At 47.9% G+C, this 129,390-nt stretch overlaps 1 protein-coding gene across 4 annotated transcripts; it reads left to right on the top strand.

Moving 5' to 3' along the window:
- The first annotated feature begins 26,255 nt into the window (after positions 1-26,255).
- SGMS1 (sphingomyelin synthase 1) lies at positions 26,256-128,159 on the top strand. 4 transcript variants are annotated; one of them, XM_063164087.1, is made up of 8 exons: positions 26,256-26,273; positions 58,521-58,637; positions 90,823-91,045; positions 112,556-113,381; positions 117,104-117,221; positions 120,442-120,595; positions 121,328-121,494; positions 125,386-128,159. In XM_063164087.1, the coding sequence occupies exons 4-8, from the start codon at positions 112,762-112,764 to the stop codon at positions 125,566-125,568; spliced, it is 1,242 nt and encodes a 413-aa protein (XP_063020157.1). In that variant the 5' UTR covers positions 26,256-26,273; positions 58,521-58,637; positions 90,823-91,045; positions 112,556-112,761; the 3' UTR covers positions 125,569-128,159. The 4 variants fall into 4 exon arrangements, with proteins under 4 accessions (XP_063020157.1, XP_063020158.1, XP_063020156.1 ...); XM_063164086.1 differs by lacking the exons at positions 26,256-26,273; positions 58,521-58,637 and adding an exon at positions 79,850-80,187; XM_063164088.1 differs by lacking the exons at positions 26,256-26,273; positions 90,823-91,045.
- The last annotated feature ends 1,231 nt before the right edge of the window (positions 128,160-129,390 follow it).

Below are 129,390 nucleotides of genomic sequence, written 5' to 3'. Positions count from 1 at the left end.
ACGGCTTCGTCCGCCCCAGCCCGGAGCCCCGAGGGGAGCCATGGGCCGTCCGACCTACTTTGGTATCTGCTTGGCCTCTGTGGAGCCTCGCTGGCTTCACGGAGCTCCGTAAAAACAAAAAAAGTCGATACGCAGTCAGACACGAGGGGAATGGTTTAATTCCTCTGTGCAGGTAGAACAACTGGATGGACTGCAGTAAGGAAACAGAGACAAGGTATGTTGTCTTTCTCTGTATGTAAAAATCAGAGCAAACTCCGTGAAGCAGATGGGCTCAGGACAACCCAACCTCCTTCTTGGTGATCAGTGTCCAAGATGCGCTAGTTCTGAAAAATTTAAAATTGCTCCTCTTTCTTCTCTACAGTTGTGCAATGTATTACCAACTCTAAGGTTTATTATTACCAAAAATGCACTTTGTTTAACTGGTAACAAAATGTGCTGCTGTCCCTTGGAGTCCTGTTTTAGAGAATCTACCTCTTGACATAAAGCAACAGCAGAAACTTGCTAACAAGTCCCTACCATGTTTTATTCATAAAATTAGTCTAATTAGCATTTAAATTAGCAAAATATTAAGGCCACTTCAGTCAAAACCCTGGGCCTAGGCAGTGCTGGGAATGGGGCAAGTGAGAATGTGGAAGTAAACTGTAAAGCTATCTCTGTTTCTCAGAGCTCTGTGAAAACTTCAGCTTTGTGAATGATGTGAGCATCTCCATCATTAGAGAAGCTGTGGCATAGATAGATTTTTAAAAAGTTAGTACAATCTTCTCTTTATTGCTGCTTCATGGGAGAAATTCATCCCAAACCAGGAACACTGCCAGGGACTGCAGCTCCCCTCAGAATTCACTTTATTCTCCAACATGAGTGACCAAAGCTAAGAAGGATCTTTCACAGGTGGTTTTGGCTCTTTTTTTTGCTAAAAACCAGCTGGATGGCACTCAAGGTAAGGTAGTGATGGTGTGAGGGGATGGGAGGTGGCTGCTGCAGGGGTTGGCAGCGTGAGGCATGTGGAATTTCCATAGAATCTCTTGAGTTGGAAGGGACACACATAGATCACCAAAGCACAGAATCCAAGGGTCACTGAGGTGAGAAAAGTGGAGTCCCAGCTGTGCCCAGTGCCCACCTTGTGCCCAGCCCAGAGCACTGAGTGCCACCTCCAGCCCTGCCTGGGACACCTGCAGGGCTGGGCACTGCAAAGCTCCCTGGGCAGCCCCTGCCAAGGCCTGAGCACCCTTTGCATGCAGAAATTGCTGCTGCTGTCCCAGCTGAGCCTCCCTTGACACGACTTAAGGCCATTTCCCCTTGTCTTGGGACCAGACTCTGATGCTCCCCAGGCTGCACCATCCTGTCAGGGAATTCTGGCGTGATAAAGACACCCCTGAGTCTCCTCAGAGGAGTCCAACTCCTTTTAACTCTTTTAGCTCCCAGCAAGAGCAGGTAGGAATAAGCAGCTGTGTTAAAACAAGTGGGAGCACCAAGCCTGCAGCCAGGGATGCTTCCAGCTGGGAGCTGTGTCCAGAAGGCCACCAGTATTGGTTATAAACACAGGACCCCAGGGTGTGTGAGGCTGCAGGAGCTCAGTGGGCACCTGGTGTCCCCTCCCTGCCCCAGCAGGGCCATCCCAGAGCCCAGGGCACAGCATTGTGTGCAGCCAGCTGTGCCCCAGCCCCAGGGAGGAGAGCCCCCAGGCCGTGTGGGCAATGTGCTCAGGGCTGGGCACTGCCCAGGGCACAAGTTGTGCCTCCTGTGCAGGGCAATTGCTGGGCTCAGGCCCTGCCCGTGGCTCTGGTGCCATGGCTGGGCCCCGGAGCAGAGCCTGGGCCCTGCTCTGCCCCTCCCTGCAGACACTCACTCACAGCCCCCTGGCACTGCTGGCAGCATGGAATGATGGCATTGTAATGACCCATCCAGAAAAGCTTAGAGAGGCTTAGAAAAGCAAAGAATAAAAAGAGGCATCCTGTGGAAAAGCCTGAGCAGCACAGTGGTGACACATCAGGTTATAAAACGGTTTGGGCAAAAGCATAAGCAAAACATCCCCATGCTGATTCTAGCCATTTTCAGCTAAAGCCTCACTGCTGAATAGATACCAGCTTGTAGCTAAGGAAACAGAGTCATCTGAGCTTTTGGCCCACAGCACATCCTGGGCAAACCTGGATTTTATTCAGAGTCAGACTTCACTCCCTGCCTGCATATTCAGGCTATTGAGAATTTTCAGTGAATAAATACATTTTCATGATCTATTTAATCCACTAGTGAAACTCTGTTGGAAAGTGTGTACCTCACCTGTCTCCAACCTCCTCAACATCCAAAAGAGAGTGTTACTGCAAGAGTGTACTCAGGCTCAAACAGGGTAGGGAAAGCTTGTAATGGTGAAAGAGAAGAGAAAATATGGGAATAAATAAGTGGTTTAAAGCTTGTGGGCAAAGTCATGGGCTCTCTGTTAGAGCAGGGCAGTGTGACTCAGCTGTCTTCCTGTGACTCTGTGCAGGGCTATTTGGCCCCTTTCCTGTGGCTCAGTTAGTTTATATTAGACATTTCTCCCACAAATCACTTCTAGCATATCATCTTTTATAACAAAATGTCGGGAGTTTAGTTCAGGCATGGCTTAAAGAAAAAGGGCATGAAGGCAGACAGTTGAGAGAACAGTAAAAGGTAGTTGCAAAGCAGTTCCAAATGCAGTTCCCAGCCTGATTTCTATAAACAATTAGATTCTCTCAGGCATCACTTTATAAACAATAAGGTTCTCAGGCAGTCTTCCCATAACAAGCAAAACACCCTCTCTGGGAAAAGATGGCACCCTGGGAACAGATGTGGAAGTTTTGGGAACCTTTCATATCACAGTAGGAACACTGCTTTTGTTTTGTGTAAACAATTATCGGTATTGTAAATCACAAGGAGTGGTTAGAGTTTTCTCTGTTAGCCTATCATGAACGTGGATTTTGGAAAATGCATGAAGTTAATTAACACTGTTATTTAAAGTGGCTGATCGATCAATAAACCTGAGTTCGATGCATCAAAGGATGGTGTTCTCCCTTCATCTCAACAACAAAACCAGCATGAGACTACAGGCAGTGTTGATTTGAGACCTATTGAGGGTATTTTATAAATACTGAGAAAAATTCCATTCCATTTTCTGTATAATTATTCACTGCAAGGAATCTGTAGTTGGTTTTAGTAGGAAAAGGATTTTGCATATTAACTATAATATTTTTTCATATTATAGTGTGCCTGTGAGCTGCTGTGAGGGAGAAGAAGAGAACTCAAGGAGTTTTCTGTCAGAGACAGAAACTGTAATGATTATAAACTTCACTGTAAATGTGAAGTTAAAAGGTAATGAAATAAAAAGTGGTTTGTGATGCCAGTTTCTGTTCCACAAAGGGATTTCTGTGTTCTGAGTTGTCAAGGGCAGACAGTTACCCCACATGGGATCCCTTCCTTGCTCCTCTCACATCCCATTAAATCATCACAGCCTATTGTATCCCATGAATGTATTTTGAATGGTTTCACAGGATATTTTCTATTAGGACAGGGAAAATCTCATCAAGAAGATATCATTCCATGAGGAGTCACAACACCTGTAGCTCATATCCCAAAACTCTGGACAAAGCATTTACACAGCAGCCACATTGCCATTTGCACCCTCCACAAGTGTTGTGATGTCCTTTTTTTGGTTCTTTGTGTCTTTTTTACATCTAAGTTAGAGGCCAAAACCATTTACAAATGTTCCAAATGCAACATTATCAGATTGTTTTCCTTTACTGTTTTTTTTTTTTTCTTTCCATCTTCAGTTGTGGTGCTGCTGAGGGTGGTGAGTTCCTGACTCACATTTCCACAGCAGCATTGTTGTTTTTTTGTTGTTGTTGTTCTCTTGTAGTGCAATCAAATAGCCCTGTCCTGAATAATTTCCTTGTTTCTGCTCATCTATGGATTTTCTGTAGAGGTACAGCCATTTCCAAACCCAGCTCGATCCAAAATGCAACTGAGAAAGGTAATGTACCAACCTCTTCTGAAAACACTTTTTTTTCTTATAAACCCTTCTGCTCCTCCCTGCTTTGCTGGCCTGTAATTGCCATTAATGGAAGTGTATTTGTTTAGCAGTGGAAGAGAGAGACCCCAAATTTTCCTGTGTCCCCAGCTGAGTGTATGGCAGGTCCCTGCTGCTCCTTTTGGGGTGTGGGCTCTCCACAAACACTTTCTGCTCTTCTGGGCAGTCCTTTGCCCTGTGTGTGTGTGTGTGAGTAGGGACAGTTTATTCTCACAATTAAAACAATGGGATTTGCCATAGCTGATGCCACATTTTGGTTAGCAGTGAGAGAACTGGGAAAGGAATGATACAAATAATTACTGCTTTCTGCAGAAGGGGCTGAATTCAGATCTCATCCATGAGTGCTCCACATGCTCTCCCCTCAGGCACAACCCCATTTAAATGTGTGTGACACAGCCTGTTCTCCCAGAAAACACAGAAACCTCTGGGGATCCTGAGTGGTTTGACCTCTTTGCAAGCAGAGTTTCTGGTCTTGCAGTGTGGCTTCACCCTGTGTGGGCAACATTGGCAGCCTGGCCACCCCATAATTATTATGTGGTTGCCTTTCTGGAACAGGGCAGGCCCTTCCAGTTCTGGAGCAGCATGACCCCATGTCAGGCTGGGGAACAGCTTGGAGATTCAAAAACCCAGAGATAAATTCAGAAAGCCACAAACCCCAGCCAAGCTGGGTTTTCCAAAGGTAAAAGTAAATTTAAATAAGAGTTTCCTTTTCCACATAAGTAAGAGGAAGACAGAAACTACAGAAACTGTGTGGATCTGTGCTCTGTATATGGAAAGGTAAATTTCTTGGTTGTATTTTCACCAAAATACAGGCACAAAGAAAGCTCAAAGATTCAGGCATGCTAAAGGCAGGGGACTGTTCAGGATAGTCAGGACTGGGACAGGACAAGGGGAAAGGGCCTCAGGCTGGGCCAGGGGAGGCTCAGCTGGGACAGCAGCAGCAATTTCTGCATGCAAAGGGTGCTCAGGCCTTGGCAGGGGCTGCCCAGGGAGCTTTGCAGTGCCCAGCCCTGCAGGTGTCCCAGGAAAGGTGTGACAGGTTTACAGGGGTCTTAGGATGAGGGAAGAGATGAGGATCTGAGTCCATGTTTCAGAAGGCTTGATTTATTATTTTATATGTTACATTAAAACTACACTAAAAGAATAGAAGAAAAGGTTTCATCAGAAGGCTGGCTAAGGATAGAATAAGAAAGAATGATAACAAAAGCTTGTGGCTTGGACAGAGAGTCAGAGTCAGCTGACTGTGATTGGCCATTAATTAGAAACAACCACATGAGACCAATCACAGACCCACCTGTTGCATTCCACAGCAGCAGATAATCAATGTTTACATTTTGTTCCTGAGGCTTCTCAGGAGGAAAAATCCTAAGGAAAGGATTTTTCATAAAAGGTATTGGTAGCAGAAGGGCTGGAGGTGGCACTCAGTGCTCTGGGCTGGGCACAAGGTGGGCACTGGGCACAGCTGGGACTCCATGGGCTGGCAGAGACTTTCCAGCCTCAATGATTCTGGAATTCTATGAACCAGCAAGAGCAATTAATTAATCAATTAATTAATCAACTTCTTTTTAGTATGCTTCTGTCAGGGTTTGGGCTTGGATGGCCCAAAGAAGACCATGGTGAGGAAGTTTGCTGACAGCACAAAGCTTGACAGTGCCCCAGTACAGAGAACAAGTCACAGATAGGATGGAGTTTAACAGAGAGAAATTCTTGCAGCAAGCAGGATTTCTGCTGCAAACTCCAAACTCAGAAGGACAAAGGAATAGAAAGGTTTGAACAGACCAGCAGGTAATTTTAACAGAGAGAAATTCTTGCAGCAAGCAGGATCTCTGCTGCAAACTCCAAACCCAGAAGGACAAAGGAAGAGAAAGGCTTGAACAGACCAGCAGATAATTTTAACAGAGAGTAATTCTTGCAGCAAGCAGGATCTCTGCTGCAAACTCCAAACTCAGAAGGACAAAGGAAGAGAAAGGCTTGAACAGACCAGCAGATAATTTTAACAAAGAGAAATTCTTGCAGCAAGCAGGGATTTCTGCTGCAAACTCCAAACTCAGAAGGACAAAGGAATAGAAAGGTTTGAGCAGACCAGCAGGTAATTTTAACAGAGAGAAATTCTTGCAGCAAGCAGGATCTCTGCTGCAAACTCCAAACTCAGAAGGACAAAAGGAAGAGAAAGGCTTGAACAGACCAGCAGATCTCCAGGCAGCTGGGAGCCCTGGGTGTGGCACGGCCACCTAACGGCAAACAGGAGTTTGGGGCAGGTCAGAAGTGACATTATCAGCACCCAGGGAGAGATTGTCACTCCCCACTGTGGGTGGCCACAGCCACTCATGGGCAGGGCTGCAGGGAAGCACTGTGATGGTGCACAGCTTCTGAGAGGGCACTCAGGTGGCTGCAAACCAACATGAGTGAGCAGGGATCATGGATGGGACATCAGGAGGAGTCTCAGCTGGAAAGGGACATTTTGGGAGCAGCCTTCCTTGCAGTAAATTGTAGCCCCACATTTCTCTGCACAGAGAAAAGCAAGGCACAATTCTTCCCAAGAACATTTCTGGGATTCACATTCTTTGAACCTCAGAGAAAGAAAACACAATTCTTCCCTCATTTGCTGTGCCTGTGTTGTGCAGAAGCAGAATGCAATATGGAGATTGTTTACCCAAAGTGATGGGGTTTTGTTTCCTTGGCCTGTCAGGGCCAGGTGTGTGTGTGTGTGTGTGTTGGGATTGTCAGCTGACAGTCATGAGATTCAGTGCAGGGTGGGCAGGGTGGAGTGTCGCAGACATTTTTCCACAGAAATCCTTTCTTTCAGATTTCTGTGTCTTCTAGAAGGCAGAGGCCTCAGAAGGGAAGGTAAACAATTGTTATCAGCTGCTGTGGAATGCAATAGGATTCACCTTGATTGGCTCATTTCCTATGTTTATAATTAAGGGCCAATCACCAGTGCAAGCTAGGGGACTGAGTCCTTGAACACAACTTTGTTATAGATTCTTTCTATCTATTCTTAGCTTAGCTAGCAGCTCTGCAAACCTCTCTCTATATTCTTTTAGTATAGTCATAATGTATTATATATCATATCTTAATAAATCAAGCCTTCTGATGAAGATACAAGATTCACCATCTCTCTCTCACCAGCTGCGACCCACTCAGGTGCAGTAATAGTGGAGTGCTTGGCAGATTCAATTCTAGATGTACAGAATAATATAGTATAATTATTACCGTGCCTGAGTGGGCACTGCTGGTGATAGAGAGACAGTGAATTTTGTTTCTTGAATCAGAAGGCTGTATTTATTTAATATAAGATATAATACATTATGACTATACTAAATAGAATATAGAGAGAGGTTTTCAGAGCTGCTAAGCTAGGCTAAGAATAGATAGAAAGAATCTATAACAAAGTTGTGTTCAAGGACTCAGTCCCCCTAGCTTGCACTGGTGATTGGCCCTTAATTATAAACATAGGAAATGAGCCAATCAAGGTGCCCCTGGTGCATTCCACAGCAGCTGATAATAATTGTTTACCTTGTCTTCTGAGGCCTCTGGCCTCCAGAAGACGCAGAAATCCGAAAGAAAGGATTTCTGTGGAGAAATGTCTGCCACAGTATAATAAAGTAATTAATTAGCTTTTTGATATCAGTGGAGTCCTCCTCATCATTCCTCCTTTGTCAGGACCCTCACAGCATTGCCAGAGTGAATGAGCCAGCTGACCTCAGGTGAATTCAGCAATCTCAGTGAGGTTCTCAATCTCAGTGAGGTGTTTGATTATTGAGGATCTCAATCAAGGAGCTGCTTGGTGACATGGGATGTTTCCATCCTGTTCCCTGTTCTTCTCCTGTGCTTCCAGCCAGATGTTCCAGCCTGCAGAGCTCTTTCACAAGCCAGCTCTTCCCCAAGACAAAAGGGATGCTGTAGCAACAACAATAGTGTCATTTCCCCTGACCAGTGCCATCCATCCCTGCAGGAAAACAGGGGTGGAAAAGCTCTGAAAGAGCTTCAGAAAAAATCAGTGTCAGGAGTTGGCATGAAACAAATCCAACTGTATCACGCTGCATTCAAAGCCACAGCTTATTAAATCATTCAGGACCAAGGACTGGAAACAGGGGCAGCTTGCCAACTTATTCAGCAGATGTACACTCACAGCTGGTCAGCAGCTTTCTAAAATTACCACAGTCATCTAAGACAGATTTTCTTCAGACCAAGGCAGGTTTTTAATAGATTCAGGAAACAAAATGTTGTCTGGTAACATTTCTCCTAATTCTAAGGCAGTAAATTATCTTTGTGATACTGCTTTTAAATTCCTTCTGTGTTTTCTACTGCAGTTCACAATTTTTATTTTCTTTTAAAAATGCTGATCACCTCCATTTACCCTTAGAAGAGTGAAGGCCATGCTAACTTCTGTCTAGTTGTAAAAGGCTGGTTTCATGGGAATTATTTCAAGAAGTTTGGAGGCAATTAAGGTACAGTTCAAATTTTTTTTTTTTCCAATCTAGACAAGTTAACTTTTGTGACTTTATTTTTTCTGCAGGATGTAACAACTCAGTGCTGCTCACATTGCTTCTCTGCCTGCTCTTCACTGCCCTGTTTTATGAAGTTTAGCTTTCACCTCCTCTAGGCTTGAGAGAAAGTGAGGCATTAGGAAGCCAAGGAAATTACTGTACTTGCCAATACACTCTTACAAGAAGAGAGGCAAATATTGAGAGTGAACTCCCAGAACCTTCACCATTAGAATGAAGGCAGGTGCTTGTTGTTGGCTGCAGCCATGCCAAAGGTACCTGATGATTATGGAAGGTGAGGGCAGTCCATACCAGCTGTCATACAATCATAGAATCACAGAATCCCAGAATGATTGAGGCTGGAAAATCCCTGCCAGCCCCTGGAGTCCCAGCTGTGCCCAGTGCCCACCTTGTGCCCAGCCCAGAGCACTGAGTGCCACCTCCAGCCCTTCCTGGGACACCTGCAGGGCTGGGCACTGCAAAGCTCCCTGGGCAGCCCCTGCCAAGGCCTGGAATTGAATTCCAGAATGGAATGATGGAACTGGGATTGTGGGTGTGGAGTTTGAATAGAAGTGTGTGATACCACATGGTGGAAGACTTAAGAGTTTAAAGTTTTAGAATACAGTAATATATATAAACAAGATGGAGGTTTCAGAGCAGAGACTGATACTTCTTTACCTTTTTCTCCGTGGGTTTGGGTGGTTTTGTGTAGCTGAAAAAAAAAGGCTGCATTGCAGGCCATGGTTGGTTGGTTATTGGGTTAAAAGTAAAAATAATTCAGGTATCATTTCTTAATTGGACAGTTTATCCTTAAAAGGCCTTGTAGAGAGAGATGCAGCTCCATTTTTAGTTTGTTACAGTGAAGTGCTGTAGAACTCTGGGTTTGTGAGGCTGTGACATGGATAAGAACTAATTGACCCTTTGCATGCAGAAATTGCTGCTGCTGTCCCAGCTGAGCCTCCCCTGGCCCAGCCTGAGGCCCTTTCCCCTTGTCCTGTCCCTGTTCCCTGGCAGCACAGCCCGACCCCCCCTGGCTGTCCCCTCCTGGCAGGGAGTTGTGCAGAGCCACAAGGGCCCCCTGAGCCTCCTTTGCTCCAGGCTCAGCCCCTTGCCAGCTCCCCCAGCCCCTCCTGGGGCTCCATTCCCTGCCCTGGACACGCTCCAGCCCCTCCAGGGCTCTCTGGCCAGGAGGGCCAGACCTGGACACAGCCCTGGGGTCCCTCAGCAGGGCCAGCCCATGGGACAGGCCCTGCCCTGGCCTGTGGCCACCTCATGGCTGGCACACCCAGGGCCCATTGGCCTCGTGCCCCCTGGGCACCCCTGGGCTCCTGCCCAGCCCTGGCACAGCCCCCAGGGCCTTTCCCCAGGGCCCTTTCCAGCCCCTGTGCCCAGCCTGGAGCTGCAGGGCCTGGGCTGAGCCAGGGCAGGACCCAGCACTTGGCCTTGCTGAACCTCAGCCCATGGATCCAGTTCTGCAGAGCTCCCTGCCCTCAGCACAGCCACACTGCAGCCAGCCTGGTGCTGTCTGGGAAGTTACTGAGGGCACCTGTGGGATCTCAGCACCTCAGGACTGAGGTGCAGAGTGACCGAGACCACCCTTGGGGGGCTCGGGAGTCCTGGAATGTTGCCAGAAGTGTCTGGTGGCTGGACTTTGATCCTACACAGGAGACGACACCTGTATGAGGATGGGAGGATTTCACTGGGTGAATGGTGAAGGGATAAGTTAATTAGAGTGTGAAACACAGGGTTTAGGATTTCTGTACGGGGGGTCTAAAGAAGTAAGATGGAGGAATTGGGGCGTGTCCTGTCCTTCTTCTTCTTCTTCTTCTTGGCCTCCATCTTCTGTGGTGATGTTGGCACTTTGGGATTGGTTATTACTAAAAGTGCACTGGTTAATAAGGGTAAAAGGTATTGGGGGGAAAAACGATAAATATTGTATAAATATTGTAATTTTGAGTATAAAGATAGGTGACTGCCCCGGGGGCTCGCAGTGTGCTCATGGCTGGCTGCTGTGCAGACCTCTGTCAGGCCAAGAGAAAATCTTTTAGATAAACAATTAATAAACACCGAGACGGAGAAAAGATCCGAAGCCTCTTCTCGTCCTTTGGAGCGCGGGCTGTCCAAGACCACCCCGGGCCTTTCCAGGTCACCTAAACAGCCGAGAAACCGACAGGCACCCTTGGGAATTCTCACACTCAGATCTGTTCCCTGCACTCACACTCTGGTTTTGGCTCTTACATATTGTGCAGTTTTTATGCTCCCCAGGCAGTGTGGCTTGCAAACAAAACATATCATCCATTTATACTTTTGGCAAGGTTTTGTCCCACCCAAAGCCAGGCTGAGGCTGGTGGCAAAGAGAGCTTTGCAGAGGAAATGTGTTGTGTGCTCCCAGCTCTGCCCAGGGCTCTGCTGATGCTGTGTTTAGAGCACACATTCCAATAACAGGAATGAAGCAGCACATCAGTCACCAGGCCCTTTCTTTTAGCCCTGTTAGCAGTTACACCACAAAAGGCAAATGAACATAAAGAGGCATTCAGCTGGGGCTAGCTGAGTCTTGGTCTTTTATCTGGAAAATCCTTAACATCCCCATTGAGGGCTGGAGTAACAAATTAAAAACTTTTGTGTGCTTGCCCCTCGCAATCGGCACGTGTGAGTAACACTGGGAGTGGATAAAGGAAAAGGGAGTTGTGGGCTGGCTTCACCATTCATTAAGGTAAAGTCATTTACTCTTCTTTACACAGGCTTGAAAGGGCTGCCCGGTGCAGCAGTGCTTGGGGCATGGATCTGGGCACAGCAGGGCTGGAGGAATGGTGCTGCCATGTCCTGCTTTGGGAATGGCTTTGAGTCCTGTGCTGAAAGCAGAAAGCTATGAAAAATATCTTGTTTTCTTTAGGTGTGCATGGAGAATCCACTCAAATTAAACAATGAATGGGATGTTTTATCCCTCTTCAGGATCCTTGGTGTTTGCAGGTCTTTGGTTACAGAGTGGTCAAAGCCAAACCTTTCCTGGCAGGGACAGGGAGGGACCAATGGCCCCTGACCCCAGACTGCAGTGGGGGGTTCAGGGTGGGAGTGGGCTGGCACTCCTTCCATGGAATCACACAATCACACAGTCATTGTGGTTGGAAAAGGCCTCCAAGGTCTCCAACCTCTGATGGAACACCACCATGCCCACTAAGCCAGCATCCCCAGGAGAGACACCAGGAGGGTTTGGGAACCTCCCTGAAACAGCCCATGGATGAGGGACCAGTGCAAGACTGAATGGAAGAGATGGGAAAGCTTCCTGTGAAGCAAAACTCCAATACTTTCCTTTGAAGGTAACTCAAATTCACGTTTGACAGCAAAAATAGTGTTTTTCTGTTTTCAAGTTTTCTGTGTTGTTGTGGCTGAGGAAACAAAGCCCTGTGTATTACCGTGCCTGAGTGGGTCGCAGCTGGTGATAGAGAGACGGTGAATCTTGTATCTTGATCAGAAGGCTTGATTTATTAAGATATTATATATAATACATTATGACTATACTAATAGAATATAGAGAGAGGTTTGCAGAGCTGCTAGCTAAGCTAAGAATAGATATAAAGAATCTATAACAAAGTTGTGTTCAAGGACTGAGTCCCCCTAGCTTGCACTGGTGATTGGCCCTTAATTATAAACATAGGAAATGAGCCAATCAAGGTGTCCCTGTTGCATTCCCCAGCAGCTGATAATCATTGTTTACCTTCTCTTCGGAGGCCTCTGGCCTCCCGAAGACGCAGAAATCTGAAAGAAAGGATTTCTGTGGAGAAATGTCTGCGACACCCTGTGCACAGAAACAAGCTCCATGTGGGAGGTGCTGCCTGATAACATGGTCAAACCCCAGCAGTTTTCCTCTTGCTTTCTGTGGGAGGTTGCAGGGGCTGTGGTGGTTCTGTGGAAGAAACTGCTCCATTCAGGAGCCATGAACTCAAGCTTTAGAGTTTCACAAGCAGCAGAGTGTGAAACTCTCTTTTTTAATCACTGCTTTTATGTCTTGGGAAGCAGTGTAGAATGGAGTTCTTATTTCTCTTGGCTTTCCTGACACCTACCCTGATTGAATGTCTGGTTTTGTTTCACTCCTGTCAGGATAACATCTCTTGGTTTTGGCAGATCCCCCATGCTGGAATTCACTTTTGCAGCTGATACGTTAATGGCGCACGGCTGCAAATCGATTTTGTAAAACATTTTACTTAAAATGCCAGGATAATCATTTACCCTGCTTGTCATTAGATCTCTTTTTGCTCAGGCACTCCCTGCACTTCTTGAGCTGTGGAGGTGAAATAAGGCTCAGTGAAATCTGGCAGGATGTGAGCTGCAGCATTAGTTGTATGAGGTGGTTGTACCCAAACCCATCATTTGGGAAGTTTCAGTGCCTCTCCTCCATAAGGTGCTGTTACACATGTTCACTACATGAACACAGGCACCTTTGTGGAAAATGTTCTTCAGCAGAGCCACAATGTATGACTGTTAAATAAATTCACTTGTGAACTGATTCTGTGTAAAAAGGGAGCCTTATACTCATTTATCACAATGAAAGGAATTCCTTAAGCACTACGGAAAACAGCCACCTACAATTATCACTCAGTAATTTAAAATGCCAGTTGCTTTCCTTTCTGACACAGAAAATATATGTCTATGCATGCAGTAAAGGTAGTTAATGATCACATGCTGCATTAACAGGATGGGAAAATTAATCCCATCCAATATAAAAGTATAAATATCATTAGCTGAACCAAGATGAATGTGACGTTCTTGGTGAGTGAGTCTATTTTTGGGAAATCACGGGGTTGGAATAAGATTAAAATAAAAAAAGGTGACACTTGGCTCTTCTAACTAACTGTAAAATACTCCCTTTTCCACTAAGAGGTTACAGCTTGTTCCTTTCATAAAGCCTCTGGTTTAGCCTCTCTATAATTTCAGCCTGAGAAGAACTTTAGGGTTGAAGGACTGCAAACCATGGAGTGACAGGACAAGGGGGAGTAGGTGTAGATCAGCTTTTAGGAACAAATCCTTCCCTGGGAGGGTGGGCAGGCCCTGGCACAGGGTGCCCAGAGCAGCTGTGGCTGCTCCTGGATCCCTGGCAGTGCCCAAGGCCAGGCTGGGCAGGGTTTGGAGCAGCCTGGGACAGTGGAAGGTGTCCCTGCCATGGCAGGGGTGGAATGGGATGAGCTTTATGCTCCCTTCCAACCCAAACCCTTCTGTGATTCCATGTAACCAGTGTTGCTTATTTTTGCAGAACAAGTTTACAAAGCAGCTCAACTTGTGCCACCCATAATATTTCTCCTGACCTCTGAGACTACTTAAACTTCTTATAAAGTAAAATTCATTTGGTTGGACATAGCCAAAGCTGTTGTTTATCTCATGGAATATTTTAAAAGCCAATCTGTTCCCTCTGTTGGTGTATTTTTACTCTGATTTAAATAGACACAGAACAAAACACTTGTGGTCTGTGTGTTTAATGAGCTGTGTGTTTAAAGATCCTGCCCTGCCTTTTCTGGTCCTACCAAAGCTGCTGATGGCAGCCTGAATATCCTTTTGTCATTATAAATCTTCCTGCTAATGAACAAGGCCGGTTCCTCAGAGTTTATTTAAGCCGGAGAAACGCTGGTTGCATTTGAAACCATCTCACCATTATGATTTTAAGCCCCCAGGTATTTTGCACAAGGAAAAGACACTTTGCAAAGCTTGGGTCAGAGATCTCCTCCTGGAGGCTCTGACTCCTGATGCACGTTGGCATTTGGCTGCTGAGGCAGCAGCAGCAGAGTCAGGGAACCCATTCCAGCACATGTGCTCAGAACAAGGGCTAATTCATCCCCAGGAATAACTTTGAACTGACACAGAAAGTCAGCACTTCTCCCTGCTCAGGGAAGCCAGCTCATTCTTCCCAGGCCTTATTTTTAGCTGGAGATAACCATGGGCTGTTAAACACCCAGAGAAGCTGCTAGAAGCCTTGTGGCACCAGGAGAGCCCTGCTGACTACACCTGCACAACAGCCCCCATGGCATGGAGATAAGAAAGTGGGGTTTGAAAAAAGAACCTTTCTAAGGTAACAGTATCATATATATATATATATGATATATATGTATATGTTGTATATGTATATGTATATGTATATGTATATGTATATGTATATGTATATGTATGTGTATGTGTATATGTGTATGTATATGTATATGTGATTTGCTTTGCTGCTGCCAAGCAGACAAGGGCAGGAGGCAAACCCACAGGCAGGATTTGCCCACTGATGTGTTTAGATACAGTAAGTGGCAGATCTTAGGTGGAGAAAAATGTTCTTTAATCAGTATCTTTTACTTTATCACCATTAACTCTGTCATGCTAATACAGTGTTACTGATTAAAGCTCCTGAGCTTCCCTGTAATAGTCCTGAATTACTGTCAGGATAATGAGATTTCCATTTTTTCCATTTCTAAATGTCCTGTTCGTGCCATCCAAATCACATCTGCATTCAACAGGAATTATTCTCCCTTCCTGCATCAAAAATACCACACCACACTCAGCTGGAAGCAGCTTTCCCCTGGTTTAGTGCTTGGTTCAGGATTATTATTACCAGCCCTGGGTTATTCTGCTGTGTATTTAAGCAGGCATTGAAGGACATTGGTGCACAAGGCTGAGCTCTGAGGGACAGGGGATAATGGGTGACACCAGATAAATTATTTGTGCTTATTAATCATAAATCCTCCTGGTACCAAGGGTGCTCCTGCAGTGGTGATCATCACACCCAGTGATGGTTGGGCGTGGAAATCAAATTGCTGCTGCAGGACAGAGGCAGTGCTACCAGAAAAGAGAGAACAACAAAGGGAATGATGGCCAGGAGGTCTGACAGTGAAGCCACCACACTGGCAGTGGCATTTGCTGCAGTCCTGTGACAATCTCCAGCTCCAAATCTGGACTCCAGCACAGCCTATCTAACAAGAGGTGTTTCAGCCACCTACAGCTTGTTTTAGGGTGAGGCTATGTGGTGTTGTGAGGTCCCCAGGATGAGGTGAGAGATGAGAATTTGACTCCAAGTTCTCAGAAGGCTGATTTATTATTTTATGATATCATGTTATATTAAGAAAGTGATATACTAAAAGTGTACTAAAGAAAGAGAAAGGTTAGAAAGGAATGAATAAGAAAAGCTTGTGACCAACTCCTCAGAGTCCAACACAGCTGATGATGATTGGCCATTAATTAGAAATAGTTCACATGTTTGGATAAACAATCTCCAGACCACACTCCAGAGGAGCAAAACATGGAGAAGCTGAGGCTTCTCCTCTTACCAGGATTTTTCAGAAAATATCACAGAGGCAAGGCTGCTGTGTTAACCTGAGCTTTGGATGATCTCTCATGATGCCATGTCCACAATCTGCATTTTTATCCAAAAACTCAGGGCAGCCTCTCCCTTTGCTGGCTGCCAGGTCACCTGGGTGTCACAGCACCCTCCATGACAAAGCCCAAGCCTTGGCTGACTTGAGGGGGCTTCAAATTTGGTTTTGTTCCAGCTGTCTCATTCCAAGCCAAGAGCAAAATAATGTTTAGAATTGTATTATTATCAATCAAAAGATTGACAAATTTATGTTGTGAACATATTGACATCTGCTTTGTGCAAGCAACAGGGTTTGGTGACATGAATCACCTTGTTCAAGCCCCTAGGTTTTTCTGGAGCTTCATTATTCAGGCCCCTGTTCCACTGTTCCTCTTGTATAACTTCAGGTACCCAATTGAAATCAACTTGAATTTGTATGGCTCTCTCACTAGAATATGGGGAGACAAAGCATAAAAGATTAAACCAATCTCTAAAAAACCCAGCAAAATACCAGTTAACAATCATTCCTTGGCATGAAAGCAAAATCACATTATGATCTGGAAGAAGAAGAAAGTGCAAATAGGACTTCAGTGGATAAATACAATAATGGTTACCACTCTCATGCAAGAGCAAAATTCCAGGAACAGCTGAGTACAAATTAGTATCCTTTTCTTCCATCTAGAAGTGCTTACATCCAAAGAAGTGGATCCTGCAAATAGAACACATTAGATCCTTCTGGGCTCCCACTGATGGTTTCCAAAGCAGAAAATATTAAATTAATAGCACAAACATGGGGAAGCACTAAAGGCACAATAAACACATAATATAGTATTTTTTGCAGTTATTTTTAGATCAAATTTATTTTTTAATACAGCTCCTGAACTTGGTTCAAAGGTATGTGATGAGTTCCAGAGAAAGAGCAGAACAACAGAAGATTTCAGCCCAGGTAAGCTAAAGTTAAGGTAAAATCTATTTGCAATACCCACTGCTAAGCAATTAAATGTTCAGCATGACTCTCATTTATTGAACAATTATATAGATTGAGAACTGAGGAGAAAAGAAGAAATCACAGCAAAATTTGTTTGCTCTGATTTCGGATGTATTAAACACTAAAAAGATGGTGGTTGTTATTAATGACATGGAAGCCTTCCCTAGCTGTTATTTACCCTAAGATTGGGTCGGAGCTAACACAATTCCAAGGAAACATTCTCTGCTGTGATCTCCAAACACAGTTACACATCCTCCTTTATGCTCCGCACAATCTTAGCCCCATTTGCAGAACAAACACATTCAACCCTGAGCCCTGGGGCCGTGACCCGTGAATAGCAGCGCTAATGGGATTGTGCTCCACACAAAACTGCCGCTGGATTTGTGGGAGCCGCTCCACCTCCCGCCTCCTTCCCACACACCCTCTGCCATCCTCTCCTCCGGGCCCCAGCCATGCCTCAGCCACCAGGATGCTTTGAGCTGCCTTTTCTTTCTTTAGCACAGGTGGAAATGACATTTTTTTGCAGTTATCAATTGTGTGGCCACGCTGAAGGGGCCCAGGCTCAGCAGGAGTGAGGAGGTTGTGAAATAAACAAAAGGGCCAGGAGACTTCTTCTCCTTTTTAATGCCTTTATTAAAAGTGATCAGCTCAGCATTGGGCAGCTCAGCAGGTCTGCAGCATCCGTCGTCTCTCCCAGGGTGACTAAGAGGAGGAGGATATGCACAGCTCTGTCCACCAGGAGCAGAGCTGGGGATCAGATCCTTTTGGGAGCCTTCAGGGCCTCCTGATCCCATCAAATGGTAGCTCGGTCCGGGTCTCCCAGACCTCCCAGACCTGGCCCGGGGGATGTCGAGGACAGGGTGAGGAACGATGAAGGTTTCCCGCATCTCTGCAGGCCCAGCACTCCGCTCCTCACATCCAGACATCACTCCAGTCTCTCAACTCTTATTTGGCTCGTTGTTTTTGGGGTCTTCTCAGTACAGTGGGGGGACCATGCTGCATTGGTCTTGGAGTCACTTTGCATAACCCCCCCCCACCTTCTCAGGTGTCTTCACTATGAGAAAGGTACAACTTAGCCTCGGGCAAGGCTCTGCTGATACAAAAGGAGCGATTAGCCTCATCGACCCGTGATTACAATAACAAAACACACAGAACTTGGGCAGGGCCAGTGGTCTGGCTGCCTTTTTGAAACTTTTTCTCATAAAAAAAATATTAACCGAATTTCTGTTCATAACAGGTTGTATCACTCTGAGCTTTCTATGGCTTATACTGCATTACAATCCCACCAAGTACTGTACTCTAGCTCCACCAGGACTTGGGTGTTAAATCTTCAAATTATCATCATTTGCCATCAAAATGAGAACCTTATCATCAGCTTCTCCTCTTGTTTCATTTCTTCCCTGAGTGGCTGGCCCTCTGCTGAAATTCCACATTGCACAGGATGCCTCCAGACCCAAGCTGCCACCACTGCCAATTCGGGCTGCTTTGACAGTGCCAAGTGCCTCCTGCACAGTGAGACCAGGAACCTGGCCTGGTGAGTTTTGTTTCCCAGGGAAAAGGGGTGGTCTTGGTGTTTGGGGGCCTGTGGCCCTGTGTGGGTGACTGCTTGCAAGGATTCTGAAATCCACAAAGCCCAGAGCTCCAGGCATGCTGTAGCTGCAAAAGGCATCCCAAGGGGAACACAAAACTGCCACAACACGGCTTCCACCAGAGCTTTCTCCTTGAAGCAGCCTTAGCTCTAGGCTGTGTTTACTGCCTAGAGTTAGGGTTCCAGCTAGGGTTAGGGTTTTGAAACCACACAGCCCAGAGCTCCAGGCACCCTGCATCCCAAGGGGAACACAAAAGGATGTCTCCCAGACCCAAACTGCCACCACAGCCAACTTGGGCTGGTTTGAGAGTCCCAAGCACCTCCTGCAAAGTGTTATCAGGAACCTGGGCTGGTGAGTTTTGTTTCCTAGCAGCAACAGGTTATTGAATCCAGAGGCTGTTGCAGGGAAATCTGTAGAAGCCCCTGTAGAAGTGGGAAAACATTTGATGCTCCTTCTCACATGGAGAACCTGATGCCCTTCAAGGTTTATTTAAGTCTATATATTTATCAAGCTCATAAGAGGATATCCACATGTTTTATCTGATGTTTCCTTGAAAGGATGAGAGGATCCATACAGAGATTTCATCTGTTTTAAGGAGAGAATCATAGAACACCCAGAGTTGGAAGGGAACAAAGGGATCATCAAGCCCAGCTTCTGACCCTGCACAGACATCCCAAAATAGTCTCGCTGCTGCCTGGGAGGGCTGTCCAAACACTCCTGGAGTTTGGGCAGCCTCGGGGCTGTGCCCATTCCCTGGGGAGCCTGGTCAGTGCCCAGCACCCTCTGGGTAAAGAACCTTTCCCCAATAACATATCCTGAATTTCCCTCACCTGAGGCATGACCACAGCAGTGTTGGGAAGGGAGCTCTGGAGATCTCCACTCCAGGGCAAGACTATTGCCTGCAATCAATCAGGACACTGAAGAGATATTTTATTATTAGTATTGTTGTTGTTGTTATCATCATCATCAAAAGCAGCTTGATTTATAGACCTTATGCTAATTTGAGGAATGGAGCTGGCTTGGGGACACAGGGTACAAATCACTCAGCTATAGGCACTGAGTTCAACATGATGACTGCTAAACCCACTTAGCAGAGGCTCATTCTGACCTTAGTGCTGTTATCAGAGCTGCAGTCACTAGGAACGGGAGTTTGTTTTTTAAAATACAGATCTTTTTCTTCCTTTGGGCTGGCTGCAAAGGCAACTGCTGCCCCTACAGGGAAAACTGAGAAAATCCAGCTTGGCAATGAAACTCGTGCTCTCCCCGGGTGCCAGCAAACAGGAGCACAGAATCCCCAAACCTTTGTTTGGCAATGGCAGCTCCCAAAATCACATGAGGTGAAGGACAAATAGAGGGGATGATAGGAATCAGCCTCCAGGATGGGATCCTGGCATTGAGCAGGAAGGAGACCTGGAGCCACTGGTGACTGCAGCATCTCTGGGCTCAGCAGAAAACCCCACAGAGCTTCAGTGGGAGCCTCCAGGTGTCCTTTTGCTCTTGCCCCTTGAGCACCATGGAGGTGACACGGTCTGGAGCTCAGTGGCCAGGCACAGGGGGACAGCCAGGCTTTCCTGGGTCTCCAAAAGAGGTGACTTCAAGATGATCTGGAGGCATCATCCTGTTTGTCAACCTGACATCAGGTTAAGGGCGGACATTTCCTCCTGTTCTGCACTGGGGAGGCCGTGGCTGGGCACTGGGACCAGTTTGGGGCTCCAAGGCATCTCCAAAGCAAAGTGAGCCTGGGAACACCCTGGCAGGGGTGGGAAAGCAAGGAGAGGCTGTGGGAGCCAGAGAGGAGGCAAAGGGGGATGCAATGGCCTCTCCTCCTGCTCACAGACATCTTGGGCACATTGGGGATGGGCTCTGCTCCGGGGGGCACAGCTGCATCACGGGAAGCCCCAGCCAGTCCCAAGAAAACAATTCTTATTCTTACAAATTCACTGTCAGCCCCTTGCCTCAAGAAACCTGCCTCTTCCCAGCCTCTGCTGGGCTGTAAGCTCAGCCCTGAGCGCTGGCAGAGCCTTTCCCTTCTGTTTTTCCCAGGATTTCAGCGTGTTGCTTGCAGAATGAACCGGCTGGCAAAGTGAATTCAGGGAGCATCCTCAAGGTAATCTCTCCTGAAAGCCTGGAGCTAATCAGGCTTCCCTGAGTCACTGCAGAGCCACAGCACTGCTAAAACCCCACCTTGGTGCTGCTGGTTTCCCAGAGCAAGGCTTTCTTCTCCCAGCTCCTGCCTGGAGAGCTAACTGAGTTTTAATGACTCCCTAATTAATGGCTTTGGGCGGCCGGACCTGCCCGAGCACGCAGGCTCCGTCTGCAGGGAGGAGGATGAGGAGGATGCAGCAGCGCGGGCTCCGCTCCAGGCTCAGCTCAGCCCTGCTGGTGCGTCTGGAAATCCCTTTTGGGGACGAGCACCGGTTTTCCAAGGAAACAGGCACGCCGGGACATGCAGCACAGCAACCATCCACATGCACTCCAAGGTTTATTTAGTCACAGTTCATGTAAAGGAGTGGGGGAAAAAAAGCTTTTGGGATGAGCAGTAGGAAAAACCAAAGGGCTGCAGCACGTGAGGCATTGTTTCTGTAGGAATTTCACAGCAAATCAGATCCAAACTCCACAGAGATGATGGCCCCGTGGAGCTGCTGCTGTCCCTGTCACCCCGTACCACCTGGACAGAGAGAGGGTGGCACCGTGCCCTCCTTGCTGACTCAGCAAAGCGCTGCAGAGCACATGCAGGTGTACAAGGGGGTTGTTAGGAACACCCTGCTCCAGGAACCCAGGAACCTTTGCTGAGGAGCTTTGCCAGCCCGGGAACGCCTGGCGGGTTTTGACAAGCCTGGTCAACAGGGAGCAGCGCTCGCTGTTTGGGAGAGGAGGCAGTGCCAGAGCCAGGCACAGGGAAGGAAAGGGGTGAGGGATTTGATGAGCCTGGGAGCCACCATTCTCAGGAAATACAGCACTTCTGGAAACTGCTTTTACCCCTAAGAGGAGAAGCAAACCCCATTAGCAGCAAGGAAAGAGGGAGCAGAATCACTTCCTGGGATGCTGGAGAAGCTCGCTCGCTGAAGGGGCCGGGAGTGGGGATATCTGCAGTGGGACACCTGGAATCCTCAGCTCCATCCTGCTCCCACCTACTCATCATCCTCAGCCCAGTGGGAGCTGCAGCTTTTATCCCAGAGCTTTTTTTGTTATCCTCTGTCACCCTTTCATTGTCTGGTGGGAAATGCCTGGCATAGGGCTAAAGGAAATGCTGGATGGATCCACCCAAGGCACAGAATGGTGCCCCTGTCCTGAAGGCCAGGGACACATCCAGGACCCTGGGGAGAGCAGTGCCCAGCCCAGCCAGGAGATCTGGGCTCTCCTGGAGCTGTTTTTGGGATCCTCTGTCACCTGTTCATTAGCCCACAGGAAATGCTGGATGGATCCACCCAAGGCACGGAATGGTGCTCCTGTTTCTAGTCCTGAAGCCCAAGGACACGTGCAGTCCCCAGGACCCTGGGGAGAGCAGTGCCCAGCCCAGCCAGGATTGCTGGGCTCTCCTGGAGCTGTTTTTCAGATCCTCTGTCACCTGTTCATTATCCCACGGGAAATGCTGTAAGGATCCACCCAAGGCATGGATGGTGCTCCTGTTTCTAGTCCTGAAGCCCAGGGACGCATCCAGGACCCTGGAGGGAGCAGTGCCCAGCCCAGCCAGGAGATCTGGGCTCTCCCAGAGCTGTTTTTGGGATCCTCTGTCACCCTTTCATTATCCCCACAGGAAATGCTGTAAGGATCCACCCAAGGCATGGATGGTGCTCCTGTGCTGAAGCCCAGGGACACATCCAGGACACTGGGGACAGCAGTGCCCAGCCCAGCCAAGACATTCTGCTTCCAAGGGATGTTCCAAGGCAAGGCAATGGCAGCCTGTGCCTCTGGAAAACCCACCAGTCCCATCTGGAAACCTGCTGATTGATTTCCCCTTGGAATTGTCTTGTCTTCCTTCTTTTACCATCTTCCACACTTCATTTTTCTTTCTTCTGTTTAAATGGGGAAATATTTTTGCCCTCCCTCCGCTAAGAGTTTCTCCTTTTACATCCAATTTTGACGCATTTCCCCCAGACGTGCTATTTTAATCAGAAGCAATCAGCCATTAAAGCCAGATTAATTAAAGAAATGAGTTTACGTATTTTCCTAATGATCTGAAACAATCTTGCATTTCTAATGCTGTTTGTCTGCAACCCATCACTGCTTAATATCCCTGATCAGAGAGGATGACGCCACCTCACCATTAATCACAGCTTGAATAACAAAGTAGCAGAATCGGGATCTCCTGCATCCTTTGGAACACGGGGATTTTGGTCTCTTTTGCCATTTACACTGCAGCTAACAGCCCTGCCCTGCAGTTCCTTAAAGCCACAGCATGTGGATTCACTGTGCTTTTTGCTCAGCTCCATTCACTATGTATTTAATTCTGATTTTTTGCTCTGCTCCCTTTTTCTGAACAGCCCTTGCTACCATCAGGGGACAGGGACAAAGCCCTGTGGGACTCTTCCCATTTGGAACAACGACCTCTGTGTCTGTTTCTATTTCTAAAGCTTTTAAAACCATCACAGTCAGTACAACCCCATCAAACATCAGGGTTTGGTGTGAAGATGCTGAATTAATGGGTCAAAATGATCCCAAAATGACATTTCAAAGACACTGAGCTGATGGTGCTGTTTGGTGTAAATGGTGTCATGGATAAAGGCACTAAATGAATGATGCAACCCACAGAAATGATGTCATAAATACCATTAATGGGGGAATGATGTCACCAAGTGGTGGCATAAATGAGGGGTATGGGGTCGTGGCTGCCCTCAAAGAAGGACCCATGGTGAGTGAGGTGAGATGAAGGTAATTGGAATTTTACTTAAGTTAGTTGAATATTATTTCATTAATAAAGTGTCAGCATGCTAATAATCAACATACCTTTCTAAATAAAAATATCTCTTCCGTTGGAACATCATTGATTTATGGATTATTGATCAGTGCCTTATGATTATGACCTATTAGCATCTCACTGTTGATCCATTCCCATTGATTCTGATTAATCAACTTATTCCAAGCTCCAGCAGAAGAAACCAAACATGGGCAGGGACACCTTCCAGGGCTCCAAGCCCCATGCAACCTGGCCTTGCTGGAATGTCCCCCACATTTAGGGGCTGGTGATGCTGTTTGCAGTGGCTCAGCAGGATTAAGCCCCGGCAGCAGCTCAGGACAGCCATTCCTAAGCCTCTTGGATGGCCCTTTGTCATTCCCAACAGGGAGGTCAGGCTCCCGGGGAAGCAATTTGCACAGGCTTCAGGTTCCTATTATCTGCAGGAAAATGCCCATCCTGGGGGAACAACCCCGGCAAGGGGGGATTTATTGTACAGGGAAGTGTCAACAACATTAATCCTATTAGAGCATTGTGAGATGGGATGGCAAGAAACCATAGTCAGGAAGGAAACAGCGCCTGCTGAAAAGCAGGAACCCCCTTAACCCCCCCTGCCTTGATGGCATCGCACAAGGGGAGCAAATGGAAAGATAAATTGGAATTGGGATTGCCAAGCCCTCCACTGCCCCAAGGGAGATGCAGCAGCACCCCAAAAAGCCTTCCCTAATCCTAAATTCTTCCTGGTTTCCTCTTCCTCATGCAAGCCAGCCTGATCAACCTGGGAAAAACCAGAACAGAGCTACCAGCATGAGATCTACTCACAAATAAATCCCTCCTCAGGGATGACAGAATCAAAGCTGTTGGCATCTGGTGTCCCCAGCACCGCTCTCCTGGACTTCTCCAGAACCCTTCTCCAAAGCCGTTCTCTTCCATCTGCATTTCCCCTCCTAACTACCAGTTGGCACAGGGTGAAAGCTGTTGCCTGGATCCTGAGGTCAAACAAAGCTTGTCCACTCTTCACTGGCACTGATGAAAATCTGTGAGGAGCTGCAGGTCACAGCAGACTTTAAAAAACTTCCTAACTGGCTCTAAATTTTCATTTTATTACACAGAGAATTTTCTCTCAGAATGGCTCAACTCCATTTTTAGAAAGTGCAGGATCTGACAGCTCTTTACAGAGGCCCAGGACACCACTGTGTTTCACCCATCCCACTGCATAAATTACTATTTATTCAAAATTAATTCTTAATTTTGCTTGGGTAATGTCTGCAATCACTTGTTGATTGGGGTATGTCACGAGGGTTTTTTTTTTTTATATTTTGTTTTGTTTACGTGCCAAGATCAGCAAAACATGTCTCTTGCTCGGTGTTACTGAAACACACCAGTACATCCAGTCCCTCCCATGTGTGTTGTCATCCTCCCATGCTTGGGACAGGGGGAGCTGGATGTGTGGCTGTGCTATCTGCACAATCTCCTGGCTGGAAAAATGCCTGAAATACGGGAAAAGTTTTAATCAGACCTTGCAGATCTTCCCAGGCTGGGGAACAGCCCTGAAGGGAACCAGGCTCAGCACATGCAGGGACCCCTCTGTGGCCACCAGGAAATGATTTTTACTTTTTGGCATGGAAAAAAAAAAAAACAGTTTTGTGTTAGAAGTCGCAATTTATGAAGCACAAAGTTTGAAATGGATGTTAGTGCTCACAGGACAAAATTTGAGCCTCTTTCTGCCTGGAGATGGTGACACTCAGGGGTTGTCCCTAAGCTAAATTGTCCCATGAGTTTATTTTAACTGAGATTTTATTAATAACAGCTGACTTGTCACATCTCCAGAGCTGACAGAGAGCTGAAGCCCAATGGCCAGCAGAGCTCCTGCAGAGTGAAATAAAGGCAGGTAGCAGAGTTTGCTCCAACACCCTGCACTCCGCTTTTGGGGATTTTGGTTGTGGATTTCCTATAGGTACTGGAAAGCTGCCAGATGGATTTAGGAGGAGAACTCACACACTGCTACTCCTCAAGTGCTGTGAGCAAGCTACACTGATGGCAGAACTTAATCTTTTGGGGGCACCCTCCTAAGGGTTCAGGGTGACTTCTTTGAGGGCTGTGTCCAGTTCTGGGTCCCCAGTGCAGGAAGGACATGGATGGGCTGGGGCTGGGGAAGGGTCTGGAGCCCCAGGAGGGGCTGAGGGAGCTGGCAAGGGGCTGAGCCTGGAGCAAAGGAGGCTCAGGGGGCCCTTGTGGCTCTGCACAACTCCCTGCCAGGAGGGGACAGCCAGGGGGGGTCGGGCTGTGCTGCCAGGGAACAGGGACAGGACAAGGGGAAAGGGCCTCAGGCTGGGCCAGGGGAGGCTCAGCTGGGACAGCAGCAGCAATTTCTGCATGCAAAGGGTGCTCAGGCCTTGGCAGGGGCTGCCCAGGGAGCTTTGCAGTGCCCAGCCCTGCAGGTGTCCCAGGCAGGGCTGGAGGTGGCACTCAGTGCTCTGGGCTGGGGACAAGGTGGGCACTGGGCACAGCTGGGACTCCATGGGCTGGCAGGGATTTTCCAGCCTCAGGGATCCTGGGGTTCTGTAAAACACAGCGAGCAGGGGCTGCTCCTGTGCTGGGCAAGGGAAGCTGTGGATCCCTCTGGGAACGGGAATGGGAAAGGGAATGGGGATGCGAATGGGAATGGGGATAGGAACAGGAATGGGGGTGGGAAAAGGAACGGGAATGGGGATGAGGATGTTGAGGCGCAGCGCTCCCCGGCACGGAGGGACGGGCACAAGATGGCGGCCGGGATGACACGGCGGTCACGTGGCGCGCGGTGCCCCCGCCCCGCCCGCGGCCGCCGCACGGGACACGGGACACGGCAGCGGGGTACTGGAAACGGGACACGGGCAGCGGGCTGGAGCCGCCGCACCGCCCGGGGACCCGCCCGGCGGCCGCACCCGCCCGGCCCGCAGCGAGCCGCGGCTCCGCACGGTGAGTGAGCGGCCAAGCAGCGGCCTCCGGCTCGGCGCAGGCCCGCGGCTGGCGGCGGGACGGGACACCGGCGGTGACAGCGGGGACGCGGCCGCCGCCGCCCCAGCAGGGACGTGCCGCGGCGGGTTCCGGCTCCTCGTCCCGGCGGCGGCCCCCGCAGCCCCGCGGGGTGCGAGCAGAGCTCCGGCCCCCGCAGGCTCCGGGGGGGCTTCGGGTGGCTCGGCTCGGGGGTGTGACAGAGCTCCGGCCCCGCAGCACGGGCGGATCTGGGCCCCGGGCGCACCGCGAAGGTGCGGTCTGCTCAGCCCTGGCCGGGCTGGGAGCGCCGCTCGGAACTGCGGCCATGGGAGCCCACAGGAGCCCAGCTCGGGGCTGCGGCCATGGGAGCCCACGGCAGCTCTGGGAGCCCTGGGAGCCCAGCCCGGGGCTGCGGCCGCGGGTGCTCCGGGAGCCCAGTCCGGGCTGCGGCCCCGGCAGCTCGGTGCTGTGCCCGGCGGAGCTCCGCATCCCCGGTTCGGGGGCCGCAGCCCTTTGCGGGGAGCTGCCGGTCCCCGAGCTCGTGGGGCCGCAGCGGGTCCCGGGGGAGCTCCGGGAGCCCGAGCCCGGGCGGTTGCAGGTGGTTCTGGGGAGCTCTGCAGCCCCCTCAGCCTCACGAACCGGCTCTGTTCCCTTCAGCCCGGCCAGCTCTGTCCCTCCTCCGTTGGGTCTGGTGCTCCCTGCCCCAGAGGCTCTGCGGGACATCTGGTGCCCTCAGCTCCGGTGGCCGTGTGGGGGTGAGCCCGCTCCCCTCAGCCTCGGGCTCCTCTGCTTGCTGGGATGCAAAGGCAGGGTGCTGCCTGCTCCAGAGGGAGCTGGAGGTGCCTGCTGTGAGTGCGAGCAGCTCCATCCCATCCCATCCCATCCCATCCCATCCCATCCCATCCCATCCCATCCCCACTGGGGCTGTGCAACCTCGCTGGGGCTCAGGTTTAGCAATGGGATGATGGCTTTGTCCCCTCTTGGTTGGGCGTGAAAAGGAGAGATCTCCCCATCACGGGCACCCTGGCAGGAGGGTGTGCTCCCTGTTTGCTCGTGGAATGGTTTGCTGACTGCCTGGCTGCAGTGTTTGGATTTTTCACGGTGTATAAGGCATGGGGCTGTCTTTGTACTGTGTTCCTGCTGGAGGCCCTGTTTTGATCAAGGTTTCTAATTTATTCTGTCTTGTGTGAAAACCTCATTAAAGAGTGCCTTGGTGCCTTCAAGGCACCGTAAATACACAGAGAGAGGATGGGAGGAGAGAGAAAAAGATGATTATTTGTAAAAAACGGGAGCTCTGCCATATTGACATGGTGCTGCTGAAGCTTGCTGATGCAGGCAGGCTCTCCTAGCAGAGCAGCACCGGGATGTCGATGAATGTCCTCGTGTCACTGGCTGATGGTGCAGCCTGGTGTCACAGCAGCATTTGTACTCATGCCTTCAGACTCCCTTCTTCCCCAGGTCCACATGGCTGAAAATGCTTTTTTTTTGGCTTCTGTGAAGCAGTGCAAAACACAGAACCAGTGCAAACCACCTGGCTGAAGACAGTGGAGGTGGTGCTGTGAATCTGGGTGGGTTTGGGCTTGTCTTATGTTTTTTTGGGGAGTGGATGCTGTACTGGGGTTGCATTCTGGTTTGTTTTGTGTAGTGTTTTGTGGGTGTTAAAATTGCTCCAGCTTTGTGAAGTTGTGTGGAGTTTGGAGAGAGAGGGCATTTGCCCTGGTTGGTGGCAGACAAAATGTAAAGGCTGCTTTTACAATATGGGAAATAAACCCCCTCTAAATCCAGAGAGATTTTTGCTGTGATTTATCTGAGTTTTTGGGCATGTGGAGCAGAACTAAATTCAGCTCAGATGCCTTTAGACTGTGTTTGTGATCTGTGCAACAAATGCCGATTCCCAAATTATTACACTTCTTTCTCCTTCCACATTATCAACCTGGGAACAGCGTCTCTCATATTAATTAGCTTTTGATGTGACAGAAATTTAATAAATCCAAATAGGTGGATGATTTTCTGGACTTGGAAGTGTTATGGATGTTATTTGACTGCTCAGAGTTAAAGGCAGTGATTTGTTGTTTTCCATGGATCTCATTGTTTCTGTCAACACTCATTGAATAGGGGCTACTTTTAATTAGATAATTCTTGAGTTCCCTTGAAGTGGACCCGTGCACTGTGGGTGATGGTGACTTAAAAGTTCTTCCTTCTTCTGGCTGCTGCCTCTGTGCATCACTCAACGTTGGTTAATTGGTGCACTAAATATGGGTGGCCTGGGACTTACTCAGATTTAAAAGCAATTTCAGCCTGGCCTTAAGGAATGGTTGTGGAATTAAAGGCTTTTTAATTGGGGCAGCAGGACATCCTGTGAGGGGAAAAAAAAAATCAAAATAAATTGCTCAGAAATAATCCAGACCCTTGTTGGAGAAAGGGCCTGTTTGAGTGATAGAATAAATCCATGTAGCATCGCCAGAAAGTGAAGGGGTCCTGAACAGATGCTCGAATGGTGCTGTTGTTGGCCATGGCATGAGGTCCCTGTCCCCTGGGCAGGTTTGCAGGCACTGCTGGAGGGCAGGAGGGATTTCTGAGGCTGCCCAGCCAGGTAGGTCCAGGCTGTTCTGTGCTGAAGTGGAGCAGAGCACCTGATGCTGTTTCAGTCGTGATTCAAGTGCAGCACATCAAACCCAACCGTGCGGCTCTGAAGTGGAGCTGAGCTTAAAAGGAGCTCAAAAACCTGATTTTTTTAGAGGTTTCTTGGATCTGGTGGTCACAAACTGAGCTCCCGGGTACTGGCAGTGCTTTCCAAAGGATTTCTGGTGTCATTGGAGGCTTTTTGGGGCAGGAGCCCTCTGGAAGGGCTGATGTTCTGCATGGAATCTCCAGCTTTTAATACAGCTTGAATTCCCAAAGTGTGTGGTGTGACAGCATTAAGTTAATTATTAAATCCTGTCCCCCTCCTTCCCCAAAATGCTGGGACAAGTGCAAAATACTGAGGAAGATGTGAAACCTACCAGCTTTTTGGGATAATTTCATCATCATCATATTTTATTATTTGATGATTATGATGATTTAATCATCATATTTTATTATTTTAAAAATCTTAGCAGAGGCAGTGTTTGGTGCAGGTTACTTTGCCTTTCCATGAAAGAGCATCCATCCTGATAAGCTGCCAGGTGTAACTGAGTAGTAGGGCTTGGTGGAAGGTGTCCCTGCCCATGGCAGTGGGGTGGAAAGAAAGGGTGTTTGAGGTTATTTCCAACCCAAATCATTCTGGGATTTAAACATCTCTAAAATATTTGTGTGTATTGTTTCTGGTCTTTTCAAATGTGGTGTTGTAGTTGAGGGGAGGAAAAAAAACCCAATTCCTAGAAAGTAACCCATGAGCTTTGTTCTGATAGTCCTTGATCAAGAGCTGGAAAGAGAAAACTTGATTTTGGAGACTGTAACATGTTTCTTAAAGAAATGCAGTTATGCTGTTGCTGGGCTTTGCAGTTGTCTCATCCAAATCAGGGAGCAAATCTTGAGTGGGGCAGATGTCCTGTTGGAGTTCCCTTTGTACTGCTGCAGTCCTGCTCTGCTGCCCCATTACACATCCATAATCAAAGGAAACCACTAATAAATCCTTATTGGGAAAGCATCTTCCCTGGCTTTTGCCTGATTTGCTGATTTGCTTGGAGTTAAATGCACAACAAAATAAATCTCCCTCTGTTTGGAGCCATGGCTCCAAGGCTGTTTTTCTCTCTGACTTCCCAGCCTGGTCTGCCTTGTGTCTCCCTGACTTTGAAACTGCTTGAAGGTAGCTTTTTGTGTTTAAATGGAACTAAAGCAAAGCATATTACCAGTTGGGAAACAAAAAAGGAATCTCTGAAGTGCAGTAGTTTTGGGTTTTTCTAGTGCAGGAAGACTGGCAGCTTCCTTAGCAAGCTGGGTAAGGAATTAATTAATTTAATTAACTCCTTACCCAGGTGTGGTAGCAGAATTGCTCAGGTGGCTTTGCTGGCCTGGCTCTTTGGGTGCTGAGGGCACTGTCACATCCCTATCAGCTGTGTGGGACAAGGCTTGGGAATTTTATCCCTGCTCTCTGTGCCTGGGGAACAACTCACAGTGGGGGTGTGCTGTCTAAGCTTCATCAAAAATGTAGGAAGAAGCAGAAATAAAACCAGGTAAATCCTGTCTGAAGGACTGAAAGAGCCTTAAAAATGCCCCTTTCTGAGCAGGTGGATCTGGAGAGCTTTTGCAGGATTTTTCATAGCTGCCATCTCCTCCTGTCCACTGCAGTCTAGTCCTTGAATTTCCTTTCCTAAAAAAGAGCATTGCAATTGGGAGTGTTTTACAATTTCCCTTGCCGGTCCATTAGTGTATTAGCTTAGCTCCGTGTGTGTTGAATGCCACTAAATGTCACTTGCAAATTTAATGTTGGGAGCACTGAGATTTGTGCTAATTGAATTTAAAGTCTTATACTTGAATTTGTTAAAATGGCAGAGGCAGACAATTGAAATGCTTTAATGGCAGAGTGGAGGAGCACTTGCAAATCTGCTCTTAAGAGAGAGTGAATCCAACATTTGTGTAGATGGGAGACCCTGAGCAGACAGATCAGGGTTTGATGGGGTTTTAGTGTCCCTTTGAACATTGGTGACAGCTGCCAAAGTCCACAGTGTTGAAAGTCTTAATGCTTGACTTCTGCTCAGGGTCATTGTTGACACCAACTTAACCTGAAATACTTAAAAATGGTAAAGATTATTGAGCCTTTCAGTGCAATTTTAATTTCTGCTTCTCCAGCCATAGTTTTGGGCACTGCTGGAGAAAGGTGAATTGTTTGGGCTGTTGGTCTTTAAACTCAGTTGTCTGTATCTGTCTTCTGGGGTTTTTATTCAGGATATTAGCAACTCCTGCCCCTGAGGGTTTGTTGTTCTGGGAGGGGCTGGGGTGGTTTTTGTTTGATTGATGTTTTCTGTGGTTTTTTTTTTTTAATTATTTTTTTTTTTTCTGTTAAACAGAAACTGTGGCCTTAAACACTTCTTTATGCTTAACTTCAGCCAAATACCCAAGGATTGGCTAGGCACAGAAAAGGAGACCCTACTGCTGTGCTTTTTGTGAGGTAAAGTGTTACAGAAATAACCCTGGCTTGAAAAAGAGTCATAAAGCTTGGTCCTTGGCTTTCCAAGCGTGTCAATCTGTGCCTCCCTAGACAGCACAGAGCTTTTAAGAAGTTTGTCTGGAAACACTTGCATTAAATCTCCTGAAACCAGGCTTTGACCTTGTGCCACTGAGCTGGCATTTCATACAGGCTCCTGGCATGGGCCCTCCTGCCACTTTCAAGTAAAATCTTATCAGGCATTGAAAAGTTTGACTCTGCAGTCGAGCACTGTGCCAGAGCTGTAAAAGCCCTATTTGTACACAAAATGGATTTTTGCTTGCTAGGAGGGCTGGGGTAGTGCTCCAGTAACTGCAGGAATGGCTTTGAATCTACATAGTAATGAAACAGCTCCATCAAAATCCAGTGTCTCCTCCTCCTCCTCCTCTCTCAGCTCTGCTCTTTGTCTTCTGTGTGTCCCTGCCTGGAGTTTTACACAGCCAGCTTATATTGCTCTGGCAAAGTTTCTCAGGGAAAGTTAATTTAAAGCTATTTGAAAGGCTTAAAAATGGCTCTGCTGTTAGGATGATGAGAAAGACCTTGAAAGTGCCTTGAGGGTGATTGCTGCTGGAATACCTGCTTGGCCATGTGAGTGGTGAGCTGTTCCCAAAGGGAGCACTCCAGGGTGTCCTCCTTCAGTCCTGGCAGCCACAAAAATTGTGAAATGTCCCAGGCCTTGTTGGACAGGGCTTGGAAATGTCCAAGGCCAGGTTGGACAGGGCTTGGAAGTGTCCAAGGCCAGGTTGGACAGGGCTTGGAAATGTCCAAGGCCAGGTTGGACAGGGCTTGGAAATGTCCCAGGCCAGGTTGGACATGGCTTGGAGATGTCCAAGGCCAGGTTGGACAGAGCTTGGAAGTGTCCAAGGCCAGGTTGGACAGAGCTTGGAAATGTCCAAGGCCAGGTTGGATGGAGTTTGGAAGTGTCCCAGGCCAGGTTGGATGGAGTTTGGAAGTGTCCCAGGCCAGGTTGGATGGAGTTTGGAAGTGTCCAAGGCCAGGTTGGACAGAGCTTGGAAATGTCCAAGGCCAGGTTGGACAGAGCTTGGAAATGTCCAAGGCCAGGTTGGACAGGGCTTGGAAGTGTCCAAGGCCAGGTTGGATGGAGTTTGGAAGTGTCCCAGGCCAGGTTGGACAGGGCTTGGAAGTGTCCAAGGCCAGGTTGGGCAGAGCTTGGAAATGTCCAAGGCCAGGTTGGGCAGAGCTTGGAAGTGTCCAAGGCCAGGTTGGGCAGAGCTTGGAAGTGTCCCAGGCCAGGTTGGATGGAGTCTGGAGCAGCCTGGGACGATGGAAGGTGTCCCTGCCATGGCACTGGTTGGATTTTAAGGTCCCTCCCAACCCAAACCCTTCTGGGATTCTGTGATGCACCAGAACTCAAAACCCACTTGCTTTAACTGGGAAGGAGAATCCAGCACTTGAGGGTGAGCTCGGAGTGCCAGTGGTCTGAGAGATGTTAAATACATTTTTAGTGGAATGAGAAGGTAACCCAGACCTAGAGGAAGGGAGAGGACACCCATGTTCCCAAGGGCTGGAGTTTGGGGTGCTCAGCAGAGGCAGTGAGGGGGAGGTGATGCCCAAAGCAGAGCTGTGAACAAGGCAAGAGGGGACAGAGAAGGGAGAGTGCAAGCACATGAAGATCCCTGCTAAATGACTCAACAGAACACGTTGTTCCCTTTCCCTGGGTGCTTTAGGGATGGCAGGATCCCTGTTTAATGGAATCCACCCTTTGCCAAAAGCAATACTCAGTAATGGGCTGGGGGTTCTTATCTGCTCTCCATGAAACACTGCAAAAACCTTTTTTTGCAGTAATGAGCAATTACCCACAAATTAACAAAACTCTTTGTCAGACATTGCCTTTGTTTTTGTGCCTGTGCAATTTCCTAATTCATTTTTTCTCCCTTTCAAAACATAAATAGGTGGGTTATCAAAAGCCATTTTAAAAACGAAACCAGAGCCCTCAGCACATTTATCAGAAGGGGATTATTTGAGTTCCGATGGTTTGTTCAGAGTGTCTGTGCTGAGAAGACTCAGACCCATCCAGCCACATGTCTTGTGCCCAAGAATTAAAATGTTTTTGAGAGGGAGTGCCAGAGTTCAGGGTTGAGGAAGTGCAAGCGGCTGGGAGGACACTTGTGGAGGTGACAATCACAAACCACAGGCAAATCTCTATGACTTCCTCCTCTGAGCAGGCCTAACCCCAAAGAAATGTCAGGTTTCTCAGGGTCCCACTGGGGTTTGAGAATGCCCAGAGAAGGAGATGGGGAGAGGGATTGCCAGCTGGTGTGGGGAGATCCCTGCAGGCTTGGTTCAGTGCCAGGGGAGCAGAGGGAACCTGAGACCCAGCTGATATTGGATCCAGGTGCTCCAGATTGATGCACTAAAGGCCTTTTGCTGTTTTCTCCTCTGAGCCTGGCCAGCTGAGCTCATGTTCTTAATGAACTACTCCTTAGCTGTCTTAATTTCTGACTGCTGCTCCTTAACTCACGGAGGGAATTGAGCAGCATCATTCATAACTGTCTGCAGGGAACTTTCCCTGGCCACTTTATTGAGTGGCTGCCACTCTGAAATCCTTTTATGATTCTGCCTGTTAATGCAAACAATCTCCTTTAACCTCATCACTTTGTAATCCACCCTCACACTGTAATTGTGCTTTAATGCTGCCCATTTGTAGCTGGATATAAGCAAATATTTAAAATAATTGTCCACTCTAGAAAATGTTGATTGATCTCATAGATTGTTTTGATTTCTGTTTATTAACTCCCTGAGGATGTTGTTTCCATGTTCAGGACATCATTTAGGTCTTCCCAAGGTAAAAGATTGGAAAGCAGATCAGAACTCCTAGGGAATGCTGCATTTCTTCACGTGCTTGCACTGTCATGGCTGTGTGTTGAAATCCAGCCTGCAGGATGTGATGTCATGCTAATAAATTAATGACTGGTGTTAATTTGAAGATTGGATAATAACCCAGGGAGAGCTTGGCCCTTCTGCTCTGAGCTTCCCACAAATTGTGACGTGGCTCAAGCTTTGCCTGCCTCTGCCTTGCTGCACTTTCCACCATGAGTATGATGGGGTGGGAGCCTTGTATTCGTAGAGACACCTTGTAAAAGGGGTTTGGATGTGTGCTCTGACACAGGCAGCTGTGGGGACACAGAGACCCCAGCCTGTGCAAGGTGCAGGTTCCAAACTCTGGGTTCTGAACTCATCAGAGATTACCTCGAGGGTCCCTTCCAAGGCAGGATGGGATGGTTCTGTGCTCACTGTTGAATGTCCCAGCCTGGAACTCCGCTGTGTTCCCTGTGAGGGAGTGGTTGTGGTGGCAGGGTGGCTTGTGGCAGGCAGAGAGAGGTTCCTACCCTGGCACTGTCACCTCTGATCCCTATCACTCACCCTCTGCTTTCAAACCCAGGATTGGGGTTCATCTGTTCCAAGGGGGCTTTCTGGGCTGATTTAATTCGTGGCTGTTAAAGAGCAGTCTTTTCTTCCCTCACCTTCTAATCATATTCCACATTTAAAGGGTGCTCCATGAGGTTTTGGAGACAGGCTCTGTGGTTTGCCTGGCAGGTGGGGCCTTATCAAGAGGGAAATAACAGCACTGAGGGAAACAGCAGCACAAGATATATCAGTAATCTTCTTTTAGGTCTGGCTCATGCAAAGCTTTCATGACATTTTCTGCACCCCTAAACTGGAGTAACTTCTGCAGTGACTCTGTCAGCTGTGTCAGCAAACTTTGTGCTTGGGACTGAGGTATTGTTGAGTTTTATTTTTATTTAAAAGCTAAAAAAGGCAGCTTTATTTTTATTTAAAAATAAAAGAGGCAGCTGAGGGTCTGCAGTGGGCTGAGCTGAAGTGGGTCTTGCTTTTGGGAGGACACTTGCTGGTGGTGAGCAGCCAGTGCAGTGACAGGATGGAAATGCTCAGATTTGCTTGCTTCCAGTACTGCCCTAAATTAGGATAGCTGGGACAGAGCCCAGGGCAGCTTGTGGGGTATTTTCCAGTGTAACATTTGCACACCAGGCTGTTCCCTGTTCAGTTACTCCCCGTTGGGAAGAGACACTCAGGTGTTGTGGAGTCTCTTTGCCTGGGATTGCTGGATTTGGGGGTGCTGGAGCAATGCTTGAGGGAGAAATTGTGGTTGTTGCACCCTTTTGTCTGTGTGGTGTTGGTGGTCGTGGAAGAAGCCCCACAAACTTCAGCTGGAAGGGAGGAAAAGTCCATTTGTTTCCACAGACACTGCAGAGTGACAGGAGAAGGATTTGGAGAGCTGAGCATGCTGGTGCTGCTGTTTTTATAGCCTTAAAAAGTGGGTGAAGAGTTAAAATAAATAAAAAGAGGAATGGTTTCTGTAGTGGCTTCTCTGGAGGTAATATTATCTTCTGGTTCTGAGGATTTGTTTCCTTTCCTGGTCTGGTTTAAAAACATTTCCTTTTTCATAAAAGCACTGAATTACTCCATGGACATTTATGTGAAGGAGCTGCTGAGTGCTTAATAACCTACTTATTTTATTTGGGCTGGACTTTTGAAAAAATGAAGTGTTCAAGTGAGGCCCTTAGGAGACAGATTGTCCTGCCTGATTGTCTTGAGCAAAGTCCCTTTTTGGCTTTAATTGGGGTTTTTATTGCTATGATTTACAGTGGCAGGGTGAGGGCAGCACCGTTCCTGCAGTGCCTCACACAAGTGGGAAGGGAAGGAGAAGGAGCAGAGCTATTCCTTATCTGGACACTTTCTTAGGTGCTTCCAGAGCTGTGGACTTAAATAATTCCTCCATGGCAGTGTTGATGTGCAGCACAACCTTTAATACAAGTATTCTCAGCATGACTTTGCAAATATTCCCAGGTTTGGTTTAACACCTCTGGTGCTGCCTCTTGGCGTCGGAGTGAGGGGGGTTTGTGCAAGGCTCAGAAATGCAGATAAAATCACCCACTTGGAAATCACCTCTGGGAGCAGTCCTTGTGCCTTTCCTGGACTGGTCTGCCTGCTGTTCCTCTGTGCCCACTTCTGGTGTCCACTGCCATGTCCTGGTGCCCACTGCCACCTCCTTGTGTCCATTCCCACCTCCTGGTGTCCACTGCCATGTCCTGGTGCCCACTGCCACCTCCTTGTGTCCATTCCCACATCCCCCTGTCTATTCCCACCTCCTGGTGCCCACTGCCACCTCCTCGTGTCCATTCCCATGTCCTGGTGCCCACTGCCACCTCCTTGTGTCCATTCCCACCTCCTGGTGTCCACTGCCATGTCCTGGTGCCCACTGCCACCTCCTTGTGTCCATTCCCACATCCCCCTGTCTATTCCCACCTCCTGGTGCCCACTGCCACCTCCTCGTGTCCATTCCCATGTCCTGGTGCCCACTGCCACCTCCTTGTGTCCATTCCCATGTCTTGGTATCCATCTCCACCTCCTTGTGTCCATTCCCACCTCCTGGTGCCCACTGCCACTTCTTGTGTCCATTCCCATGTCTTGGTATCCATCTCCACCTCCTTGTGTCCATTCCCACCTCCTGGTGTCCACTGCCATGTCCTGGTGCCCACTGCCACCTCCTCGTGTCCATTCCCATGTCCTGGTGTCCATTCCCACCTCCTGGTGCCCACTGCCACTTCTTGTGTCCATTCCCATGTCTTGGTATCCATCTCCACCTCCTTGTGTCCATTCCCACCTCCTGGTGTCCACTGCCATGTCCTGGTGCCCACTGCCACCTCCTTGTGTCCATTCCCACATCCCCCTGTCTATTCCCACCTCCTGGTGCCCACTGCCACCTCCTCGTGTCCATTCCCATGTCCTGGTGCCCACTGCCACCTCCTTGTGTCCACTGCCACCTCCTCGTGTCCATTCCCATGACCTGGTGTCCACTGCCACCTCCTTGTGTCCACTCCCACCTCCCCCTGTCCGTTCCCACCTTCTGGTGTCCACTGCCATGTCCTGGTGTCCACTGCCATGTCCTGGTGCCCACTGCCACCTCCTGCTCTCCATTCCCACTTCCTGGTGCCCACTGCCACCTCCTCATGTCCACTCCCATGTCCTGGTGTCCATTCCCATCTCCCCCTGTCCATTCCCACCTCTTGGTGTCCACTGCCACCTCCTTGTGTCCATTCCCACCTCCCCCTGACTATTCCCACCTCCTGGTGCCCACTGCCACCTCCTGGTGTCCATTCCCATGTCCTGGTGCCCACTGCCACCTCCTTGTGTCCACTGCCACCTCCTCGTGTCCATTCCCATGTCCTGGTGTCCATTCCCACCTCCTGGTGCCCACTGCCACTTCCTTGTGTCCATTCCCATGTCCTGGTATCCATCTCCACCTCCTTGTGTCCATTCCCACCTCCTGGTGCCCACTGCCACCTCCTGGTGTCCATTCCCATATCCCGGTGTCCACTGCCACCTCCTGGTGTCCATTCCCATATCCCGGTGTCCACTGCCACCTCCTCATGTCCATTCCCATGTCCTAGTGCCCACTGCCATATCCTGGTGTCCATTCCCACCTCCCCCTGTCCATTCCCACCTTCTGGTGTCCATTCCCATGATCTGGTGCCCACTGCCACCTCCTCGGGTCCATTCCCACCTCCTGGTGTCCATTCCCATGTCCTGGTGTCCACTGCCACCTCCTGCTGTCCATTCTCATGTCCTGGTGCCCACTGCCACCTCCTCATGCCCACTCCCGTGTCCTGGTGTCCAATGCCATGTCCTGGTGCCCACTGCCACCTCCTGCTGTCCATTCCCACCTTCTGGTGCCCACTGCCACCTCCTCATGTCCACTTCCATGTCCTGGTGTCCATTGCCATGTCCTGGTGTCCATCTCCACCTCCTTGTGTGCATTCCCACCTCCTGATGCCCACTGCCATATCCTGCTGTCCATTCCCACCTCCTGGTGCCCACTGCCACCTCCTCATGTCCACTCCCATGTCCTGGTGCCCACTGCCACCTCCTTGTGTCTATTCCCACCTCCTGGTGCCCACTGCCATATCCTGGTGTCCATTCCCACCTCCCCCTGTCCATTCCCACCTTCTGGTGTCCATTCCCATGTCCTGGTGCCCACTGCCACCTCCTCATGTCCACTCCCATGTCCTGGTGTCCACTCCCATGTCCTAGTGCCCACTGCCATATCCCGGTGTCCATTCCCACCTCCCTCTGTCCATTCCCACCTCCCTGGTGTCCATCCCCACCTCCTGGTGTCCCCTCCCACCTCCACAGACCCTGTCCTGTCCTGTGAGCCCCAAGTCCTGCCCTGCTTTGGGGCCCCTGTGCTGCATTTGGGGTTTTTGGGGGCAGGGGAATTGGGCATTTCACAGCAGCTGCCTTTGGCAGGTCAGCCCCCTGTCAGTGTGTGCTGCTCCCTGTGCTCAGCATGCAGGAATGTTGGTCAGACTTGGACTCTCCTGTCATGTGCAGATGCAGTGAATTTCCTAGAAACTTCAGGGAGGGGATGAAAGTGATGTAGATGGTTTGTAACAAGTGGTGATTCAGTCATTGGAGCATAAATTGGATTTTTAATGTGCTGAAGAAGGAAAGAAAGCCTGGCTTGGTAAGGTCAGCGTCAGAAATTTAGGGGCTGTGTTGATTTTTCTTTTGTACCACAGCTTATGGAGGATATTTTATTTTTCCCTTAATTAAACTGCTTTTGCAAGGTGTGTCAGTCCATCTTAAATCCTGTGTCTGTATTTGACGAGGGCAGAATCTTCTGCTGCTTTTGGGACTTCAGCTCCCCTTTCTGCAGCTGGGTTGTGTCACCAAGTTGTTTTTCATCCCTTCCCCTGTCAGTTTGTTGAGCAAATTTCCAAGTGCAGGACCGTGGGCATTGGGACACCCCTCAAAATGCAGGATTGGCACATCCTTCCAAGTGCAGGAATATGGGGATTGGGACACTCTTCCAGGGAAACTGGGACACCCCTCAAAGTTTAGGATTCTGGGGGACAGGGACACCCTCAGAGTTTAGGATTGTGGGGATTGGGATACCCCTCAAAATTCAGGATTGTGGGGACTGGGGCACCCCTTCCAAGTGAGTTGTGGGAATTGGGATACCCCTCAAAATTCAGGATTGTGGGAATTGGGACCTCCCTCCAAGTTTAGGATTGTGAGGATTAGGACACCTCTCCAAGTGTGGGTTGTGGGGTACAGGGACATCCCTCCAAATGTATTGGGGGAATTGGGATACCCCTCCAAGTTTAGGATTGTGAGGATTAGGACACCTCTCCAAGTGTGGGTTGTGGGGTACAGGGACATCCCTCCAAATGTATTGGGGGAATTGGGATACCCCTCCAAGTTTGGGATTGAGGGGATTGGAACACCCCTCCAAGTTTAGGATTGTGGGGACAGGGACACCCCTCCAGGTGTGGGGTTGTGGGGATTGGGACACTCTCAAAATTTAGGATTGTGGGGACTGGGACACCCTTTCCAAGTGGGTTGTGGGAATTGGGACACTCCTCAAAGTTCAGGATTGTGGGGACAGGGACACCCCTCAAAGTTTAGGACTGTGGTGACTGGAATACCCCTCCAAGTGTGGAATTGTGGGGACTGGGACACCTCTTCAAAGTGGTTTGTGGGCATTGGGACACCCCTCAAAGTTTAGGATTGTGGGGATTGGGACACCTCTCCAAGTGTGGGGTTGGGGGAGATTGGAACACTCCTCAGAGTTTAGGATTGTGGGAATTGGAACACTCCTCAGGGTTCAGGATTGTGGGGATTGGGACACCTCTCCAAGTGTGGGGTTGGAGGGGATTGGAACACTCCTCAGAGTTCAGGATTGTGGGTATTGGGACACCTCTCCAAGTGTGGGTTGTGGGGGCAGGGAGGATGCTCTGCCACACTTCCTTCCCTTTGTTTAAGACCCAGAGCACCGAGCAGAGCTGCAGGGCAGAGGAGGGAGGATCCTCCCCCTGCAGGCTGTCAGGGAATGTGTCTGCCCTCTCCCCAAGCTCCTGTGGGGAGCCAGGATGGAGCTGGAGACATCCCAGTGCTGCTGCTGCCAGGTCCCAGTGTCCCTGTGCCAGTCCTGCCTGTCCTGCAGGACATCTGCATGTTCCCCTCCAGAATCCCATTTCCAAGGGGTCCCAGTGTCCCTGTGCCAGTCCTGCCTGTCCTACAGGACATCTCCTGCATGTTCCCCTCCAGAATCCCATTTCCAAGGGCTGCTTGGTGCCAGGTCCTGCCTGTCCTGCAGGACATCTCCTGCATGTTCCCCTCCAGAATCCCATTTCCAAGAGGTTCCAGGTGTCACTGTGTCAGTTCCTGCTTGTCCTGCAGGACATCCCCCTGCATGTTCACCCCCAGAAGTGCAGCTAGGATCCCATTTCCAAGTGCTGCTCCCTCCCAGGTCCCAGGTGTCACTGTGCCAGGTCCTGCTTGTCCTGCAGGACATCCCCTGTATGTTCACCCCCAGGATCCCATTTCCAAGGGATCCCTGTGCCAGGTCCTGCTTGTCCTGCAGGACGTCCCCTGCATGTTCCCCTCCAGGATCCCATCTCCAAGCTGCTTTTCCCAGCACAGTGCCTGAAGCTGGAGTCAGGGCTCAGCATCCCCCCAAGGGCAGGGCAGGGCAGGGAGGGAGAGCTGGCTGCAATTCCAGTTAAGGGTGGTCCCATTCCAGCAATTAGGAGGAATTAATTGTTTGGCCAGAGCCCCAAGATATTGCAGATGGCTCTTAGAGGGATGGAACAGATTCCTGATGCTGAGGTGTGTCCAGTTTTGCAGAGGTGGATCCAGAAACTGCATTTTGCCAGATATGAGGCCAGCTGGCTCGTCACATCTGCAACAGAAAAGTTTCTTTAGCTGAGAAATGGGATATCTTGTTCTGCTGGTATTTCTGAGGATGAGGGAGCTTGAATTTCTTGCTTGCATTGGGAACTGAAAGCAGACAGTCAATCCCCACAGAAATGGGGACAAGCAGCCATTTTTAAATGGGTTTGGTTATTGTGGTGACTTTGGTGGTTTTTTGCAGTGCTCCTCTTGCTGTTGTGTTCCTGTTATCCCTTTTGAGCAAGGCATCTCTGCATTCCAGGGAAGCTCTTTTCTGCTAATAGTGACTCCTTGCTCCTGAGCACAGGATTTGTCTGCAGCACTTTCCCATTTTATGGAAGATTTAGCTCAATTTTCCACCTTATTTTCTCATAATTTTTAGCAAAAATCTGTTGCTTTGTTCAGGTCAAATTTGCAAATTTGTGGAGCTCATTTTTTCCTGCTTTTGCACCTTTCATAAATCATCTGATGAATGTTGAAGCTGGAAGAGGCTGTTTGGCATTTACAAAGCTGATGGAAAACTTGAGTAAAGGATGCTTTGCAGGAAATGGCCTCTCAAAAAGGGAAGTAGTGCAAAAACCAGTTCTATTTTCCTTGTTCACAAACTTGTTTGGAAGATATTATTAATTAATCCCTCACATCTGTGCAGGTGCAGCCTTCAGCCTCCCAGCGGGGTGTTTTAACAGGAGCAAACCACAGCAGGGAATTCCCTCCCCTCCATTCCAATCCAGTATTTTGGTTTCTTTGGGGAACTTGTGATTCTTTCAAAAGCCACAGTTTGGTAACTGAGTGTCAAAATTTACCACAGAAACTTTCAGGAGAAAAAAGGGGAAGGCAGCTCCTGCTGAAATACCAAAACCAAGTGTGAAAACTTTGGGGTGGGATGGATGGGACCGAAGGGGTCAGAGTTAAATCACAATCTGATTCTGCTCAAAATGAAAGTGTGTGTTCACTGATTGCAGCTGTTGATGCTGGGGGTATGGGGGGAATTCCAGGGAAAGCTGTGGAATTCCAGGAAAAGCTGAGGAATTCCAGGAAAAGCTGAGGAATTCCAGGAAAAGCTGAGGAATTCCAGGAAAAGCTGTGGAATTCCAGGAAAAGCTGAGGAATTCCAGCCAAGTGCCCCTGCCAGGTGCCAGATCTCATGCTGAGAGTGCATGGCCAGGTTTGCCTGTCCCAAAGGGATTTTTCCATGAGGAAGGCAGAGCCTTAGCTAACAGAGTGCTCTCCTGGATATATTTCTGAAAGGATATATTTCTTTTTATATGGAATTTCTACCTGTACACCCATTAAATCCTGGGAAATTCCATCCCTTACCATTTGTTTACCTGCACAGGAGGATTATTGCAGCAATGCCTGAAAGAAGCAAGATTAAAAAGGAATTACTGCAGCCTGGCAGGGGTGTGTTGTGCAGAAAATACCTTTTCCAAGTTAAATTCCTTCTCCAAGTTGATGCCTTTGAGGTCAGGACAGAGGGTAAAAAACCTCTGAAAAGGTTTTTTTCACATGAAACAAATTTCTGCTGCAATCTATGGGAACCTCTGAAAGTTGACATAACTTGTGTAGCTGGAAGTTTCAATTTGTTTAATTTATTTTGCTTCCTTAGGGCTCAGCTGTACTTGTTTTGTCGAGTTAGTTTATTTATGGACACATTGTGCTGTTCTTCCCCAGGAATGACCTCTCAACTCCAGCAACTTGTTAATGTTGGTGTCAAGCCTGTTTAAAATCTCTTCCTGAGGTTTGGAGGTTTTTTCCATCAGTCTGGGGAGGTGTGGATGGTTAGCACAGAGCGATTGCTGCTCTTACAGCTGCTTTTTACTAATTAAACACACAGCTGATTGGCACAGGCGTCATCTTGTAATGAATCAAGTGCAAACCCAGCTTGGATTCCTTGTGTGCAGGTGGCTCATTTGTGCTTTCTTTGCAGTGGCCAGAAGAATCTCTTTACCCAGGAGACTCAAACAGTGTCAGGAGAGAGATGTTCCTGCTGAATTTGATGTGTGGGGCAAAGCCTTGCTGGGAGTTTGAGGCCTGTGGTCCCTCCCTGGGTGTGATGTCCTGGCAGGAGCTTTGCTGCTCACCTGCCATGAGGGAATAAAGCACTGCCAGCACCTGGAGAGCACATCCCCAGCCTCTGGACACCCAGGGAACAGGCTGTGTTTGTAGGGTTTGGGAAAATAACGCTCCTGGAGAGCACATTCCCTGCTCTGGACACTCAGGGAACAGGCTCTGTTTATGAGATTTGGGAGAATAAAACACTCCCAGCACAGGAAGACACATCCCATGCCTCTGGGCAGCCAGGGAACAGGTCAGTTTGTGGGATTTGGGAGAATAAAGCACCCCAACACATGGAGAGCACATCCCCTGCCTCTGGACAGCCAGGGAACAGGCTGTTTGTGGGATTTGGGAGAATGAAGCACTCCTAGTACATGGAGAGCACATCCTCAGCCTCTGGACACTCAGGGAACAGGCTCAGTTTGTGGGATTTGGGAGAATGAAGCACTCCCAGCACATGGAGAGCACATCTCCTGCCTCTGGACACTCAGGGAACAGGCTTTCTTTGTGGGATTTGGGAGAATAAAGCACTCCCAGCACATGGAGAGCACATCCTCAGCCTCTGGACAGCCTGGGAACAGGCTCTGTTTGTAGGGAACAGGCTCAGTTTGTGGGATTTGTGGAGAATAAAACAATCCTAGTACATGGAGGGGACATCCCCTGCCCCTGGACACTCAGGGAACAGGCTCTGTTTGTGGGATTTGAGAGAATAAAGCCCTTCAAGCACCTGGAGAGCACATCCCCTGCCTCTGGATACTCAGGGAACAGGCTGTTTGTGGGATTTGGGAGAATAAAGCACTTCCAGCCCATGAAAAGCACACCCTCTGTCTGTGGACAGCCAGGGAACAGGCTCTGGTTGTGGGATTTGGGAGAATAAAGCACCTGCAGAGCACATCCCCTGCCTCTGGACACTCAGGTAACAGGCTCTGTCTGTGGGATTTGGAGAATAAAGCACTCCTAGTACATGGAGAGCACATTCCCTGCCTCTGGACACTCAGGGATCAGGCTCAGTTTGTGGGATTTGGAGAATAAAGCACTCCTAGTACATGGAGAGCACATTCCCTGCCTCTGGACAGCCTGGGAACAGGCTCTGTTTGCAGGGAACAGGCTCTGTTTGTAGGATTTGGGAGAATAGAGCCATCCCAGTAACTGGAAAGCACATCCCCTGCCTCTGGACACTGAGGGACCAGGCTCAGTTTGTGGGATTTGGGAGAATAAAGCACTCCCAGCCCATGCAGAGCACATCCCCTGCTTCTGGACACTCAGGGAACAGGCTCTGTTTGTGGGATTTGGGAGAATAAAGCCCTTCAAGCACCTGGAGAGCACATCCCCTGCCTCTGGACTCTCAAGGACCAGGCTCTTTCTGTGGGACTGGGGAGAGTAAAACACTCCCAGTACATGGAGAGCACATCTCCTGCTTCTGGACAGCCAGGGAACAGGCTCAGTTTGTGGGATTTGGGAGAATAAAGCACCCCAGCCCATGCACAGCACATCCCCTGCCTCTGGACACCCCTGGAACAGGCTCTGTTTGTAGGATTTGGGAGAATAAAGCTCTCCCAACCTGTGCAGAGCCACTCTGGAATTGTTTTCTGTGCCTGTACCTGCACTTGCTGCCTTCCAGCTCCTCCTGCTTGCCTCTGCTGCCTGTGCCACCAACAGGAAAAGCAACACGTGAGACAATTGGAGTGTAAGAGCAGAAATGCTGCCTCACTTGAGCTGCACTTAACCCCTGGCTTTAAGTGGCTGTGAGAGGCTTGTGAGATGTGCTTGATACATTTAAGAAATGAAAAGCTGTGAGAGAGGGGAGGAAGGAGCTGCAGCAGAGCTTCAGGCTGCTGAAGCATTTCTGGGTGTGCATCCCTTGCTTGCTGGCTGCCTGAGGCTCTCCAGCAGGAGAGATGCTCCAGGAGGAGCTGTGCTTGCTGATGGGCAGGGCAAAAATCAGTTTGCTGATTTTTCTTCAGCTCTGTTTTCCTGCCTTGTGCAGGATTTGCTGCCCAAGTCTCCCTGTCAGCTCTTGCTCTGATGTGGTGTGTTGGGTTTGGCGGCTTGGAAAGGAGTTTCACTCACTTCTGGCTCCTCACAGCAGACATTTCCCTGCTCAGGAGTCACCTGCTCAATATTCCTCCCCCACACCTGACCCAGCTTGTTCAATCCTGTTCTTTCCCTGTGAAGCAAGAGACAAAAAAAAAAAAAAAAAGAAAAAGCAGAATTTGCTGTAGCTCACAAAGCTCCCAGATGCATTTAGGTTGGAAAACACCTCCCAGACCATGGAGTCCAAGCCGTACCCCATCCCCACCTTGTCACCAGCACTGAGTGACCTCCCTGCTCACCCTTTCCAGGAAGAAACTCCTCCTGGTGTGTTGTCTTCTATATTAAGAGTTCTGTTATCATTATAGTGCAAGGATTCCATATCACCAGAGCTTCATACCTCCTCGATGTTTCTCACAGGCAGCTCCTCTAAGCACTGACTCTTCCTGGTCCTTGCAGTAACCATCTGACTCCAGTTCCCACCAATCCACTCTTTTATACCACTGTTCTTATTGGCTACAGCTGTGGCCTGTTATCAGCCTTGCTCCTAATCTTCAGTAATTGGTGCAGCTGCAACTCTTTAGGGGATAAGATTACATTCTATACCACTTTCATTTACCCATACTGTATCCCCCTAAAATTCCCCCTTTTTCTTCTAATTAAAGTTACAGCATTTCTAGAAGGACCTATTCAAATAAATTACCATTATTACACATTTATGCATTTCATTTAGAACTAAGAGTTACCCAAATGTTCAAACAACGTATTATTGTACAGATACGTATATATTTAAAATGTTAGTGCAGTTTTATAGCTTTTCTCAGTTTACAAAGTACTTTAACAAACATTAATAGCTGTAATTGATAGATTTTGCCAATAGTTTAGTATTCAAATGCGTTTTCTCCGAATCCACATGGCAATATAGTTTAGACCTGAATCATGTCGGGGGCCACCACTTGTTGTCTTATAGATCAACAGTTCTATTATCATTGTAGTGCAAGGATTCCATATTGCCAGAGTTTTGTGCCTCCTTGATGTTTCCCATAAGCACTGACTGCAGTTCCCACCAATCCACTCTTTTATATCACTGTTCTTATTGGCTGCAGCTGTGGCCTGTTAACATCAGGCCTGCTCCTAATCTTTAATTGGCTCAGCTGCAGCTCTTTAGGGGATAAGATTACATTTTATACCACCTTCATTTACCCATACTGCAGCTCCCTGCACTGATGTCCTGCCTGACCCTCCCCTGGCACAGCTGTTGGGATGGTGACCGGCTCTGTGCCTGCTGGGAAGCCACATGAGAAGGTGACATCCATGTGCCAGGACAAATCCTGGCTCCAGAAATACTCAGTGTGAGGTGAAGGTGTAGCTGTTTTAGCAAAACATCAAGTGGAAACGGCTTATTTTTGGTTTGCTTGCAGCTGTTGTGCCCTTCTTTCCATCCTGCATCAGGAGTTATGACCTAAAAATAAATAGTGTTGTGCAGAGGAGTGGGAAATGAGACAGCATCAGTGATTTCAGGTTTTATTGCTGTGTACACACACACTCTCTGTGCTGAGAGGTTTTCTGCTGGGGCTGAGCAGTGCAGGCTGTCACCACCCAGCTGGGACCGAGCTCTGCTCTCTGGCCTGCTCTTAATCCACACCCCAAATTGAAAAAAAACCCCAGGATTTAGACAAGGCAAAAATGTTGTTAGAGTTTCCCTGAGGTGAGGATAACCCTTGTAGATCTCTGAAAGGGAAGGGACAGATTTATTTGCCGTGCAGTGGTTTGGAGAGGTCTCAGGTGAGGTGAGGTGGCCATGGGCTGCTCTGTCCCCACAGAAGGGCACTGTGCTGGGTTTGCTCTGCCTGTGCCACGCTGGTGGCTTCATTGGGACAGCTGTGTCACTCCACTGCTGTTTGGAGAAGAAATGGAGTGCACAGTGAGGCCTGAAGGTCACTTCTGTATTCCAGCTTGTCTGCTTTAGTGTTGACATTAAATTCTGGGTCCAGGGCAGCTCTGCCTGTTGCTCTTTGTGCTTTGCAAGCAAGGACAGAAATCTCTGTTTGAGCTGGCAGCTGTCCCAGCTGTGACCGTGTTCACAGGGGTTCTTGGATCAGGGAAGAGATGAGCATCTAACACCATGTTTCTGAAGGCTTGATTTATTGTTTTATTATATATATTACATTAAAACTATACTAAAAGAATAGAAGAAAGGATTTCATCAGAAGGCTGGCTAAGAATAGAAAAAGAAAGAATGATAACAAAAGTTTCTATCTTGGACAGAGAGCCCAAGCCAGCTGACTGTGATTGGCCATTAATTAGAAACAACTCTATGAGAAAAATCACAGATGCACCTGTTGCATTCCACAGCAGCAGATAATCAATGTTTACATTTTGTTCCTGAGGCCTCTCAGCTTCTCAGGAGGAAAAATCCTAAGGAAAGGATTTTCCATAAAAGTTGTCTGTGACATGGTGCCTCTTGCCTCATGGCTTCTGTGTGGCTCAGAATTACTTTCCACAGCTTTGGAAAGTGTCTTTGGACAAAGAGGGAGAGGGATCCCCTTTTTACAGGTGATGGTGGTGCTGAATGAGCCTTTTGGTGAATTACAAGCCTGCCTTTCTGCCCCTCCAGTGCTCTCAGAGGTGTAAAACAGTTCTTTCCCCTCCTTTTTTCTCTTAAACTAAGCACTGAGGATCTCGTGTGACTTGCTGATTGTGTAGTCTGTACCTCAGGAAGTGCTGCAGCTGGGTTGGTGTGTTGCATTTAGGCAAACCAGCTAATTTTGGCACTTTGCATGCCTGGTGTGTCTACTTTTCTCTCAGGTGTAAGGAAAAAAAAAAAGGGAAATAAAGTCTGGTTTAAAATCACACCAGGCAAATTCCAGCTTGGAAGACAGCCGGAGTAAGTGAAGGTCTGTGTGGGGTTTTTTTGTGTTTACACTTGGTTAATTCTACTGTTGCAGCAGAAAGAAGTAAGTCCATTAATTAATTAGGCAGTTAATGGATGTAAGGAGCTGGTGCAGAACCAGCTGCTGGTTGGGAATTCCCTGGCAGGAGGAAAACAACCAAACCATATCCCAAGAAAAACATGGATCTGGAGCTCTGGGTGGTGAGCCTGTAGAGAGAGATAAGGATTCAGCCCAGGAAAATGCACTAATTGATAACTGCTCCAGAACCAGTGGGGTGGGAGATAAATGTCCCCTTCCTCTCCCAAAGAATTCCCCAGGCTCAGCAGGATGAGCAACAGGGTCCAGCACATTTAATTTCCTCTGCTGAAACAGGGATTGTGTCTGCTGCAAATGAGAAGAGCTTTGAGCTGGAAAACGAGCTGCTTTTAGGCAATGACATTCTAAATATTCCTGTCCTGCAGTCCTGGGATAACTGGGATCAGCTGAATTGTGATTGTTGTTTGATGTCTCTGGTGACCACTGTGCTTGGTTCCTCTTGTTTTAAACAGCAGCCTTGCTGAGTGCTTGGGGCAAAGCTGTGTTTTAAGGTGGCTATGAGTGTTTTAGGGCTTTAGGCTGGCTGGATTTCACTCCTGTAAGGGAAATTGTGGGCCAGGCTGCAGGGAAATTCCCTTTATTTTCATAGTGGTTCTCTAGAGCGTCTTACTGGGGAAGACCCCATAAGTTTTGGGTTTCGCTGCTGCACCCTCAGGTTTTTCCTGCTGTTTGATCAATTATCTGCTCCGAACAAGTGAGCAAGACAGAAATTACAGCCTTGCTGTGACAACCCTTTGCAGCCCATTACTAAAAGATGACACTTTTTGTTTGTGGCTTTGCTTTAACAAAATAATCCTTCATAGCTGGAAAGCCTTAAGGAAAAAAAAAAAAAAGTTTCTGGCTCTATCTGTAGGAGTTGCAGTTCTTTGCTGTGCAAATGCTGCAATCTACATCTTGCTTTAATGTTTCTCAGAGCTAAAATATTTTTGGATAAACAAAGCTTTTCATATACTGTTCAAAGTGCTTACAGGCAACCTTTACCCTTGGAGTGGAATGCAGCCATGGGGAAAAGTGCAGTGGGAACAAGGACCTCAAACAGAGCTGATGGCCAGGAGTGGGATGGAGTGGGGCAGCATGTCAGATTTAAATGTTCATTTGGATTGGCATATCACATTCCAAGCCATTTATTGTATGAAAAATTACTGGCGTCCATAACCAGATTATTTTTTTGTTTTATAAAACAGTTTGCAGTCAGCTTTTCTCCACCAAATTTCCACTGGATATTGCTGGGTAAGTAATTAGGAGCAGCTAGAAATGTGCTGGAAAACCATAATGTGGCATCTTAGAAATCATGGAGGAACCTAGTGAGCTAAAATCTGCTTTGCTTCCAGAGGAGAAGCACATTTCTGGTATTTGCTGATTTACAGTAAAGAACTTCCTAAGTCTCTCCTACTTGCACGGTGGAAGAGTTTTTCCCCAACCTGCTGTCTGTGAGAGAGCAAACCCTCCCAGCTTGTTAGGCAGTAATTTAAACATAGCTACATGGCCAGAAAAAATGATTTTTTTGCATTCTTGTGATTGGGAAAGGTGGGATGAGGCAGGGACTGGAATCCCAAGGAGTGGCAGTGGCACTGACACTCCTCTCTTAGGGACATGTCAGACTCCTTGCTAGAGAGTGTTGTGAATACACAGTTTCAGTGGGATCAAGTTGCAGGGAGTGGAGGGAAGCTGAGCAACTCTTTGGATGAGAAATTTCCCCAAAAGTTGCTAAATCCAGGAAGCTCCTGGAGCAGAAAGCAGCCAAGGCCTCAGGCAGAGCCTGGTCTGGTTGGGGCAGTTTAGCTGCTCTGAAATGTTGATTTAACTGCTAAGGCTGAGCAGCTTTGAGGGTTTGGGTTTGGGTCATGGTTTATTTTTGCTTCTTCTCTGCGCTTTTGCTTGTTTGTGGTTTTCTGTTGCACTATGAGGCTACAAAGGAAATAAAAACCCCTAAAGCTTGGGGTGACTGACTTTGAGGCTTGTAACAGTGGAGGCAAAACCCTGACTTTGCATTGAGTGTTTGCAGCCCCAAGGGGAATCTGCAAAAAATTCATCCGTGGTCTTGGCTGTGCTGACTCCTTCCATGGGGGCCATACTTTCCCTTTTCCCATTTTTCAGCCTTTCTTTGGTGGAGTTTTGATGAATTACAAAGGTTAACAAGGGATAGCTGCATGCCTGGACTGATATCAATACAATTATTGATAAAATCCTCACTTTAGATGAGACCCACATATGGAATTATATTTTAAGAGCTCAAAGAAGCCTCATTTATAAATTTTAAGCGCCAGCAGCACATTTTTTATACTCAGAAGATCTTTTAATTACTGGAAGCTGCTTGGGCTCATTGTGAGGTATTTTGCCACATTGTGTTTAGGTGTGTTTTTTCCCATTTCAGTGGAGCTCTCAGGGTTCTTCATGGCGCAGGTTGTTTTTAGCTGTCCTGAAAGTATCCCCTGACCTCCCTGCCCAGGAGAACCACAGCATCCTTGCGGAATTGTGGAGTTGGCTGTGCTCCATGTGTCCTTGGAGCAAGCTCTGTGCCTGGGGTGGCTCACAAAGGGGACATTGAGGCAGTCACCAGCTCAGGATCCTGTCCCCCTGAGTCTGCACTAATGCTCTTAACCCTGCTGGGGCTGGAGAAACAGCCAGCAGCTCTGGGCTGTGCCCTGCTCCTTTCATATTGCTCTGTGACTACATTTATCTGTCTATATTTTATATTTATATTTATATTTATATTTATATCTATATTTATATTTATATTTATATTTATATTTATATTTATATTTATATTTATATTTATATTTATATTTATATTTACATTTATATTTATATTTATATTTATACTATCTATATAATTATATATTATTCTATTGATGTTATATATTATTATAATATCTATATTATTCTATTTATTATATTCAGCTATAAATGTTCCCCTGAGTCTGCACTAATGCTCTTAACCCTGCTGGGGCTGGAGAAACAGCCAGCAGGTCTGGGCTGCTGCCCTGCTCCTTTCATATTGCTCTGTGACTACATTTATCTGTCTATCTCAATGTTGTTATTATTATTATTATTATTATTATTATTATTATTATTATTATTATTATTATTATTATTATTAACTATACATTATATGGTATACATTATATGGTATACATTATATGGTATACATTATATGGTATACATTATATGGTATACATTATATAGTAATATAATGTAATGTAATAGAATATAATTATTATACTAGGGATATTATTATATTAATAAATATAACAACACAACATATCTATATATTAATAAATATAATAAAATAGAAAATGTATTAATAAATAAAATAATAAATATAATAAGATGGAAAATATATATATTGTATTATTTTATATTATTTATAGATAATATATAAATTATATATTATGTAATAAATAATATAATATATGTTATTTATACATTATTTATATATTATATAAATATAATAATATAATATTTTAAATGTTATTATTAGTATTATTATATTCTATTTATTACATTCAGCTATAAACCTTTGTGTTTACACTTTTTATTTGTACCAATATTTAAATTTAAAGGGACTTCCTGTAGCTGGAGCTTTCACAGACCTTTCACCCTTGCTGGGGAACAATTTCTATAAACAGGTTTTTCAATATGAATTGCAGGAACAGGCTGGATTATGTTGTGTGAGGAAAACATAAATTCTCTAATGAGATGTGGTCTCTGCAGGCTGTAAATGCTCTGTCTCTGTGCTCTGCCCACCCTCCTTTTGGGATCTGCAGGGATCCATTTGGGATCTGCAGGGAAGCCCCAGGAGCCATCCTGGTCTCTCTCCTCCTTCCCAGACCATCACACCCCTGCTCTGCAGGCGTCCTGTTCCACTGAGGGAAGTCTCATCCTCCTAGGGATTGTTCTGGTGTTAAAAACTTCGAAATCTTGGAAATCTGATCCTTGAGGACCTCTTTTTCTGAAGGAATTCTTGTGATTTCTGTCTTTGCAATGGCTGAATCTCAGCTCTTACCTGTTAGAAGGTGGGATATGTCTGAGGTGCTGATGTTTCAAGGCACTTGCAGAGTGGGAAGAGTTAAATTCAAACTGCTGTGGCTCATTTCTGAATCAGTGGATAGCTTGACAGGCTTTTGGCTGTGAAGTGATGGGTTTAAGTCCAGTGGGAATTCTGACTTTATCTACAGGTCAGGGTGAACTGTGACAGTGTTCACAGGGGTCTCAGGATGAGGGAAGAGACGAGGATCTGATTCCATGTTTCAGAAGGCTGATTTATTATTTTATGATATATATTACATTAAAACTATACTAAAAGAATAGAAGAAAAGATTTCATCTGAAGGCCAGCTAAGAATAGAATAGGAAAGAATGATAACAAAGGTTTGTGGCTAGGGCTGTCTGTCTGAGCCAGCTGACTGTGATTGGCCATTAATTACAAACATCCAACATGGGCCAATCCCAGATGCACCTGTTGCATTCCACAGCAGCAGATAATCAATTTTTACATTTTGTTCCTGAGGTTTCTCAGGAGGAAAAATCCTAAAGAAAGGATTTTTCATAAAAGATGTCTGCAACAGTGAACCATTTCTGTCTCCATATCTTTAGCAGGAGCATGGAGACCAAGCTTGTCATGGAGTCCTCAGCTCTCATCTCATCCTCCTGCAAAACCAGAATAGGTACAGTCACAAGAAAATGGTTCATGAGATACCAAACACCAGTTTGATTGGTAAAATTAATCTGTATAAGCAATATGGAGTTGTTCCTGTTGATGATGGACAACAGGAAACTTCTCTGATGTCATTACAGCCCATAACTGGTCATTCCCTGAATTCCCTATCCCTAACATGTCTAAATGATCAGATTCTGGATTTTTATCTTGGGTCTGGCTGTGCACATCCTGACAAGGCCTCAACAGTGAGCACTTGCACTGTGTTTTGTGTTATTAATGTATTCTGACCTAGCCATAACTTGCTTTCTTAGCATTAACCAATCTTTCCTTTTCCCTTCAAAGTATTTTTGGGTGAATCTGGGGAATTCTGAGCACCTCACCCTTTGGGGACAGATGAAAATATCAATCAGTGTGTGTACCAAGTCACTTCTCACTCCCCGGGCATCCATGTGGGGCTGAGATTTCCTTGGCTCCCTAAGGGGTGGGAAGGGTCATAGCAGCACTGGGGCCAGGTTTGTGGGGAGGAATGTGCCCTGGAAGGTGTTTTTTGGAGGGATGAGCAACAATAAGGTGGGGGAGGAGGTCTGGGGACAGAAATGATTATTTTGGAAACAGGGAAAGAGTCTCCTGCTGCAGAGGTCGGGTGTATTCAGGTCACCATGATACTGCAAGAACTAAGCAAAAAAAATAATCCCATGAGCAAATCCTCCTAATTCACATAATTATGTTGTTGTTGATTGCAGTAATAAGTTTTTTTTTTTTACTTTTTGGGACACTAGGAATGAGTTTGCATCGTGCTGGCAGGTCTCCTAGCAGCTTTCCATGCCCAAAAGATGGAAGGGATGTTTCTGGGCTGCCTCCCTGAGTTCATCACTGCACTATTTAGTGGTTCCCTAGTGCAGATCTGTCTACTTAAACCAAATGAGGATCATTCCTTCCCTTTCACATTGCTATTAGCTGGATGATTTTATTGTCTCTGCAGGAAGAGAGCACAGACAAGCAACTGTAGATTAGGAACAATTTGCAAAATAGTTCCCTGATTAGCACGCCTGTGGAGATGTTTTTCTGTCTAAGGGCTGCACCACAAATTTTACTGGCTCCCTACACGCAAAGAATTAACTGTGAGCAGGATTAAAATGACATCTTAGACATCAGCTAAACGTCCTCTCAAAATCCCTTACGTTGTCTCTAAATCAATTAATTTGATTTCTTCAATCCACAAGCAAACTGGGTTGTGAACTTATATGAGTGATCTATTTAGGCTGAATTTCTCCAGAGTATTTTAAAGAGCACTTCAGTGAAATGGTGCAAAAAAAAAAAGCAGTGAAATATGGAAATACTCTGTGCCAGGCTGCTCTAGTCGTGGGGGTGCCTTCTCCAAGCAGCTTTCTTCAGCCCTCACAGACATTCCTGATCCCTGCTGGTTAAATGGAATAATAACATAAAGCAAGAGCCTGCTCTTGCTCTTTTTCCCACAGTGCTGCTTGTGTGGATGTGGGAAGTAAAAGACACAGGAGAATCCTCAGCTCCAAAGCTTTGCTGATGAGCAGCACAAGGAGTTCTGTAAAGTCTACAAAAGTGGCCCTCAGCACTCAGATGTGGCCACTTAATTCTCCTAAATCCTGGTTTGGTTGTAATTCCACATGGATAGTAAGGATGGTGGCATTCACCTGGGGAAGATTGGAATATTAATGAGAATCCTGCAGCTCTCCACTGGCTGTGACATCTCCAGGTGCATCAGTCAGAGATGGAGCTCCCACTCTGAGCCTGCTGCAGGCTCTGCTGGGGACAATGTGCTGGAAAATGGGGAATCTTCTGGGAATAAGGCAGCAGAGCTCTGCAGGTGTCTGGGTCCTGTTGCCTGGTGGTTCTGAGCTCTGCTGTGACACAGAGAATGAGGCTGCTGCTAATTTCACTCCTTAATGCTCACAGCATCAAAACCTCCTACATTTCTTCTCAGCAGGTGCTCCTGCATTAAAAAAATGCCACAGCATTGCTGTCAGAGCAAGGGGTGGCACAGCCAGAGCTGAGCATGGTCATGTTAGATGCAGAAGTTCACAGACTCTCTGGGTTGGAAGAGATCTCCAAGATCATCGAGTCCAACCCAGCCCCAACACCCCAACTAAACCCTGGCACCCAGTGCCACGTCCAGGCTGGTTTTAAACACATCCAGGAATAAAGTTCTGCCATTCCAGAACTTTATCACCCTTTCTGTAAATAGCATTGGGCAGGATGCTTTTCCAGCCTAAATAATTCTGATTCTGTGGCACAGAATTGTCATTTATGGGCAGATATTCCCCAGCTCAGCATCACTTAGCAACTCCAGGAGCTGCACTGTTTCCACAGGGATACTGAGTTTAGGGAAACAGGGCCCTGAACCTTCTGCAAGCAGAAGGGTGTCCCTCAGGGCAGGGAGGGGTTTGGCTCATTGATTTGGGGAAGACAGCCCTTGTGTTTTCTGGAAAGTGTATCAGCAATGTAGAGTTGGGCAGTGCTGTGTGTGAGCTCTAATCAAACCTTGCCAGGCAGTCCTGCTGCCAGCAGAGCTGCCAGTTCCCAAACTGTCACTGTGCATTCTCCTCCTGCCCTTTGAGCAGCCCAGAAATCAGTGTGGATGTGGCAGGAGACGTGTCCTTGCAGGGAGAGCAGAGGGAGAGGCTGCAGCTGTGAGGGAGCAGCTCGGGGTTCTCCCAGCAAATGCTGCTGATTCACAGCTTGCTCATCAAAAATGTGTGTGTGTCTGAGCACCACTCTGGGATCCATGAGAGCTGTCATGGTTGGGAGAGGGGCCAGGCAGGGTGTGGAGCTTCCTCCTGGGCTGGCTTTGGGGGCTCAGCAACTCTGCAGATAAGGGAGTGTGATAAGGCTGGGAGGACTGCTCTGGTGAGATAATGGCCAGTTACCCATGGAAACCTTCCTGGTGTGGGTAAGACCTCTCATGGTCCTACAGCAAGCAGGCCAGGAGGCTGGAAAGGCTTTCTCTGGCTTTCCCATGGCTCTCTCCAAACAGACAAAACATGTTTGACTCCCAGCTTGTAGCACAGAAAAATCTTCTGGGATGGTGACACCTCTCATGGTCCTACAGCAAGCAGGGCGAGGGCAAGAGGCTGGCAAGGCTTTCCCTGGATTTTCCATGGCTCTGTCCCTGCCTTTTCCATGACTCTCTCCAGATGGACAAAAGCTGTTTGATTTCCAGCCTGTGGCGCAGAACTGGGATGGTGACATTTCTCATGGTCCTACAGCAGGCAGGGCAAGGGCAAGAGGCTGGCAAGGCTTTCCCTGTATTTTCCATGGCTCTGTCCCTGTATTTTCCATGGCTCTCTCCAGATGGACAAAAGCTGTTTGATTTCCAGCTTGTAGCGCAGAAGAATCTTCTGGGATGGTGACACCTCTCATGATCCTACAGCAAGCAGGGCGAGGGCAAGAGGCTGGCAAGGCTTTCCCTGGATTTTCCATGGCTCTGTCCCTGCCTTTTCCATGACTCTCTCCAGATGGACAAAAGCTGTTTGATTTCCAGCCTGTGGCGCAGAACTGGGATGGTGACACCTCTCATGATCCTACAGCAAGCAGGGCAAGGGCAAGAGGCTGGCAAGGCTTTCCCTGGATTTTCCATGGCTCTATCCCTGCCTTTTCCATGGCTCTCTCCAGATGGACAAAAGCTGTTTGATTTCCAGCTTGTAGCACAGAAGAATCTTCTGGGATGGGTGACACCTCTCATGGTCCTACAGCAGGCAGGGCAGGAGGCTGGAAAGGCTTTCTCTGGATTTTCCATGGTTCTGTCCCTGGCTTTTCCATGGTTCTGTCCCTGCCTTTTCCATGGCTCTGTCCCTGCCTTTTCCATGGCTCTGTCCCTGCCTTTTCCATGGCTCTCTCCAGATGGACAAAAGCTGTTTGATTTCCAGCCTGTGGCACAGAAGAATCTTCTGGCATGGTGACACCTCTCATGGTCCTACAGTAGGCAGGGCAAGGGCAGGAGGCTGGCAAGGCTTTCCCTGGCTTTTCCATGGCTCTGTCCCTGGCTTCTCCATGGTTCTGTCCCTGGCTTTTCCATGGTTCTGTCCCTGCCTTTTCCATGGCTCTCTCCAGATGGACAAAAGCTGTTTGATTTCCAGCTTGTAGCACAGAAGAATCTTCTGGGATGGGTGACACCTCTCATGGTCCTACAGCAAGCAGGGCAGGAGCTGGCAAGGCTTTTCCATGGCTCTGTTTGTGTGCCTGGTGTCCCCATCCCTGCAGCACTCACTGAAGGTGAGGCAGTGTGAAAACTCCACAGCAAATTTCCAAGCAATCCTAAATGCAGCTAAAAAGGAGTCTCAAGAAATTAGAATTACCAGGCTTCCATCTGGCAGACAGCTCCTTGGGTTTGGTGCTGCTTCCTAAGCAGAATTGGATTTATTCATCCTCCCCTTCCTCCCCACCTTGTGTTTGAGTGGAAATGTATGAATTGCACTAAGAAATGTGAATGGAGCATGGAGACTTCTGCTTTTGCTTTATCTAAGAGTGAAAGTTGAGTTGGAGGAGCCCTGTGCAGCACAGGGCTGGTTCTATTCCAGATCTCCACCCTGGTTTTGTCTCCCTTGGAGGCTGGAGGGATGGGATGGAGAGTGGCTTTGCTTCCCAGGGCAGGATGAGTGGTCTGTGTGCTGCTGCTGGGCACAGGGATGGGGACAAACCCGGTCCCTGGTGCTGCCACCTGGGGATTTTGGCCATGAGCATTTTGAGTTTGCTTCTCTTTGCTTCTTCCCCTCTCTCCTCAATGATTCTGGTTATTTTGGAGACTATCAGGAAAGGCTTCCAGCCTTCCTCCTTTGCTCCAGAGTCACTTGAGCAGCTCCCTTCAGAGCAAACATTGAGGTTAATTTCTTTACTTGGGGCTCCACGTTGGCAGTGTGTATCCCATGAGTTCTCTGCATTGCTCCTGTAGTTAAGAAAAGGTGCTCTGGGTGTAGCAGGGTGGTCAGCAGTGGGAAACCCACGTTGTTCTGAGGGTGGTGGTCTCCTCCTGTAGCAATTCCATATCCTCTGAACAGAGAGAGACATGGTTCTCTCAGGAAAATCATGGCTAGCTGTGTAGAAGCTGTGGGAAACTTAATTATGATCTCTCTTTCTGTGACCATTGTTTATAGATATGGTTCTCCAGCTATTCATAGTTCACCAAGACTGTGAGAGAAGTTCCTAAAAGCCAATCAGGTCTTAGGTGCACAATTGTTTCTGTAAGAACTGTGGATTTCTAATAATAAAGTGGCTTTTCTTGCCTTCTGAGGATGGAGAGTCTGTATCACTCTTGGCTGTACCCCTTTGGTGATATCCTCCAAACCTCATCTAGGCCTGTTTGGACACAAGGATATTCTCTCTTTCTGAGCCCTGTGGGAAATACTATTTTTAAAATGCAGCTGCTCTATCCCTGGAGATGCCCAAGGCCAGGTTGGCTGGAGTTTGGAGCCACCTGGGACACTGGAAGGTGTCCCTGCCATGGCAGGAGTGGAATGAGATGAGCTTTGAGGTCCTTCCCAACCCAAACCATTCTATGGCTTCCCTGTATATCCAAACTCTTAGACCTTGAGCTCACCTCCTGATGCTTTAATGAAGAATTACTGTTAGCTCCACCTCTTCAATGTCCTTATTTTTATTTGTTTGCTGTTTTGTTCACAGTGACTCTCATGACTCTGTGAGAAGCTGCCAGCAGCAAGTCTGAGCTTCCACTCTCCTGTTTCCAAATGAGTTTCTGAGCTGATGCATCCAGTGCTCTGGCTAGAAAAGCAGTTTCAGGTAGGTCAGGGCATCTTGCATTTTGCATTTTCAAGTGTGTTCACCTTGTTTACTGTGACCTGAGTTGGGGCAAGTTCTTGTTATGGACATTTTGGATATTTGACAAACTGTCTAACTCTGGTATTAAATTGTAAAATCTTAGGGAAAGAAGCTGAAAGATCCCTTAGATCAATGCCTTCTGCCTGCTTCCAGGGAAGGATGACTAAGAGCAGAACTTGAAGGTGTAGATTGTGGATAAATGCTCCCAAAACTCTGCTTGTAAAGAAATCTTTGCCCTTCTGGCTGTGGAAAGTGGAGTGATAGATTGTGTAGAGAGCCAGAATGAAGGCTGGAATACCTGTGTTCTGTTCCCAGCTTTGGCTTTGGCATGGATAAATGACCTGCAAAGAGAGAATAAACAGGGTGGATGCCCTTTATTGCTGCTTGTAGTTGTGTTTTTGTCTTTCAGTAATCTTTTGAAGCTGCGTGAGGATTTGCTGAAAGGCATCTCATAAGATTTGTCATGGTTTTGTTGGGTTTGATCCGTGCTGGAAAGCTCCATGACTGACTGAAGAGGTAGAGGGGAGGTGTAGTGAGAATCAGAAAATAAAAGGGGAGTTTTGGGTGTACAGATTCTGAGGAAGAGTGTTCTAAAAGCTGATATTTGTTTGTGTGCAGCCCCAGTGTCCAGCACCTTGAGTGAACCAAGTCTCTAATGCCTCCCATTCCTGGTTGGGAAACTTTTTCCCTTTTTCCTGAGAATTCTGGAATATTAGTGAGCCTTAACTGGCTGATTGTGAGAGGCTGTGGTGGGAGACAGAGCAGAACAGCATCTTTCAGTTGTGATTCTTCCTAATCCAGCTGGATTCTCCCTGAGCATGTTTGTCTTTGGAAAATTTGGGGTTTGCCCCTCTCCAGTGGCTGTCCCAATTCTGCATCTCTCTGCCTCTCAAAGGCTGCATAATTCAGATGTTCAGTGGCTTTCCCACAGAATCTGTAAGAAAAAACACCAGAAATCCTGAGGAAAATGCTGTGACTAAACACCAAGTCTGCTGAAATAGAGGGAAATGATATTTTTGTGTGTCACAGGTCAGGTGAATGATGAGCAGGTTTTTTGCACTTGTTGCTCTCTGAAAGCTGTCTCTGTGTCAGTGTTCTGGACAAACTGTAATAATACCAAGGCTTGGTTTACAGCACTTGTGAAAAATTCCTGCTTTCCCCACCCTTCCTCAAGTACATCAGTGCTGGGAGCAGGAGATACTTTGAGCAGACACCTGAATCTCCTGTCACTGCATTGATTCAGCTCCTGTTTGCTCTGCATCCAATACACAGCAGTGATGAATAATGCAGGCATCTATTACTTAAAGTTTAATGCAGCTTTAATCAGGCTTGGACATCAAGAGGTGCAGAGGAGGCTGCTCTGCTCTGTGCTGAAGGGAAAAGATTCACTCCAGGTGTGGCTGGGTCTGTGTTTTTGGGCTGTTCCTTTGCCCAGGGCTGTCACTGTCCCCTGGGCTGGCCCTGCTGAGGGACCTCCAGGGCTGTGTCCAGTCCTGGTTCCCAATGCAGGAAGGACATGGAGGGGCTGGAGCGTGTCCAGGGCAGGGAATGGAGCCCCAGGAGGGGCTGAGGGAGCTGGCAAGGGGCTGAGCCTGGAGCAAAGGAGGCCCAGGGGGCCCTTGTGGCTCTGCACAACTCCCTGCCAGGAGGGGACAGCCAGGGGGGGTCGGGCTGTGCTGCCAGGGAACAGGGACAGGACAAGGGGAAAGGGCCTCAGGCTGGGCCAGGGGAGGCTCAGCTGGGACAGCAGCAGCAATTTCTGCATGCAAAGGGTGCTCAGGCCTTGGCAGGGGCTGCCCAGGGAGCTTTGCAGTGCCCAGCCCTGCAGGTGTCCCAGGCAGGGCTGGAGGTGGCACTCAGTGCTCTGGGCTGGGCACAAGGTGGGCACTGGGCACAGCTGGGACTCCAGGGGCTGGCAGGGATTTTCCAGCCTCAATAATTCTGGGATTCTGTGGCACAGCTCATCACTGATGTGCAGATACTCACTTGCAGCTGCCTTGGTGTCTGTGACCTCTGGTTTTTGCTGTATTTATCTCAATCTGTGATAGCCCAGGTTCTGTGTTTGTGGGGTCAGAGAGCATGTGGATGACTCTGCTGTGATCAGGGATCTCACAGTGGCATTTTAAGGCACTGCTGTCTCTTCAATGGCTTTTTTTTTTTTTCTTCTTGGTACGAGTATTATTTTTTTAAACAAAGGAAAAACATCCCTTTCATCAATTGTTCCCTTTGCAGAAGTTGAGCCTTAAAATAATCCAGGAAGCCTTTTGTTATATAAATATACTCATCCTCCAGCTTGGCACTGAATGTGCTTGACAGAGCTGCTTGCTGAATTCTGTTTTAAACTTGAATTTCAGTGGCTATGAAGGAGAAACCCTGGGCTCAGAGAGCAAAGCAAACCCAGCTTGCTGTGTAATCACAGTGTAACAGGGACTATTTAGAGCAGTGGAAAGCAGGGGTTTGTGCCTGGAACTGTTTCTGTGTCTCAGTGATTTTTGTTTCAGCTTGTTACAGCCAGGTATGCCCATACCTACCAAATTTAGCTCCATGGGAAGGGAGCATATGTGCAGTCTTTTGAAAATATTCCTCTTTAAGTTGTTTGCTCAGGAATAGAATTGTGTGTGAATACAGCAAGGGTTGGAATGGTTGACAGTAAATTCCAGTGCAGAGCACTCAGTGGTGAGATCTCCCAGTAAAGTGGGCAAGAGGTGACAAAAAAATTCCCAGAAACTCAAAAATCCATCAGCCACAAAAACTCACCAGCCTGTGAATTTCAAATAATCTTTGTCAGAAGTGGTGGCTGTTTCCTGGGTGTGCGCATGAAAGCACCTTGAGGGGAATTTATGAATCATGTGGAGTTTTCTGTGTCCTCTGTAGGTCACACTTTGATTGTGACATTGGCATTTTTAAGTGACACCTTTGGTTTGTTTTGCTGCAAGCCTGAGCTTGAAGCTGCTGCTGACTGAGGAAATTGGACTCAGTGCTCTTGGAGATCTTTTCCAACCGAAATGTTTGATTATTCCTCCCAACTTCTCACAGAATCACTGGGTTGGGAGAGACCTTCGAGAGCATCAAATCCAGCCCAGCCCCAACACCTCAACTAAACCCTGGTGTCACATCCAGTCTGTTTTTAAACACATCCAGGGATGGTGACTCCACCACCTCTCTGAGCAGGCCATTACAATGTTTTCTCACTCTTTCTGTGAAAAACTTCTTCCTAATATCCAACCTATATTTTCCCTGACACAGCTTGAGATGCATTCATCAGAACTATCCCAGAGAATTGGGGATGTTCAGAGGGTGTTGCAGGATGTTCCTGGGTGGTTTTGGTCCAAACAGGGACAGATTCCACCATCCCAGGTTGCTCCAGGCCCCATCCAGCCTGGCTTTGGACACTTCCAGGGATGGAGCATCCCCAGCCTTCCAGGCAATTACATCTTTGCAAAACTAAAGGTTTAATGGAATTTTGGAGCAGAGATTTTATATACCCTGTGTTTAATTTGTTGGATCCATCAAGTTGGGTTTTGGTAGATTTTTTTAGCTGCTTTATTCAGTGGCTTGGCTTGTTCTGGGTGCTGTAGATAATTTCCTTCTTGTCTCCTAATTTATTTGCCTTCAGACATGTAGCTGCTGCCGTGTGTTTCCAGGAAAATGGCAAGGATGTGCCAGCAGGAAATGGCTGCAGTTAATGAAAATGGGTTGTACTTGCTGATGATGAATCCTTCATCCAAAGAGGGAACGTTCCCTCTCCAGCTTTGTGGCCTGAATTAGCATCTGACTGTTCCTTTGTCCTGGGGCTGCCTCTGAATGACTCTGGAACTGATTCATGGCTTAGGGCCCCCAGTAATGGGATTTCCTGTGAGGGTGTGTCCCCAGTCCTTGCACAGGTTCAAAGGGAAAATGGGATTTCCTTCCTGTCTTGTATCCTCTGGACTGGTGCCCCTTGCCTTTGGCTCCCTTTCCTCCCTGCCTCTGCAACCCAGGAGGTTTCAGCTGGGATAAACTGTCCAATTAAGAAGTGACACCCAGATTATTTTTACTTTTAACTGAGTAACCAGCCACCCATGTCCTGCAGTGCAGACTTTCTTTCCAAGCCATCCCAGCTCCTCATCATCCACCCAAGGCTTGTGGGGACAGGGCTGTGTTCTCCTTGGGTTCAAGAGTGAGCACAGACACATTTAGTGCTTTTTGAAAGGCTTTCAAGTGCAGCACTGCTCTTTCTGCAGCTCTTTTTGCTTCCTTTGAAGGCTGAGCAGCACCACTGAACCCGGGCCTGCAGTGCGTGACTGCTCCCTCAGCAGGCAGTTAAAACATCAGCTATTACACTGATGTGCAAATGTTATTTTGTGCTGAAGTCATGCTGGAAATAGTTCAAAATGTCTTGTTTATTTGGATTCACGAGGGGCACGCTGTCTCGCTGAGCTCTGATCTTGTTTTGCTCTCTGCTTGCTTTGCAATCAGCAGAGCTGGATTCGAACCACGCTGAGGGATTGAAGGTGCCTCTTGCTCTGAGGGCAGCACCCCTGGGTTTGTGCCTTTTGGGACAGCTGGGGTGTCAATCAGGTGTTTTCCCTCACTCCTTGGATGGGTGGAACAGGTTCTGCTCCTGGGTTGAATTAAACCCTGTGCCCTGGGCTCAGGTGAGACCCCACCTGCAGAGCTGCCCCAGCACAGGAGGGAGAGCCCAGGGCAGGCCCCAGCATGGGCAGAGGGATGGAGCAGCTCTGCTGGGAGGAAAGGCTGGCACAGCTGGGGGGGCTCACCTGGACAGGAGAAGCTCTGGGGTGACCAAACTGTGGCCTGAAGGAGCTGCAGGAAACATGGAGAGAGATCCTTTAGAAGTGATGGAGTGACAAGGGGGGATGGCTTCCCAGTGCCAGAGAGGAGGTTTAGATGGGATATTGGGAATTAGGAATTGTTCCCTGGCAGGGTGGGCAGGCCCTGGCACAGCTGTGGCTGCCCCTGGATCCCTGGCAGTGCCCAAGGCCAGGCTGGACATTTGGAGCATCCTAGCATAGTGGAAGGTGTCCCTGCCCATGACAGGCAGGGAATGGGATGAGCTTTAAGGTCCTTTCTGTGATTGTTTTAAATATCTCTTACTGGATAGGCACTGACTCACTTGGTCATTATCTCAATGACAGATGCACTTGTTTAAAATGACTCCACGGTTTTGCAGTTTTATTGCTCAGCAGATAATGCACTTATTGGGATTCTTGCACAAGATGCTTTGTTTCAGTTCACTCCCTAAATGTTTCTCTCTGTGTTTGCAAGATGCATGGAAATGGAAGGGTTTTTTCTGGCCTGTGCTGTCCCCATTGCCAGGGAGCAGTGCAAGGCTGTCAGCAGCTGTTTGACAGATTTTCATGTACAAAAAGTTACATCTCACATATTTTGCTGTGCAGGGATAAATACACAGCAAAGGGTGGGTGAAATATTTGATCTGAACACACTGAAGGATTTTGTGGTGTTGTCTGTTCTGTCACCAGAGTCCTGTGTGACTGTCCCAGCTGTTCAAATGATGTGTGCACCCCTGCTGCATCCAGGCAGGTTTAAAAATCCTCCTGTCCAGAGCATGCTCCCTGCATTGTGGAGCATCCTCACTGACACATCACTCAATTCCCCAAGCTTTGCTGGGAGTTTCTTGGAAAGCTGGGGAGCTCCCTGAGCTGTGTGTGGCACATCCAGAGGGGCAGGAAGGTGAGGGACAGGCTTTGCACACAGGCTGTCATTATTAGGATATGTTAATGGTGTAGTTCCAGGTGTTTTTTTGGGTGCTGGTGCTGATCCAGGTGAGCTGAGGCTTGTGCCTGGTGCTCTGTGCCAGCAGGAGTGCCTTGCTGGGCATTGGTTACCAATAAAAATCCTGCTGCTGCTTCCCAAACTCAGGGGCAGCCCCCAGCTTGCTCTGGATGTTTTGTTACAATTTCCTCACCTGTGTTTGGGTCTCTATGAAGCTTCTCAGGGAAGGCAGCTCAATAGCAAGGCAGTGTCTCCAGCTCTGCAGTTTTGCTGATGTGTTTGAAGTCCCCAGACAGTTGATCAGGCAAACTTGCTGCTAAATGGATGATCTAATTCCCGGTGAATGCTGTGATCACAAGCATTACCCTACATCACAGAAACAATTTGAAAACCAGTGCGTACTCCTCAAGCTGTCAGTTGTCTTTCAGCACCCTCCTTGTGCTCTTTCATCTTGAAATGCTCGTGCTGAAGCTCCAATAAACTCACCTGTCAGCAGCTGCAGGGATGTCTCCTCTGTCTCCAGCTCCTAGCTGTAGCTGGCAGTTTAAAAGCTGTTTACAGAGCAGATAAAGCAAGGAGCTCTCTTGGAGCTGCTGTTTCTCTAAATGATTTTTCTTACACTCCAGTTATACTCAGCACGAGGTTGTGTTGGTGCCTGGTGAGGATTGCTCAGAGCCAGCACATGAGTTCTGTGCTCAGGAACCCCTGAGGACATGGGCAGGGCAGGAAGGTGTCCCTGTGCAGAGGGAAAATGGGATAGAGAGAGGTGACATCCTGGAAAAAGAAGGGGACACAGCACCCAAAAACCTGACTGCCTGAAGAGTGGCCCCCAGCAGAAGAATGCTCTTTCACAGCCCACAGATATGTGGTCTGAATTTTGCAAGGGAGAGCTCTTTTGAAATCTGAAATTTATGGACTCATAAAATCATTAGGGCTGGAAAGACCCCTGTGTGCCCAGTGCCCACCTTGTGCCCAGCCCAGAGCACTGAGTGCCACCTCCAGCCCTGCCTGGGACACCTGCAGGGCTGGGCACTGCAAAGCTCCCTGGGCAGCCCCTGCCAAGGCCTGAGCACCCTTTGCATGCAGAAATTGCTGCTGAAATTCCAAGGAACTGATGCCTTGAGAAGGCTGACCTAGAATAAAGAATGAAGCAGGGATTTATTAAAAGGATCTCCTCCATGGATCCACCTTGGGCAGCACAAGAGCCCAGCCCGGGCTGCACCCAAGGTGAACCAAAATGGGCACAAAATGGATGAGTGGTCATGAAATATCCCACTTTAATCAGTTCTGCTCCATTTGCATATTGGAGTTAATTGTCCAATTAAAGCTTTAGGTTATGGAGTCCCATCCTGCTTGTTTTTCTCTCTCCAGTCCACGTTGTTTGTGCTCTTGGGCTGAGATTTGGATCATTTGTCCTTGGTCCCCAGCTGGAGCAGGAATTGTTTTGTCTCCCTGCTCTGTGCCCAGAGCTCGCCATCCCTTAGTGTAAAGCTCAGACCCACACACTAAAGCAGCACGGAATCTGAAAAATACAACAGCTAAAACCTGAGGCATCAGAATATCTAAGAGTCTATTTTTTTGTGGACCTGTTTATTCTCTTTCTTCTCCAGGGGGGATCCTAGATGGTCATTTCAGTGAAATCCCTGTTCTCATCCCTCCTTTCTGTTCCAGCATACAGAACTCTGCAGTAGGAATATCTGACAAATTGCCCCAAGGAGCAGCTTTGTTTTTACATCACAGCCTTGCAAAAAGCAACTCTAAAGACTTAGATAAGTGAACTTAATTTAAAATCTACTTTAAAAAAACAGCAAATTTTTGTTTTGAGTCCTTCTGCTTCTTGCTTGTGCAAGAGGCACCATCCTTGTAAAAGTCTTGCTAAATCTGAAGCTCTTCTCTGTTTGTTTACAAAAACCAACCCATTGTTTCCATGTGGATGCACTGGTTGTTAAGTTTTATCTGGAGAATTCTGATACTCAGCCAGGATCTGCTTCTCTGTGGTAATTTGAGGTGGGGTGAAAATGGACACTTCAAAGCAATCCTGTGTTGTCATCCTGTGAGTTTGAGATGCTGAAAACAGTCAAAAAAAAAAAAAAATCTGTGTCCCAGCAGGAGTTTGAGGCTACAGCTCTCCCCTGGGTGTACTGTGAATATTAATTGCACAGAAGTGTGGGCACTGTGCACATGAAAACAGGAAACCCAGGTGTAGGTGCTGCAAGGTCAGTGAGGCTGGAGACCAGCAATTGGTTACTAATAAAAATCCAGGACATTTTCTGTGCACCTCCTTAGGGGTCACTTCGCTGGTGCTGCACGAGGAAATAATAAATGTAGGTGACGTAGGTGTGTGTATATGTATTTATTTGATGTTTTATTACCAAAAAAACTTCTTCAGCTGAGGGGAGGAAGGCACATGCACAGCCAGGGATGTGGTTAATTCCTTGCTCTGCTGCTGTGGTTTAAGAAAAATTTTGGAAGCCTCTGTTTCAAGATATTGAGAGGTTCCTGCATTTTGCAGGCTCTTTCCTGTCTCTGAAGCCTAATGCTTGTTTTCTGCAACGCTGACAGAAAGCAAAAGCATTATTAGTTTTGGGTTTTGTTCTGCTCTTGGGAGGCTTTTTTTCTGAATTGGGAGCTTTTTTCACTGCAAATAGCTGCAAAGCCAAAGTAGTAAATTAATAGATATTATTACTGAAGGAGTGGATAACAGAACAAGCTACTGTAAAAAATAATTTTAAAAATGACCTTTTTCTCCATGATTCTGCATGTCCTGAATCCTCTATCTCCAAAAAGAAAAGGATTCAGCAAAGGATGATGAAGGTGATCAAAGGCATGGAACAGCTATTGTAGAAAAGGAGATAAATAAACTTTGTCTCTTTAGCATGGAGCAGAAACGATGGTGAGGGGAAGAAGCAAGGAGTGGAATGTTAAGCAGTTTGGGAGCTTTGCATCTTCCAAAGAAAATGACTGTACCCAGGCCTTCCTCACTCATAAGAAATCCCAAAAAACCAAAACAACAAAGGAAGCAACAAGCTTATAAAAGGGAAAGCTTTTCTTTTGGTGCTGTGGTATTCCTGGTGGCCAGGATGTTGCTGGAAGGTGAGAGGTTCAAAGGAGGCTGGATCAAACCCATCCTGTTAAAAGCTGTTGAGGACAGTGACTCCTGGCTCAAGGAGCAGGTATTAAAGCAGAGTTGGGAGGAATTCCAGGGGGTGTGAGGCTGCAGGAGCTCAGTGGGCACCTGGTGTCCCCTCCCATTGTGTGCACCCAGCTGTGCCCCAGCCCCTTGTTGGAAAAGGTGGCACTGTCTGTGTTCAACTTTTTGTTTCAGAAACCTGAAGCTTCCTTTTGTAAGCAGGTCAGAAATAACACCCAGCTGTTGTGTAGCTGTGTAACACAGGGGCTACAACCTGGAGTAGCAGATGAAATGTGGGATTTCTTGGCTTCCAGGCTATTTCCTGCTTTTGGTGGGTAATGGGAAACAGGCAAGCAGGAATAGCAAGTGATGCAGGTGACAGAAAGCTGGTGTTCAGGAGCAGATGATGGCAGCAGCTGTCTTGGCTGGCTGGGCTGTGTTCCTTCCCAAATTCCTGCAGTCTGGAGTGTGCTGGGAGCGGGTGGGTTGGGGTGGCAGCTGCTGCTGGGGTGATGCTCAGGTTTCCCTGGGGCACTCCCTGCACACTCCACTCCCAGCCTGCTGCAGTGTTTGGGTAGAGCTGGAAGGCTGGGATTGCCTGGGTGAAGGTTCCTGATGCTGCACAGAGCTTTGTACCACACCCAGGGGGCTGCTTGGTGCCATCTGCAAGGACTGAATTTCCCTGGAGATGTTGACGTTCAGCAGCGTGTGGGTGTCAGGAGGCTTTGGGAGGTGGAGGAGGATGGAGTTGGAATAATGTCCTTTGAATCAGAGCTGTTTTGATCTGCTTAGAAAGGAACTGGCTGCTGTAAAAGGAGGGGAGAAATGCTCAAACACTGGACTACTCTAGGATTTTGTGCAGAGAAGAAAGACTTGGAGCAGGAGCTGTATGGGAATTGATCCTGGTCTGGGTGGGGTAGAAACCCAAGCGTGGGTGAGCATGTGTGGGGTCACTGACATGCTGCACACACATTCCCAACAGCCGTGCCTTGAAAATTGACAGGAACTCAGTTCAGAGGGCTCCAGCCCAAGGCATGAGCTTGATGACCTGTGTGATAACTTGGAGAGTAAATTCCAAGTGATTCATCCCTTTTCTGATCTCTCTTGAACTCTGACTGCTCGTGTCTGTTGCTGTCAAGTGGCTGCTTCTGTATTTATGAGCGAGGTGGAAACTACTGACCTGCTTTGCCTCCTCTGAAAGGCAAGTGATAGCTCTCTCTGAGATGGCAGGGGTGCTATTTCTGCATGTGCCTGGACTAAATTTACTGCAGGCAGCTGAAAAGTGTAAACGGTGACGACTGCTGGAAGGGAAAGCGTGTATTTACTGCTCCGTGGCAATGGATTTATAGACAGATAGTTTGGTTTATAGATAAATATTGTTGCCTCTATTTCTGTAGCCATAAGCAGTAGATTTTAAAGCCTAAACTTTGCTATCATCCAGGGACCTTTTAATATTTTTTTTTCCCCTATCCCATCTGCCGAGTTCTTCGCTGGCGGCTGAGGCGTCACGTGGCGCCAGGAGAGCCAAGAGAAGTGACGCATCCTGGTATCCCATGGTAACTCTGCTTTTCCTCTGCTTTTAGCTCCTTTGCCTTGCTCCCAGATGGAATAACCTGCCTGTGGGATTGCACTGCCTCTGCTCACTCACAGGTGAAGCTGAGCTTGCAGGGTTTTTTCACTCCCTGCAAAGGGTTTGCCCTCGCTAACCCAAATTGAAAGGGGAACAAAGAGCACCAAGGCTCCAAACCAACACCAAGCCCAGAAATCTCCCAGTTCCCCACCCAAGCATCAGTGGGAGTTTGCTCTTTGTTTGCCATTCAGGATAGTGAAGCTTGTCTGAGAAGTTTCTGCCAACCACAGGTAGATGCCCTGCCAGTGAGGTACAATTCTCACCAAAGATTCACAATTGTCACCTACGTAAGCAGTCTGGGTCTTGCAGTTCACACAGGTTTTGCTGCTGGCAACTTGTTAGGTGAGGCTTGCTCTTTGTTTTTTTTTTTTTCCTCCTCTTTCTTCACCATCCCCATCAGTTGTTTTTAACCTCTGGTTGCTGTATGCAGTTACTGCCTGGATTTTTGTTAGAAATATCCTACTTATCCCCCAAGAAAATCTCATGGTTTTGCATCCAGATATGCTGGTACTTTTTAGAGTTCTGGGGTTTTATTTGACAAATGGATCATTTAATTATAGAATTATAAAATGGTTTGGGTTGGAAGGGACATTAAAGCCCATCTTATTATTAAACCCCTGCCATGGCAGGGACACCTTCCACTGTCCTAGGTGGTTCCAAGCCCCATCCAGCCTGGCCTTGGGCACTGCCAGGGATCCAGGGGCAGCCCCAGCTGCTCTGGGCACCCTGTGCCAGGGCCTGCCCACCCTGCCAGGGAACAATTAACTGAAAGCCATTTTCTCCTCTCTGTCTTATATCCACTGTAACTTTACTGTATTAAACCAGCCATGGTATTTGCTGGGGCTGCAAATGGAGTAGCTCCTCACCAGGTGTAAACAGTGAGTAGAGCCCTTGGAGTGAGAAACCTCAAACCTGGTTTTGTACCCTGTTTCCAAACTCTTCTGTGCCTGTTTTCTGTGTGCACTGAAGCACAGCTAAAGCAACGTGTGTCTGGTTTAACTCTGCCCTGCCAATTGCATTTTTGCTTTAGGGCACAACTTTCACAAACCCAATTTATCCTCAGGGAGGAAGAAGAAAAAACTGATTTTGCTCACACACAGTCCCCGTGTAGTGGAGGAGTCGGTGGTGAAGTTTTTCAGCGTGGCAGGATTTGCATTTCTGTTGCCACAGCTACAATGAGCTCACAGCATTTCAGGAGCAGGAGTTTTCAGAGTGAAGGCACCAGTGCACCCAGATGAGTCATTCTGGTGTGTCCAAGGGCTGGGGAATCACTTCTTCAATGGGAGAGGATGCCCTGGAGTGCGGGGGAGGAGGCAGAGATGTAGTCTGAGCAGTTTGGGGCTGCCTGGATTCCTTTGGGGCATGACCTGGGAGATGTGTGCTGGGAAGAGGCTGCTGAGCTGTCACCTGATGCACAGCATCCCTGATGTGGGCACCTGGATGTTGGGAAGTATCCCAGGATTCCTTTGATGTGCTTCCTCTGGCTTTGCTCCAAGCAGGTATTTATTTAATACAAATCTCTCTTCTCATCCCAATGGGGCTGAATTCCCTTCTGCTGTGTTTCAGCCCATCCTGCTGCCCTGGCTTTGCATGGGGACTGCTGCTGCCTGGCTAAATCCAAACAATGGCCTGCTTGTGGCAGCTGAAAGTGGTGCTGGAACAAAAATCCCTCCTCTGTAATTGCAGGAAAAAAACAAGCCTGTGTGCAGCAGGAAGCAGCATGACTACATTAACCCATATTAACTCATACTTTTAATTTTTTTTCCCTGTGTCTTCTGCACAGTCTGTGATGATTTAAGCATAAATTGCTTAGGAAAAGTCCTTGGCCTGTTATTTAATTACTGACTGCTTGTGTGGCAGGGGGTTGGGAGGTTAAGGTCTCCTCCAACCCAAACCATTCCATGATTCTGCATTTTGGGTGCATGGCAGAGGATGGTTACCCTGAATCCAGAGATTTGCCATTGTGACCATTGTGAGTAAATGTGGAATATTTAATAAGGAGATAATTGGATGTCCACCTTCATCTAGGTAAGATGTAAAACTTAAGCTGTCTTGATGTCAGGTTTCTTCCTTTTTCCCCAATGAAAACCGGGTGCTTTTCACCTCCAGGATCCTGCTTCTCTTGTATCAGTGTTTCATAAGCTGCCTGCAATGGCCTTTTCCTGCTGATTCTTGCCCTTGGAATGGCCTACAAGAAGCTGTTTCCTCTGTGTTATCACATGCAAAGCACTGCTGTGACACTGCTAAAAGTCTCAGAGCTGTGGTGTGAGACAGGGGTTGCAGGGACAGAAAAGCTGGAGATGGGAGAGAGCTGTGATACGTGGCCAGCTCAGTTAATCCTGGGACCTGGAACTAAAACACAACTGAGTCAGAAGTGTTGAGAGCAGTTGTGACACTTTTCCCCCAACAAACAGCTGTGACTTGTCACACAGGTGACACTGGCATCCTGTCTATTCACCTGGGCTCATTTAAAAAAAAATTAATTATTGCTCTTGCTTGGTGCTGTTGGAGTTTTGAATTTCTATGTTTGAAAGTGCTTTTGTATTGATAATGTGCTTAATTTTTTTTTCTGTGTTGGAGGCCTTTTTCTGCTGTGACTTCTTATTTTTGGAGCTATGGATGTGTAGGTTTATGGATTAAAATAAAGAAGGAGGGGGAGAACTCTCCAAACAAAGCCCAACAGGGAGCTCAGGAATCAAATTGAAACTGTGACACAGAGGGAGGACAAGGGTTTAGGGCAGCACAAATGCAACGTGAGGTCTCCAGGGGGTATCTTTGGACAAGCAGGAGGGATGATACCCCCAGAGAGAAGTGATTTTTTCTCATCTGTGTGTTGAGGGGCATCTCCACTTTGCCTTCATGTGCACTCTGGAATAAATTTGGAAAATTCAGCTTGTGTTTTACAAGGAAATGCCAGGTGCCATAGCAGGGGGAAGAAAACAAGCAGCAGATCAAACATGTATACACTGGAGTAGACTTGGAATAGGGGAATTCAGCTTGTATTTGACAAGGAAATGCCAGTTGGAACAAAGCAAGCAGCAGATCAAACTGAGGGCCACTGGCCCCCAAAGCTGTAGGAAGGGACATTTTTCAGCTTATGGGAGTCCCATCAATGTGTGCTGAGCTTGGGGGTAGGCAGGGAAGCTAAACAGCTAAATGATGGATTTGTTACTTGGGTTGGTGATCAAATGGGAGAAGACTGAGGGCCATAACACAGCCAGGATTGTGAGACACAGGAATAGTGCTGCTCTCTGCTTTTTTTGGACGAGGCTGGCCAAGGAACAGAGGTCACAATGACTGGGGAAAGCCTTTTGGCAAGGGAAGTTTATCCCTGCAGGCAGCTGCTCGCCCCAGCAGCCCAATTTTGGCTTTTGTTGTTTGGTTGTTTGGTTTTTCTCCTCTTAGTAACTCTCCAAAACACACTGCAGGGTGTCTGCTTGCACCTAAGGGATTTACCTTTGTGGGCAGGAGAATAAAGAAGAACAGAGCTGCTGTCCTGGAGATCTGCATTTGTGCTCCTGCCTGGATTTTGGGCTACCTGTGGTCCCCGTGTCACTGTGGTGAGCTGCACGGGTGACACAGTGTCTGGCTGCTCTCACTCTTGTCCAAAATCCACAGGGATTTTGTGGTCTGTTCCCCTGGTGGAAGCCAAAGGAGTGGATCTGAGCATGAAAATTATTGTGGTACCATCACCGTGGATCTGGTTTGGATGCATAAAGATGCAATTGAGGCTTGAGAGAAATGTTTTGAACACTTGTGGAGAGTTTGGATGGATGGAAGAGCTCTGCAGGATCCAGCAGAGCCTGGGGAATGCTTACCCAGAGTGTATTGGCACAAGGTATCCTGTGTTCCTTGAGTTCCTTTCACCTTGAAAAGACAAATTAACAAGGAGTTTCTGCTGCCCAGTGGGTTCTGTGGGGTATTTTCCCATGGGAATCCTTCACCCTTCTTTTCTACTTGTTTTGATCTGACATTGTGGTGGGATATAATGCTTCCAGTACAAGAAATGAAACACAGGTTTAAAAATAAAAACATCCCCCAAATCTCAGAATGACTTTTGAACCAGCACAGGCAGGAGAGAGTCCCCGTGTGGATTATTTGCTCTCTTGGGTTTTGATCTCATTTTTTTATTGGCCCTAAAAATGTCCAGAGGTTAAAATTAGAATAATAAACATTTACAAGGGAATTTTCTACGGTCAGCTTTCATTTAGCACTGAAAGCCCTGGAAAGCCTGGTCCATTTTGGGATGCTGAAGACAAAGTGAGTTTTTTCCTGTTTTATTTAAGAGCTGCACGATGGATGTGGAAGCTTGAATTTTCCTTTATTTAGTAGTGTACCAAACCCAGCCTTTTGCTGTATAAACAAAGGGTCACATTCATAACAGCAAGAGCAGCTAAGCAAGGGCAGTGACTTAGAGGGGGAATATCTTGGTATTGCAAGTGTTTAATGAATAATGGATGGCTTTTGTGCCAAAATCTTTCTGAATTTGTAACATGTTGACCACACAAAGTCGTGCAGCATTTCCTGGGCAGGAGGGAGAGCTGCTGTGTCCATCTCTGTCACACTGCCCTGCTACAGGGTGTGTTTGGGGAAGGAACACTATTCATTTGTCACCAGATGAACGATCCTAAACTCTGTTTGGGTGAGTAGTGATGGAGACCTGGCTGTGCTGTGTTGGTTTTAGGGCTGGTCCCCATCCATGCCCTCAGTGTAGGGATGTTCCCTGTGCTTCAGTTCCTGCTTTTTGGATTCAGGAACACTCCAAAAATTACATCTTGGGTGTGTAGCTGCCTCAGGTGATCCCCAGGCTCCAGATCTGCTGCTTTGGGGCAGAATGGAGGCCTGGCTGTGTCTGGGTTGATGTGCAATTTCCATATATAATTATTTCTCTTCATGTGTGTGTGCTTGTGTATTTATTGCTCCGATTCCCTGAAACTTTGGCCAATTGTTCCTTTCTCAGCCAGCAGCCTCCCAGGATCCTTGAGGTGGATCACAGCAATGTGCAGGACATGCAGCATCCCTGATTCCCCCTTGCTTTGCTTTGTTCTGGGTTTCAGTGCCAGCTACAGCCTCCTGGTACCTTCCAGCTGGGGAAAGAGCCACGCTCCTGCAGCAGGGTGACACAGAGCCAGGGCTGGTGATGCTCTGCTGGCAGTGAGGAGCTGAGCTGGGCTGTAATTAGCAGCCTCTCTATTCCCTTGCAAGTCCAGAGGAGTTCTTTCTGTGTTTAGCTGGTTCTGCTTTATGGGGTTTGATTCAGTGTGGAACAGTAGCTTGTGCTGTCCAAGAGAAGAGTCCTATATAAATGGGAATTGTTGTGTGTCCTGAGTGCCACAAGTGTAAGGGAGCTCCTCAGCCTCCCCTGGAGGAGCTGCTGTGATGGTTGGAGATGCTGCTCTGGTCTGTGTGTTCACAGTGCAGGAATTGTAAAGATGAAACTGCGAGCTGAGAGCCTGAGCCCCTGTGCAGATCTTTGCAGGGAGCGTCTGTTCTGGGGCTGCCTCTTGGGGCACCTACTCAAGGGATCCCAGAAGAGTTAAAAGGGACCCTGAATCCCATCTCATTCCACCCCTGTCATGGGCAGGGACAACTTCCACCCTCCAGCCTGGCCTTGGGCACTGCCAGGGATCCAGGGGCAGCCACAGCTGCTCTGGGCACCCTGTGCCAGGGCCTGCCCACCCTGCCAGGGAACAATTCCTCATTCCCAATATCCCATCCAGCCCTGCCCTCTGGCACTGGGAGGCCATTCCCCCTTGTCCAAAATCTCTCTCCATGTTTCCTGCAGCTCCTTCAGGCCACAGTTTGGTCACCCCAGAGCTTCTCCTGTCCAGGTGAGCCCCCCCAGCTGTGCCAGCCTTTCCTCCCAGCAGAGCTGCTCCATCCCTCTGCCCATGCTGGTGCCTGCCCTGGGCTCTCTGCAGCAGCTCCAGGTCCCTCCTGTGCTGGGGCAGCTCTGCAGGTGGGGTCTCACCTGAGCCCAGGGCACAGGGGCAGAATCCCCCCCTGCCCTGCTGCCCACGCTGGGGCTCAGCCCAGGGCACGGGGGGGTTCTGGCTCCCAGCTCCCACCCCCAGCACCCCCAGGGCTGCTCCAGGGCTGCTCTCCAGCTTGGTAGCCACAAGTGGAACAATCCATAAAATCCTTCCCAATCTGCTGGATGGAGCCATGGTATGACTTAGGGCCATAGACCCTGCTAGAAAATGCACCAGCTTGGGGCAGGGACTGGGCCAGCTGACGAGAGTTCCTTGTTACATGGGGCATCTGGGTTTGGTGTCACCAGGCTATCACAGGGACAACACCCATGGCAAGGAGCCAGAACCCTGGATGGCCTTAAATCCCTGGAGTCAGTTTAAAACTGCACTGGTCACTGGTGCCTTTGTTTTGGGTTTTTTTTTGCTGCGTGAAGAGACCTCGAGTGCCCAGCTGTGCCAGCTGCCACCACAGCAGAGCCCAGCTGGGCTCTCCCTGTCCCTGCTGTGCCCCCAGTGTATTTGCAGAGAGAGGAGAAGGAGGAGGAGGAGGAGTGCTAAACTGAGAGGCAGGCAAGGCAAATGCACTGACAGATAGACAGAAACATGTTTTATTGGGAGCTTTTGGACAAAAACATGGGTATTGCATGGAGTCTTCCCTGTCCCTCCTCTTTAGGGTGAAATATTGATAATTTTAAGATCAATTTTGTACTTTCCTCTATTGCTGGTGGCTCTCACTTGGCCTCTTCTTGCCATACCACTTCCATTCCCTGAATGGCATTCACTTTGCCATTCCGTGTTCCTGTGGGAACAGGGAATGTTAGAGATTTAAAGAAATTACAACTTTAATTTATCTCTTGGCCTTCAAATAAAAAACTTCAGTATTTCTCTTGTTTTACACCAGCAAGAAGTAGTTACCTGCTAAGTTAATGAAGATTTTGGCTTGTAAACCTAAATCATATCCATGTCTCACTCTTCTTGCTTTGTTCTAATAGAGGATAATAATCCTCTGGGTTTTAGAAGTGTAACAGAGTATTTGCGGGGCTGAGGGCTTTTTTAAAAAGTGGTGATGTTTGAGGAAAAAAAAAAGGCAGAAGGGAAAGAAAACTTGAGGGAGATGGGGTGGAATGAGATGGGAGACTGTAAGGGACCTTTATGGAATGGCAGTGATGCAACACCTCCTGCCTGGCGTGTTCACTTGTCTCTGACCCCTGTGTCATGTTGAGAAAGCAGAATGGGGCCAAACCGTGGCCAAGGTGAGTGAGCAAGGGCTGGGAACTGAGACAGGGCTCATGTCAGGTGTTGGTGCAGGGCTGGGGTGTGCCCTGTCAGCGCTGTGGCACTGTGGCACTGTGCCTCACACAGGCTGAGGTGTATTACTGCGCCTGAGGGGCGCTGCTGGTGAGGGAGAGACGGTGAATCTTGTTTTTTGAATCAGAAGGCTTGATTTATTAAGATATTATATATAATACATTAAGAGTATACTAAATAGAATAAGGAGAGAGATTTGCAGAGTAGCTAGGCTAGTTAAGAATAGATAGAAAGAATCTATAACAAAGTTGTGGCCAAGGATTCAGTCTCCTGGCTTGCACTTTGTGATTAGCTTTTAATTATAAACATAGAAAATGAGCTAATCAAGAAACTCCTGTTACATTCCACAGCATCTGATAATAATTGTTTACTTTGTCTTCTGAGGCCTCTGGCCTCCAGAAGACACAGAAATCCAGAAGAAAGGATTTCTGTGAAGAAATGTCTGCGACAGAGGTGCTCCTCAATTCCTGGGGGTGTCACAGATCATATCCAGGCTGAGAGAGGGAATGGCTGGAGGCTCCCAGGATCCCACCCTGCCTGGGCCTGGCATGGACCTCTGCAGGGTCACCCAGAGCTGCTGGTCCAGGGCCATGTGCCAGACTCTGCCCGTGTCTCTTTGCCACTGAGGAGTGCAGAACTTCAGGAATGCTGTCACCTGTGCTGAGTGGAGGGGTGTCGCAGACATTTCTCCACAGAAATCCTTTCTTTCGGATTTCTGCATCTTCTGGAGGCCAGAGGCTTCAGAAGACAAGGTAAACAATTATTATCAGCTGCTGGGGAATGCAACAGGAGCACCTATTTTGATTGGTGATTGGTTCATGTTTTATGTTTATAATTAAGGGCCAATCACCAGTGCAAGCCAGGGGACTGAGTCCTTGGCCACAACTTTGTTGTGGAATTCTTTTCTATCTCTTCCTAGCCTAGCCTAGCTGCTCTGCAAACCTCTCTCTATGTTCTATTTAGTATAGTTATGTATTATATATAATATCTTAATAAATCAAGCCTTCTGATTCAAGAAACAAGATTCACCGTCTCTCTCTCACCAGCAGCGCCCACTCAGGCGCGGTAATAGAGGGGCAGGGTCACTCTTGTCATGCAGCTGGTGGCTTTTTTTGCTGGCTCCTGGGAGTTGTTGTCATCTGTCCTGCTTGGCAGAGCTGTCCCAGCCCGTGCTGGCTCCTGGGGTCACTCCCCCCCGGGTAATGGAAGGACTTTGCCTTTGCTTTGTTTGAGCACCTTGAGGCTGCTGCCTGCCCTTTGCTCCAGCCTTTTAGAGTTGATCCAAGTGTCATTGTGACCCTCTGGTGTACTGGCCACTCACCCCAGTTATTGTGTCACCAGCAAAGTGCTGAGGGCACACTCTGTGCATCCTCCAGGTCAGCAGAAGAGGTTAAATGATTTTGGGAAGTGTCTGTCCTCCAACTGGACTTTGTGGCACTGACCTCTCCCTGCTGGGCCCCTTTTCCACCCACCTCCCTGCCCTCCTGGCTGCTGCACACTTTGCCAGCTCATCTGAGGGTGTGAGAAGAGCCAATGTTGAAATTCTTGCCAAAGCCAAGACAGACAGCATCCTCTGCACTACATCCACTGAGATTGTTTCATCCTAGGAGGAGGCCAGGCTGGTGAAACAGGATTTTTTTCCCTCTGTATGTCCATGCTGACTGCTCCTGATCACCCTCTTGTCCTTCAGGTGACTGGAGATGGTTTCCAAAGTTCATCAAGTGTGACCTCACAGTGACAGCAGCCATCAGCACTTGTGGATCCATCCCATCAGGTCCCAACCTGATCCTTTTCCACTAAGGATAAGCCTCCCTTGTCTGGTTTTCCCCTTTGGTCTCAGGGGCCTGCAGTTCCTGCAGGTTGGCCTCACTGGCACCCTTCACATCCTTTGTCAGATTCAATTCCAGATGGGTTTTGGCCCTCTTAGCCCCATCCCTGCCCCATCAGTGTTCCTGAGATTCCTCCTGGATCACCTGCAGGATCAGTGTTCCCAGATTCCTCCTGGATCACCTGCAAGATCAGTGTTCCTGAGATTTTTTTTGTGGATCACCTGCTCCTGCAGGATCAGCGATCCCAGATTCCTCCTGGATCACCTGCCCCTGCCCTGCTCTTTGCACTTGGTCAGTTCCACTGATCAGGAGCTCTGTGCTCCTCCATGGAGGCCTCCTGTCCACTCAGCTGGATCAGCTTCTTGTTGGGATGGTCTGTCCTTCAGCCTGGAGGAGGTGCTCAGCCAGCTCTTTTGGGTCCCTTTCCTCTCCAGGCCCCTGGGGTTCTCCAGGCACACCCTGAAGGTGATGCTCATTCTCCTCAAGTCCAGGGCTGTGGTGCAGCTTTGTCCCTCAGCTCCTTTGTGGGATCTCAGCACCTCAGGACGGAGGTGCAGAGTGACCGAGACCACCCTTGGGGGGCTCGGGAGTCCTGGAATGTTGCCAGAAATGTCTGGTGGCTGGACTTTGATCCTACACAGGAGATGACACCTGTATGAGGATGGGAGGATTTCACAGGATTTCACTGGGGTGAATGGTGAAGGGATAAGTTAATTAGAGTGTGAAACACAGGGTTTAAGATTTCTGTACAGGGGGGTCTAAAGAAGTAAGATGGAGGAATTGGGGCGTGTCCTCTTCTTCTTCTTCTTGGCCTCCATCTTCTGTGGTGATGGTGGCACTTTGGGATTGGTTATTACTAAAAGTGCACCGGTTAATAAGGGTAGAAGATATTGGGGAAAAATGATAAATATTGTATATGTAATTTCGAGTATAAAGATAGGTGACCACCCCGGGGGCTTGTAGTGTGCTCATGGCTGGCTGCTGTGCAGACCTCTGTCGGACCAAGAGAAAATCTTTTAGATAAACAATTAATAAACACCGAGACCGAGAAAAGATCAGAAGTCTCTCCTCGTCCTTTGAAGCGCGGGCTGTCCAAGGCCACCCCGGGCCTTTCCAGGCCACCTAAACAGCCGAGAAACCGACACTCCTTCCTCTGAGGGCTCTGAGCACCTTCACACCTCTGACCAGTTCTTGTCTCTGTGTGAGGATGAGATGCACTCATCCAGGGGCAGGGCAGAGAGATGGATGAGATGGATGGGATCCACCATCCCAGGGTGTTCCAAGCCTCCTCCAGCCTGTGCATGGACACCTCCAGGGCTCCAGGGGCATCCCCAGTTTCTCTGGAGCCCTGCAGGCTCTCCAGCTGGGTGGGTGGGTGCGGGTGGCTGTGCTGGTGTTGATTTGGATGTGCAGCCGTGTGTGTGTGTGTGTGTGTGTGTGTGTGAGCTCCAGGGTGGCAGCAGGAATAGCTCAGCTCCTGGCAGAGCCCGGGATGTGTGAGATCCTCCCTCTCTGGCTGCATGCATGCAATATTTCTCTTGGCTCCTTCAGCCTGGCTCTGGTGTCCGAGTCGAGGCTGTGTGTGTAGCTTTAGGGAAAGAAAAGCTTTATTTCTGTCTGATTTTTCTCCCGTACTTGCGTGTGTGCAGTCTCTCCAGAAGGGCTGTGCTTCTCCCTCCTTCTCCCCTGCCTATTTATATCCGCGGTGACGTCGCGGGAGTGTTTGCTTTGGAAGAAATCTATTTCTCCGTCTGGCTGAGCCAAACTGAAAGCAAACCCGCAGGAGGAGAAAGCATTCCGAGCTGCAGGAGAAAGCAAAGCGTTCCTTTCTTCTCCTGCTGGGGAGAAGGGAGGCCTGGGCACTCGCAGGAAATGATCACCTGGCAAGGACAGGAAGCCTGGCAAGGTAAACGCCTTTTTCTGTTTGACTAATGCACTGCCATCCACCCCCAAAAGCCGTGAACTTCTCATTCCGGGGGGCGGAGGCGTGAAACTCTGGGGTGGTTTTCAGAGAGGAGCTGTGAAATGAGTTGCTGAAAGAAAGCCTCCAGGCTCAGGACAATGGCTCTTTAATAATCCGGCAAGACTTGTCTCATCAGCTGCTTGCATGCACAGGGATTGCTGTGCCCCCTCATCAGGGGGTGCACGGGGGCTTTTCCTTCTCCCTCTGCTCCCCAAATATTGTGATTGCACTGTGGAAGTGATTTCCTTACAGTAAAACTGAATTTTGCCTCATCTGTAGCTTTCTAAGCCCTTCAGAAACTTCCCAAGCCTTTCTATTATTGTGCTCGGTCTGAATCTGAAATAAGGAATTTGCTTGATAGTTTTATAAACGGAATTTTCTGTATTGTGTTTATAGAGTAGTTTGCAAAATCAGAGCATTTACTTTCGGTTTTCTGACATCTGAAGCTGCATTTGCTACTTTTTGCTGCTTGTGAGCTGTAGAAGACACAGTAGCACTCAAAGGTTTTGAAGTGCTCAGTATGAAGCTGAGCCCTGTTTTTTGCAGAAGTGCCAGTCCCTCAGCAAATATAACAGTCCAGCATAAATAAACAGCCAGGAAGGCGAGTCTGCTCCCCAAATATTGTGAGTGCACTGTGGAAGTGATTTCCTTACAGTAAAACTGAATTTTGCTTCATCTGTACCTTTCTAACTCCTTCAGAGCCCTGGCTCTGAAACTTCTCAAGCCTTTCTATTATTATTGTCAGTCTGAACCTAAAATAAGGAATTTAGGTGCTAGTTTTATAAAGGTATAAACTGAATTGTCTGTATTGTGTTTATAGAGTAGTTTGCAAAATCAGAGCATTTACTTTTGGTTTTCTGACATCTGAAGCTGCATTTGCTACTTTTTGCTGCTTGTGAGCTGTAGAAGACACAGAAAGTAACACTCGAAGGTTTTGAAGCTGAGCCCTGGTTTTTTGCAGAAGTGCCAATCCCTCAGCAAATATAACAGCCCAGCATAAATAAACAGCCAGGAGAGCGAGTCTGCTTCTCTAGAAAGTTGAAGTATTTACCTTCACTGTTTTACTCCCTATTAGATATTTTTAACTCCTAACCAAACTGCATTTTTGTGACCTGTAATTGCAGGGGTAAAACCTCTGCCGGTGATTTTTAGGAAACACAACAGACAGTGGAAGTTCTGTGGAGATGTTCAGGATTGGAGCTCTTTGGTGTGGATGGAGGAGAAATGGAGCTGTTCTTGCTCTAGGAAATCGTGGGTGCAGCACAACAGAACCCGAGTGAGGTCAGCCCTTGGGAGTAGCTACAGGTCCTTAAAAATGCCAGGGGTTATTTGGCTGAGAGCATGGCAGGGATGGTGCTGTCCCCAGTTTGAGATACACACCTACCCCACTTAACTCTTGTGGGATCAGCTCTGTGATAACCTTGGAAATCCACTGGGAATAGCCAGGAGGCAGCAGGGAATCACAGAATCATGGGATAATGGAATGGTTTGGGTTGGAAGGGACCTTAAAGCCCATCCAGTGTCACCCCTGCCATGGCAGGGACACCTTCCACTGTCCCAGGCTGCTCCAGCCTGGCCTTGGGCACTGCCAGGGATCCAGGGGCAGCCACAGCTGCTCTGGGCACCCTGTGCCAGGGCCTGCCCACCCTGCCAGGGAACAATTCCTAATTCCCAATATCCCATCCAGCCCTGCCCTCTGGCACTGGGAGCCATTCCCCGTGTCCTGGCTCTTCATCTCCAGTCCCTCTCCAGCTCTCCTGGAGCCCCTTTAGGCCCTGGCAGGGGCTCTGAGCTCTCCCTGGAGCATTTTCCTCTCCAGCTCTCCCAGCCTGGCTCCAGAGGGGCTCCAGCCCTTGGAGCATCTCTAGGGCCTCCTCTGGACTCACTCCAGCAGCTCCAGACCCTTCTGCTGTCAGTATCCAGCAGAGTGAAGCCCCTGTGTGTGCTCCTGGAGAGGGGTTTGTGGTGTTACATCCAGCAGAGTGAAGCCCCTGTGTGTGCTCCTGGAGAGGGGTTTGTGGTGTTACATCCAGCAGAGTGAACCCCCTGTGTGTGCTCCTGGAGAGGGGTTTGTGGTGTTACATCCAGCAGAGTGAGCCCCCTGTGTGTGCTCCTGGAGAGGGGTTTGTGGTGTTGGTATCCAGCAGAGTGAGCCCCCTGTGTGTGCTCCTGGAGAGGGGTTTGTGGTGTTGGTATCCAGCAGAGTGAACCCTCTGTGTGTGCTCCTGGAGAGGGGTTTGTGGTGTTATATCCAGCAGAGTGAACCCTCTGTGTGTGCTCCTGGAGAGGGGTTTGTGGTGTTATATCCAGCAGAGTGAACCCCCTTGTGTGCTCCTGGAGAGGGGTTTGTGGTGTTGGTATCCAGCAGAGTGAACCCTCTGTGTGTGCTCCTGGAGAGGGGTTTGTGGTGTTGGTATCCAGCAGAGTGAAGCCCCTGTGTGTGCTCCTGGAGAGGGGTTTGTGGTGTTGGTATCCAGCAGAGTGAAGCCCCTGTGTGTGCTCCTGGAGAGGGGTTTGTGGTGTTGGTATCCAGCAGAGTGAACCCCCTGTGTGCTCCTGGAGAGGGGTTTGTGGTGTTATATCCAGCAGAGTGAACCCCCTTGTGTGCTCCTGGAGAGGGGTTTGTGGTGTTATATCCAGCAGAGTGAACCCCCTTGTGTGCTCCTGGAGAGGGGTTTGTGGTGTTATATCCAGCAGAGTGAACCCCCTTGTGTGCTCCTGGAGAGGGATTTTTGGTGTTCTGGGGTTTGAAAACAGGAACATAATCTGTGTGTTGGGATTGGTGTCAGGAGCAGAAATGCAAGTGGCAGCACAGTAAATGCCAGCCAAAATAGGCATGATGAATGCCAGGGCAAAGGTATTTGGCCATGGTTTGATTTAGCTGCTCTGTGTGTGCTGCAGCATAATTTGTTTATTTAAGTTTATTCAAATTTGGTTTAATTTGTGTGTGATTATGGGGATTTTTGAAGGAGTTTTGAATGAGTTAGGGATGAGACTTTTGAGTTGTTTTTGATGATGTGGGTTTGTTTTTTTATCTTTTTTATAGGTAGGAAGGGTGAGTTTTGTTCTTATCGTTATAGTATGGTTTAGAAGGTCACAAGACTTTTAATTGCAAGACTTTTTAAGGAGTTATTTACTAATAAAACCCTGCTAATAAGGATATTTATGTTTTTACTTAATTTTAAAATATTTTGTCTTATGGGTTTATGTTATAGTGTAAGTTTTTTTAGTTAATTATGTTATAACACACAAACTTGCAGTACTATATTTTAATCTCTATTTACTTCTGTAACTATATTTTTTTATATTTTAAATTCTAAACCTCAGAATTTTTAAAAATTAATTTAACGTGTTTGTACTTTAAACTATAAATCTACATTTTTACTTATAATACTTAAGTTCAAAAGCCTTTCCCAAGATCTCAAATCAAATCCTGTATTTAATTATAAACAATTCTTTAACTTACAAAATTCTTTAACTTACAAACCCAAAGGTCTAAAAGTTCCTTACATTCCTTCAGTTCTCTGTTGAAGTTCCTGTTTGGAATTGTAGTGAGAGACACATAATTCAGGTGCTTGTAGTAAAGAGTCCCTGTAAGAAATATGAGTTGGGATTTCATTGAATGCTGATTTTTTTAGGATATATATCCCAGAAAGCAGAATTTGAATGGTCCTGCTAAAAGGACCAGGCTGTTATTTTTCATGCTTACATGGAGCTTGAACATTTTTTAAGAATAAATTGGACTGAAGGTCAAGGTCATAAAAATAACGTCTAGCAGGCCAGATTTTTATTGCATTTTGATCATTGGTGGAGATAAAAGTACAGTTAGATTTTATCTGAGTGACACCAAAAGCAGCCTTTGCTTGTGGTGGCATTGCTGCCTATTCCCTTTTTTGTAGGATGAGATAAGGGGACACATAAACACACTTCCCCTGAAAACCTTTTAAGCCTTTGAGATTAATGGCTTTGGCTTCCTGAGCATAATCTGTTCTTTCCAGCTCTTAATTAAGGTCATCCTGAGAACCCAGGTGAACTTGTGGCTGGGGAAGTCACAAGCAGGAGGATGAGAGCTGGAATGATGGAATTGCAGCCCTGACACAGGATACTGGGAATACAACACCCTGCAGCCCTCACAACCAGCTCCTTATCACTCCTGATAGACTTGTTCCCTTTGCCCTTGGGGCAGAGGAGGTGTGTGCTCGAGTATTGATCCACATCATGCTTATTAATGACAGAGGTATTGGATAGGTGGACATGTCAGGGCCCTTTAACCTCTGGATATTGACTGCCAGCTCCACAGGGAGAAGGGAACTGGAGGCTGGGATGAATTGGGAACTGGAGGCTGGGATGAATTGGGAACTGGATGAATTGGGAGCTGGAGGCTGGAGGCTGGGATGAATTGGGAGCTGGAGGCTGGGATGCATTGGGAACTGGAGGCTGGGATGAATTGGGAACTGGATGAATTGGGAGCTGGAGGCTGGGATGCATTGGGAACTGGAGGCTGGGATGAATTGGAACTGGAGGCTGGGATGCATTGGGAGCTGGAGGCTGGGATGCATTGGGAACTGGAGGCTGGGATGCATTGGGAACTGGATGAATTAGAACTGGAGGCTGGGATGCATTGGGAACTGGAGGCTGGGATGCATTGGGAGCTGGAGGCTGGGATGCATTGGGAACTGGATGAATTGGGAACTGGAGGCTGGGATGAATTGGGAGCTGGATGAATTAGAACTGGAGGCTGGGATGAATTGGGAACTGGATGAATTGGGAACTGGAGGCTGGGATGAATTGGGAACTGGATGAATTGGGAACTGGAGGCTGGGATGAATTGGGAACTGGATGAATTGGGAGCTGGAGGCTGGGATGAATTGGGAGCTGGATGAATTGGGAACTGGAGGCTGGGATGAATTGGGAGCTGGAGGCTGGGATGAATTGGGAACTGGATGAATTGGGAGCTGGAGGCTGGGATGAATTGGAACTGGAGGCTGGGATGAATTGGTGATGAGTGTTTTATCTGCACACTCTTGCAGTGGAATGTGCCAGTGCTGGGTCTGCTGCCTGCCTGGCAGTGAGATGCTCCTGGCAGGAGCAGCAGGTGCAATCAGGTGTTTGAGGTAACAAACATCTTGCTGAGGAGCCCCAAAGATTGGATTTCTCACTGCCTGGTGTGGCTGTGGCGTGCAAGCAAACGCTCAGGATGTGGAGACAGGGTTGATTTATCTTGAACAGGAAAAAGCCCCCTCCACACCCACAAGCCCTGCTGTTGAACTTTAGCACCAAACATCATCCTGTATTAACTCCTGCTTTGTTTTTTGGGGTTGTGGCTGGGTTTATTTTTGATTGCTTTGGGTTTGTTGTTTGGAAATGTTTATTTTGCTTGATGGTGTCTAAGGCTTTAAGGAAGCCAGAGGATCTGATAGCAGCAGCCTTGTCCCAAGGTGTGGGTCAAAACAGCAAACTCTTTAGATGGAAAAATCAATGGGACACCAATCTGTTTCCCATTACACTGGTTGGTGAGGAAACTCTCTGTAACAGAGGCCTCTGGGTTGGAATTTTGGGTTTGGAAGAGACAAAAGCAAACTTGAATTTTGAGGTGGTGGTTTTTTTAACCAGAGGTTTTTAATACACCTGGGTGATGAGATTTCTGGGAGGGCAGAATAAGTGGATCAGGGAATAGGAGTGGCACTTCCCAAGCTGGAAGTGCTGGATGTGGGATGCAGTCACGTGGGAATGATACCCTGCCATGTGAAAAGCATTCTTATTGTTGAGTGGGGGGTTTGAAAAGGGTGTCTCCTTTCTATTTTTCTCTTTTGTGGAAAGCTTCACTCTTCCAGGCTCAAAAGGGACCTCAGTGGTGGTAAATTCTTGCTTTTACCTGGGTTTGTGATTGCACATGCCCTGGATGGAATTGCCATTCCTGGAGAGATGCTGGGTGTTCAGCTCTGCAGAGCCACCCCTGGGACAGTCCATGTGTTTCTCCAAGGATCTAAAGGTCAACCACAGCCCTGAATCAAAAAGAACAGAAGGCTGGGCAACACACATGATGAGCAGAGTGAGGATTTTATCCATTTAGATTAGATGAGAACTCCAGGAGCTGCTTGGGTGATGGATGGCACGGAGTGAAGACACCTCATCGTGAGGTGAAAAATGTCCTTATCGTTGAGTGGGGGGTTTGGAAAGGACATCTCCTTTCTATTTTTCTCTTTTATGGAAAGCTTCAGTCTTCCAGGCTTAAAAGGGACCTCAGTGGTGTTAAATTCTTGCTTTTACCTGGGTTTGTGATTGCACATGCCCTGGATGGAATTGCCATTCCTGGAGAGGTGCTGGGTGTTCAGCTCTGCAGAGCCACCCTTGGGACACTCCATGTGTTTCTCCAAGGATCTAAAGGTCAACCACAGCCCTGAATCAAAAAGAACAGAAGGCTGGGCAACACACATGATGAGCAGAGTGAGGATTTTATCCATTTAGATTAGATGAGAACTCCAGGAGCTGCTTGGGTGATGGATGGCACGGAGTGAAGACACCTCATCGTGAGGTCCCAAATCCTGGTGGACCTCAGGGGTTTTGGATCCCACTGCTGCTTCTGCCGTCCCTTTCAGAGTGACACAAGGAAGGTGTGTGATCCCTCAGAGCTGTCCCAGTGTGTCTGGGGCTTTGTAGGGTTGAAGTGGGCTGGGAGTGCCCGGGATCAGCTCAGCCAGGCAGAGCATCCCGGGTTGCAAAACTGCGAGGGCAAAGGACACCCACGTGTCCAAACACAGCAGCACGAGGTGTTTCTTCACTCCCTGCTCAACCAGGAGGAGCTTCCAGCCGATTTTCCAGACGATTCTGGTTTGCTGCCAGGGTTTAAAATACACCTTCCCTCTTGCATACGTGCTGGAGCACATGATGCTGAAATGGGAGGAATTCTGCTCAGGGAACTCAGTTCAACTTGCAGGCGAGGCTGAGCTTTTTTTAGGGAGAGAGGGAGCAGAGTGGTTTCCTGCGGACGTTGCTCTGTGAGTCACACCGAGTTCCATGACACAGCATTCCTGCCGGGAAACTTCACTGCTGGAACTGATGAGCACATCAGCGCTCTGGAATCTCCCTTTGTGTTAGCAAACACACCTAAGCACTTCACCTGCTGCTTCTGGAACTTGTTCTGATATCACTTGAGAGATTTTTAAACTCAGCTGTTTCAGAGTTTTTTAGTTTCTCTCAAAACCCCATTGTAACATCAATATTTTTAGTGTCCATTAAGAGCCTTCCACACAAGAAGTTGTAATGGCTTTTAATGCTGTAACACAGATGAAATAATAATTATTATTTAATTACATGTGTAATAATGAAGTTTCACATTACTTCTCTAAGTGTTTTAATGCAAACACTTTTAAGGTCAGAGTAGCTTTATAATTCCTCTGTAGCACATTTTTTCTGATGTGTCAGTGACCAGGACAAGTTACTTGAATGGACAGACAAAAAAAAAAAAGCTTTGAAGGTTTTTTGGGATATATGAGCTGGATGTATAGATTTATATTCTTGATTTGAAGCCCTGTGAACACATCACACAGTGGCAATGATGGGCTGGCCCTGCTGAGGGACCCCCAGGGCTGTGTCCAGTTCTGGGTCCCCAATCCAGGAGGGACATGGAGGGGCTGGAGCGTGTCCAGGGCAGGGGCTGGAGCCCCAGGAGGGGCTGAGGGAGCTGGCAAGGGGCTGAGCCTGGAGCAAAGGAGGCTCAGGGGGGCCCTTGTGGCTCTGCACAACTCCCTGCCAGGAGGGGACAGCCAGGGGGGGTCGGGCTGTGCTGCCAGGGAACAGGGACAGGACAAGGGGAAAGGGCCTCAGGCTGGGCCAGGGCAGGCTCAGCTGGGACAGCAGCAGCAATTTCTGCATGCAAAGGGTGCTCAGGCCTTGGCAGCGGCTGCCCAGGGAGCTTTGCAGTGCCCAGCCCTGCAGGTGTCCCAGGCAGGGCTGGAGGTGGCACTCAGTGCTCTGGGCTGGGCACAAGGTGGGCACTGGGCACAGCTGGGACTCCATGGGCTGGCAGGGATTCTCCAGCCTCAGGGATCCCAGGATTCTGAGCAGTTTTTTCTCACTTGCCCAAGACTTTCATTGCCACCGTCAGTGCTGGATTTCACCTGCTAATGCAGAATTCCTTTCTGATTGATAGGATAAAAGGGGGCTGAACATAACCTGACTGTTTTCGGTGTTTAGGCAGATTTAAGCTGTCAAGGCAAGGAAGGCATTTCCCCAGGCCTTTGGAAGGATATTCCAAATGGCTCTTGAATGAGCAAGACACAGCAGCAGTGGAGCACTGGGGTAGCTTCCCTTTCTCCTCAGTGCCAGCAGTCAACCTCAAATCTGGTTTTTGTCACATTGCTCGTGTTCTGGTGGGAAATAAACAACATGTCTGTGGCCATCTCTATTCTTCAGGCATTTTTTGGGTGATTGTCACTCTCCTGTTGAAGCAGGATGGGAGAAAGTAGAGGTGAAACAGCAACAGCCACTGAACTGAGGGCAGTAGTCCCAGATATCCAGTCCTATAGAAAGAAAATTATGTCATCAGCTCAGGCTGTCCTCTCCTTCAGCCCTTAGGCTAAATATGTCCTGGCTGCACTGTGTAGGAGAGAAAAACACCCTCCCCTTTGCACATCCAGTGGAAGAGTTCATTGTGTTTCTTTTTATTTGTTTAGGGCTTTGCAGGGTGTTATGTTGTATCTGTCTGGACACATGCAGTATTTAAATTCACCACGGTTGAAAAGGTGTTCTCAAAGCTCCCTTTTAATTACCTGTAATACTCGTCCAACTGTCTTTTCTTCTCCCTTCTGGCCCCACCTGACTCGTGGGAACACAGGGCTGCCTTTGTTATGTGCCTTGAGGTCACTGAACTCACACAGGCCTGGATCATGGGGGAAAAAATATCACCAAGATAAGATCTGCTGGAGGAGCACAAGAGCATTTCTGTCAAATATGAACGCATTTATTGTCTGGAGGGAGTTACTGAGTTGGCCTCTGGCCTCACCAGGTGACTTGTGCTGTCCTGAGAGGTGTGTGAGTGTCCTCAGCATGACAAGGAGTCCTTCTTGGCCTGTGGCATCTTCTAATTAGGCTGTAGATTCCTCATGTATATTCTCAGTGGGAGGGATTTATAGGATTGTTACTGACTAAAGAATTTTTAGGTGATGAGCAATTCCTGTTTTCACTCCAGAATCCCTCCTGGAAAGGAGGCCCAGGTTGGGCAGATGACATCTGTTGAGTGTTATAGAGCCCAGTCACTAAAAGACTGCTGGAAAAAAAACAAACTCCAGAGCTCACTGGTGCCTCATTCCATGTCTCCTCAGATTTTAAATAAAATGGGAGTTGGACTTGACCATGGGGCATTTTTAGGTGTCTAAACTTTGTGGAGGAGCTGATGGTGAGCACATTGTTCCACTGGATGCTTGGCTGTCTCCATGTGTTAGGAAAAAGCACTGCTGGGCCATGCTCAGGGGTGTGGATCTACTAAAAAACCCCAAAGCAGCTACTCCTATAAAATACTTGTTTTCTGTGTGATAGGATGAGTGTGGAAGGATTTCTGTGTGCAGCTTCTGAAAATTCTTTTTCCACCCTGTAGCTCTGCAGATTCCTCGGTATTCCTGGCAGCAGGCTGCCTCTCTCGGGATGGAGCTCAGAAATGCTGCTATTTGTTCCTGCTAGTGCCTATTTTTCAGTTTCCACATTATTTAATCCATGGAGTGGAAGCAGGCTGCTTCCTACGCCTCTGACTTCACTCCTGGCCAGTGTCTCTGTTGGATCCAGCAGGCTGGGGAGAGTCCGTGCTCTGCTGGAAAACACTGCCAGCGCTGCTGCTCATCCCATCAGTGTTCCCAACATGACTCAGCCCGCTTTGTGTTGTGGTTTTGTACCGAATTACAGCAGCTCCCCGCTGCCCCGAGTTAGCAGCCAGCAGGCATCTCTGCTCCCTCTCACCTGGGATCCTTTCCCCGGCCTTTCCCGCTGGATCCTGGAGATCCCGTGTGCTTCCAGTCCTTGCTGTGCCCTTTGGGATAGAGGCTGGATGCCAGCCCTCGGGGGGAGGCGGTGCTGCCTGGCCAGGGACTCCGCTGCTGCTGGAGCCAAAAATTCATGGAAAGCTTGAGGAATGAATTGGTTGTTGCTTTGTGTTAGTGTGGTGGAACACGACTTTTCTTTTTGGTGGAGGGATTTTTTTTTTAATTTCTAGGGTAGGACTGATATATACTGGAAAAATGAATCCTTCCTCCCTGCAGTGACTTTTAAGTGACACTTAACGAAAGCGTTCCGCATGTCCAGCAGGAATCACCAGACCGAACATGGGCGATGTCCCCATTTCCCCGTGTTTCAGGCGCTGTTTGCCGGCAGGGCAGCACTGCCGGGATCTGTTGCACCACCCGCGGCCGGGCTGGCACTCCCGGCCTCTTCCTCCTCCTCCTCCTCCTCCTCCCGCTGCTGCTCCTGTGGCGGGCGCTCCGTCCCCTCCTCTCCCGGCGCTGACGCACTGGCGCGCCCGCGGGAGGAGCCGCTCCATCCCCTCTGGATCTCGGATCTCCGCTCACCTCTCCGCCTTTCCCTCCGCAGGAGCTTCCCGCAGGGCTGGCGAGCGGCCGGCAGAGGAGCTCTGAGGAAGCCCAGCCCGGGGGAAGTTGAAAGGCGAACTTTGAAGGCGAAGGAAGTCGGGGCTCCGCGCTCCGGGAGTGGCCGCGCCGCCGCCGTGTCCCCGTCCTGCTGCTGCCGGGAGCGGCTGCGGCTGCCAGAGGACAAGCCGCGTTTGCTGCTGCTCTCTGCCGCCTCATTTCCAGCAGTGAGTAGCTCTTTCCCCTCCGGATGGTCCCGTTGGAGTGTTTGGAGTGTTTGGAGTTGAGGGGTGTTTGGCTCTGCTGCGTTTGAGGAGGCACAGAGGGGCTTGGGTACAGCCAGGTCTACAGCACAGCTATGGGGAGCTGGTTGTCTTTTTGCCTGGGTGACTTTTTTGAAAGTGGCGCTTAAATTTGTGGTTACTTTGTTGTTCACTGCTTGGTTTTAATCTTAGTTTTCAGTTTAGCTTGAGGTCTTTTTTACTAGAAACCAGCCAGGCTGCCAGCATGTGGGACAGCAGTGACCTGCTGGTGGCTTGTCCCCCAGGTTGTGAGGTTGTGTAGGGCAGGGTTGTGTTTCCATCAGGCAGCTTCACCTCCTGCCGGGACACGCAATCTCCCCCTGGTTTCTGGGTTTGGAGGTTTGTTTGCAGCACACCTGTGGGAGACAGCCAGAGTTACACAGCGTGGCAACGGCTCAAACTAAAAGCCAGCGACAATCTGCTGTCCCCTTTGGTGGCACCTTGGGCTGCTCTCCCCATGCCTGACCTCCCCTTGACTGCTGCCAGATATCCCCAGGGCGGTTGTTTGCCGTGTTTGTAGGAAGGAGCAGGAGCAAGGAGGTGTTTTAGACTTTGTGTGATGTTGTAGAGTGCCTGTCCCTGTGCCTGTGCCTGCTCCGTGTGTGTCACAGTGTCACCGCTGCCCGGCAGCATGAACACAGCTGTGAGTGTACAGCAGGGTGGCCCCGGGTGTGAGCAGCCCGTGAGTCACTGGGAGAACACAGAAACGCTCTCAGAGGGCACAGGGGAGCAGAACTTCATCCCTGGATCCGCTGCGGAGTCTTTCCAGGGGCTGTGATCCTATTTGTGCGTTTTGGGCACGGCCGCCTCTTCTGCTCAGCCTAAACCTCTTTGGAACTCAATGCTTTAAGCTGGAAGCTTTATAATAGATTTAGAGCTATGAGTCAAGGAGGTTTTCTTTTTAATTTGACTTCTGGGGAAGAAACTGAACCAAACTGCGTGCAGTGGCTTATCTGTGTGTATTTTTGATACATGTATTTGTGTATATGAACACACAAGTGCACACACAGAGAAGAGCTACTCCAGGCGTTGGTTCTTAGGCTGTGTGTGTACAGATGGGCACGTGTATCTGTATAAAAAATGTGTTTTTATGGCAGGATGGTGTGAGCAAGCTGAGAGAAGCATTTTAATTTCTTCCTGCTCTGTCAAGTAATACCCTGCCTTCTTCATTTGCCAGTTGATTTGGTTATGCAGACAAAGGCAGGAAAACAGACCATAACAAAACCACTCTTATCTAATCTGCTTAACAGCACTGTCAGGTAAATCATTAACTCACAGGCCTGGTGCCTGTAAAAGATGCTAAAGTGGTTTCCCTGAAATTCCCCTTTTCCAGAAGGTAAGAAATGAAATTAGTTGCAGATCTTGGTTTCTCACACGTGGGTGTTTGCTGCTGCTGTGGTTTCTCTGCCTGTTAACAAAGTGCTGCAGTCCAGTGGATTAATGATGGGAGAGGACCTGCTCACCCTGAGGTCTTTTTCCTAAGAGAGCAGCTCCAGCTAAGGCAGAGGGGAAACACAGCATTTACTTACTTGTAAACACTGTCATTCATTAATGAAATGTAATTTCACATGGGTTCATGGCTGATGGAGTGTTTTTGCTCAGCAGCTTTGTTTCCTGGCATCCTGTGATTCAAATCCCTTTGAGCTGGGAAGATTTGCTGTGGGTCTTGCTGTGCTTAATTCCACATCAGGCTTCTGTTTTGGTTGACTTTTGTTTCTGTAGACATGTAAGTGATGGGTTTCTCTGAAGCATTTAATACTCAGAGTCTGTACAGTCCTGTCTGCAGTTGCTTTACATTTTGATTGATCGTGTTGGCAGTGAGTAACTTAAAGCATGGAAAATCTGTAGCACATGGACAACAGCAGAAGTAGTTCCATTTGTGATGTTTGCAGCCATTGCCTGAACAAAGAAAAAGGGTTCAAGAAGGGCTTAAGCTGTTCTAGCTGCCCATGTCCAAGAGCATGACTCAAAACTTCCAGCTAAACTCCTCTAAGCTCCCTGAGTCGGTGTTGGAGTGGTGCCTTCCCCCCCTAAGCTGGATCTGTTTAAAGTGCCAAACTCTCAGCCTGGCTGTCTTCTGCCAAAGGTCTGCCTGGTCCTACCAGGGCATTTTCAGGCATCTCCAGGGAGAGGATTAATCCAACTGGAGGGCACAGCTCAGAAAGCTGGACCTCACCTTCCGTGCTAGCCCATGCCCCGAGTGCTGCGTGCCCAAGTTTGGCACAGCTCAGCACCTGCACAGCCTGAGCTCTGCTTGCCCAGCTTTCCAGCTGCCTGGGAAAGCTCCAAACTGCTCCTGCTGCTCAGGAAAGTGCCCTTTTTGCTTGGTTAACTTTACAGCCTGGCTGCACATTAGCTTTTTAAAGCTGCTCTCCCATGTGAGGAGAGAACTCAGGGTCTGACACCTAATGCCAAGTGCCTGGGGGAGGAGATATCCAAACCTGGAGGAGAAGGTGACTCCAGACCTTTCCCCAGGAGGGTGGGAGCTTGTGGAAGGAGGTCTCTGTGCTGGGAACACTCCAGAAATGTTCCCAAGTGCTATGTCAGGTGGTGATGCTGCTTACAGAGGGCAGAGTGGTCCTTCCTCCCTGTCCTGGGATCTGCTCCCAGTACAGGAGCAGATTCATGCTCTGGATCCTTTCTCCTTTGAGGTTTTAGGGACAAGAGGTGCTGACTGGGATCTGAGCCAGTTCAGGTGAGCCATGATCCTTTGGGTAACCAGGTTACCACACTCTGTGTGCAGTCAGAACTGTTGTGGCCACAAGGGACAAGCAGAAGGAGCACACCTTGGGAATGTCCCTTGTGCACTCTCCTCTGGCCTGAGGATGGGTTTTGGCCAGGAAAATTGCCCTGATGGAGCACTCTGTTGTCTCCAGCTGCTTTCTGCAGCTGTCTGCATGGCAGAGGAGGTGGGGGGAAATGACTCTGGTTAAAAATAGAAAGGTGGATTAGGAAATGTGAGCATTGGTTTCAGCATCCAGCAGGGCTGCTCTCACAACTCGCTGCTGCCACCGAAAGGGGAAGGACTTGCTCATACTCCTTGTCTGCAGAAAAGCAGGAGAAGAACAGGTTTTCCTGCAAAAAACCAGCAAAAGAGCAGGTTTTCCACCGTGGAATCATCCAGGCACAGGAGAGGAGGAGGGGGATGCCTCTGAGAAAATCTTGTTGAGCTCTGCTGGCACAGGTGACACAGCCCAGGTGTGCAGGGACTGGAATTCAAGTGAAGGCTCCCACTGGAAAGGTTTGGTTTAAGCTCATCTGGGTTAGTCTGCCCAAATTAAGGATGAAGATTTAAGGAGATTTACTCTGCTCTTTGAATTGTTCTTATTCTGCTGTTTTATGAGGAAAGTTCTACTTGTAGGGGAAAAAAAAGCAAAACCAAAAAATAGTGAGGGTGTGATTTCGCTGAATGTGAATGTGTAATATGACACTCTCAGAAGAGACTTTATTTTGCAATAAGTGTGTGAAGTGTCAACAGACAAGCCAAGGGGAAATAACTCTGCTTTGGAAACTATGGACTTCTAAAGTTGCTTTTAGGAAGTGTTTGCTGTCCAGTGTTTTGTCACCAGCCTTTAGTGTTTATCACTGTTCCTTGTGGTTATCACTGGTCCTTTTGATATATTTTCTGTTGCCTTTCCTAAAACAACTGAACTCCTAAAAACAGTTAGAAAAACAATTTTTTTTTTATTTGGGAAAAGTTTGTTTCCTGCTGCTTTTTTTTCCCCTTTGATTTTGGGAGTTTGAATTTACTTTTATTTGCTTTTTAAATTTTTTTTAAAACTCTTTATCAGCTTTTAGAACAGTTTGAGTTCTCCTTGGTTCAGCTGCTGTTGTTGTAGCATGTGTTGTAGCAGTGATCCAGCCTGTACAGTGTTTAGAAAGAAATATCCAGGGACATTTCAGATATCCTAGATAGATCCTAAAACTCAGGATTCACCCTGTACCAAGCATTCCCTGCACAGGATGTGGTTAGGGACTGCAGCAGTTATTTTTCATAGCTAAAGAATGTTTATCTAATACTTAGTTTAGAAAACCTGTCACATTTCCTGGGCAAATACTTTGAAGACAAAGAGCATTTATTCATTTTGAGAAGCTGTGAATACAAGGTGGAATTCAGTATCAGTTTCCCTTTACCTGGAGTTGTTCTACCTTTTAAAAGTGAATTTAAGAATTGAAGTTACACTTCTCTGAAAGAGAATCTTGAAGACAAGCAGGTATTTTTATTCATTTAAGTTTCACAACACTTCAGCATGATTTCTCACAGATTACTGGGCTGCTTTAACCAGGAGTAAAAATTCATTGGTCTCAGTGATAGGTATATTAAATTTATTTAATATATTTAATATTTAAATTATGTAAATTTAAAAGATCACTTCAGCAGTCAAGCAGGTTTTTTTCACCACTAAGAACATGGATGCTGTAATACTTGATTTATTTTTTAAAACAATGAAGTTGAAGACATTTGACTCCAGTTTATTTGTATTGCAGAAGCTGATGCTTTGGGATTGTTGGGTATTAAGCATTATGGGTGAGAAGGATTTAGTTGAAAGACCACCAGCAAGTGAGTTTTGGTGTAACTTTGATTTCAGTTTCATCTTCCCAGCTTTCTGGGTTTTTTCCATATGATTTCAAACTCCTTTGGTGTTTTGCAATTTTCCCTTTTCATCTCAGCCACCTGCTTTGCTCTGGGGACATTGGTTTGTCTGTTCTAAGCCAGTCACACCCCACCTAAATCCTGGCATTGTTCAGCTCCCTCAGAGTGCTTGGATGTTGCACTGAGGTTAAAACAACACAGAACAACCTCACCAACAGCACAGGATGCTGGAGCAGCTCTGTGGGACAGACCTGGGGGACACCGAGCTGTCCCTGAGCCAGCAGAGTGTCCTGGGGACACCGAGCTGTCCCTGACCCAGCAGAGTGTCCTGGGGACACCGAGCTGTCCCTGACCCAGCAGAGTGTCCTGAAGGGGACACCGAGCTGTCCCTGACCCAGCAGAGTGTCCTGGGGACACCGAGCTGTCCCTGAGCCAGCAGAGTGTCCTGGGGACACCGAGCTGTCCCTGAGCCAGCAGAGTGTCCCGGCCCAAGGAGGCCAATGGAGCCGGGGGCAGCAGCAGAGCATTGGCAGCAGGGCAGGGAGGGATGCTGGCCCTGGGGCAGCCCTGGAGGCACCTCTGCAGTGCTGTGTCCAGCTCTGGGTGCTGAGCACAGCAGGGCTAGGAGCTGCTGGAGCTGAGCAAGGGCCTGGAGCATGTGGGTGCCCTTCCAGGCCAGGCTGAGGGAGCTGGGGCTGCTCAGCCTGGAGAGGAGCCCCAGCTGAGAGGGGCCCTCAGGCCTGGCTGGGCCTGGCTGCAGGGAGGGGCAGAGCAGGGCCCAGGCTCTGCTCCGGGGCCCAGCCATGGCACCAGAGCCACGGGCAGGGCCTGAGCCCAGCAATTGCCCTGCACAGGAGGCACAACTTGTGCCCTGGGCAGTGCCCAGCCCTGAGCACATTGCCCACACGGCCTGGGGGCTCTCCTCCCTGGGGCTGGGGCACAGCTGGCTGCACACAATGCTGTGCCCTGGGCTCTGGGATGGCCCTGCTGGGGCAGGGAGGGGACACAAGGTGCCCACTGAGCTCCTGCAGCCTCACACACCCTGGCATCCTGTGATCTGTTGGGCAAACCTTGAGAAACTTTATTTTTTCTTAATACAATTGCACAGAGAGAGTGGGCAGATGTTTCAGGTGGTGAGGGGATCTCTTATTCTGGTGGAGTTATGAAAAGTGATATTGCAAAAGCCAAATGAGAAATGAAAGCAGCTTTTCTGCTGTGTTTGCCTTCACAGATCTCCTAGCAGCTTGTGGGAACAGAAGTGGTGCAACTGTTTGCTGGGAACAGGATTTTAGAGGAGGGAAGAAATGCTTCTGGGGAGCTGAGAGTGAAGCCTCATAGCCCAGAACCAGTTTGCCCCTGGTTTAATTTCTGAGCTCCTAAATTTACATCAGCACCTCTTTCCCAAGCCACATGTGTTTTAAATGATAACAATATAAATGTGTTTTAAATGATAACAATATAAATGTGTTTTAAATGATAACAGTATAACTGTTTAGCACAGGGACTGTTTGCAAACATTTTTCTCTCTGGTGGTGGCCTGGCTTTTATCAAATGTGAAAGGAAAGGTGGGAAAAGAATTGATCTGGTAATTCTGGGTTACTTAAGCTAAGAGCACTAGGTTACTGATTTGGATTTATCTGGGAGAAAAGTGACCCAGGCTCAGACTTTTGTTAATGTTTAATGTTGTGTAACGTTCTGCCCAGGCATAATTGAGCCATCAGTGCAGGAGTGATCCTGTTGGGGGGGGTTTATTGTGAGTGATTACAGAGCCTGCTGTGGCTTTCATTTCATTGCAGCCTGAGCTCATTGATGAACAGGGTCATCATTTATTTACAGTTCTTGGGATCCTTTCACACTGATTCTCCTTCTTTTGGGCATGGAGGAGGATAAGGAGACCCCACAAAGTTATCTGAAATACTCTGCCCTCTCTTTCTGGTGGTGGTTTGGCATTTCCCTGGTTCTTGCAGCCTCTCCACTTTCTCCTAATCCTGGTGATTTTCTGGATTGTGGATTTTTCTGGATTTTCTGGACAATCTGGATTATGCCACTGGGCTGGAAAGCATGTGACCTGGGCTTGGGAGGAGCCTCAAAGGATGGAGGAAAAGAGAGACTGAAGAACACACTCTACTGAGATAGAAAGGAAAATAAGGAAGAAAAAAGTCAAAGAACACAAACACTCCTGCAGGTTCTTGTCTAGGTCTCATTTTGAGATGGATGCTCCTGATTTTTCTCAGTGATTTCCCTGATTTTGTGAGATTATTGAATAATACAGTTTGCCATGCAGAGCTTTGAAGCAGATAGGGAGTCCTGCCTAAAAAGTACCTTGGAAAACAAGTGAGCAGAGCTGCAAAGAGCAGCTGTGGCTGCCCCTGGATCCCTGGAAGTGTCCCAGGCCAGCTTGGAGCAGCCTGGGACAGTGGAAGGTGTCCCTGCCCATGGCAGGGGGTGGAACTGCATGGGCTTTAAGGTCCCTCCCAACTCAAACTGTTCTGGGACTCTGTGAAGTGGATTTATACTCAGAAATAACTTTGGGTTGAAGATTTCAGTTCTGTTGAATCTTTGAATAATCAGAGGAGGAGGCATCCACAAGTGAGTGTTAGGACAGACTTGGCAATTTGTGGATCTTCAGTGGGGACCTGTTGAGCTTTGTAAGGCAGGAAAGAGAAATGTGAAGTCCCTGAAAGACCTGAGCACTACTGGCTTGGAGCTTTGCATGTCCTGTCCTAGAGAATTCACTGACACAGCTGAGCACAGTCTGAGCTCATCCACCTGCCTGCAAAATCACCTCAAGCCTACAGAGTAGTAAAAAGGTAGTCCAAAAATACTTGGGGTCACATTTTCACAGTGGAAAGTGGTTTTCAGCTGCCTCCAGGGTTGTCATGACTGAACTTGGAGGTTGCTGGCTGCCACCAGCTGTCTGAAAGCTGCTGTGCCTTTTCAATCAAACTGTACAAACACAAAAAAGGCAAGATGTTGTGCATTGGAAGCAGCAGTGTTATTTGTCAGTCAACTGCCTGGAATAAAAAAAAAATCTCAAGAAAAAGGAGATGGCAGTGATTGGGGGCAAGTTTTCCATAAAGCAGCTACTACTCCTCCCTAGAGAAATTACATGGCAACACTTGTAACTGCAAGCACTTGAAATTGTAAAGATGTTGTGTTTGTGTGGCAAAGCTCTGGAAAATAGACACAGCAGTGAGTTTTAGCAGTGCAGTTCATCACTGCTGTCGTGGCCCCAGGCAGGGAAATCAGACAGAAAGGAGCATTTTGGTCATTCTGGCTGAATTCCCAGTGAGACTCCTGTGGGTGGGCAGGCCCAGAGAATTTGTGGCTGCCCCTGGATCCCTGGCAGTGCCCAGGGCCAGGCTGGACATTTGGAGCAGCCTGGGACAGTGGAAGGTGTCCCTGCCCATGGCAGGATGGGTTTTATCAATTTTTATCAATTCCAGACCATTCTGGGATTCTGTGCTGTGCCATCCCATTCCAAGTGCTGGGTTTGGTGGAGGCCCCCACCAAAATCATCTGAAGTTTGTCTTGAGGCTTCATTCTGCCTTTCACCCATCTGGCCTGACTAAATAATCCATGAACTAAAGTGGTTGCTGCTATTTTTAGGCAGTGCAGATCACAAAGGAGAACATAGATGCAACATTTCTTCATATCAAGCTCCCTTGCCTGCTGTCTGACCCCCAATTCTGTGCCCTCCCTTAGGGGACACAAGTCCCCTTGTCCTCAATGATTTATGCAGCATCTACAATAACAGGGCCTGTTGCTTTCGGACGTGGGTGCATTCATATTTTATGTCTCTGCCTGCCCTTCATGTTTTATTTACTGGAGAGTGTAAGGAAATTGGTTACTTGGCAAAAAGTGGCTTTTAGTGGGCTAAGGAGCTCCAGGTCTCCTGAATTTTGGGCTGGCGCTGTGTCTGCTCTGCTCCCCAGGGGCTGTTCCACTGCTTCTCAAGAGCTTTCTGAATATTGATCCTTCCTCCTTGCTGCTCCAGAAAGGAAGGAGAGCCTGCAGCCTTGCTGCTGGCAGCCTGTCTGCTGCAGATTGTGTTTGGGGGGGGCAAGAAATCCCAAAACCAGCCAGGAACGTGGTCTCCTTGTGCTGTCCAGGAGCTCAACTGTGTCCCCATTAAATCTGAATTTACATGGTGGCATGTCTTACATTTCAGACTGATCCAGACCAGCACAAGTTTGTGTTGGGATCAGATAAATTCCAGACCCCTCATTGTTTCACTGCTGATGTGAAATCAAACCTAGAATTAGACCCTTGTTGTCAGTGCTGTTGTGGCTGCATACTTCAGCAGGAGCTCTGCCACTGTACTTTTTATGCCCTCACCCACATGAAATATTTGTGGATTTAAGTTATTTTCAGACCCAGTGAAAAGCTTTTGCAATGCTCAAGGACAAATAATAATATATTTACTTTTAAAAGATAACCTCATGTGTATTTTTATTGTATTTATATCCTGTGCTATATCTGGTAGCCCCACCCTTACCTCTAAAAACCACACAAACAAAACAAAAAGACCTGAACAACCCCCAAACTCCAACTTCTGTGACTGTTTAACATCTTTTGGTGTGTACTTTAGTGTTTTTATCTTGTTTCCAAAACACCACTTGTATTTTTCCCACCAGCAATCATTTCAACAGCTCTTGTGTGGCTTGCAGGAAGATTTTTTGTTTCCTTTTTAATAACTGGAATAATTTAATAACTGGAATATGTTGTATTTTATCAGGTTTAGGAGGTGTGGGAGATTTATCTAAAAGTTGCATGTCAGAGCACAGCTCCTGTAGAGCAGGTCTGGTTGTGGGCTGGGTGCCCCTCATTTGTTTTGTACTCCTGAGATATTCTGGAGGCTCATATGCATTTCCCAGGCCTGGAGGGAATTTTGGGGAGTCACAGAGCCTGGCATGAGATGTCTCCATGGGCTTTTCCTGCTTCCAGGGGCTCCTTGTCAGATCACACAGTCCCAGCATGGTTGTGCTTGGAAGGGACCTAAAAATCCTCTCATCCCAAGCCCTGCCATGGGCAAGGACACCTTGCTGCTCCCTGGGCTTCCCCACCCTCCCAGCCTCCAGTCTAAAGCCCCAGATGAATTCCTGCAGTACCAGAACATCTTTTCTCACCCCTGCTGCTCAGAGGAGCCCTTGCACATCAGAAAGAGCAGCAGAATTGTCTTTCCTTGGTTTTGTTTGCAGCAGGGATAGTGGATCCTGCTGGACATCCCCAGGAAACCTTTGGGAAGGGTTTATTCAGGTAAATTCCCAAATTTAGTTATTTCTTGTGTGGCTGTGCTGTAGGGAGATGGAAAGCAGCATCATCACACTCTCCTACATCTCCTGATTTTTCCAGACCAACTCTGCAGTAAAAGGCTCCCTCTCCTTCCTGCATGTGCATGTGCTGAAGAGACTTTTTTGATTTTTGGTGCAACTCTGAGCAGGTATTGCTGGAAAAAGTAGACTCTGTTCAAAAATTCAGACTGCTGCTTCATTATAACCCTTTTATCCTCAGCCTCAGCAGCTTTTTCCAATACTCCTGCAATCTCCCATCCTTCCCCAGCAGTCACAGAGCCCTGGCTCCATGGCCATGGATCTCCTGATCCAGCTGGGAGAGCAGATAGCTCATTGTGGGGCTATTTTCAGGGCAGCACCTCATTGGCATCCCTGCCTTGCTGTCCTTAATACCTTGCTAATCTGAGCTTCACCCACCTACAGATTGAAATCTTTCCTCCTCTCCCTCCCTCCCTCTCATCTGTTCACGCTTAACAACAACAAATAATTAAAGATCTTTAAACCAGATGCCTCTGGAGCTGCTTGGCCACGCAATACTTTGCTTCAGAAGGGAGGGAGGTTGGTTTGTTTGGGTTCCTCTTTCTGGAAGAAGAGCAGAGCCACCGAGTTCCTGCAGTTGTGGCTGCTGTGAGATGCAGGGCTGGGCCTTGTTGCATTTAACTGTTCGTGTAACAGCAGCTGGGAAAGGCAGGCTTGCTTCTGCAGTGATCCTCTCAGAGACAGGCATTCCTTTGTTAATTAAATAATTAAAGTTAATTAAATAGTTAATTCTCATGTCCACTTCCCAGGGGGGAATGCTGGCTGTTATTAATTGTTTTTCCAAGGGTGGATGTGGCTTTTGAGTGCCTGAACCAACTGAGATTATCTAAGCAGTGGGCTGTGTTGGCTGTGTTTGCTGGGAGCAGCGTGTGGTGGGTGCCCTGCAGAGAGCTGCACTAATACTTTGTGAGATTGTGAGAAACACAGCTCACTATTGAAAAGTTTTATAAAAGTTTGTTCAGGGATAAAAGAGATGAATCCAAGTACTGGGATGCTTGGCTATTTGCACTCTGTTAACTTAAACCATGTTGTCTATAAAACCGTTCTTAAACCATGTGTGCTCTATATGCTGTTACATTAATATTCATAAGGATTTTTGTATATATTCAAATTTGAGTTTTAACCTTTGACTTATCTTCATGCCATCTTGTAGATGAGACCAATATATTTTATTTTTTCTTGTTGTATTTTCATTCCCTAATAATGAGGGTCAATAAATTCTTCCCTTTTTTTGGGTGCTCTGGCTTCTATTTCTGTTATCTTGTATTTCAGATAAGACAGTCCCCAAATGTGGCAAATCACTTTTAATTCTTTTACACCATTTTCTGAGTTAGTTACATGAAAAAATAATTTCAACATTATGCTACAGTCTAAGATAGGACATATGACACTGCTAGTTATAAAAGCTATATGGTGCATACATAAACTGACAGATTATACTATACCAAAAGCAGTAATTACAAATTGCACTATATCAGGATTTTTGTGACCAATGATAACTTGCAAAACAAAAGTTAATACAGAAATGCAAAAGCCAATAACTATTTGTTATTTATAACAAGAGGAAACGCATGCAGGAGGGCATCTTCCAGTCTGTGCTGTAAGTTTTGGCTTGCCTTCTTTTAGTTAAAATAAAATGTTTAGACTGGTAAGGAGAATTTGCTTGAGAGTGTGCTGGCAGCTGGACACCCCTCAATTCTTTCTGTGGCAGGAGCAGAAGGATCACATGCCCACCCATTCAGGAGGCATCTGATGGAAGTGTTTTTAGTTATTTCTGGCTGTGAAGGGTGGACAAAGTGCTGGCTGAGCTTTGCAACTGTTTTGGGTTGCTTTGCTCTTTGTTTTGGGTTGCTTTGCTGTTTTATGGGCTGTGGGTGAGTGCTGGGTGACAGCATTCCCCAGGTGGGGGACTTTGGAAGGTGAAATCTTGTTCAATTTCAAACTCACAGAGAGCAGGGTTAGACTGGATATCAGGAAAAAATTCTTCCCATGAGAGTGGGCAGGCCCTGGCACAGGGTGCCCAGAGCAGCTGTGGCCGTCCCTGGATCCCTGGCAGTGCCCAAGGCCAGGCTGGAGCAGCCTGGGACAGTGGAAGGTGTCCCTGCCATGGCAGGGGGTGGCGCTGGGTGGGCTTTAAGTTCCCTTCCAACCCAAACCACTCTGGGATTTCACAGCTTCACAGCTTCATTTCCATGGCAGGATCACAAGCTGCTCACACATCCTCAGTACCTGCGGCTGAGATTCCCTTGTTTGGCTGGAATTACAGGTTACCTTTGGAACTGATTTAATTGATGTGCTCAAATCCTACCAGTCCAGCCTGTGGATCTGTTATCCAGCCATGCAGATTTTCCTGTTCAGTGTGCCAGGTAGTGGAGGGATTTGCTGAAGAAAGGATGGCTGAGAGCCACAGTTGCAGAGATGTTCCCTGGCATTGTGCACAGCCAGGTGCCTGATGGACATCTCCATAAAGGTGTGAGGACAGCATGGCACAGGCACATCCCTGTGCCTCAACTGTGCCACTAGAAAAGGAATTTAGAAGCAATTGGATGTGTCTGCAGGAGGAATTTACTTCTGAGGCTTGCATGTGGTTATTGAAATATTCATAATTTCCAGAACAGTTAGATGGTGAGATTTGAGGTTTTTATCTTCCTTTATTTCACCTTCTTTGTGAACCTAATTGATCATGACTTTTGAGCTGAGGGAAATATGTAAAACATATTTTGCAGCCTTTGAACACACTGTAATGACTTTGAGTGACTCTGCTTGTGATCTGGGCACTGGTTTGATGTGTCCCTGGTGGTACTGTCACCATTGCTGTCAGTGTGGAAGGAAGTGTGTTTTCAGTATTATTTTGTCATCCTCAATCATCTCTCAGTTAAAATTGTAAGGAATGCTTCTTGTTTCAGGGAAGATGTTTGTGTACTCCTGTTCTTTGGGTTCAGTGTCAGCAGCAAGATTTGAGCAGGGATTTGCTGGTGTCTGTCACAGGTCACTGATGGGAGCAGTGTCACAGGATTTGCTGGTGTCACAGGTCACTGATGGGAGCAGTGTCACATCTAACATGGATTGGGAGCAGCTGAGTGGGAGCCGTGGATGGAATGAGTAGGAATAGTCTGACACACAGATAAAGCTGTGAGCAAGGCACTGGGCAAGGAATAGCTTGAGTTTCTGGAGGCCAAATTCTGAAATTTGGAGCTTGTTGGATCATCAAAGTGTGGCATTCAGTGCCCAAAACACTGAGCAGCAGTGATGAAATTGCCTGTAAAAGGCAAAAGCCCCCCTGGAGCAGGAACCAGAGCTGCTCTGAGTTGTTTGGCACCCTCCTTGTGGGATGGCTGGGCTGGGAAGGGGAGGATTTGTGTCCCCAACCCCACTGGGTTTGCTGTCAAGGCCAAGTGGAAGATCTGCACTGCAAACAGAGGGATTTGGCTTCCTGTGATGGAGTGTAAAGAAAGTTTTTGGGATTTGGCAAATAAACCACGAGGGTTTTTCCTGCTTGTAGCATAACCACAAAAAGGAAGATGCCAGGACAGTTCATCTGCAATGTCAGGAGATGTAAGACACATCACCATGCAGGCTGTACACCCATAATTTGTTGGCAGTCAAGATGGTTTGGGATTTTTTCCTTTTTTCTTCCCTTTTCTGTGTTTATGATTTTTCTAGGCCAACTATGCAATGGGAGCCTTTCTCTCCTTCCTGCAGATACATGTCTTGAAGAGACTTATTTGATTTTTGATACAACTCTGAGTAGGTATTGCTGGAAAGAGGAGGACTCTGTGTTCCAAAATTCAGACTATTTACACAAGAAATAATCTTGAATACGTGTGGTGTTTTGTCTTTCAGACCAAGGAACACTCAGTGTTACATGAAACTAAATTAATAAAGGCAAACCCAGGGATTGTTTTTGTTTTCCAAGAGGAATGGCATTGAAAATGAATAATGTTGGTGGTGTGTCTTTTTGGGTGGGTTTATGAAAAGTAACAGCTGAAGTGCAGAGAACAGCATTGTGCATGAAGATATTCACATTTCAGCTCTGGAGGCTTGGAGTCTTTGATGTGGGTCTGATGTGTTGGGACTTCAAAAGCTGGATGTTTGAAATAAAATATTTATATTGCTAATGAAATATGGAAATATTATTCTAGGCTGGGAATCGTAGCATGTAAATCTAGTTTTCTTTTGCTTTAGTTACAACCCTGGCAGAGGCACTGGGGAGGGAGCAACTCTTGTGGTCTGGCTACTGTCTCATACATGGCCAGTAACAAACCCTAATATTAAAAAAATATGTCAAGTAACTGATTTGAGTCTTCAGTGAGGATCTGTTTTCTCTGTGATTTCTGCCAGGTTTCCTTTTCCAAATCTGCATGGCTGGTTTGGCAAATTATGCTGGAGTCTGCACTTCAGAGCCACGTTACCATCAGTCACAAGACTGCTCTCAGTTTCCTTGGGCACAACTTCCCTTTCTGTTCCCATGATTTTTTAATTTTTAAATTCATGCTGCCACTTAGATTCCCAGAGGTTTCCAACAAATCTGACTTTCTAATAATAAATGGCTTTTAGGTAGTCACTGGAGGTAAAAAAAACCCTCACAAAAACCTCAAAACACCTGCACTAATTGAATTAAAATATGGAGCATGTCACAAACGTTTAGCCTCTCCTTTTTTTCCTGCTTCCATCCTTGTAGGGAAAAAAACCCCACTTTTTCTGCCTTTTTAGTGTTTGATCTGTTTCCCTTTGAGGCTGTTTGTGGTTGTGTGTCAGTGAGGGGAGGCTGGGCAGTGTCGGGAGCGTCGCTGTGCGCTCTCAGTGCCCGATTGTCTGCGGGGTGGCACGAGGACGTGGGGCTCCATTTCCAGCCCTGACCCAGATGCTCAGGCAGCACAGGGATGTGTGCTCAGCTCAGCTCTGCTCTGCTCTGCTCTGCTCTGCTCTGCTGGGGACAGAGCCTGCTGCTGCCTGAGCACAGAGCCCACAGCACTCAGGGCTGCTCTGTCCCCATCCCACACGGGCGAGGTTCGAGCGTGGCGTGGTGCCCAAGGGGTGTGGGTTGGTTTGTGGGCTTGGTTCTGCTGTAGGAAGCTGCTGAAGCATTGAAGGTCCTGAGGTCTGAGCAGGTTATTCATAAAATCACAGAAAAGTTTGGGTTGGAAGGATCTTAAAGCTCATCTTGTTCCACCTCCTGTCATGGGTTGCACCTTCTGCAGGTGCTCCATTCCAGTCTGGCCTTGGACACTTCCAGGGATCCAGGGACAACCACAGCTTCTCTGGGCACCCTGTGCCAGAGCCTCACCACCCTCACAGGGGAGAATTTTGTCCTAATATCCAGTCTAAACTAATTTTGAAAGATTTGTGATGTTCTGTTAATATTTTCACCCCGCCCCCCTGTCCCTCTCCCTTTGCATTTGGGGGGGGGGGGGAGCATGGACTTCCTATTGCAGCTGTTCAAAAATAAGCCAATATTGGTCCCACTTCATTGCAGATGTTGAATTGTTTTAGGATTGGGACATTAGGATTGTGGAGTGGAGTACAAAGTGGGATGGGTGCTTGGGTTACACCTGGAATAGGCAGAAAGGCTCTGCCTCCCTGACTTGGTGCAGCTTCCCATCCTGAAATAATTGCAACTTAAACCTGCCCTGCTCCATCCTTTCCATTCCAGGATTGTTGGAAGCAGGATTTCTGTCCTGGGAAATAAAAGCCCTGCTTGGCAGCTGCTCCTGGGGTGGGACTGCTGCTCAGGTGAGGCCTCCTCCTGAGTGTTTGCTGGTTTTCATCACTACTGCCAAGCACCAGGAAGGTGGGAGAGGAAGAAAGCTGAGCTGTAGGGCTGTAAACCACAGAATTAGGGAATTGTTTGGTTGGAAGGGCCTTGAAGACCATCCACTTTCAGTTTCTGCCATGAGCAGGGACACTTTCCACTCAGACCAGGCTGCTCCAAGCTCTGGTGGAAACTCATGGAGGGAAATACTCCCTGGTGGTGCTCCCATCTGGAGGTGGGATCTTTTTGGTTATCCAAGTGTGCTGCAAGTACTCTGGGTTTTAAATCCTCCATGCTCAACTCTGGGCTTGTGTTCTGAGCTGTTACACCCATGAGTGGATTTTCATTTCTGGGTGTTTTTTTAATAATTCAATTAGGATAGAAAATATATGGTGAGGGTTTCTTTTTCTTCTTGGTATCAAGTAATTTAGAAAAAAGCAGGCTGCTCAGGGATTGATGTGGTATTCAGGCTGGGCTTTGTGTAAGGAGCTGTGTTCAGGGGATGTGGGTGTTGCTTTGCATTTTCACCCCAGCCTTTCTTTTCATAGTAGCAGCTCCTCTTGCTCTGACTTCCTGTCCACAGACCAATGTTTTCCATCTGAGGGTGACCTTGGAAACCTGCCTTAGAGCTCTGTGCAACTTGTGAGCCCACCTGTGCCTCAGTGTTATACTTACAGCTATTTTATATTTGCATATATTTGCATTTCCAGCACAAACCCAGCTTTACTGGCCTGTTTTACACTGCCAGCAGTTTCTTGCTTGTTATGGTGCAGAAGAGGTGATGCTGGTTTGGAGACAAGCATGTCCTGGAGGGAGGGAAACACTGCTTGAGAGCTTGTTAGGGCTACCCAGCACATAATTTGTGGCAGGCAGCTCCCTTCCCTTGCAAATTGGTGTGCAGAGGTGCTTGTCAAGCACAGGATGTCCAGTTATTGAGGTGTCACAGTGTTATTGTTGGCCATGATGAAATGCCTGGACAGGAGGTGACTATAGCAGTGACTCAGGCCCTGCTGCTGTGAACAGTTTGTTTTGTGCTCTAAAAAACACAGGACAAGGGCTCCCAGTTTGTTTTGTGCTCTAAAAAAACACAGGACAAGAGCTCCCAGCTTTTATTGGGGGCACTCGGTCTCTGGGTGACTCCTGCTCATCATTCATGGGGAATTCACTGCTGGGCTGGGTTGTAAAGCATTAAATCTTCAGCCCTTACAGCAGCTGCTTTCTCTGCTTATTTGTGTGCACACATTATCAGTGTGAACCTCAAAGTTTGGTTTCCAAGGGCCAAAATGTCACTATTGTACCTTCCAGCTGTGCTTATGAACCTCTCTCATTTAGACTCTCATTTTTCACCAAGGGTTGAAATCCTCTCCGCTTCTCTGGGCTGTCTGGGAAGGATGCTGAGGGTTGCAAGTGGAGCACAGCAGTGCCTCTGAAAGGATTTCCTGGCTCCTGGTGACGAGTTGCTGAAATAGCTTTTTATTTGACTGATTTCTATAGTGACTGTTGCCCTGGCAGCAAAGCTTAGAGAGTAGAAGCACAAACACGAGCAGGGCACAATTTGATTTTAGTAGGCTTAGCTTTTCTTTGCTTTGGTTGGGTTTCAAAGTGCTTTAGGAGGAGTTTCAAGATGAACAAACAGATAAGGGAGGTGGTCTTTTACTGGTTTGAGTGGATGTGGTTTTGTCTCATCAATGTTAATTGTGAGAATTAACCATTTCTGCTGCAAGGAGACCCCAGACCTGGGCCTTGTCCTCAGCATGGAGGCCATGTGGAGCTGGTCCAGAGGAGGCCTTGGAGCTGCTGCAGGGCTGGAGCCAGGCTGGGAGAGCTGGGGGTGCTCACCTGGGGAGGAGAAGGCTCCAGGGAGAGCTCAGAGCCCCTGCCAGGGCCTGAAGGGGCTCCAGGAGAGCTGGAGAGGGACTGGGGACAAGGGATGGAGGGACAGGACACAGGGAATGGCTCCCAGTGCCAGAGGGTAGGGATGGGTGGGATATTGGGAATTAGGAATTGTTCCCTGGCAGGGTGGGCAGGCCCTGGCACAGCTGTGGCTGCCCCTGGATCCCTGGCAGTGCCCAAGGCCAGGCTGGAGCAGCCTGGGACAGTGGAAGGTGTCCCTGCCATGGCAGGGGTGGCACTGGATGGGCTTTGAGGTCCCTCCCAAGCCAGATCATTCCATGATTCTCATGTGGAGAGAATTCATCAGCTGATGAATTCATGGCTGATTATCTTGTTCTTCAACCAAAAAGTTTGATGCTCCCACCTTTGCTCTTGTGCCCAGCTGATCTGAGAAGAACAGGTCTTGATGGGCAGGGTTGGAGCAGTGCACCCCAAATCCTTGTTTAACCCTCTGGCCAAGGTGTAGGTGGAAGTGGTGGTGGGAATTACACCCCATGTTTTGAGTTAGCACTTCAGTGTTTGCTGGCAACAGGGGAAAAAGGTCCTGTAAACACAAGGAGGTGCCACCTGGAGCCCTTGATGAGGTTGTTTCATCCTGCTCACTCTTGTGTGGGCATTTTGAGGTGCTGGTTTTCCACAGCACCATTATCACGATGCAGTTGGTATTGTTATGGTAATCACATTGTTATTTATAATTCCTTGTTGGGTTCAGGCTCCTTAATGAAGCAGCTCTGCTGCAGGTGGAGGGAATTTTTAGTCAGCCAAGCTAAAGAACCTGTGGCAGAGCTGGGGAGGTTTGTGTGTGCCTCATCCTGGGCTGACACTGCTCCCCACCTTCTGTCTTCAGGAGAGGAGAAGACCTTTTGTGGAAGGGAAGGGCTCAGGGAGAGCTGTGAGTCCCCCACAGTTTCTGCAAACCAAACCCCATCAAGCTTTCATGGATGCACCAGAGGGAATGAGGAATTTTTAATGTGGCAAGCTCGAAGGTGTGAGTAAAGAAGCTTTTTTGCCTTTCCTCCCCCATTAGGCAGGCTGTGAAAACAGGCTTGAATAAGAAGTAGTGTTAAAAATTTTAGTTGGTTTTCCTCATTTTAACTCTCAGTGAAAACAACTCACCTCCACGGCAGAGGATTACCTTTTCTCCTGTATCATTAATTTGCTTTTACAAAAGGTGCTTGATAGTGATTTCCACTGGTGGTGTGAGAGCACATTTTGGAACTGAAGGTAGATTCCAGCAATGTTGCCCAAATCTGCAGTTTTACTGCAAGGCACACTTTTGTTGGTTTTTGTCAGGCTGCCAGGCCAGGTATCCTGGGGTCACACAGCATTTTGGGACTCTTGTGCCAATATCCAAGCTATTTGCAGCTGGAAACAGATTTTTCCATCTGGAACTCATCTTAGCACCTGCTGGAAGCTTTCATGGAATGGTTTAGGTTGGAAAAGCCCTCTAAGCTCAACAAGTCCAACCATTCCCCCAAGCACTCCCAAGGCCTAACCCCTGTCCCCAAGTGCCACATCTACAAATGTTTTAAATCCCTCTAGGCAGGGATGGTGACTCTGCCACTGCCCTGGGCAGCCTATTTCAGAGCTAGACAACCTTTTCCATGGAGAAATTTTTCCCACTATCCAATCCAGACCTTCCCTGGCAGTGGAGATGTAGTTTGGAGGTTGGCTACAGGCTCTTGAGCTGTGTCTTTAAATGTTGTTGGGGTGGACAGGAGGCTGCTCTGTCAGGTTCAGGAATTTAGGAAATGAGGATTTAGGCACTCCAGTGTTGAAAACTGAAAAGATTTAGTTAATACTGGCCCAACTTGTGTGCCCACAAAGTGCTTAGGCATCCCCAAAGCCAGGCTGGATGGCTGCTGCAGGCCCAGAGCTTGGGTGGGGGAAACAGCGTTAAAAATAAATAACTTTGGCTTTATCATTGTGAGGCACCATCCTTGGAAGCAACAAGAAGTCTGTCAGGATTGTCTGTTGGGAATTTGTGCTGCCAGAGCTGGGATTTGAAATGAGCACATGGAGATGGGCAGGTGGAGCTGAGCTGCTGCTCAGTCCTGGCCTTGTAGGAGCTTCTAATGTGGGTTACCATGCATAATTCAGGCCATCCTTTTGCCATGTTCAGAGCTCTGTAACCAAATCCTGATTTGCTAAACACAATTTGAATAATGAAGCAATCTGAGGCTTGAAAGCCTTCCTCAGTATTGAAAGAAAAGGAAGCAAACAGAGCTGTGTCCTCACTTCTGCTCTAAAACAACACAGATTTGCACAAAGTGGAAGAGTCATCTTCATGCCTTGCTCTGTGGATTTAAATGTCTGCACATTCCTGGTGTCCAGAAGTGAGAGGTGGCCTGTCCAAAGTACTGCCAGTCCTTCCATCCATCCAAGGCTTTTTCTTTTCTCTACCATCACAGTTCCTTCCATGGAAAACCAAATTAAAAACTGCACCTTGTGTTTCTTGCTGAGCTTGGAGGTAACAGATCAGAAAATGAATTGTGTGTGCAGAGTGGTCATGTTTGCATAGGAGTAAAGCTCTGTATCTGTTCTGAGCCACTTCAGTTCAAATCATGCCAGTAGGGTAAATTATTTTGGTTTTCCTCAGTCACAACTTTGCTCCCTTTGACGAAACACAAACACTTGGGAGCCTGTAAGAGGCTAAAAATATTCTTTCAGCTGATAAAGGCTTGGTTTGACTTTTGAAAATATGAAGTGGTTTTTTTTCCCTGTGCTGTTACCTTCTCACTTCATGTTTATGAGCTGCAGCAGAGCACGTGGTCTGTGGGATGGTGGGGCTTCCACTGCTTTCCTCTCCTTGCTCTGGGGAGGAGCAGTTTGGGTTTTTGGTTGAATAAACACCTCAGATCTGAGGATTTGCTGGTGGTGGTTGCTGCCATCACTACCTTGTTTGTTGCCCTTGTCTCAAAAATTCAGGAGGAGATTCCAAGCAAGTAACTTGTGTGTGCTTGTAACTTTTGTACTGGAAGCAATCAGCTTTTCTAAACTATTTCTGCAATTCGTTGAGTATAGAAGTTTCTTATCTAGTTCCTCTTTAAAAAAAAAATAAAATTCTCCTGGTTCCTTTTTTTTATCTGGTAGTCAACATTTCTTTGAATTGGAGTAGTACACCCTGGTAACAGTTGAATTTACCTCACAGAGCTGCTAAATACTTGCAAACCTAAATGATTCAGTTTCTTTTCAGGCTAATCTGCTTGATTATTTATTTTCCTGCTGCTCTTTTGGCCCAGACAGTAGATCCTTGTTTATCTACATCATTTTTTTTTGTGTTGATGACTATATGTGGCACCTGGAGGAGTTCTAGGGTGGGTTGGATGGGGCTTGGAGCAAGGTGGTCTAATGGAAGGTGTTCCTGCTCATGGAATGGGATGAGCTTTAAGGTCCATTCCAACCCAAACCAGTCTGGGATTCTGTGATTTTATGATTTTTGCTTTGCAGAATGAAAAACAGGTTTTGTATTCAGTCACTGGTGCCACACATTCCATTAAGGTACCAGTCTGTAAGAGGCAGAAGAGATTTGTACCACAAATAATACCAAGCATTTGCTCTGTAGCTCCTTAAATTCATGAGTATGATGATTGTAAGAGGAGTTTGGGTGCTGCTCATGGACTAGAGCATTGAAATGGAAAATGTAACAAAATCAGAGCAAGAGGGAAGCTTCAGTGGTGTTCAAGGTGGTGTTGTTTTAGGAAATCAATGGTGAGCTTGGGAAGGATGATGCTGCATGTACAAGGCTGCAGCTCAGATCTCCAGAGTCTGTTGTCCATCCCAACCCAAGCAGAGCCGGTTTTGTGCAGGAATTTGGGCACTGAATGCCATGCTAATGCCTGGTTCTGTGTTTCCCTCCCCAGGAAGAAGAATGCCAACACGAAGATGAAGTAGAGCGTTTCCTACGCTGGCCGCACGCCGGTGCCGGCTGGGTAGGGACGGGCTCTGCCTCTGGCCAAACCCATCGCAGGGACAACAAGATGAAGCCAAGGAGGAGCTTCCCACCGCGCTGGAGCCGCAGTGAGTGCTGCCCACTTTAAAAAGCCCATGTGCCACCGTCCCCGGCGAGATGAAAGAAGTGGTGCTGTGGTCACCCGAGGAGGTGACCGGCTGGCTGACGGACAATGCCGTGCCGGAGTACTGTGAGCCCCTGAAGAACTTCACCGGGCGGGACCTCATCAACCTGACGGAGGAGGATTTCAAGAAATCCCCTCTGTCCCGGGTGTCTTCCGACAGCGGGCAGCGGCTGCTGAACATGATCGAGGGGCTGAAGATGGCTCACCACATGGAGGCTCACAAGAACGGCCACGCCAACGGGCACGTGCGCGCCGGCGACGCCGCGCGCCAGAACGGCTTCGGCGCCGCGCTCAAGCTCAATGGGGGCATCCCCAACGGGTTCAAGAAGGAGATGATCAAGATCCCCATGCCCGAGCCGGAGCGCTCGCAGTATCCCATGGAGTGGGGCAAGACTTTCCTGGCTTTTATTTATGCACTTTTTTGTTTCGTCTTCACCACGGTGACTATCTCAGTGGTTCATGAACGAGTGCCTCCCAAGGAGGTGCAGCCTCCCCTCCCAGATGCATTTTTTGATCGCTTTGATCGGGTGCAATGGGCTTTTTCTATTTGTGAAATCAACGGCATGATCCTTGTAGGACTGTGGTTTGTTCAGTGGCTGCTCTTAAAATACAAGTAAGTAAAACCTTTTCAACACTTGAGTGCTTCTGGCAGCTTTTGGAGGGCAGATGCTGGTTTGCACCCAAACAAAATGAAGCTCCTTGTGATCTTCTTATGTCAGTTTTCAAAGGTGAGGTAGCATGCAGTGTGAGCTGCTTGTGCAGAAGGCAGAGGTCCAAATGTTCCCTAAGAAACTGAGCAACACCCTGAGTGTTTAACTCAAACCTTTTTCATGGGTGAAAAGTCATGGATTGGATGAAATGATGTTCTGAACTCACTGTTTGTTCTGAGGGAACACAACTCATGCTCTTGTGAAGGCAGCTGTGAACCAGGATCCAAGGGAATGGCTGGAGATTTAGGTTGGGTTTCAGGGAAAGGTTCTTCCCCAGAGGGTGCTGGCACTGCCCAGGGAATGAGCACAGCCCTGTGGCTGCCAGAGCTCCAGGAGGATTTGTGCAATGCTCCCAAGGATGTATGGAGTGGGATTATTGGGGTGTCTGTGCAGGGGCTGGAGCTGGATCAATGATCCCTGTGGGTCCCTTGCAGCTCAGGATATGCCATGATTTTAAACCCAAGGGAAACAGCCAGAGGAGGTGGTGTGGGATTACCCCCAGTAAGGAGGTGTGGGGTTAGTAGGGCCATCCCAGGGGTCAAACACCCTGTGGTGGAGCTGAGCAGAGCCTGTAGGTGAGGAACAGCAGAATCCTTGGAGGTTTTGAGGCAGTGAGATGTGGGTTGAGATGATTTAACATACATATATTGGTGTCACTGGCAGATGTGAAGGTTCCCCCTGCCGTGTCCCCATTTGCTTTGGGGTGTCTGTTTTTATTTATGTTCTAGAATCACAGAATGTTTGGGCCTGGAAGGGACCCTAAAGGTCATCCCATTCCAACTTCCTGCCATGGGAAGTCCCCTTTGGAAGGGCCTCTTCTGGTGTTAGGGGAAGGTGCCAGAGCTTGGTCAGTGTATGCACTGATCATGGAATGTTTGAAGGACCAAAACGCCTCTTTTCTATCCATGAGCAGAGGGATGAAGGTCTGAGAGGCCCAAGCTGTGGCCGAGCAGCAGAAAGGGAAGAGGAGGAGAGGAACAAGAGCCCAGTGAGGTGGCTTCATCTGGAGAACCTTGTTCTTGTGGCTTTGGATGGGGCACACCGAAGGGGTGCAGACTCAGCGCTGCAGAAAAGCTGAATCCCTTTTGTGGTGGGGTTATGCCCTCCCTTTGAAACTTCATTCAGGAATAAAGGGAGGGCATTGGGCCAGATGGGCCTTCCTCACTTCTGCTTCCTCATCCCTGGAGGTGCCCAGGGCCAGGTTGGACATTGGGGCCTGGAGCAGCCTGGGACAGTGGGAGGTGTCCCTGCCATGGCAGGGGTGGCACTGGATGGGCTTTAAGGTCCTTTCCAAGGCAAATATTCTGTGGTTCCATGATTCTGATGCTGTCCATGGCATGGGCTTGGGCTGGTGTCTCTCCAGAAGGCAGGAGCAGGTCTGGCAGGGCACTCTGGAGCTCAAGGAAGCTGCTGAGGCAGATGAACTTCCCTGGGAAGCATTCCCAGATGCTGTGGGAGAAGCACAGTGCCAGGATTGTGTTTGGCTCGTGGGGCTGAAGGAGCAGCCTGCCCCTGCTGAGGTCTGCAGAGCTGGGATGGAGCTCTCTGGTCCAGGAATATGTGTGGAGGTTGCACTTGCTGGCTCTGAGTCTCACACTCACACAAATCCTCCTGGGAGAAAGGGAAATATGAAGCTTTTAACATTTATTTTTACTTTATATTAAAGTGAAGAGCTCTCTCAGATTTTCCCAAGTTAAAATATGCCAAATCCAGCAAAATCAAGTGGTAGTTTTAATTAAAAAACTAAATTCAGTGCTCAGAGAAATGCTTCTTTGGTCTCTCAGAATATGGTGTTGCTCAGCCTTTAATCCCCAACCCCCTGTTTGCCTTAATGTTAAAAAGAAAAAAACAGGTTTGTGTCTGATTCTAAAAGCCACAAGGGTGAGATATGAGAGGAAAAATTCTGCAGAGGAGAACCTGTGGAGTTCTGGTTCTAAAAGCCACAAGGGTGAGATATGAGAGGATTGTGCAGAGGAGAACCCCTGCTCTACTGGAGTGGTGCCCTCCACACTTAAATTTCAGTTTGTGGAACAAGATGAATAATTATCATTCTTAACTCACAGCTTTGCCCATGTTTACACCAGGAGAGGGAAGAAAAGGCCTGGAATAGTGTGTTACAGCAGGGAGTGCTCCAGTGCAAAATGTGTTTAGCCTGCAAGAGTTGAAATTTTCCTGATAAACCAAGGCACTCAAGGTGTTACTGATCTGGCACTGCAAACTCATACTGCTCCAAGAGTGGAGCACTCCAGTTTAATAACCATGCCAAAAGCTCTGAAAAATTTAAAAGGTGGCCAATTTTGACTTTTGAAAGAGCTCAGCTTGATAGGAATATAATTTTTTTTTTTAAAGTGAGCAAAACAGCAACAACTGAATTCCAGTGCCTGAAGGGAAATTCTAAGAAAGAAGGAGAGAGACTGGGGACAAGGGATAGAGGGACAGGACACAGGGAATGGCTTCCCAGTGCCAGAGGGCAGGGATGGATGGGATATTGGAAGGAATTGTTCCCTGGGAGGGTGGAGAGAGCAGCCCAGAGCTGCCCCTGGATCCCTCGCAGTGCCCAAGGCCGGGTTGGATGGGGCTTGGACAACCTGGGATAGTGGAAGGTGTCCCTGCCATAGCAGGGGTGGAATGAGATGATCTTGGAAGGTTTCTTCCAATCCAGACTGTTGTTGGATTCTGTGAATGCCAGAACCTGCAGCTTGAAATGGCCATGAGTGCAAAGAGCAGTGATTTAAAATGAACCAAACCCCACAGGGTCTGTAGCCAGTGGCACACAAAGGGTGATTGCTGTAATTGGATTGACCCCAATTTCTGTAACCCTGGCAGTGATCTCTCCTTAGGATCTCTCCAGAGGCTGCTCCTGTCCTGGTGGATGTGCCAGGAGAGGTTTGATTGTCTTTCTCTGAGGTGTTTTTAGGTGTTACCCCAGTGGGGCAATTGAGGGGCTGGCTGTCCCTCCTGAGCCCATCCTTTACCCCAGGTGCTCGTGCTGGTTTTGCAGAAGCACCTCACAGTACCCCAGATGTGCATCTGCCCTCTCTGTGAGCATCAGCCCTCACTAATAAATGTCTCTGCAGCTGTGGCTGCTGAGTGGCTTCCCTGCAGACACCCTGTCCTGCAGCCAGCCCAGCTCTGCATTTTTATTGGGGAGCTTTCCCTGCTGATGTGAACTGCTTCCTGCTCAGGAAAGATGTGTTCTCTCACTCCTCTGGGTTACACAGGAGATCCTTTGTAATCACTGAATTGTGTGTCAGCTGGGATAACCTTACTCCTTTTCATCCCACAGTGAAAATCCTGTAACTTTATCTGCTGCCTCAGATAGGAAATCAGTGACTGGCCACAGCTGATGGAGGGGTGTGGGGCATGAAATTCCCTATTAAAGTCTTCAGCACCCAATCTGCACAGGATTCTGCATCCTAACCCTTAGATTGCCTGTATTCACCTTCAAAGGCAGTGTGAGCTGTGTTGCTCCTGTGTTCCTGGAATATTTGTGCAGTAGTTCAGCATTCCCTGATAGTGTCACGAGTTTCCAAAGCCTCAGGAGAAACCAGCTGCTGCTTTGTTTTATTTACCTTTGTGGATTTTGTTTCCCTCCTCATTTGTGGCTGTTTTTCCTCCCTGGCAGGTCTATAATTAGCAGAAGGTTTTTCTGTATCGTTGGCACACTATACCTGTACCGGTGTATTACCATGTATGTGACTACACTCCCAGTACCTGGAATGCATTTCAAGTGCTCTCCAAAGGTAAATTCCTCCTCATCTGCCTGTTTCCCCTTTCACCCTGCTCTTCCCAGAGCTGCTTTCTCAAAAAGTGTTTCTAAGGGACGGGATTTGCCCCCCTGCCCTGCTCAGGTGAGGGCCCACCTGGAATTCTGAGCACAGTTCTGGTGTCTCCAACATAAGGAGGACGTGGAATTGTTGGAGCAGGTCCAGAGGAGGTTATGGAATTGCTGAGGGCTCTGGATCCAGGCTGGGAGAGCTGGGAATGCTCAGCCTGGAGAAGGGAAGGGTGTGTGGAGACCTCAGAGCTCCTTCCAGGGCCTGAAGGGACACAGGGGAGCTGGAGAGGGACCCTGCAACAGGAACTGGAGGGACAGCACACAGGGAATGGGTTCAGATTGACAGAGGGCAGGGCTGGATGGGATATTGGGAATTAGGAATTGTTCCCTGGCAGGGTGGGCAGGCCCTGGCACAGCTGTGGCTGCCCCTGGATCCCTGGCAGTGCCCAAGGCCAGGCTGGACTTTGGGGCTTGGAGCAGCCTGGGATAGTGGAAGGTGTCCCTGCCCATGGCAGGGGTGGAATGGGTGAACTTTAAGCCCAAACCATCCCAAACCACTCTATAATTTTAATTTCAGAGTGCTGGTTTGGTGTGACAGGGACACCCTTCTGCCCTCTCAGTGGAGATGTTGACAGGTGCTGCAGGGCAGTGCAGGGATTCCCACCCTTCTCAAAGCACTGAGCTACCCAAATTCTGTGGCATTTTCAGCTAATTGGCATGATCAGCATGTTCCTGTCCCCACTGAAGCTGCTGAAGGTGTGCAACCTTTGCCATGTGTGAGTCACTGATTTCTAAATGAACACACACCTCAGTGTGCCAAACCCAGATAGGCTTTGTGGTTGAAAATGGCCCAGAGAGACTTTCCTCAGCCTGTCTCCTGCACATATTTTTGCAATTCTGGTAGCACAAGGACTTCTCACCTCCTCCCCAGCCCAGCCCTAACTCCCAGGGATAAATTGTGAAAGCCATGGCTGAAACAAGGCTACTGGGACAGAGGTGCTGAGCCTTGTGGTCAGCCTGGAAGGGTAATTCAGTGCTCAGGATGGAGATGGGACAGAGCTGGTGGTGTTGCATCCACCCCTGGTCACTCCAGCATTGCTGGAATCCTGGTCCTTGCTGCAATTCCTGGGGCTGGCTGTGCTGTGACGCAGCTGAAGCAGGAGAGAGGGCACAAGCACAGCCATAAATCAGCTGGAAGCTGCAAAAATCACTGAGGTACAGGTAATAAAAGCCTGATTGGACTTGATCCACGTGCTGAGGTACAGGTTGTAAAACCCTGATTGGACATGATCCATGTGCTGTCGTTGTTTTGGTGAGGATTGGCACTTCCAAACAAAGCTTTGGTTCCTCAGGGAAGTCCAGCCAGAACTTTTGTGGGTTTTTGAAAGATTTTGGAAAGAGAAATGAGTAGGAGAGGATCAGCACTGTGCTTGAACAGCCTGCTGCTAGGACATTAAAAAAGGGAGAATACCAGGTATTTATGGGCTGGAGTGAATAAATCTGCCTGTTTGGGGAATTTGGGGAATTTATGGCCTTGGCAAATCCTTCTCATGACTCAAGTAGAGACAGGCTGAGGGCCCTGATAAGATTAAGGAGTTTTCTTGAAAGCCCTAAATGTACTGGTGGGAAAAGAATAACCTCTCAACACCTTATTGAGTTCTGTGTGATTGTGAAAAGTGGGCTTTGGGGAGCAGTTTGGTGTTTGTGAGCAATTGTTAGCAGGAAATGTTTAATTCCTGCAAAGAACATGCTCCAGTCTGTCAGAATTTATTAATTTCCACTTCTTAAAGCAAGGCCAAGCTTTAAAATAAAAACCGTAATGGCCAGCCTGGGGTGGGGGGAGTCTGTTTCCTTTTGACAGTTCAGTGATGTCCATGAATTTTTAAACATCATAAAATGAAGTAAAGATGCAGCACCAAGATATGCATTGATCCATTAGTCCCTGCTTCCTGATGGGTCCTAGAGGTTCTCCACACATCCTGGTTGTCACGTTTTTTGTGGATTTGTTTAATATTTGGCCTTGGCTAAGAGCTGAGAGCAGCAAAAGTGTTGGGCAGTGCCAGCTGCCCTCAGTCACTCAGGGGAGGGAGCAGAGTGTCCTCTGGGAAGGACTTGGTTTGCTTGGATTTGCCTTTCCTTGGGCAAACTGAAGCTTTTCCAGGAATGCTCCATGAGCCAGTGCCATGGCTGGGGTGGGTCAGAGCACATCTGGGTGTGGAGGGAGATCCCTGTGTGGATTCAAAGCACAGGTCTGGCCCTGTGCTCTGACAGACAGCACAGATGTTTCTGTTGGAGTGGGAAGCAGAAGGAAATAATCTAGCAGGCTTTTCCAAGGCTTTGGGCTTTGGAGTGAGATGTTCCTCTGTTCATCAGATCCTGGATTTGGCTGTTCAGTCTGGGCAGTTCCTCCTGGTTTCTGTTGGATGATCACCAGTAGGGCCTGTGCTGTTACCAACAACGTGAACTAAATTAAACCTCGTTTATTTTAGAGTCTGCTGCCTCTTGAACAGAAGGAAAATCTCACCTGAGCACCAGCTACAAGAGGTGCAAAGCACCAAAACACTCCTGTCTCATTCCCAGTCTTTTTCCTCCTAGAAATGTGCTGCCAGCTTTTAGGAAAGGCTGAGGATTTATTTATCTGCTGGTTGATCTTGTGGATCAAAGCAGAAGGGGAGGAGAACTGTGGCACTCACATTCTCTGATAAAATCCCTTTGCCCAGGATTTTTCTCCTGGGAAGCTGAGAAGCCTCAGAGAAAAGGAAAACAGTTCTTACCTCATTTGCTTCTCCTGTGTTTTGCTCATGTGGAATGTGTTTGGAGATTGTTTACTCACAGGTGATTGTGTCCTTGGATTCTGGTGTGGGTTATTTTCACTCTGGACAACTGGGGCCAAGCTGTGTCAGGACTCTGGAGAGAATCACAAGGTTTTGTTATTAGCTTTAGAACATTTAGTAGGTATCCTTTTTGTATTCTTTAGTATAGATAGTATAGTATTCTTTAATATAATATAGTATTATAAAATACTAAATTGGCCTTCTGTGAACATGGAGTCAGATTCATCATTCCTCCCTGCCCCAGGGGTCCCTGCAAATACAATAAAGAACTAAAAAGCCAAATTGCTGCTTAAAACCATTGCTTTGAGCTGTGATGTTTCACTGTGCTTTTGTGTTTTGCTGTCCCACCAGCTCTTTGGAGACTGGGAATCTCACCTGAGAAGGATAATGAAGTTGATTGCTGGCGGAGGCTTGTCCATCACGGGCTCCCACAACATGTGTGGGGATTACCTGTACAGCGGCCACACCGTCATCCTCACCCTCACCTACCTGTTCATCAAAGAGTGTGAGTGCCCTGCTGCCCTCCCCTGCTGTGCTGCCTTCCTCTCTGAGGGGCTCCTGTTGTGCTCATGAGCATAATTCCAGTTAAAACATCTGTGTGCTCCATGGTGAAACAGCCTCACGCTGGGTATTGGGGAGAAATTCTTCACTAGGGTTTGGGTTGGGAGGGACCTAAAAGCCATCTCATCCCACCCCCTGTCATGGCAGGGACACCTTCCCCTATCCCAGGCTGCTCCAAGCACTGTCCAGCCTGGCCTTGGACATTTCCAGGGATCCAGGGGCAGAAGCCACAGTTTCTCTGGAAATCTGAACCAGGGCCTGCCCACCCTGCCAGGGAACAATTCCTAATTCCCAGTATCCCATCTAAACACAAGCAGGTTGATTTGACTGGCCAGGGTATTATATATCTTAATAAATATATATTATATATCAATATCTTCTATATCTTATATATATATATATCTTATATATCTTATATAAGATATATTATATCTTCCTCAAAAGATTTCATAACCTTTCTCATTTCCAAGGATGTCATTACCCCTGAGTACAATTTTAAGCTCCACCTTTAAGAGACTGATCCTTATTTTGTGATCTCAGCATTCCTGCTGTTAATGTGAGCCCAGGCACCTCTGTGGCAGGCAGGATTGCAGTCCATGACCTCAGCTAATCACTGCAGCACTCCTGATAAGCTTCCACTGATGAGTAACCCCTGCTTGTGCTTCTTTGTTTGCAGATTCCCCACGGCGACTCTGGTGGTACCACTGGCTCTGCTGGGCTCTCAGCATGGTGGGGATGTTCTGCATCCTCCTTGCTCATGACCACTACACTGTGGACGTGGTGGTGGCTTACTACATCACTACAAGGCTATTCTGGTGGTACCACACAATGGCCAACCAGCAAGTGAGTTCCTGCCACTCCTTGGATGCTCCTGCTTGTAGCCTGGGGTGGGGTGAGAATATCCAGGCTCACCCATGTCCTGTGGAGAGTCCCTCTCTTCCTCCCAACTATTGGGTTTGTAGGGGAGAAAGAGGGATCATTCATTGGGTTCTTGACCACAAAAAATATGGGAAAGGCTTCCCAAAGGCAGGCAGAGCTCTCCCACCCCTGGGTAACCTCAGTTTTTTGAATTCTCCTGAATTTGGGCCAGGTGGCTACATTTGTGACAGAACAACAAACCATTTAGATTCTTTTGCCTTGGTTTTGTTTAGTTTGGTGGTTTAGGCCAGCTGGGGTTTTCCTGTGCTCTATGGCTCTTTGCCACAGGTCCCTTGAGGTGCAGGAGGAGGCCTCACTAAAAAGGGAACTGGTTTTTGAAAGGGCTTCCAGGGGGTGGAGAGTTCTCCTGGCTGGTGAACTGGAGCAGTCAGGGAGGAGCTGACAGTGCTGAGGACGGTGAGACCTCCTCTGCTGGGCAGGGCAGGGTCAGCAGATCAGGGCAAGGTTCTTCCCCCAGAGGGTGCTGGGCACTGCCCAGGCTCCCCAGGGAATGGGCACAGCCCTGAGGCTGCCAGAGCTCCAGGAGAGCTTGGACACTGCTCCAGGGATGCCCAGGGTGGGATTGTTGGGGTGTCTTTGCAAGAGCAGAGGCTGGATCAGTGATCTCTGTGGGTCCCTTCCAGCTGTGCGTGTTCCATGGTTCTCTGAGAGGAAATGCACAAGTCTTTGCCACAGATAGTAGACAAGGGAGTTAACAGATATTTTTAGCTCCATAGCAGCACATTGGTGTCCAAATACTTTCTGTGCTCATGGTCAAAGATCTTTTGCTTATCTATGACATATGCTGGTAAGTACGTGTTAATAAAGACATCCTACAATGGTAGAAGATGAATTTATGTTGTGACAGTGCAGATTTTAGATCCTATCACAGAATCATCATGGGCTGGAAGGGGCCCTCAAGGTCATCCAGGTCCCACCTTGTTATTCCACTGGTTTGGTGCTGCCTGAAGCAAAACACCACAGCCATATTTGACTAATTGCCAATTAGGTGCCCTTTGATGTTCACTCTGCTTGGGAGGCACTGGGTTCTGTGCCCACACTCTGCAGCTCCTGTCTCACAACAGCTGTGGGTTCCACACACAATCCCGAGCATTCCACACTTCCACTCTGCTCCTGGGCTCCCAGAGCAGTGGTGCTTCCAAGATGGAAGTGCTGGAGTGCCCCCAGTCCTGCTGAGGAATTGCTTCAGCAGAGCTTTGGTGAGGAAATGTCCTGCTACCCTGAGCTGCCAGGCTGTTGGGAAATGCCAGTCCCTGGCTCCTTCCCTGAGCACACACTGGTGTGCTGCTCTCTTCTTCCTCCTGCTGGGGCTTGTGCCTGGCTTTAAAACTAAAAGCAACAATGGATTTATTTGACACCTGAGCTTGACATGGAGATGAAACTCGAGAATACGAGCCCTGTGTGTGCTTGTGTGCACACGTGTGCTCATGTGTTCCCTTTGGGGGGTGGATACAGGGATCCCTGGCTCTGGTGTGGATAATGGGCAGCAGGGGGGTTGGATGTGGTTGGGCTGGGACTTGCTCATGGCTGAGAGAAACAGAAGGTAGGTGGGAGCAGTCTGGGAGCATGTGGAGGGCAGGGCAGGGTTCTGGCTTCCTCCAGATGGGTTGGGATGTGCCCTGCTCATGGCTCCATGTTACAGTAAGGTAGAAAATGATAAAGGAAAACCTTATAAAATCAGGCCTGCTCTGGCTGGCCTGTCATTTATTCTAAGGGAAGCTAGCACTGTGCAAGTTCCCATGTGAAGGCAATCCTGGTGTGAGCAGTTTGTTAGCATAACAATCTGTTCCTGGGTGAAAAACAGCCAGCACCTGTACAAACTGTTTTCACACCATTAGATAGAAAAATTAAAGCTGTCTCTCACAAACAACTTTTCCTGCACATATTCACTGGGGGTTTTAGTGACCAATCAATACAGAATATAACTTGTTACTAACAAATAAATAATTGGCAAGAAAGCTCCTGACCAATTAGAGTCACACATGAGGTCTGTAAAACTGTACGAAAAGGAGTTATGTGACTAAAGAAGGGGCTTTTTCCTCCATGTAGAAAGTGGAGTAATTTGTAATGTATTCCCATAGCTGCACAGGCACACAGCCAGCCCCAAAGAGATTCTTGAGCCCCATGGAATTTCAGAGGCATTTACAGAACACATTCTCACAGAACATCCTGCTTTGGGATGGCATTTTCATTCCCAAAGGAGAGCAGACACCTGCTTTGGGCCACTCCTTCTTTCCTGTGGGCCCATCAAACAACTGAGATCCTGCAGGCAGGGGTGAGCAGGTTTGGTGTGTGGGATCTGTTTGGGAGGTGAGATTTTGGGAGCAGCAGGAAGCAGGACAGCACCTATTGGAATATTTTCCAATTTAGCCAGACAGGACGTGCCTGAGCTTGTCTGGCCCTTGGTGCTGAACCAAAGAGTGGCAACTGTGGTGTTTGACCCCAGAGACACCTTTGGCTAAGCTGGATCCTGCAGCTGGGCATGTGGAGGGAAGCCCAGGCATGCAGGAGCTCTGAATGGTGGGATGGAGCTTCCTCTCATGGAAGGTCTGCTCCTCAGGTTTTCCTCTGTGGAGAAGCTTTAAGGTGATGGTGAAGGAAATGAGTCAGTTCTGATGGAGGGTTTCGATCCAGAGCTTTATTCTGGCCCACAGGCCTCTGAGTGCAGCAACAGCTCCAACAGAACTCTTTGAACTGCATGGTTGATGTTCTTTTACCCAGGCCACCTCCCCAGCCACCTCAGGCAGCAGGACAGGAACTTTTCCACACCAAAGCTCTGCTGAAGCAATTCCTCAGCAGGGCTGAGGGCACTCCAGCACTTCCAGCTTGGAAGCACCACTGCTCTGGGAGCCCAGGAGCAGAGTGAAAGTGTGGAATGCTCTGGATTGTGTGTGGAACCCACAGCTATTGTGAGACAGGAGCTGCAGAGCATGGGCACAGAACCCAGTGCCTCCCAAGCTGAGTGAACATCAAAGGGCACCTAATTGGCAATTAGTCAAATATGGCTGTGGTGTTTTGCTTCAGGCAGCACCAAACCAGTGAAATAATGAGTAGGACGTACAAGGGAGGAGGGAAGGGGTTGGGAGCCACCACCAGGTACAGGAGAGGAGGTCTCAAGGGACAAAGGACACTTGGAGGGCATCCTTTGAATCTGCCTGTGATGGTGTTCACAGGGGTTCTTGGATGAGGGAAGAGATGAAGGCTCTGACTCCATGTTTCAGAAGGCTGATTTATTATTTTATGATATATATTACATTAAAACTATACTAAAAGATTAGAAGAAACGGTTTCATCAGAAGGCCAGCTAAGAATAGAAAGGAAGGAATGATAACAAAAGCTTCTATCTCAGACAGAGAGTCCAAGCCAGCTGACTGTGATTGGCCATTAATTAGAAACAACTCTATGAGACCAATCACAGATGCACCTGTTGCATTCCACAGCAGCAGATAATCATTGTTTACATTTTGTTCCTGAGGCTTCTCAGCTTCTCAGGAGGAAAAATCCTAAGGAAAGGATTTTCCATGAAAGATGTCTGTAACATCTGGCAATCACTCAGTGCCCTTTTGGAATTCCAGGATTGACAGTGCTGGGAGGGGAAAGCAGAAATGACTGACACACCTGGGAGGGAATTATCAGGGGAGGAACCTGAGGTTCTGAGGTAAACCCTGAAATCACAGCGCAACAACCACCGACAGCAACAACCACAGATTGGTTGAGCTCGTCACGGACGCGCGGTGGCGCGAACAAAGGACCCGCCCTTCAGCAATCCTCTTTTTGTCCTCCTTCCCCCTGCAGGTGCTAAAAGAAGCTTCCCAAACGAACCTCCTTGCAAGGGTGTGGTGGTACAAGCCCTTCCAGTACTTTGAGAAGAATGTGCAAGGCATTGTACCTCGCTCGTACCACTGGCCCCTGCGGTGTCCGGCGCTGGCGCGGGGCCGGCAGGTCAAGTACAGCCGCCTGGCGAGTGACACCAGGTAACAGCAGTGTCACCCCGCAGGACCTGCCCCAAGTGCTCACACCTCCCAGAGAAGATGCCATAAACAAACACCCACCGCTCCCCGACCCCTTTCTTTAGCAGCTCCCCCCTGGACCTGACCTGTTCAGTTACCTGGTAAGCACTGTGATCTTTTTTTCTCTCCAAAGGATCTGCGTTGGACAACAATAAAAGAGAATTTAACTGATCATGCACTGTTATACATTTCTTGTTGGTAGAGTTGGGATTTGCATTTTGCCCATCACCATTGTTCCTTTGTATATGATGCGACAACATAGATGAAAAAGCTTTTATATCATGAGTTCTGGTCTTTCCAGTCACGTCTGGGAACAAAGCATATTATTTTCTTGGGAAAACATACTTTTCATATCTCTTGCCCCAAAGATTGGGCTGTAAGCCATTTTCTAGCAAATGACTATATGAAGGTTTCTAAATATCTGCCTTGGGTGAAATCAAGAAATCTTTCTACCTGTTGCACCTGCGCTACAAATAAGATGATAGACACAGAAAGGTTTGGTAAATCCTGATTTTGTAGATTCTGCAGTGACTGACTGTGTCAAAAAAGTGCAAAAAAAAAAAAAAAAAGAAAAAAAAAACAAAAAAAAAAGAGAGAAAAAATGTAAAGTGATTTTCTAAGTATTTCCTAACTTTATTTTTCAAAATGTGTATGAAAATAAAAAAAATTAAATTTAAAAAGATTTTTACATGTCAGAGAATAGAGAGTTAAAAAAAATTTAAAGAAAATGCTTCTTGGGAGAGAGAGAGATTTGTCTATGTTTCTAGTGCCTTTCTTGTCTTGATTGTATGGTCAGTAGGCAGTCTTAAATGTTTTTATTTAAAATAAAGTATTCCATGAAAGCAGAATTATATATACTGTATAATTACTAATTTTTGCATTTATAGCTAAATTAAACTGGAAATTTGCTTATAATGTTGAAATTGCCACGTGTAGGGAAAAGCCTCCCACCCCACCAAATACAAAAGGGTCCGACCTTGCTCACACATTGTGGGCAGGTCAAGCCAAAAAAGAATCACTTTATTGTTCTACTTGGTAGCTGGGTTTTAAAAAGCAAAACAGCCATGAATTCCTGTTTTTTAAGAATTTTACAAATGATCACTGAGTGAACTATGAATGGTTTCTCCATCCCCTTATCGGAGTGTTGTTGAAAAACAACAAAGATAATCTATTTCTTTAAAATATTTGTGCAGAAACTGCATGGAATTCTTAAGTTTCCACTCCTACCATACATACTGTATGTTTGGGGAAGTCTCCTATCCTAAAACTTGCCAATGTGCAGAACAAAAATAGTTTTTATAAAAAAAAAAAAAAAAAAGAAAAGAATGAAGAAGAGAAAAATATATATATAAATATATATATATATATATCCATTCTGTATTTTACGTGAAGCAGAGTTATCTTCTGTAGGTTTTTTGTGTATTCACAAGGTGATATTTGTATTGTAAAACAACAATGGTGAAGGAAAATAAAAAAAGGCTTTTGAAAAATGTAGTTTCCTTTTATCTTCTTAATAATTCAGTTGCAATTTAAAGCTGGGTTTATTCTTCCAAACCTTGCCTTTAAGTTGATGTTATTGCACTGTAGGCCATCCGATGTGGACTGTATGGAAACTGCATTGATGTGGAATTGCTGTTGGGCAAAACAGTGCCTTAATTACCTGAAATAAATGCTATGCAATCGGGAGGAGCCTTCCTGGGAGCCATCTCCAGGCCTTGAAAAATCTACCCTGCAACTGCTGGGATGCAGCACAGGGCAGGGTGGGCATCCCTTCCCCCAGCAGCTGCCAGAAACAAAAAAAAGAAAAAAAAAATAAGAGAAGAGAAGCCAATTTCTGTGCGTCCGTGGCGGTGAAAGTGTCATTTTTTATTGTAATTCTTTTCCTCTTTTTCCCTTTCCTTTCCTTTCCTTTCCTTTCCTTTCCTTTCCTTTCCTTTCCTTTCCTTTCCTTTCCTTTCCTTTCCTTTCCTTTCCTTTCCTTTCCTTTCCTTTCCTTTCCTTTCCTTTCCTTTCCTTTCCTTTCCTTTCCTTTCCTTTCCTTTCCTTTCCTTTCCCCCTTTCCTTTCCCCCTTTCCTTTCCTTTCCCCTTTTCCTTTTTTCCCCTTTCCTTTTCCCTTTCCCTCTTCTTTTCTTTCTTTTTTGGGGATATTTTGTCTCTGCCTCTCTGCCCTGTTCCTCAGGCTTGGCCAAAAACCTGGAGAGCTGATGGGGTGCTGGTGCTGCTGCCTGGGGATGTTCCTTATCAGTTCTGTCTCCCTTGGAAGGATGGAGGGATGGAAAGAGGGAGGGTTCCTTGGGCAAGCCCTTTGCAACAGCATTTGCAGAGCTGGGTGGGAATTTAGGGCTCTGCTCTGCCTTCAGTTCTCTGCTTCTTGGGGCTAAAAGTCGGTTTTTCAACTGCCCAGCTGATTTTTGAGGTGATTTTTGAGAGATTTGGTGCTCCCAGACGTAACCCGAGGAGTAGATTTTTCAAGACCTGGCATCACGCACACCCCGAACCATTGACATAAGTAAATGTATGGATATATATGCACATGACATTAAATGGAATCTGCTCAACCCTGCTTTGTGGTGTGTGACTTTGTGCATGGCTCTGGCTCCTCATGGTCCCATCTGTGCTCAGCAGGGCAGGGAGCCTGGCAATGGGGGCTGCTGCCTCTGGAGAAGGGACCAGGGGTGGGTTTGGGACACAGGTGCTGGGCATTGGCTCACTGCAGGCTGTGGAGCCTGTGCTGCCTTGGCTGGGTGGGATGGGATGGGATGTGCCTCAGGGTCAGGGCATGGTGCTGGTGGATCCCAAATTTCCCTCTGTGTTTTCCCCCTGTCTTGGTTTGGAAAGCCAGGAGTCTGCTAAGGAAGGCAGGAGCCTCCCCTGAAATGGAGAATGTAAACCCTCCCCACCCCTCCAAATTGCTATAAATTTTAAATTAAGGGGCTCTCAGGCAAAAATATGGGAGCAGGAAATAACAGTTCTTTAATAGGGAAAAGGGGAAAAATAAAAATAAAATAAACAATGCAGTACACTAGAACAACACTGACAGAGTCAGAACCCAACCTGACACCCTGTGGGGTGTTGGTGGCAGTCCCATTGGAATTGTGGCTGCAGCCCTCCTGGAGTGTCAGGGGTGGTTCTGTTGGAGCAAGGGGAATCTGTAGAGAAGGATGTATTCTTCCTCTGAAGATCCAGTGGAAGGAGAGACAGCTGCTGTTCCTCTGGGGAATCCCGTGGAGAAAGCCGTGCTGGTGTCTCAAAAACCTCTGGATTATATCTGGGTAGCAATGCTTGGCTCCTCCCTCTGGGCGGAGCATCTCCCAATGGGATGTTATAATTCTTATCAGCCATGCAGTGACATTCAATAGTCTGTTATCAGCAATGTCCCCTCCCAAGGGAGGTGTGAATGTGGTCACTCAAAGAGAGAGATAAGGCAAACTGCCCACCTGACAAAGGTAATCTGCCATACAGATGGTAATGCAAAACATCTTGCATTGCAACCTTCAACACCCCCAAACCTCAGGTGAGATCCACCTGCAGCCTCTGCTGTCTGGAGAGAGCAGCCAGGGCTGCTGGGGCTCCTCTGCCATCACCTGGGCTGTGAGCTTTGTGTTCCTGGGCTGGGACCCTTGGGTGGCTTCAGGGACCGTCACCACCTCAGTGATTCCCTTGCCCTGGGCGTTGTTGCCTCTCCCTCCCAGCTCCTGCTGCTCCTCGTTGCTTGGTGCCCTCAGAGAGGTGAACACAGCAAACCACCAGGCTGTAAAAGCTGGAATCTGGCATTGTGCTGCCCCAACC

Source organism: Melospiza melodia, chromosome 9 (assembly GCF_035770615.1).
Source record: "Melospiza melodia melodia isolate bMelMel2 chromosome 9, bMelMel2.pri, whole genome shotgun sequence".
Classification (NCBI taxonomy): Eukaryota; Metazoa; Chordata; class Aves; order Passeriformes; family Passerellidae; genus Melospiza; species Melospiza melodia.
This window is presented reverse-complemented; position numbering and strand designations above follow the sequence as displayed.

Bases quoted from the DNA above. Each gene is read 5' to 3' on its own strand.
- SGMS1 (XM_063164087.1), top strand. From the start codon at position 112,762: ATGAAAGAAGTGGTGCTGTGGTCACCCGAGGAGGTGACCGGCTGGCTG. The intron at 117,222-120,441 runs GTAAATTCCTCC...CTGTCCCACCAG, and splicing joins ATTTCAAGTGCTCTCCAAAG to CTCTTTGGAGACTGGGAATC. The intron at 121,495-125,385 runs GTGAGTTCCTGC...TTCCCCCTGCAG, and splicing joins ACACAATGGCCAACCAGCAA to GTGCTAAAAGAAGCTTCCCA.